The sequence below is a fragment of the Hakea prostrata genome, chromosome 10 (assembly GCF_041222555.1).
Source record: "Hakea prostrata isolate BN-2017 chromosome 10, UWA_Hpros_2, whole genome shotgun sequence".
In the NCBI taxonomy this organism is placed as follows: Eukaryota; Viridiplantae; Streptophyta; class Magnoliopsida; order Proteales; family Proteaceae; genus Hakea; species Hakea prostrata.
Window position 1 is genome coordinate 40,564,261 of NC_142609.1, and position 144,179 is coordinate 40,708,439.

At 37.0% G+C, this 144,179-nt stretch overlaps 10 protein-coding genes and 2 pseudogenes across 13 annotated transcripts; 5 read left to right on the forward strand and 7 right to left on the reverse strand.

Moving 5' to 3' along the window:
- Positions 1-9,634: 9,634 nt before the first annotated feature.
- On the reverse strand, positions 9,635-10,072 carry LOC149002962 (S-protein homolog 29-like). Its single transcript, XM_089138793.1, has one exon. It carries the CDS (start codon positions 10,070-10,072, stop codon positions 9,635-9,637), a length of 438 nt encoding a protein of 145 aa, XP_088994919.1.
- Positions 10,073-14,247: 4,175 nt separating this feature from the next.
- Positions 14,248-14,685, reverse strand: LOC149002963 (S-protein homolog 24-like). Its single transcript, XM_089138794.1, has one exon. The coding sequence runs from the start codon at positions 14,683-14,685 to the stop codon at positions 14,248-14,250; it is 438 nt and encodes a 145-aa protein (XP_088994920.1).
- Positions 14,686-19,090: 4,405 nt separating this feature from the next.
- On the reverse strand, positions 19,091-19,582 carry LOC149002964 (S-protein homolog 27-like). Its single transcript, XM_089138795.1, has one exon. It carries the CDS (start codon positions 19,580-19,582, stop codon positions 19,091-19,093), a length of 492 nt encoding a protein of 163 aa, XP_088994921.1.
- Positions 19,583-24,616: 5,034 nt separating this feature from the next.
- LOC149002965 (Nucleoporin, Nup133/Nup155-like protein) lies at positions 24,617-40,089 on the forward strand. The gene is given in 9 exon segments (XM_089137171.1): positions 24,617-25,008; positions 27,596-27,720; positions 28,003-29,783; positions 29,785-29,833; positions 30,310-31,004; positions 31,773-31,925; positions 32,367-32,700; positions 38,633-38,700; positions 39,052-40,089. Coding segments are annotated over 9 exon segments (3,912 nt in total). The 5' UTR covers positions 24,617-24,844; the 3' UTR covers positions 39,595-40,089.
- Positions 40,090-42,541: 2,452 nt separating this feature from the next.
- Positions 42,542-44,329, forward strand: LOC149002966 (chlorophyll a-b binding protein 5, chloroplastic). The gene is made up of 2 exons (XM_089136837.1): positions 42,542-42,820; positions 43,554-44,329. The coding sequence occupies exons 1-2, from the start codon at positions 42,678-42,680 to the stop codon at positions 44,203-44,205; spliced, it is 795 nt and encodes a 264-aa protein (XP_088992963.1). The 5' UTR covers positions 42,542-42,677; the 3' UTR covers positions 44,206-44,329.
- A 4,038-nt stretch (positions 44,330-48,367) lies between these two features.
- On the reverse strand, positions 48,368-78,527 carry LOC149002967 (DUF21 domain-containing protein At1g55930, chloroplastic-like). The gene is made up of 14 exons (XM_089138538.1): positions 77,710-78,527; positions 70,921-71,018; positions 70,705-70,798; positions 67,123-67,200; positions 66,841-66,944; positions 63,917-63,998; positions 62,601-62,740; positions 62,409-62,487; positions 62,244-62,307; positions 61,757-61,848; positions 59,456-59,521; positions 57,207-57,323; positions 51,919-52,098; positions 48,368-50,062 (listed from the first exon to the last, which is right to left on the reverse strand). The coding sequence occupies exons 1-14, from the start codon at positions 78,274-78,276 to the stop codon at positions 49,808-49,810; spliced, it is 2,016 nt and encodes a 671-aa protein (XP_088994664.1). The 5' UTR covers positions 78,277-78,527; the 3' UTR covers positions 48,368-49,807.
- An 11,311-nt stretch (positions 78,528-89,838) lies between these two features.
- LOC149002968 (peroxidase 60-like) lies at positions 89,839-91,231 on the forward strand. The gene is made up of 4 exons (XM_089138368.1): positions 89,839-90,066; positions 90,167-90,346; positions 90,418-90,583; positions 90,678-91,231. The coding sequence occupies exons 1-4, from the start codon at positions 89,839-89,841 to the stop codon at positions 91,100-91,102; spliced, it is 999 nt and encodes a 332-aa protein (XP_088994494.1). The 3' UTR covers positions 91,103-91,231.
- A 6,299-nt stretch (positions 91,232-97,530) lies between these two features.
- Positions 97,531-99,111, forward strand: LOC149002969 (peroxidase 28-like). Its single transcript, XM_089138268.1, has 4 exons — positions 97,531-97,758; positions 97,855-98,034; positions 98,108-98,273; positions 98,368-99,111. The coding sequence occupies exons 1-4, from the start codon at positions 97,531-97,533 to the stop codon at positions 98,784-98,786; spliced, it is 993 nt and encodes a 330-aa protein (XP_088994394.1). The 3' UTR covers positions 98,787-99,111.
- A 5,080-nt stretch (positions 99,112-104,191) lies between these two features.
- Positions 104,192-112,668, forward strand: HSP89.1 (HEAT SHOCK PROTEIN 89.1). 2 transcript variants are annotated; one of them, XM_089136946.1, is made up of 20 exons: positions 104,192-104,459; positions 105,900-106,094; positions 106,183-106,256; positions 107,837-107,962; positions 108,050-108,143; positions 108,237-108,320; positions 108,436-108,579; positions 108,677-108,790; positions 108,957-109,016; positions 109,120-109,194; positions 109,288-109,392; positions 109,762-109,902; positions 110,068-110,160; positions 110,366-110,443; positions 110,566-110,820; positions 110,920-111,022; positions 111,452-111,626; positions 111,712-111,817; positions 111,915-112,004; positions 112,151-112,668. In XM_089136946.1, the coding sequence occupies exons 1-20, from the start codon at positions 104,361-104,363 to the stop codon at positions 112,331-112,333; spliced, it is 2,394 nt and encodes a 797-aa protein (XP_088993072.1). In that variant the 5' UTR covers positions 104,192-104,360; the 3' UTR covers positions 112,334-112,668. The 2 variants fall into 2 exon arrangements, with proteins under 2 accessions (XP_088993072.1, XP_088993071.1); XM_089136945.1 differs by having other exon boundaries at positions 109,117-109,194; positions 112,151-112,667.
- Positions 112,669-115,155: 2,487 nt separating this feature from the next.
- On the reverse strand, positions 115,156-118,708 carry LOC149002971 (TMV resistance protein N-like; annotated as a pseudogene). Its single transcript, XR_016170422.1, has 5 exons — positions 118,117-118,708; positions 116,883-117,998; positions 116,461-116,787; positions 115,726-116,364; positions 115,156-115,608 (listed from the first exon to the last, which is right to left on the reverse strand). The product of XR_016170422.1 is annotated as a TMV resistance protein N-like (transcript).
- A 2,077-nt stretch (positions 118,709-120,785) lies between these two features.
- On the reverse strand, positions 120,786-124,769 carry LOC149002972 (TMV resistance protein N-like). Its single transcript, XM_089137571.1, has 4 exons — positions 124,147-124,769; positions 122,875-123,985; positions 121,703-122,761; positions 120,786-121,592 (listed from the first exon to the last, which is right to left on the reverse strand). The coding sequence occupies exons 1-4, from the start codon at positions 124,644-124,646 to the stop codon at positions 121,137-121,139; spliced, it is 3,126 nt and encodes a 1,041-aa protein (XP_088993697.1). The 5' UTR covers positions 124,647-124,769; the 3' UTR covers positions 120,786-121,136.
- Positions 124,770-131,151: 6,382 nt separating this feature from the next.
- LOC149002973 (TMV resistance protein N-like) lies at positions 131,152-134,985 on the reverse strand (annotated as a pseudogene). Its single transcript, XR_016170423.1, has 5 exons — positions 134,225-134,985; positions 132,898-134,063; positions 132,448-132,765; positions 131,716-132,351; positions 131,152-131,598 (listed from the first exon to the last, which is right to left on the reverse strand). The product of XR_016170423.1 is annotated as a TMV resistance protein N-like (transcript).
- Between the last annotated feature and the right edge of the window lie 9,194 nt (positions 134,986-144,179).

The following is a 144,179-nucleotide window of genomic DNA, read 5'->3' on the forward strand; positions in this document are numbered from 1 at the left end:
TTAGTTGGCAGTACTGTTGCAAGTTGCAACACACCAGGGATATGATATGTAAGCAATTTCTATGTATGATATGGATCTGAAGCCATAGTTTTCTTATTCCTGTAAAGCTCCATCTTTCTGTTTCTATTCTGTTTTTTTTTTTTCTGATTATGCAACTTTATAGGTTGTTAGGTTCTAGACCAGGAATTGAATTGCTTTTCTGCGCTTTCTGTAAATTCTGGTGACGGAAGTTGTCTACAAGCTGATAAGATGCCACCATGGAAGCACTGACCAGTTATATTGTTAGGGAGGAGAAAGAATGATACATCTAGCCACAGTGGAAGACAGTAGATTGGTGAATCTGTGGGCAGGGAATTGACAAATCCTTAAGAACTTGGTGGTCCGAGGTTGATGAAAAACCATCCTGAGAGTTGTGACAATGACCTATAGCTTAAAGGAAAAAGCCCCTTTTTGTAATGGTGGAGGTGGCAGTTTGTGGGAGTTCAGACTTCCAAACAATGTGCAGATTTGAAGGATTCCCATGAAATGTGCAGATCCACTCTCACCTGTATCCATGTTGGTATGTGAATCTAACTAGGGGTTGGGGGTTCTCGTTGTTGCTTGTCCCCTCCAGTACTTGTGACCACCAATCATCGATGGTAACCACTTCCTTCCTATAAAGTTGCTATAAGGAGCTAAATAGCACAGTGGCAGTTTGAATCTCCATTGCCATTACACAGAACTGTCACATAAACCACACGGTACTAGAGGGGCTGGTGGTTTAGTTTGTTCTTTTAGACCTGAATTATGTGCAGGGCTGCCTGCATGGATTCTATACTCACTGAAAAACTAGTTTATGGAACTATTTTAGGAAATCCTGGCAGCTGTGCACTCACTAGGTACAGACAATCTGAAGAGAAGGCTTCAAGTTGTCTAATAGAATCCATGGAGAAATCACATCTAAGGCACTCAGATTCAAAAAGTAAGAGCAAATTTGAGTTGCAGGTTTCAACAGAATGTTGTGTTTTAAATTTGCAGGTGAGATTTGAGAAGTTGGAAGATGGCTATGCATCAAGCTGCCTGAAGTGGTTTTATGTTTTTCTTTTCTTCCAAATGGAAGGGAAAACATTGCTGCTCCAACCCCAACCCCAACCCCCCGCCCCCTCCCAAAAAAAAAAAAAAAAGAGGGTAGCTAACATTGTGCTCGTCTTGTCTATCTCGACTGATGGGATTGCGATGCTTCATACTTCTGCACCACATGTTTAGAAAGGAGATCAATTTTCAAATATTGATAAAATAGGTCATAGACTGATAAAGGGCTCCCTTCAAATTTATGGTGGATGCGAGTAAAATACAATCCTCTACCCATTAAAATATAAGATTCCAACTTATTTCATTTATCACAAGAAAATAGTTGCACAAGAATTTTCTAGGGTAAATATCACTTACCTCTCATCTTAGTTGGACAAATAGCACTTACACCCCATTTTAATTGGATAATATCACATACCTTCCCTCTTACCTAGCAAATATATCAAATACCTACCCTCTGTTAACTTTTCTGTTAAATTTAACTTTTATCGTTAAATACTTTTCTAAAACCCCAAACTACCCTTAGTTAAAATATTTTTTATTTTAAACCCTAAATTATCGTAATCACCATAACAGTTAAAATACTAAATTACCCTCAATTAAAATAATTATTAAAAACCAAAACACTATAGTTAAAACCCAACGTATCTTTAATTATTAAAAGCCCAACATACCCTTTTTTTTTATCAAACAATTAAAAAAACACATACTACTATCAAGAAAAATTAAAAATGCAATTAAAAAACAAAAAAGGTAGGTTGATAAAATCAAACACGTACTACTATTTTGGGTTTTTTTAATTGTTTGATAATTTTTTATTTAAAAAAAAAAGTATGTTGGGTTTTTAATAATTAAAGATAATTAAGTTTTAACTATGATATTTTGGTTTTTAATAATTATTTTAACTGGGGGTAATTTAGTATTTTAACTGCTAGGGTGATTATTGTAATTTAAGGTTTAAAATAAAAAATAATTTTAGTTAAGGGTAGTTTGGGATTTTAGAAAAATATTTAACGGTAAAAGTTAAATTTAACCGAGAAAATTAACAGAAGGGAGGTGTTTGATATATTTGCTAGGTAAGAGGGGAGGTAAGTGATATTATTCAACTAAGAGGGGGTGTAAGTGCTAATTGTCCATCTAAGAGGGGAGCTAAGTGATATTTACCCAATTTTCTAATTTTATTTCTATAAAAAAATACGAACATTCAAATCTTGGAAAAAGTAAAATTTATTCTTATAAATAAAAAAAAAAAGGTAAATATCGCTTACCTCCCCTCTTAGCTAGACAAATAGCACTTACACCCCCTCTTAGTTGGATAATATCACTTACCTCCCCTCTTACCTAGCAAATATATCAAACACCTCCTTTCTGTTAACTTTCTCAGTTAAATTTAATTTTTACCGTTAAATATTTTTCTAAAACCCTAAACTACCATTGACTAAAGATATTTTTTTTATTTTAAACCATATATTACTTAATCACCGTAACCGTTAAACTACTAAGTACCCTCAACTAAAATAATTATTAAAAACCAAAACACTATAGTTAAAACCTAAATAATCTTTAATTATTAAAAGCCCAACATACCCTTTAAAAAAAATTTATCAAACAATTAAAAAAACCCTTAATAGTAGTATGTGTTTAATTTTATCCAACATACCCTTTTTCAATTGCATTTTTTATTTTACTTGCTAGTAGTCTAGTAGTATGTGTTTTTTTGAAGTACGTGTTTAATTTTATCAACATAGCTTTTCTTTAATTGTATTTTTAATTTTACTTGATAGTAATACGTGTTTTTCTAAATTGTTTGATAAATTGTGGGTATGTTGGGCTTTTAATAATTAAAGATAATTTGGGTTTTAACTATGGTGTTGTGGTTTTTAATAATTATTTTAATTGTGGGTAATTTAGTAGTTTAACTATGAGGGTGATTAAGTAATGTAGGGTTTAAAATAAAAAAATATTTTTATAGCCAAGAGTAGTTTGGGGCTTTAGAAAAATATTTAACGGTAAAAGTTAAATTTAACTGAGAAAGTTAATAGAGGAGAGGTGTTTGATATATTTGCTAGGTAAGAGGGGAGGTAAGTGATAATATATAACTAAAAGGGGGTATAAATGCTATTTGTCTATCTAGGAGGGGAGGTAAGTGATATTTACCCATAAAAAAAAATAAAAAAGAGATTTCCATTTAGAACATTCATAACCCAAAAAAGAAGAAACACAAAGAAAGAAAATTCTGACAGATCTAGCGATTAGGTATCATTTGTTTTTTGAACGTTCAGATCAACTGATTGTAGCGGCCAGATAAACTACTCGTGTCAAAATGCAATGTTGCTTTCCTCCAATTTCTCACTCACATGTAAGGGTATAAATGGATCGGATTCGGATCGGATAGTGGTAATACCATATCCACATCCTATTATATTCGAACAGATTCGGATAATATCATATCGGTTTTCAGATGGATTCAGATGATAATCGGATAGTTATTCTAAATGGGGCATGAATACAGATTGAATATAATTTTTTTTTGTAAGAATTGAATACAAATTTTCGACTACCTATTTACATTTTTTTTTTTTGTTGACCACCCTGGTTTACAAACCGGTGTTCAACCCGCGTCGCACACCTGGTTGTGGTGGGTGAAGTCTCCCAGCGGAAATTTTTTGCATCCACAAGGATTCGATACCGGAACCTTACTTAAGCGGACTAAGTTGCTTACCACTTGGACCAACCCCCGTTGGTACCTATTTACATTTTTACTATTTTATTTGTGAGGGCTAGGTTTGAAATTTAAGAATTTAGTAACTTAATTTGGTAGCTATTTTAATAAAAAAATCTAGAAAAATAATCACATATCACAAGTAAAAAAAAATTTAAAAATAAGAAAAATAAATATAAATAAGTAACTTAATCGGATACTTTTATCGGATAATAATAGGTGAGAACGGGGTATACCATATTCGCTTCCTATTAGTAATAAGACATATTCGGATACCCTAAAGGGATGTAAATTTGGAAGTGAATTTTTTTTTTTTAATAAATAAAGCAAAATTTATAAGCAAAACAGTCCTTAGTAATAAATATGCAGCTGGAGTGGCACTAGTATTTAAGTTTTGTCCAACTTTAGAGGCTACAGTATATGCTATGTTAATAAAGTGGTTTAAGAGGGTGGGGGATTTAAAGTTACAAAACAATGCCTGTTGGCCTTTAGTTAGGATGTGCACCAAAGATGTAGTTAAGTGTAGCAGCCATGCTACATTTTTAGGTTTGTTGAGAACTTCGGGGATGTTGCACCAGATTTCTTTAATTTATATCATTGTTGTTGTTATGTACTTCAGTCCTTCCCGAATTGCCACTATTGTTGCTTCCATCTTGTTGAGGTTTTGATCAGTTTTTGCTTTTATGTTGTTTATTCTTCCTGATTCAGCTATCCCCACACTCCAGCCTACAGTAGTCAAGCCAGCATTAGATACCCTTGCACACAAACATGGATATGAGTTTGGTAAATATTGATCAAACATGGATATGAGTTTAGTAAATATTGATCATTTAATACATTGTGAGCTTGAGTTTCAAATATATTTTCTTGATTTCTTTCCTGGGTGGGGGTGTTTTCCTAATTTTTGTTGTTACCTATAACAAGAATTGGACATTGTCAAGAAGTTTGTAGGGGTTTAGTTTGTACTTTTTAAAGATTATACAGTTTCTTTCTTTCCACACAAAATAACAGGTGATGATTATGTTGGAGAAAAACCATCGCTTTGCTTTTATGTCCAGCCGGAGGTTAAGGAGGAAGTCATTGCACATATGGAGTATAGATTCCTATGCAATTGGCTCCGTTCTTAATCCTATTGGTCTTGCTACTCAGATTCTCTTAATCCATTCACATGAAACAAAGACGTGCCATAATGTCTCCCTCCATCTTGTCTCCACAAAGTTCACAAAAAGTTTGCATCTCCTTCCACTGGGACAGAGTAGACTTAACTAGTAACCCTGCATTCAGAAGATGCCAAAAGAAACCTTTAAATTTGGGGTGCAAAAGTAGTTTCCAAAAAAATTTCCACCATTGCTGGTAAGCATTAGGTATAGTGGTGAATTTTTCTTTTTCCAATGCTTGTCTTGCTAAACTGGCAGTAAATTCACCATTAGGGGAAATAAGAGAAACCCACTAGTCATTAGAGTGTGAGAGAGAGGGTGTGGATGGAGTAGGATTAGAGATATTGAGGTGTGTAAGATACTACCTGTTCAGAAGCAATGTTTGTGACATTTCAGCCACCGAGGTGCCCAGATTCCAAATATGTGCTTCTGGGAATTCTTTGTAGATAGTTCTTCCATGTAAATACCAAGGGTCAAACCAAAATGATGTATGTTTTCCATTACCCATTTACACCCCATATGGAAGCGGATTTCAGCTATCCATTTACACCCCTACTCACATGCTCTTCTCTTCACTCTTCCATTCAAATTCTCTGTAATGCTCAGTGCCAACTACTCTCTTTTTAGCTCAGAGCTCTGAGGCTCATGTACTTGCATAAGAAATAGCAAAATCATAGACCAAGAAACCGCAGAAGAAGAAACCCTAAGGCACTGTTAAACCTCTTTGCGTCCATTCATCAGTTATGTTCACTCTGGCAACAAACAAGTCCTCCTTCTATCAAAAAGGCCGAAATCTAGGGCACGCAGCTCCGGATTCACCTTCAGACGCCCTTTTCATCTTCCTTTGCAAACAGACCAAGCACTGAAACGCTGGCTCCTTGGACCTCTCGGTTATCCGTTCTTGCCAGGTAAACTACGTCCACCATTTCCAATACTGTCTGATTCTGAATTTCTGATATCAAGAAATTTAGTTGATCATGTATTGGAGTTGGATCACTGTTGAATGATGCTTCATTCTATAATTTACTGTAATCAAACTAAGTTTTCTTCTCCATTCTTTTTCTAAGGAAACAAAAAAGCTTATGCTTCCTATGGACCTGTAGAGTTAAATGGATATTCCATCTACTAACAAGTTTGAGGTAAGTAGCAAGGAAATGATATGTTTCACTTATTTTATCCCTCTCTCTCTAAGGATATCTCTGTATTAATCAATCAACTACTTTCTGTGTTTCTCCCTGTCTTGATCATTTTTCTCCCTGGATGTGGAATGAACCATCACATATAATTAACATATCATAGTTATAGAGAATTTGCATGTCTTGTTAAATGTCAACTTGATAATCTTCTCTGTTAGGCTCTTCAAATTTTTGTTGATTGTTGTTCATTTGCTTGTCCATTATGTTGGATCCACAATGATACCAATCTTTGATTACGTGAAATCAGAGGAGAATTTAGCTGATATGTTCACCAAAGCTATGCCTACAAGAGCTTTTAATGACACACTTATGGGAATGGGATCAAAAAGACCTGTGAAATAGGTCATGTGACGGACACCCAACCTATGTGAAGAGGTTAAATCCTGAATTAGGTTCAAAGGGTAAGCAACAAAGTCACTAGATGACCTGTTTGTACTACTATACCCATTCTGAATAAATATAGTAAAGTAGTACCACCATATCGTTGATAGGATGAGTGACTAATTCTTAATCAAGCGTAGCTCACTAAATGTGGGGGTGTGTCAGATGTGGTGCACACCTAATGCTGACCTAAACAAATATAGAGGGTGAGGCCGCCTTCAGTTGGAAATGTTACACAGGCAAACTTCCTTAAATATATGTGAGACCAAGATTCGAGACAAGGCCAATAAAATGTCTATTTCTCTTTATAAAGGGGTTGTAGGAAAGTCGACCAATTGGATATGAATGGTGGAGTAGCCAGCTACACTGAAGAGGATAGGTTCAAGAAGTCAAACTTCACCGGTACTCTGTAGCGTGCTTTATCAGATCTAGTGTAGATTCAAGTCTGAAAGACATCTACAATGAAGTGTCCTATTGTGTCTAATGTGTTCACTGCTGCTTGAGTCTTCAGCCTTTGTATTTGAAGTTTTAACCATTGTGGGGGGTTGTTGTAAATATGTTTAAAACTTTATATAAATATTTGTTTTAATTGTGTCTTTTATCCATGGTTTTATTTAGTCCCACATCGGGTTAAGAGGATCTGATCATATGGTTTATATATAGTAAGGGCCCATGTATTATTAATTTGCCTGAACCCTATTGTGCCCCTGCCATGATTATATAGATAGATATGTATATATCAATATTAATATATCTATTATTGGGGACTTGGGGACTTGGGCCGTGGGCTTTGATCCGGAAGGCTCATTTTGTCATGGGCCCTATTCTGGAAAGCCTGCATCTGGGTGATTACGTGGAGATGCCAAAGAGAGGCACTCTCCAGTAGGGAGGTCAGCTGGACAGGTACCTTCTTGAAGGGAGCTGAGCTGAAAGGTACCCTCAACAAAGAGAGGTAACCTTACCCTTCACCCACAACCTTTGGAGCTCTATATAAAGCCATTCCCGAGTTCATTCTAAGCACTGAACTTTCCTCCTCCTCTTTCTGTCTCTCTCTCCCTGTTATTGTTCTATCAAGCAGTGAACATTACCTGACACACCTGAAGTAACCTTTCTGGGGTGCAACCTTAAAGGTTGGGCTGACTGATCTTGGGGTGAAGACACTGTAGAACCCGTATTGCACAAATCGGGGTGTCTAAATACCTTAAAGAAAGTACCTCTGGTACGTTTCAGCTCAATTGACAGTATTTGTGAGAACAAGTGTTCAAGTATAATTTTGCAGATTCATCAACAAAGTTTCAACAAATAATCCTGGTGTGTCTGATGAACTAGACATATTTTTGTAATAGTAAAGTGTAACTTTTTCCTGTTTATTAATTTTACTTTGTTGACTTGTATGGGAAAAAATGTAATAAACAAGAGAGATAGGCAGGAAGCGTGAAACATGAAATGCAAAACATAAATCATGAAGCAATGTCTCATGTCTATCTTAGTTTTCACCAATTAGGTCTTCATTATTTTGGGTATTTTACAGGTAGAGACCTATCTTGAACTTAGATAAGCCTTGTGCAGGAACTTTTAATGCTAAGAGCAGGTTTGGTTGTCTTTTTATTTTTTTGAAACTGAGGTTCATCCGGGCTAAAGCTTACATGTACCTCGACTAGTCCTCAAAGGGTGGTGAAGACCTCGAGCTAAGCACAGCTTTGTTTTTGCCTTTTCTCAGCCACATTGCATCTTCAATTTAGTTTTACACCAAAAGAGAAATGTTCAACTTCGACTTTTTTGCTATAAATAAATGATTAGGTGCTAACTTAGCTCAGCCATGAATAAAATGACAAGGTTCATCAGTTCTAATCAAGGCAAGCTTAATCACATGGAAACTCTTTCCATCCTAGTAAATCCAGGTAAGCAATCATTAAATCAGAAAAATAAATTCGAATATTAAGAGTCCATGAGTTCAAATCTCTTAGAAACCTCTTGCCTTTCTTCCTAAAGATTAGTTGAATAATGCATAAGTTGGCTGGATATCTTGGTTAACCCACCATCAATCCCCAACCAAAGGGGAAAATATTTGAATTCTTCTAGATATACATGATGCAATGGTCGAAGAGCCCAAACTTATGTGGCATTCGAGTATTTTAAGTTGGCACCGAAGTGGACCGTCCTAAGCTAGCGCACGTAATAGACCATTCAAGGTGGGAGGAGTTGATACGGTTGAAATTAGCTGTGGACGAATGCCAAGCCCAAGAAAAATGGGCATTTTTTGTGTCCTCATTGGTTTCTTATTGTCAGTAATCACTTCTATTGTAATTCTCAGAAGTTCCAGGCTTGTAACTTCTATATCAATTATTACTGTTCTTGCACGCAAAATCGAGTCCAGATCTTCAACCCTCAAGTTAGAGATATGTGCTCTCTTCACGCTTCTCCACCACATAAAGAGTGTGATTTATCACTGAGTATTGACAAAATAAATCAGAAACTGAATGTCTCAGATAAGCCTTACTCATGTTGTGTAGTAAAGAAGTGTGAGGGGATTACATACCTCTCCTTTGGTAGGAAGGTGATCCAGCCTCATCAATATTCATGGAATTTAGGGCATGAATACATTTTGAGCAAATTGCATTGGCACCCCAAAATAGAGGCCTAAAAGAATTGACACCCTATTTTATCTTTAAAAAGCACAAAGACCCCAAAATTGGATTTTCAGTAGATATATTTGTCCAATTTATCACTTCAAACATTTCAGACACAGTTTATTATGGGGATATTTTTTTTAAAATAAATAGTAATTTAACTCTTTCAATGATAAATTTGACAAATATATCTACTAAAAATCCAATTTTGAGATCTCTGTGCTTTTTAAACATAAAGTGGGTATCAGTGCTTTAAGGCATCCATTTTGGGATGCCATTGCAATTTGCTCATACATTTTTCTTAAATTTTGAAAACACTTAAGAGTCCTGATATTTATTCATAGACATAAAAAATCAGCACAAGATAGAACTCAAAATATTTATTTTTTAGGGGATCAAATTTTACACAAAGCAACTGGAAAAATATTAAAATAAGAGTTGATCTAATTGAATGCCCAAAGCAATCGAGCCGTCCATTCAATAATGCCATTTTGCTATTAGCATTGGCTGGCCTGGATGTCTTGGGTCTTCTGTGTCTACAATGTAAACCCCATTAGGTTGAACAAGAATAGTGCAGTCTGGGCAAAGATCTCGTTTTGCGTCAAAAACTTTTGCATTACTTATTGCTTTAGCAGCACCAACTTGAACCCAGAAATCACAATAGTAGAGAGTAGTAAACACAACATTTATACAGAAAGTCCATGGGAATTGCTGATTGTTGAAGAGAAGATTCTCTCCAAAATCATTATCCTTTGATCTACAATGCATAAACAATACATTTCCTGCGCCCAACTTGTTCTGCACTCTTACATGCACTCTAGGAGTTAAGAAACACCCAGAAACCCGAGATGAAGAGTACTCCATTATCACAGCAAGAATTATCAGAACAGGAACGATTCTTGTAAAATTAGTCATTGATCTATCTTATTTGTGCTTGCTTCTAAGCTTCTTCTTGCTTACTCTTCAATTTTTCAAACCTATTCTTTCTTTATATAGGACTGAAAGGTACGTTGAAGAGTAAGTCCTTCAGTTTCATTGGTCATTCATTATTGTGACAGTTCTTTTTGCTATTAAAAAGAGAATGACAGTTATTGAAAGAGTGTCTATCCTTGAAGTGTCATAACTACATTATTTACTTCTACCAAAAAAAACAACTACATTATTTTTCAAAAAATAAAAATAAAAGAGAGAGAGAGAGAGTTATATGCATTAAAAGTTTTTTCTTTATGGCCCTCTTTCTTTTGTTTTTTGATCCTCTTGCTCTCTTTTCATATGTGAAAATGACTATTCGGACTCTTTTTATTGGAAAAAGTTTTAAAAATAAAGACAATGAATAAAAAAATCATTGTGACTCCTTAAATATGTTGAATCCTGCCTCCACCTCTTAAAATTTTTTTTGAAATCTTATATTTTAATGGGTAGAGGATTGTACCTTACTCACAGTCCACACAAGGTTCGAATGGCTCTTGTCTCACGGCTGTGTCAATCCCCTGCTCATGCGCGAGCATCTTCTCTAGTGAGGCATTGGCGCTGAGAGAGGCGATGATGTGATGTGTGGAAGAAGGATTAAAAGACATTGTGTTTGAATGTGACTCTGTTAGGCTGAGTCATTGTTTTGTGGACCCTTTTCTACCGATAGAATCAGATGCTTATCGTGTGGTTGAGGATATTCGCCAGCTTCTTGTACTCGAGCCATCTTGGTCGGTTCAATATGTTTCTAGATGGGCTAATTCTGTAGCCGATCGTCTAGCTAGGAAGGCCCTCTCCGTGGCAAGTAGGACTGTTTGGTCTGTTTCCGTTCCTTGGCTTCTTGAAGCTTGAATTCAGGATGTCTTGGCTTTTTCTTGCCAGTCTTCTAATTAAAGATATTTCTACAAAAAAAAAATGCACAAAATTTCAACTCATTTTCAATTACTATAAGAAGACAAATGCACAATGAGATTTTTTTTTTAAATTAAATTCGACCTGGGTCAATCCCCAAGGGGTCTAGTTGAAAAGAACTTTTTGAAAACTTATAAATTCAACATTTTCATAAAAAAAAAATTAAATAACTTACAAATTCTATATTTACTTAAGGGCTTTATTTATTCCACATAAAATTTTGTTAGAAAGATTTTCAATAATTTTACCATTAAAGTAATTATAGAACTTTATATGTTAGGAAGTTTTTCGATGATTACCCAAGAATTTTCTGACTTTATTTCTATAAAAAAATACGAACATTCGAAATCTTGGAAAAAGTAAAATTTATTTATTTATTTTATTTTTTTTGGTAACCAAGTAAAATTTATTCTCATAAATACAAAAAAAAAAATCAAAAAGAGATTTCCATTTGGAACAGTCACAGCCCCAAAAGTGCTTTCTGTGTTTCTATCTGTCTAGATCTTTTTTCTCCCTGGATGCAAATGAACAACTATTTGTAAAAAATGTCAACCGGATAACCTTCTCTGTTAGGCTCTTCAAATTTTAGTTGATTGTTGTTCATTTGCTTGTCCATTATGTTGGATCACAATGATACCAATCTTTCATGGTTTAAATCCAGAATGGATTGTCTCAAACTTGATCAGAAGACGTATTCATAAAGCAAGAAAAATAACCTGCCGTGGCTTCAGTGGGAACTCATGATCAGGTATCAACTCAGTGCTGATGCAATCAAGATGAAGTTTCTTTCAAGGTAGCCTCAGAAGCAGCTCTCACATATGCTGGTTCTCATCAGATTTCTCATTTTCCATCCAAAATTTTGTTCCCAAACTAGTGGCCAATTCCACCTTCTCTCTCATTCCCTCTTTCAGAGCCTAAAAATGGGGATGGAGAACATAAAAATCCTCGAAAGCCTGACGACAAAGAGACTAGAGTTTGAAAAACTTTGTGAGAAAGAACCAAAATAATTTTTTTTTTCCTTTTTTTTTTTAATTTTTAAATCAGACATTCACTCTGTTAAGAATTTTTTATTTTTTTTTCTTCTTTTTTCTGATGTAGCAAATGATCCTGTTGACTGTGCCTGATGAACTGGGCAGATTTTTGTAATAGTAAAGTGTAACTTTTTCCTGTTTATTAATTCCTTTTGTTGACTTGTAGGCGAGAAAATTAATAAACGAGAAAAAGATAGGCAGGAAGCGTGAAACATCAAATGCAGAACATAAATCATTAAGTAATGTCTCATGTCAGTCTTAGTTTTCACCAATTGGGTCTTCATTATTTTGGGTATTTTGTAAGAAGAGTTTGGCACCATGAGCCTCTACCTATCTCCCTGAACTTATATAAGCTTTGTGCAGGAACTTTCAATGCTAAGAGCAGGTTTGGGTTGTCTTTTTATTTTTGTTCATCTGGGCTAAAGCTTACATGTACCTTGACCAGTCCTCAAAGGGTGGTCGAGGCCTCGATCTAAACACAACTTTGTTTTTGCCTTTTCTCGGCCACATTGCATCTTCAACTTAGTTTTACCAAAAGAGAATGTTCAACTTCACTTTTTTGCTGTAAATAAATGATTACGTGCTAACTTACCTCAGCCATGACTAAAATGACAAGGTCATCAGATCTAATCAAGGCAAGCTTAATTATGTGGAAACTCTTCCCGTCCTAGTAAATCCAACTAAGAAATCATTAAATCAGTAAAATAAATTCGAAAATTAAGAGTCCACGAGTTCAAATCTCTTAGGGCCTGTTTGGTTACATGAGTCTGGAGATTTCAAATATCTAGAGATTTCAAATCTATAGATTTCAAATCTATAGATTTCAAATCTATAGATTTCAAATCTATAGATTTCATATCTATGGAGTTATAATTTATAAAATTAGATGTTTGGTTGTAGAATGAAATCTGTGAATTAATCATATAAAACTATTTGATCGTCGTGATTTTCGTGAATGTACAAATGTATAGCTTTTTTGAAATCTCTGGATTTCACCCCTTACCCATAAATCTACAAATTCACGTTTTTAGTGTAAAAATGTGAATTTCTAGATTTCATGAATCTAGAGATTTTTACAACCAAACGGGTATAATTCTCAAATTCATGAATCTAGAGATTTCAAATCTCTGGATTCATGTAACCAAACAGGCCCTTAGAGACCTCTCACCTTTCTTCCTAAAGATTAGTTGAATGATCCATAAGCTGGCTGGATATCTTGGTTACCCGTCCGTCCATCCCCAACCAAAATCTTGGCTACCCCTTCGTCCATCTCCAACCAAAAGGGGGGAAATATCTGAATTCTTGTAGATATGCATGATGCAATGGTTGAAGGGCCCAAACTTATGTGGCGTTCGAGTATTTTAAGTAGGCACCGAAGTGGACCATCCAAAGCTAGCGCACATAATAGACCATCCAAGGTGGGAGGAGTTGATATGGTTGAACTTAGTTGTGGACGAATGCTAAGCCCAGGAAAGATGGGCATTTTCTATGTCCTCATTGGTTTCTTATTGGCATTAGTTACTTTTCTTATAATTCTCAGAAGTTCCATGCTCATAACTGCTATATCAATTAGTACTATTTTTGCAAGCAAGATCAAGTCCAGATCTTCAACTCTAAAAGTTAGAAGTATGTGATTTATTCACGCTTCTCCACCACATAAATAGTACGGTCTATCTTTTTTTTTTTTTATGAGGTTCATCCGGGCCAGCTTTCGCGCACCACGATTTACATCCTCAAGGGAGCTTTTTTATATTAATGCCGCCGAGTGGGTGCGAACCCAAGACCTCCCCTAGGGAAGTTGGATCTTTAACCGCTTTAACATACCACATTTGGCAAAATAAATAAGAGACCGGATGTCTCACGTAGGCCCTACCCTCGTTGTGTAGTAAAGAAGTGTAAGGGGAGCACATACCTCTCCTTTGGTAGGGAGGTGATCCGGACTCATCACTATTTATGGAGTTTAGAGCATGAATACATTTGTTTTGAATTTTGATAACACTTAGAAACCATGTCCTAATATTTTATCCATAGAAGCCAAAGATCAGCACAAGATTAGACTCGGAAGATTTATTATTTGGGGGTCAAAATTTACACAAAGTAAATGGGAAAAATTAAAAAAATAAGAGTTAGTACCAATAATCCAATATCATGAATGCCCAACGCAATCGAGCCATCCATTCAATAATGCCATTCTGCTATTAGCATTGGCTGGCCTGGATGGTCTGGTTGTTCTGTGTCTACAATGTAAACCCCATCAAGTTGAACAAGAATAGTGCAATCTGGGCAAAGATCTCGTTTTGCTTTAAAAATTTCTGCATTAGTTATTGCTTTGGCGGCACCAGCTTGATGCCAGAAATCACAATAGTAGAGAGTAGTAAACCCAACATTTATACAGAAAGTCCATTGGAATTCCTGATTGTTGAGGAAAACCATATTTCCGAAATCATTATCCTTTGATCGACAGTGCAAATGCAATAAATGTCCTTCACCCAACTTGTTCTGCACTCTTGCATGCACTCTAGGAGTCAAAAAACACCCAGAAACCCGAGATGAAGAGTATTCCATCATCACAGCAAGAATTATTAGAACAGGAACGATTCTTGTAAAATTACCCATTGATCGATCTATCTGATTTGTGCTTGCTTCTAAGCTTCTTCTTGATTAGTCTAAATTTCTCAAACCTTTTCTTTCTTTATATAGGACTGCAAGGTACGTTGAAGAGTCTATCCTTCGGTTTCATTGGTCATTATCGTGACAGTTCTATATGCTAATAAAAAGAGAATTACAATTCAACAAGTCTATCCCTTAAGTGTCATACATGCATTATTTACCAAAAATGAGAATAAAAGAAGCAGTTACATGCATTAAAACTGTCTCTTTATGGCCATCTTTCTTTTGTTTTTTGGTTGTCTTGCTCTCTTTTCATATGTGAAAATGACTACTCGGACCCTTTTTATTGGAAAAAAATTTTAAAGATAAAGACAATGCGTAAAAAAATCATCATGATCCCCTGAATATGTTGAATCTTGCCTCCACCCTGATTATATGGTGAAGCTGGATGGCCACCTCACCAATACGTATAGAAAATTCCGGTCAATGAAGGTCGTGGGTTCTACCCTTTGCTAATAGCATATGTAATATCCACATCCCTTATATATAAAAAGCTCCCTTATATCTAAAAATTTTGTACAATGGAAACTAAACAGCCAAGTAAATGAAATCTTGAAAGATGTTTTAAAAAAATACATTCTGAAAGTCAATTCAAGCAAGAATTTCAAATTACATTCCAATAGCTTTACTGAGCTTCTAGGGGAATAGTTTTTTGTCTTAAAATCAACTGAACCTTAAATCGGATCAGCATGGAATAGCAAAAATATTGGCCTCTCCAAGTTGACAAACCAGGGGTGTATGAGTTCTTCCAAGGTCTCATTGTGATGAATATCTTTCACCTAATACCTGATTCCAAAGATTCAAGTTCTGAAGCCAAAGATTTAAGTTCTGCTATTTCTTCAGGCAATAGTTTCACAAACAAAGCTTTAATATTTTGGTTCAGGTTTTCAATCCTGGTGGTGGTGCTTGGTATTGGACATACATAACTTCCTTGGTGGTGAACTCATGCCAATGCAAGCTAAGTAGGAGTGCATCTAGGGGCACAAGTTTGGCCTTAGTGCCTACTGGCCCTGAGCCAGAACACAGCTTGGGCTCAAGAGTTTGGCCCTGTGGGCGGATCAGGGAGACGGATGGGCTTGGGATTACTTTTTGTCCCATTTTAGCCCTGACTTTGGCCCTAGTTTTGGCCATGATTTTGACCTTGATTTTGGCTGTAATTTTGATCATAACCCTATATAACTTTCATCTTAATATTTAAGCTTCATAGTTACCTTGATCCAAGCCTTTAATTTGACCCTAAGTCATTTGATCCAATGAGTCCACTCACCTAGATTTATATTATTATTTTTTAATCTTTTATTGTTGTCATTTGGTAAAAATAAATGTTTTTTTTTAATATGTAATGATAAAAATAGACTCTCTTTTTTTTTATTTTTGTCATTTAGTATAAGTAAATATTTTTTTTTAGGCTTAGGTCATTTGTTATACCATACATTCTTGTTAAATATATGTGTAAATAATTGTAGACTTAGTTAGAGTAAATTCTGTCCAATTTAATTAAGTTGTTGTAGAATTAAAATTCTAGATAAAGTGGGATATATTTTATAGGCCGGAAATTTAAGATTAAAAATCATTACTCTTAACCTAGGGCATTCTATGATCAAAATTCTAATTAAATTATTCTAGATTTTTTAATGATTATTACACATAATAAGTTTAATGAAGGGTACATATGTGTACAAGCCTCATATTATAAATTATAGTGAAAACCAAATCAAGTCATTTTTTCACCTAATCGTAATTTTTATAAATCGACAATCCTAATTTGGAACTTAAGTAAAATTTTAAAATAAAAGATTCTTAAGAAAAATTTGAATGACATGATTTACATATTAATTTTTTCATATGACATAATGTATTATAAAAAATATTCTTAACTATATTAACTGTTGATAAAAGATGATCGGCCTTTGATGATGTGAAGTATCTAATACCTATTGTATATTTGTTTTTATTAATCAATCAACCAAATGAACATGAAATCAATTGGTGAAAAGATTGACAAATAAATCATTGCTATAATGTGATTCGCAATTTATTTTTTTTAAAGAAAATTCTTATTTTTCAATCAGGGACTGACCAAAATTATTGGTATTTTTTGAAAGAAAAAAAATCAATTTGAAATAATAAAATTATACTAATTTATGTACTAAGATAAATGTCATTTATATTTCTACTTCCTTTTTAGTTAATAAGGTATAATAAATACTTTATATAACTAACCAAATTTTGTCTTATAGAATAAATTATGTTTGTTGGAACTACTAGTGGTGCAACTGATATTTGATTTATTTTGTGTTGACATGAATATTATAAGACAAATCACAAAGTGTTACTAATAATTTGTCGATATTATGTATTGTATATAATATAACTCTTTTTTGCTCTCCTTCAAGATTTTTTTTTTCTTTGATGTCTTATATTATTAATTAGGCATATTGTAAAATTGTAGTAATAAAAATTATAAAACTCTAAACATAACATCAAATTATATTTGTTAGTCACTTAACTATATAATATGTTTGACCCAAAAAAAAAAGAGTATATATAGTACGTTTATGACAAATCAATATATATTTTAAATATTAGATGGTTCAAATGAAAGAACATATTAGATTCAACATTAATAAGTTAGATTATGCATATTAATGATATATTAGATTCAAATTTGGTTAGGGGTAGGGACAGGCTCAAGGTAGGGGTGTTAAGAAAACCTTGTTGACCCATCTGGCTCAAACCCCCTCGAGCCTTACCTAATTCCTAGCCCCATTTTTTAACCTGAAGGGCAGTCTTGGATTACAAAATATTGAACCTTGATAGGGTCGAGTCGACTTCGGGTGTAGCCCTCAGCCCATCCCAACCCTATGGTTAATTTTTTTTTATAATAAAAACTCATTCATTAAAAGCCAAAGACTCAAGAGTCTGGCATAGACGACCCGATCTTCGAATTGTTAATGAAACCCCTAACATCCCAAAAAAATGGGCTGCAAGTCCATATGAGGTGTATAACCCAGGCACATAACACCCTCCAATACATTCAGGCAATCTGTAAGAAAGATAACATCCTTGAGCTTCTTCTCTGCTGCCCATTGCATTGTTGCTCAAACCGCTAGGAGCTCTACCATCAGTGCCGAATTGAAGGTCATAGGCTATGAACAAAGCTGTACGTCAAGATCTTCCTTTATGTACTGTGATGAAACCATTGCCACCCTTGGTCCCCCCCCCCACCCCAAAAAAAAAAAGGCCATGCTTGGCATGTTGGTCAAGTGCTCACTCGCTAAATGCTTGGTCATCGGTCCATGTCCTTGAAGCAGCCTCTCTTGAAACAGGTGTAGAGCTGTGTGCATCTGCTTCTCCCTAGACCCCACTGAATAATGCAGAAGCCTTGTGCACTAGATGTGATTTTTATTTTTCTTAGATACCTATAAATGTCCAACCAAATATTTTTCTGAAATAAACCTAAATTTGTACTTGATTTGCATAAAATATAGTTGTCAAGTATCACCTAGGTGTCAAGCAAATTTGTTGGGGCCTAGGAGGTTGCTGCTTTATTGCAGCATCAAGCATGGGATGCACAATGGTAAATAAGAACCAATGAGTATCACAAAACTGATATGTAAAATATGGCTATGAGAAGTGTCGGGATGGCACTTCTTCATTTTTTTTTCCATCTAAGTGAATGAGATGTTAGTTTTCCTCTAATTCTTAACCATCATTGATTAAGCAGGGAAGGGTTCTAGACTTCTAGTGGCTTATGCCTCCTGTGTATCTGTAGAGTTAAAATGGATAATCCATCTCCCAACAAGTTTGAGGCAAGTAGCAAGGAAATGATATTTTCACTCATTTGATCCCCCACCCCACCCCCAATCAAGGATATTTCTGTATTAATCAATCAAAGTGCTTTCTGTGTTTCTCTCTGTCTAGATCATTTTTCTCCCTGGATGTGGAATGAACTATCACGTATTTATAACATATCATAGTTATAGAGAATCTGTCTTGTTAAATGTCAACTTGATAACCTGCTTTGTACAATGTAATGAAGTTCTGTTAGGTTCTTCAAAATTTAGTTGATTGTCATTCATTTGCTTGTCATTATGTTGGAGCCACAATGATACCAATCTTTCATGGTTTAAGTCCAGTATCGATTCTCTTCATCTCCATAATATCTCAAACTTGTTTAGAAGACCTACTGATAAAGCAACAAAAATAACCAACCGTGACTTCAATTGGAATTTAGAGTATTCACTCAACGCTGATAGTAGAGATCAAGGCAGATATTAGACTCATAGATTTATTATTTGGGGATCAAATTCATACAAAGCAGCTGGAAGAAAAAAAAGATAGAAAGAGTTCAGAACAACGATCCAATGTCATGAATGCCCAAAGCAATCGAGTCATCCATTCCATAATGCCATTTTGCTATTAGCATTGGCTGGCCTGGATGGCTTGGGTCTTCTGTGTCTACAATGTAAACCCCATCAGGTTCAACAAGAATAGTGCAGTCTGGGCAGAGATCTCGTTTTGCGTCAAAAACTTTTGCATTACTAATTGCTTTAGCGGCACCAACTTGAACCCAGAAATCACAATAGTAGAGAGTAGTAAACCCAACATTTATACAGAAAGTCCATGGGAATTGCTGATTGTTGACGAGAACTTTGTATCCTAAATCATCATCCTTTGATCGACAGTGCAAATGCAATAAATTTCCTTCGCCCAACTTGTTCTGCACTCTTGCATGCACCCTAGGAGTCAAGAAACACCCAGAAACCAAAGATGAAGAGAAGTACTCCATCGTCAAAGCAAGAATTATCAGAACAGGAACGATTCTTGTAAAATTACCCATTGATCTATCTGACTTGTGCTTGCTTCTAAGCTTCTTCTTGATTAGTCTTAAAATTTTCAAACCTATTCTTTCTTTATAGGACTGAAAGACGCGTTGAAGAGTCTATCCTTCAGTTTCTTTGGTCATTATTGTGACAGTTTTTTATTCTTTTAATGGTCTTTAATGGTAATAAAATCCTTCGGTTTTTTTTGGGTCATCTGGTTCTCTTTTCATATGTGAACATGGCTCCAAATACGAGGGGTAAATACAAGGGGTAGAGATGGAGTGACTCGGATGATGGTGGAACATATAAGGTAAGGGTTCGGACAAATCCCAAGACCTAGCCAGCGGAACGATCCTAATTTGGTAATTACTAACGGCGAACGGGTGGTCAGACACACGTGGAGAATGATTTGATTTCTTATGAGATGAATAATATGGCAATGTTACCTACCACAATGTTCAACAAACTTTACATAATATGGCAATGGTACCTACCACAATGGTTCAACAAACTTTACATATTGAGAACGTGGAGACAGTGGGGAGTAATGGTCATTTAAATAACTCTTAATTGCCTTGACCCGAAAAGAAAAAATTAACTCCCTTGAGGATGTAGTTGAGGTGTGCATGAGCTGGCATGGATGAACCTGAGATCTTAAAAAAAAAAACTTTGAATTACCTTTATTGGCAAGTAGCACTAATTATCATGTTTCAAGGGTAAACATTTCCATTGATGGTACAATACCTATTCGGAATGTTTTGGAGCGAGATCCTAGGCGTCAATGGCCATTTATAGCAGCGAAACCCACCAACTATGGGGTTAACATCCTCTGCGGCGCTCTAAGTAGCGGCCATCCAGCGGCCGCTACCCAATGAGCGCCACGTGGCCATCTATAAATCCTGACCATTAACTTTTAGAAAAACGTTTTCACTTGTAAACCGATAAAATATGCCGGTTCACCGGACCAACCCTCAACCATGACTCACAAAAAAATCAAAAGAAACTCAAAATGCCTCTCGTCTATACCCTCTCTTTCTCGTCGTCCTCACCGGAGTTGCTTCTTTTCCCACCTTTGTTGCTCTTGGTTGTACTGTTTGATTTGATGGAGCTCCCAGGTGGTCGGTGGTTCCTCTCGGTAGTCTTTTTAAGAATGAAGTTCATTCCAGCAGATTAAAATCTTCCGTCGCGGATTAGGAAGATCATTTGTCCCTGTCATCTCCGGCGGAAGATTTCGCACCACTCTAAGTTCATCCGCTCTCTCTGCTTATCTGTTCCATCGGAAAAGGATTTCACCAAAGTTTATTTATCTTTATATATATGTTCATCAGGGATTACAGGAAATCTTCGGAAATGGAATTACAGAGGAGGGAATTACAAAGGAACGATGTGAACCCGCCGTTTTGAGGTTTAGGATTAAGGATTTATGATTAATTTATCTTTAGATATTTCCGATGTACCTCTCACCACGCTAGAGGTGATGTTGACTTGCATTTCTTGGGAGATATTCCTCACTTCGAATCTCTATCTCTCTTCTTAAATTCCCGCTCTCGTCCCTATATATTCTTCTATGTTTTCTGCCTTGATCTATGAAAGTCGTTTTCACTCTCCGGCAGAGGATTTGCACCACTCTTCTTAAGCTCATCCGCTCTCTCTGCTATCTGTTTCATCGGAAAAACTCCTTGAAGCTCAGGAATACGTACATCGCTTCGTTCGGTTGATGATCAAGCCACTTCAAGCATTCTGACTCACTAGCCAGATTTATCACTGAGGTCTTTAAATCATGGGATTAGTGGGAAGCAACGAAGGTGGGAAAAGAAGCAGCTCCGGCGACAACGACGAGAAAGAGAGGTATAGACCAGAGGCATTTTGAGTTTCTTTTGATTTTTTTGTGAGTCATGGTTGAGGGTTGGTCCGATGAACCGGCCTATTTATCGGTTTAAAAGTGAAAATGTTTTTCTAAAAATTAATGGTCAGGATTTATAGATGGCCACGTGGCGCTCATTGGGTAGCGGCCGCTGGATGGCCGCTACTTAGAGCGCCGCAGAGGATGTTAACCCCCAACTATGATGCAGTGGATCTATGGATTCTAGGAGTGTGCCAAATCGATTTTCTATTATTGGTAATGAGGAGGAACCACGGGATGCTTTTTTGGAAACAAGATAGAAGTGCCCCCTGGCGCCCAATTCTAATCCCACTTCTTCATGATGCCAGGAGCTGGTGCTTGGAACCCGCGAGGTTCTGGTAGTATGGGAAAGAAGATGGCTGTTATAGAGTGGGTTAGAAAGAACCAGCTTGTCTTATATGGGTTCATGGAGACTCAGGTTCGCCTCAAGAGTTTTAATTCTATTCTTCAGGTGTTGTTACCTAACTAGGCCTGTTTGGTTACACGAGTTAGAAGATTTCAAATATCTAGAGATTTGAAATCTATAGATTTCAAATTTATGGAGTTATAATTTATAAAATTAGATGTTTGGTTGTGGAATGAAATCTGTGGATTCATTCTAAAAAAAACTATTTGATCGACTTGATTTTTGTGAATATGCAAATGTATAGCTTTTTTGAAATCTCTGGATTTCACCCCTTACTCATAAATCTACAGATTCATGTTTTTAGTGTAAAAAGGTGAATCTCTAGATTTCATGAATCTAGAGATTTTTGCAACCAAACAGGTATAATTCTCAGATTCATGAATCTAGAGATTTGAAATCTCTGGATTCATGTAACCAAACATGCCCTTTACTTGAGTCTGTAGAATTCAAAAATTTAGAGATTTCAAATCTACATACTTCAAATCTCTAGAGTCATGGTTCGTAAAATTAACTGTTTGGTTAGTTTGAATATTTGGAATGAAATTTCTAGATTTATCCTAAAAAGATATTTATTGAATTATGGTTCAAATCTTTAACGCTTTGATAGCATGAATGAAATCTCTGGATTTCACATCATACCCATAAATCTACAGATTCACGTTTTTAGTGTAAAAATGTGAATCTCTAGATTTCATTAATCTAGAGATTCACACAACCAAACAGGTAAAAATCTCCCATTTGTGAATCCAGAGATTTCAAATCTTTGGATTCGCATAACCAAATAGGCCCTAAAGTGGTGGCGCGGTGTAAATGGGAAAGCTTTCATTAATTCACCTTGAAATTTTTATCATTGGTACACCCATTATATTTAAGATTTTGTTTGTTTATGGTTCAAATGATGAGGGTGACCACCAGGCTATCTTTAGTGATATTCGGCAAATTGCCTACACTATTTCTTGTCCCTTGGTGGTGATGGGTTCTTATTGCTCTCTAGAGGAGAAGGTTGGTGGTGTTCCTCTCACTATTCGTGACATCCTCCCTCTCTCTTCTTGCATGGTCGGCGTCAGGCTTCAGGACCTATCTTGGTCTAGATGTAAATACACTTAATCCAACAGGCAGCAGGGTGATGCTGATGTGATTCTAAATAGGACAGGATGATGGTTGATTGTTGATGGATCCAAGAATACCGTCACTCTAATACTCAATTTCTTACACCCAATGTTTCTGATCACTCTAGTATGGTTCTTTCTCCTGATGAAATGGAAAACTCAGGTGGTGGACAATTTTATTTTCTTAACCATTGGGTGACTCATCATGATTTCTTCCCCTTGGTATTGCAGGTGTGGTAGACTCATATTGTAGGGTTTCCTAGGCATGTTCTACTGACTCATTTGAAGATGTCATAGGAGAATGTTGAGAAATGTCATGTCAAACATTGCCACATCAACCTCCATTAGTTTTGATGATAACAAACATGAATTACTAATTGTATTGATCAATTCACAATAATTTATGGTATGCAAAAAAAAAAAAAAAATTTAAATATCTTGCAACAAGAGCCAAAATTCTTTGAAAAGTAAAATTGTTATTGATCAACTCTCAATAAAAAATGAAAAGTCATTCCACATTATAGAAATTCCACCCACCTTATAGAAATCAATAACTCATATAGTAAGTAGTAACTAGTAACATAGAAACTGCAAGTTCATTCCTCAAGCTCCACTAGATAGTCCTCCTGAAACAAATCTTCAAACTAAAAATCTTTTAAATTCCAACTTGTGCTATAATTGATTGAAATTGAGTTCTTGTTTTGTAAGAATGTTGGTTTTTATCCCTTCTATGAAATTCGTATTTTTAAAAATATTTACTTAATTTAAACAAGCTTAGTACATTCAATTGGACATTCATACTTAATCATTCTAATTGTCCTTCACAAGTAGTAGAAGGTTATATGATCTTTGAACTCATGCTCAAATTTTCTGATAGTCTATATCAACTACCCAGTAGTAATATGATGATTCAAACAATATTTAATGTAAAACTATAAAACGAATTGTAAAACGGTTTATAACGAGTTGCAGTTTAGGTTCGGGTTGGTGCGAGCTCTACCATCCTCAACCTAGACACAACTCATTAATGTTCAATTCGGGCTATAACGGGCCGGTGTAGTTCAGTTTTAACGGTTCGGACTGCAAATTAACACCCCTACTTCCCATATGTATTCGGGTCTTCCCTCTTCCTTCTCCTTTTCAAAAATTTAAAAACTCCATTATTAAACTGAAATTCATTGGTTTTTTTTTTATCTTTTCTATCATTTTTTCCTTGCTAGACCTTCACGACCGTGATAGCTTCATCTTCAAGATTCCCAAGGAGTTCCCGACTTCCTACTGTGGTATGGGATTGGGAAGAAGAGTGAGGAGTTATTTTTGCAAATTTAGAAATTTAAAATTTTTAAATATAAAAGATATTTATATTTACAATGTATTATGGGCAAAATAGTCATTTTAATTTTAAACTAACAGAAAAATTAACCATTGCTAACTTGCAGTTTTGCAAAAAATGTAAACGTATAATTTAGACCATTTAAGTGGATGAATTATAGGCCCGGCACCATGCAAAAAAACTCTAATTTGAAACATTCATAGCAAATGGCGAAAAAAAGAAGAAGAAAAGTCGATGGAACTGGCGGCGATGGGTTATTTGTTAATCGACGGTTCAGATCAACCGATTGTAGCTGCCCAAGTATACTGCTCGCGCTTGAAGGCAATGTTGCTTTTCCGCCCATTTCTCAGACGCTCCTCTTTTCACTCTCCCATTCAAATTCTTCGTAGTTCTCACTGCTCCCTCTTTCTAGCTCAGAGCTCTGAGGCTCATGTACTTACATAAGAAATAGCAGAATCATAGACCAAGAAGCTGCAGAAGAAGAAACCCTAAGACACTGTTAAACCTCTTCGCGTCAATTCATCAGTTATGTTCACTCCGGCAACGAACAAGTCCTCCTTCTATCAGAAAGGCCGAAATCTAGGGCACGCAGCTCCGGATTCACCTTCGACGCCGTTTTCATCTTCGATTGCAAACAGACCAAGCACTGGAACGCCGGCTCCTTGGACCTCTCGGTTATCCGTTCTTGCCAGGTAAACTACGTCCTGCATTTCCAGTACTTTCTGATTCTGATGTTAAGAATTTAGTTCATAGTGTGTTGGAGTTGGATGAATGTTGAATGATGCTTCATTCTATAATTTAATGTAATCAAACTGAGTTTTGTTGTAGTTTATTACCACTACCGTGAGTAATATGAGAGATCCAACAATGCGTATCATAAATGTAAGTTTCATTGATTTTTGCGGTATCATGATTCTGCATTTAAGTAATGCTTTTATGGATTATGCAGTTCTGGTGACGGTGGTGAAAGTATCTCTGCATTTATCCTTGGTTTATGTTACAGAAAGTGAGGGGAAGGAGTAACACTAAGGATTACAGAATTGAAAATTAAGTTATTATACAAAGTCTGTATCTAGAATCATTAGTATTAGAATCCCAATGGTTTGGGTGGAGAATGTGTTGGGTGCCAAGATTATCTTAAGAGACAAGTGTCATGTATTTAGGAGTTTGCTGAATAATGGAAGAATGGAGATGTTGGAAGTGTTTGAATGGGTTGTTTTGCTTGAGTTTAGGAGTTTAAAGTTCCAAGTAATTGTTCGATGGTAAGAATTTAACTCTTTCCAGCAGAGTTGTTTTGAAGCCATGTAAGTTATGCTAGGTTTTTAATCATACAGACATCCTGAATTTAATCTAAATGTTGAATGTTGACCTGGTAGCTGGTTTGGTAAGGTCTCTCCAGGGCGACCTAATGGGTTTGTGTTCAAGTCTAGTCACAACGTTTGCATGAAGTGAGGGTAGGGCTGGATACATTATGACCCTCCCCAGGACTGCAGCGGTGGAAACCTTGTGTGCTTGGTATTTCCTTTCTTAGACTGTTTTCCTCAAAGTGAAGTAAACATACCTGCTTCTGTATGTATATCTGATTGTCTATAGTCACCAACTTCCCTTTCTCCCTATTCTTAAAATATCACCACATGGTAGGTGACGTAGAAGACGATGGTCGTGGCAACAGAGGTGCTCATAATGTCGTGACATGAAGATGGGCAACTGTCAATGTTCTATGATTGTTTGGAGTCTGAGGTGGGAGCATGAACTTCTGAACAAGAGTGTATTCTCAAATAGATGCAGGAGACATTTTCTGCTGTTGGCACTTGCTTTGATCAAATGGTGTCTAACTACTGTTGTGATCGAGGTGAAAGTTCTCACAGTTGCAAAGGGACATGGCTTCCTAGTGACCCCATTAGCTACTCACCAATTGGTTTTTTGGGTTCTGTCACATTTAAGCTTTCCAAGCTATATTTTCCCTGTTTAAATTTTGTGGAAGATCCTTCTAGTCGGATTTTTCTCTGTGGAACAACACCCAGCAGACATTGGAAAAGGAGAAGATGTTTTTGTAATCAAACCACCTTGAAGGGCATCAATCGTACCAGCTACTGAAGAAGGACAAAGAGACTGTTATATGGGAGGTATTGAAGTCAGGCCTTTGCTCATGCTGTGTCATTCTAGCTTAAAGTATTCCTTTGGCGACTGGGGCTGAAGCAGATTGGATTTGTTACTGAAGCTCTAGCGATTTAGAGAAGTTGTCTATGAAGTAACAGGGGCCAGCTCAGTATGGGAATGTTCCACTCAAACAAGAAAGCCATGCTTGGCATGTCGGTCAAGTTTTTACTTGCTGAATGCTTGGTCATAGGTCCATGTCCTGGAAGCAGCCCCTCTGTAAACAGGTGTAAAGCTGTGTTCATCTGCTTCTCCCTAGACCCTGCTAAATGCAGAAGCCTTGTGCACTAGTTGTGATTCTTTTCTTTCTTGGACTGAAGACCCATAACCAATAGATGCCCACCCCAATCTTTTTCTAAAATAAGCCTAAATTGGTACTTGATTTGCATCAACGATAGTTATCAAGGCGTCACTGGGGTGTCCAGGCAGATTTGTTGGGGCCTAGGAGGTTGCTGCTTTATGGAAGCATCAAGCATGCCTTGCACAATAGTAAATGAGAACCAATCAGGATCATAACATTGATAGGTAAAATATGGCTATGAGAAGTGTCGGGATGGCACTTCTTCTCCATTCTTTTTCCATCTGAGGATATGAGATGCTAGTTTTCCTCTAATTCTCAATCACTGAATAAGCTGGGAAGGTGTTCTAGTAGCTTATGTTTCCTGTGGATCTGTAGAGTTAAATGGATATTCCATCTCCCAACAAGTTTGAGGGAAGTAGCAAGGAAATATGTTTCACTTCCCCCCCCCCCCCTCTTACAAGAATATCTCTGTATTATTCAATCAAAGTGCTTACTATGTTTATCTCCATCTGGATCATTTTTCTTCCTGGATGTGGAATGAACTGATTGCCTGTTTTTAGCATATCATAGTTATAGAGGATTGTCTTGTTAAATGTCAGCTTGATAACCTGCTCTGTACAATATAATGAAGTTCTGCTAGGCTCTTCAAATTTTCAGTTGATTGTAGTTCATTTGCTTGTCATTATGTTGGATCCACAATGATACCAATCTTTGATGGTTAGGATGAGAAATTTACTTTGTCAATTAGACTATGTCCTCTTAAAAAAAATTTGGGGTTAAGTTTCCTCTTATAATTGACTATCACCTCCATCTTGTACCAGAATTCCACCAGTCAAAGGGATTGAGAAGGGAGTTGAAGCAGATCCAATTCAACCTGTATATGTTGGAGAGTTCCCCCAAGTGGTTCGTGATGCTCAAGCAAGTTTTCTGCAGAAAAATGTTCCTGGTTTGAACAGTTGCTTCTGATATGACAAACCTTTTCCCCTTTTCTTCTTTCTTTCTTTTTTTCCCTTTTTTTTGGGGTGGGGGGGGGGGGGGAAAGGGGGCTGGGGAAATTTGAAAACTTTAAAATTTTTGAGTTTCATATTAACTAGAAGGGGAAACATGACACCATTGTCTGGGGAAAACTGCATGCTCCTACTTGACACACTCTGACAACCAGCATGGGAGGGAACCCCCACAAACTTAATATATATTGAGCGCAGTATTTCTGATTTTTCTGTGGCAGGTGGTGCATGGATCTCTGGTGGAATGGACAAAGGAACTTCTCTGTCCTGGGTAATATGTGAAAATCGTCTCTTTATCTGGAGTTACGTATCACCTGTAGCTTCAAAAAAGTGTTTTGTGCTTGAGTTATCACCATCTATCGTTGGAAGTGTAAGCTCAGAGCCCAGTGACTGTAACAGCTGGATGGTTTGTGTTGTCAATTGGGATGGCAAACATATGAGCTCAAACAATTTGGTGCAACAATTGATGTCTTTGGGTGTAGTTGTTTGTAACCAGAAAACCCAAGCTTTCCTATTTTGGCCAGACATCTTTAAAGATGTAGCTGCTCCAGTAACCATTGCTCCTCCTTTTGATGATTCCAGTGACTTGAATTTTTCAGCTGCTGTTGGAAATGCTTCTTCATACAGGCGGGAACAACATAGTTGGAACAAGGATAGTTACCTCAACTCATTGATTGCTTGTGCTGTTCCCAGTAGAGGGCATGTCTGTATTGCACTAGCATGTAGCTCAAATGGTGAGCTTTGGCAGTTCCTTTGCACTCCATCTGGTATTTCACCAAAGAAAGTTTCTCAATATTTTGATACCTTATCTGCGTATGGCAGTGATACTGATAAACCTTTAGTAAGAAAGGGGTACCCAAGGTCACTTATCTGGAGATTCGACCTTCCTACCACCGACATAACAAGTAGAGAATTTTTTCTTTTGACAGATTATGAGATTCAGTGTTTTAAAATTAAGTTGGTTCCTGATCTACCAATTTCAAAGCTTTGGTCTCATGAAATTATCGGTGCTGATGGAGATCTGGGTATTCAGAAGGACCTAGCAGGGCAGAAGCGCATTTGGCCTTTGGACTTGCAAGTAGATGATCATGGTAAAGAGTTAATCATTCTTCTTGCCACCCTTTGTAAGGATCGAACCAGCAGTTCAAGCTACACACAGTACTCACTTCTAACAATGCAATATAGACCTGGTGTACATATACCGTCAGAAAATACTGAACCACCTTGTGAAAGAGTCCTGGAGAAAAAAGCTCCACTCCAAGTGATTATACCCAAAGCAAGAGCAGAAGGCGAGGATTTACTGTTCTCAATGAGACTTCGGGTGGGAGGCAAGCCTTGTGGGTCAGCCATAATTCTTTCTGGAGATGGAACTGCAACTGTTTCATGTTATTGGAGAAACTCAACAAGATTGTACCAGTTTGATTTACCTTGGGATGCAGGAAAAGTCCTAGATGCTTCAGTTTTTCCTTCTATGGAAGATGGTGAAGAAGGTGCATGGGTTGTACTGACTGAGAAAGCAGGAGTATGGGCAATACCTGAGAAGGCAGTTTTACAGGGTGGAGTTGAACCACCTGACCGAAGCTTGCCACGTATGGGAAGTTTAAATGAAGGAGCCGCAGAAGAGAGAAGGAACATGGAATTTGGAGGTAGTTTTGTTCCTAGAAGGTCTAGTTCTGAAGCATGGGATGCTGGAGATAGACAAAGGGCAACTATACCTGCTGTTGTTCGTCGAACTGCTCAAGATGAAGAATCAGAGGCATTACTCAGGAGTCTGTTTCATGACTTTTTGTTATCCAGCAAAGTTGATGGCTCACTTGAAAAGCTCAGAAACTCAGGGGCATTTGAAAAAGATGGAGAAACCAATGTTTTTGCTCGCATGAGCAGATCAATTGTTGACACCCTAGCAAAACACTGGACCACAACCAGGGGAGCTGAAATTGTAGCTCTATCCGCTGTGTCCTCTCAGCTTTCAGATAAGCAGCAGAAGCATCAGAGCTTTCTCTCAGTTTCTTGCCTTGTCCAAGTGCCATGAAGAACTCTATTCTAAACAGCGTAAGATATGTTGCCTATTTTGGCATGCTTTCTTCAATGTCGCATTTTGCATTTTCCCATGGTGCTGAATGTTCAAAAATCTTTGTTGTTTGTGTTAGTAATTAGACAAGGAAATTCATTGTAACAGCAATGATGGATGTACTTTGTGTCCATAATTAATTATTAACCTTGAAATTTCTATTATGTGGAGTATTTGGAGTTAAGCATGGTATTTATAAGCTTTTCGGTGGCGCCTGTGCTTGTTAGTTGCAAAAGTGTGAAGATGAATTTACCAATAGTTCTTGCTTGCATGTTATTTTGGGGCTGTAATTTTGATGGCAATAGTCACTTTCTCGGTCATCATTGGGAGAGATTCCTACATGACAGTTCTGATCTGTTTCTCCAATACTATCCATACTATTATGTTTTGAATAGTGGTATTCTCTGAATTTTTCCAATCAATATACGAAGCCTAAGACTTTGTCCTCCATTAACAGGAGATTCTTTACAGATAATTTTGGAACATGGTGAAAAGCTTGCTGGAATGATCCAACTACGGGAATGGCAAAATATTATTTGTCAGAGCCGTTCAAGTGGGGATGAGATAGCAGGTTCTCTTTGGGATCTGATCCAATTAGTTGGTGAGAAAATGCGCCGAAGTACTGTTCTTCTGATGGATAGAGATAATGCTGAAGTGTTTTACAGCAAAGTATCTGATCTTGAGGAAGTATTTTACTGCTTAGACCATCAGCTACAATATATAATTGGGGGAGAGCGGACACCCAAGGTACAGATTCAGCGAGCTTGTGAACTCTCAAATGCATGCACAACTTTAATTCGCACTGCTGTGAATTACAGACATGAGAACCATGCTTGGTACCCGTCACCTGAGGGATTGACACCTTGGTACTGTCAACCTGTTGTCCGTAATGGGCTCTGGAGTGTAGCTTCTTTCATGCTGGATTTGTTAAATGGAGCATTTGTGGTTAATTTATTGGAAAAATCAGATTTATATTCTCATCTAGAGGGTCTGACTGATTATTTACTAGAGACATATACTGGTGCTATTACAGTAAAAGCTGAACGTGGAGAAGAGCATAAAGGACTGGTAAACCAGTATTGTAAACAGCGAGATTCCCTTCTTGACTCCCTTTATCTACAAATGAAGGGTTTTGTGGAAGCCAAATGCCAGGTTAATCTTTATGCCTGCTTTTATGATAGTTTAGATATCGTTTTCATGTTGTTGATTCATATACCAGTATGCTGATATAATTATTTGGGTAATTTGATGTTGTTATTGGATGAGACGTTGGTCCGTTATTCACCCTGGCATAGAAATTTTTTGGTAGGCCCCTCTGCTGCCAATTTGTGCTATTTTTGTGATCATGGATTATCATTTTCCAATATTATGAGTATTTTGTTTAGGATATTCTTCCTAGACTATTCATTGAGTTACATAGCAAAAAGTCCATTTAAAATAATTCCTTTTCTGAGTATCAACTTAGATAGACTGAAGCTCCCATTTTTTGTATATTTACACGCCAAATAGTGCCTATTAGCATGAAATTCGATCAAGAAAAATCTACTGTTTTGCTTTCTCCCATATTTGGGGTATCCTGTTGTTGCCAGCTAAAATTTTTAGTGAGTGATGACAGTAAGAGCTATGTCATTTGAGAGCAAAATGACAAGATTCTCCTCCAACCCCCCACTCTTTTTTCCTTTATTTCTTTGTGGCAAGGAGGTCCCTGAAACTCCTTGTTGTCCATACTAGATGATAGGGTGTGCATGGGTAGGATCTGTTCTTCAAGTGACCTGGTAGATGCATCTCACAAGCACAGGCTGTCTTCACCCCTCCCCCAACAAAAGGGATTAATAAACATAAAAAAGAATTCCAAAGAACTTTTGATTAAGTCATGATGAACCCTGGAATGAGGTTTTCTAACTTAATTCTGGTCTGCAGGATTTGGATGAAGATATTGAAGACCAAAAAGAAGCCATTCTCAGAGAATTCTCTCTCCCATTACTTTCCATTGCTAGGCGCCATGAGGGGTATCAAACAATGTGGAGTATCTGCTGTGACCTTAACGATACTGTACTTCTCCGAAGTCTTATGGTATGAATTTAGTTTCTTCTCATAGGTATTCATGTCATTTTGGTTTTTGAACCTTTTATTTTATAGGCATGTGCTTAGGTATATCCGTTGGTCCATGGGCAATTAGGTTCCAGGTCACAGTATCGATAGGTTTTGATGCTTTCTTCTGTCGCTGATCTCCTCTTTATAGTGTTATATTTATTAGATATTTCATGGGAAAAAGGTTTGTCATTTGTTCTTGGTAATCTCTTTACTTTTTGGTGCACATAACTCAGCATAATCTTTTGTCTGCATTTATAAATACTGGGCCTGCTACTTATATTTCTTTATTATTGTTTGTCTATTCTACCTGATGTACCAAATGTACAGTTCATGGCTATTTATGCAATTAATGTTTCGGATGCATTTTTCCTTCCTTTGGCTTTTATTTTCCTATGAGATACATTTGTTTTTTTTTTGCAGCATGAGAGCATGGGGCCTAAAGGAGGGTTTAGTAAATTTGTGTTTAAACAATTGTATTTGAACCACCAGTTCGCTAAGTTGCTCAGGCTTGGGGAAGAGTTCCAGGATGAGCTGGCTGTGTTTCTAAAACAGCACACAGATCTTTTGTGGCTTCATGAAATATTCTTAAACCAGTTCTCCTTTGCTTCAGAAACTCTGCATTCACTAGCTTCTCAAAGTGATACATCTGTTTCAGTAGCTGAGGAGGAGCTAGAATATGAGCTGACAAAATCCATGCCAACTCTGACAGAACGAAAACGCTATCTATATCTTTCCAGGATAGCAATGATGGCAGGTAATTTTGGTTTTCCCTGCTTTTGATTCAGCATATTGATTTTCTTCATTGCATACTTTGTTGGCTTCTACCTTTCATTTGTATCACATTTCAAGTCACCAAATTAAAATATCCAATTTCAATTTCCCCTCTTTTCTTTGTTGTTTAAAAAATACAAGTCAGTCAGGTTCTTGTGCTAATGAAAATGCCAGTTATTGTTCACTAAGTTCATATGCTATATGGAAGCGGCAAAATATTTAGCACCAGAATACATTGATGTAGCCTAGTTGAAAGGGGGATAATGAAATGCCAGTTATTGTTCACTAAGTTCATATGCTATATGGAAGCGTCAAAATATTTTAGCACCAGAATACATTGATGTAGCCTAGATTGAAAGGGGGATCAACTCAGTACCAATAAACAAGAACCTTATATGAACCCAACAAGTTTGAGTATGTTAAAATATGTTGTGAGGTCCACTAGAGGGTGAGGGTTTATTCAAGTGAATGTGGCAAACTTAATAGTGAAGGTCAAGGTTTCATGGGAAAAAATTGAAAGTCCAGCAAATTAAGGTTTGGCTTCTTGGTTTTGGAAAGGGGGAAATTGAGGGTTTAGAGTTGGAATCTGGGAGAGCAGTTTTCAATTCAAGTCTAAGCTGAAACTGACACTTGGATTGTGCGATCTCTGAAGATTGGGTCTGCCCCTCAAAAACAGATAAGAAGCAATTCTGGGGTTTCAACAGTCAGATGGGGATGAAACTTGGATCAAAGTGGGAAGGTTTATGTATCGATAGGGAAGACTTCTGATGGTTGGATGTAAAGTGATTAAAAAGTTACTGTATGAGAAACTTAAGTATAAATTAGGGAAACTAGGGTTTACAAATGGTTGGATGGGGCAGCAAAGAGATCCTGAGGGTGAGGGCTGTGTGGATTTTGGATGAATACTGATGGTGGATTTTGACTGTGGAGGCATTTTGGTGGACTGTGGGATGTGGTTTCAAAAGCAAAAACAAAGAGGGAAGCTCTAGGTTTAGCCGTTTAGGAATTCAGAGGTTTAGAAGTAGAAATTAGGGTCAACACTTGCATGTTTGTGTTTTGAAGGCTGACAGAGAATAAATAATGAATTGAATTGCTTGAGGTCGAATCTAAACTTGAGCAGTGTGTTCTTCAAATTTTTGACCAGGAAGCTTGCTTGAGGACCTCATGTGCTCGCATTTTTGTGTTTTGAAGGCTAACAGAGAATAAATAATGAATTGAATTGCTTGAGGTCGCATCTAAACTTGAACAGTGTTCTTCAAATTTATGAACAGGAAGCTTGCTTGAGGACCTCGTGTGCTTCACACTGTCAAGGAGTTGGCTGGATATATGCACCATTCTCATTTGAGTTTACACACTAAAAATTTCCACAAGGAGGAAGAAGGCAGCTGCAACTTGCACAAAAGTTTATCAAATTCTGAGTTGTATCCTCAGCTCCCACGATGGGTATGTTAAATCCTATTGCTAGCGACAAGTGAAAAACACTTTAAAAAGTAAAGACAAATTTAAAACAACCCCACAAACATCACAAGCGCCCCATGGGGGGGGCCCCGCGCGCGGCCGCACCCCCCCCCGGCGGCCCCCGCTGCCCAGGTACCCCCCGCGCGGTGGCCCGTGCCCCACGCCCACCCCCCCTCAAAAAAAAAAAATTTGACCTCTCTTGCAAAGGGAATACTCGAACTTAAACTGAACCACCAGTTCAAACCAGCAGAATCTTTTCGATCTTAAAACATAAAAGATTATTGATACCTCCATCCTTATGCAAAATTATTGTTACACCTCTTTCAATTTATTGGATTACTAACAACACCCCCTCTAACTAACAATGTAGTTGTCTTTTGCTAGTTTTCAATATGAAATGGTAATAATCATGGTTGGAAAACTCATTCTTGCCACCAATCTCACTAGGCCAAAAAATTGAGATCTCGGTCAAGATACAACTTAAGGGCCCATCTCGGGGTTTTTTTTAAGGTCTAGGTTGGGCTCAAACTTGGCGTTAGCGGCCTCTGAACACACTTGTAGCATTAGGTTTGTGAGAAAACAACCCTGAATATGAAGTTTAAGTCGACCCTAAGTTTGAAACCGAAATATTGCAGGATTAGTAACATCAAGGTTACACAACATGAAATATAGAACCTTTTAAGACATACAAATGAAAAGCTAGTGTATCAAATGCATTAAATAACTTAAATATCATTAAAATTCCATCCACATAAGTATCACAGTCTTTGACTCTTGAGAATAGAATAATACAGTTATACAACCATTAGAAGTTCTATGTAAGTCATAACTTATAAGTTCATAGACAAGTATGGAATGAGATAAAAATTCAATCAAGCCCTACCTCCACCACCAACTCCAGCATTGGCTCCACCACTAGCTCCAATAGCCCCATGACCACGACCACCTTGTACACTAGTGGCTACAAGTTGGCCCTCCAACTCCATGAGGTGGTCCAACTCCATTAGGGAAGCAGGGCACATGGGTGTATCACAACAGCCACCAGCCAAGTGTCACTTGAACTGACGTTTGCCTCCATTGAGGGCTCTTCCGCAGTAGTTGCATGTGATCCTCTGGCCCCATGGATTTGCAAGGACTCTGTATTGCCCTCGCAACATCATTGTCCTCCTTGGTTGAAGATATACTTGAAATGGGCTTCAGTAGATTGCCAAGAGTAGTTACAGGTTAAAATCCAGATGAAATCCACAAGAAATTCAGAAAAAATTGGGAGTTTTGGTGAGACTTGGCGAGACATCTAGTGAGATCTCGAGCAAGTTGTGGGAATTCTGAGATCTCACAAGAAATCTTGTTGCGCCTTCTCAGAAAAACGCTCCGAAATCTCAAACCATGGCAATAATGTCCTTCCACTACAAAGATTAACTCCTCCATTTACTTCAGCAAAAATTAATATTACATCCCCCTGTCCTTAATCTCCATGGGGGGTCACCTCTAAGTTTGGATAGACTAGATTACTCTTACACCCCTTACTGTTGAATCCATTTACTACTTGCTGATGCAGTATATGAAAATTTTCTCATCGTGCCAAACTAACCCTGGTAAATCCCAAAACAGCCAATTTGCCAACTGAAGTTCAAGAAATTAATGAGCACAGGCTACACCAAACATAAACGGGAAAAGGCCAAAACAAAAGACTGAAAAAGGAGGATAAGGTTTTCTTTGGGGGGGTTTTTTTTTTTTTTTTTTTTTTTGGGGGGGGGGGGGGGGTGGCAGAGAGAGAAGGGGGAAAACTGAGAAGAGAGAGAAGGTGAAAGGAAAACTGAGAGGAAGGAAGCAACAAGGCAGCTTTGCAGGCTGAGTAGTTTAAAAATATAATAATAATACAATATGAAACGAAGAAGAAGAAAAGGAAAAATAGAGCTACTAGCGATACGCATAAGCCAGATTCTGGATCAGCCTACCCACATGGTATTGGTGGGGGACAGAAATCCATCTTTCATGGGGGTATGGGACCTGTGCCCTGTAGATGGTTGAAATCTGCCCATAGCTGTACCGATGTGGGTAGAAAATCTGAACTCCATAAGTCTCAGAGATAGTGGGAAACAGGAAAGAGGGGGGGGGGGTTTGTGGGAAAGAGATGAAGGAGCAGGAAGTCAGCAATGCATTGCAAGCTACAAGTCTGCAACAGTAACTAATTAGTAACTACAGAAGGGAAAGAAAAATTTTACCTCAGGATGCCAGAAGTAGAAGACGCTACAGCCTTGTGGTTGCAGTGCTGTGAGTCTATCATTGGAGGCTGGAGCAAAAGAAGTTTTTAGAAAAAATGTGAGAAAAAAAGGGAGCAGAAGAAGATAGGGAAAAAAATAGAAGCATAAGAAAACTTACTGGAGGAGTGAACACTGCTCATCAAAGGTAGGAGGAGTTGAAGGACGATGGATTTAAGCTTTAGGGTTCTTCAATCTTCTCAAAGTTCAGTCCCCAGGGTGCTGTCAGTCTCTTGCTCTTCTCAGTTTTTCCATTAGTTGTGTTTCAATTCCTCCCTCTATTACTTTTGCATGACTAGTTTTAGTGTTTTATTTCTTTATTCTCAATTAAGAAGTGAATGGGACCTGTGCATCTCACTTTAAATTGTACTCCCTACAGTAAACCAATAGAAACACTAGCTTAAGTATCTTTAAATAAGTATAATCCCAAAAAAATTAAAATTATGAAAATGTATGAACAAAAGCTACTCACACCTAAGGCGCCCTAACTGTTGCCTTACCTACATGTCAACCCTGCCTTTCGTGATTTATACAAAACTTTGCACACCTTACCTGCCAAGAAACCTCCTGGATGCTAGCGCATCCCTTGACAACAATGGCACAACCGAATATCATTTGACTCTCCAATATCTTCAGCCAGAGATCCTTAGACTTTAATTCAAAGTGAAAAACGGTTCTTGGTTTAGCTTCATTTCATCATGAAATAGGGCAATAGTTAGTAGATAGGCAGCATAGGCTGCTGCAGAATATCAGCACCAATCAAACCAGTAGTTTTTAGAGATCAACTGCTGTTATTTGTGCTTTGATCTCATATTACAGTATCAAAAATGATAAACTAGTGCTACAGCAAATAAGAAAGCGGAAGAGAACATGATGGAAGAAAAAGAGCCTTTGTATTGGGACAAAGTTGGTGACCTCTACAGTTCCCCTACACTTTTACTTGTTAGTGTGTAGAGCTTAGAATCACATTAAAATTCAAGTTTCCTAATTAGAATCAGAAAGTAGTATGAATTAAGTTACCAAGTTAGAACTTAGAAAAGGAAAATAGAATCTGATCTTACTAGAAAAGACAATTCAGTACTAACTTGAGTTACCCAGTCACAATAAGGACACTCCTTCTGTCATGGAAGATGCCAAATTGACTCTTACCACCTCTTCAATCCTGTTCCACTTAATCTCCCTTTCATGGCTATATTATTTTTCCAGCTAAGGTATGGGAAATATGTCTCCTGTTACATGAATCAAATGTTTCATTTCATCCAGGAAAATCCATCTCTTTCTCAACAATGTCTTTGTCATTTGATTGCTCTCAATGCTCTGTTGCATTAACATTAACATGAAGTAAAATAGATGTAGATTTGCACCTTACCTACGAACCCTATCATTAATAACAGCAGCAAGTTTAAATTAAAATTAAAATTAAAATTGACACTAACAAAAGAAATGCCTAATTTCTTTTGTGGTATGTGATGGTATGCGATCTGCATCACAATGTATCTCCTTAATCCTGCCTTTTTACTTTTCAGAAGCCACAGCTTCTAGAATCAACCTTCCCAAAACCATAAAGGAAGCTTGCCCTAAATGTACTTAAATGTATGCAGAAGTGTGTTTTGCTTCAACACTTGAAATTTCTTTTTTCTAGTCATGGTTTCTATAAGAATTCTGTGTCTTAAATTCTCTTTGTTGTGTAAGAATTCTAGAAGCCACAACTTCTAGAATCAACCTTCCCAAAACCATAAAGAAAGCTTGCCCTAAATGTACTTAAATGTATGCAGACGTGTGTTTTGCTTCAACACTTTAAATTTCTTTTTTCTAGTCATGGTTTCTGTAAGAATTCTGTGTCTTAAATTCTCTTTGTTGTATTAATCTTTCTTATCCACTTCATCTATGTTAAATTTGATTTCCTGGTACCCTGCGTGGATACTGATACTTCATAATTTGTGTTTACATTTTCACCTTGGCTGTTTAGTGTGATTTGGTTGACTTGATCTTACAGACATTGATAGTATTCTGTTCCAATTCAACTTCAAAATTTCTTGAACTTAATTTTGGTCCCATACATGTTTGTTTTTGGTTTTAGGCATTATCTTATCTTGGTAATAGAGTTAATATTCCTGTTACTCAATTACTCAAAAAAAAATAAATCATTTTACACTTTTCAACATGCACTACTGACATATAATTGGTATTTGACAGGAAGGGATGATGATTTTTTGAGAAAGACAAAATGCATTGATGCAGAGATAGCTATTTTGAAATTGCAGGTGAGTTCATTCCAAGAATGGCACAATTTCATGTGTTTTCTATCTTGAGCTAAATCTTCCTTTTCCTACATACGGGAAGGTTACAGAGGGTTTTTCTCATTGAGGTGCAAAACAAAACTAAATACTTCTGCTGTTGATAGATCTAAGATCTTGCCACAGGTTTACAAAACAAAGACCTGAATAGACCCCATTAGCGACATAGGATGGGCTGACTTTCCTTGACAGAATCAGTATTCTACAGTCATTGAATAACCTGTCTAGGTTGTTTTTATGTGTGTGGGTAATGAATTACATGATGGTGATCTCTGCATCAAAGTCAAACTCGGCTGAATCTTTTTTCTCTGTCTACAGGAAGAAGTTGGGCGACATCTCCCTGATGACTTTGAAAAGCAAGTCATTGGATCACAGCTTCTTCCTCCAGCAGAACTGATACAGCTATGCTTGAAGTTTCAAACCCCAGAACTTTCCTTGCTAGCTTTTGATGTTTTTGCCTGGACCAATTCTTCTTTCAGAGAGTCCAACAGAAGTCTGCTTGAAGAATGCTGGAGGAATATTGCCAACCAGGACAACTGGGGTGGTATTTATCAAGCATCCATGGACGAAGGCTGGAGCGAAGAAGAGACTATACGCAGTCTGAGAGAAACATACCTCTTCCAGGCTTCATTTAAATGTTATGGACCAGAAGCAGCAACTTATGAAGGAGGCTTTGATAAGATCCTGCCGCTAACACAGAATGAGCTGGAGTTTCCAGTGAAGCATGTTGGCAGTTCTGTGGAAGGAATCTTAATGCAACACAAGGATTTCCCTGAGGCAGGTAAGCTGATGCTTACTGCAGTGATGTTGGGTAAGTTAGGAGCAGAGGTGAAAGTTGAAGATTACTCCCCTATGGAGTGACAATGATGTACATCTTCTTTTCTTGCTCTTGTAGTGTAACGAGTCTTGTGAATGGCATTTTCTTTACCTTAAATGTGTATGGGACAGTTCTCTTTAAAAGATGTGGGTAGTTGTTCAAAACGAATGGGTTCATCATAGAATTCAGATCTTGTATGAACATCCTTTTCCAGGGGTCTCAGTTTATTCAGTCAGTAAATTTAGAATTTCAACTACAACAATGGTAGCTCAATCAAGGTTTAAAGTATCGGTATTGAGTCTCGTATCGGTTAGGTGATTTCAAGATATGTATCATTCTGTATCGAGTATTGTATCGCTTTGGTTAATGTATTTTAGTATAATTTAATGGAGAGACGTATTGAGATGTATCGTATCGGCTTGGTCAAATATGGATACGTATCGACTAGCATCGGGTGGTATCGTGGGATACTTTAAACCTTGAGCTCAATAATTGGTGCATATTTGAATTCTTTCGGATGCTGGTTGAACAAAGTGGAATATAATGGATAAATAGGACATCTTGTTGATTAACATCTTAAAGATGTTGCTATGGGTGTAAATGAATGGTTGAAATTTGCATTTGTATCCATTTAGGAGTATACAAATCTATCCGGTTATTAATAGAATGTAGATATGGTGTATCTCTCTTTGATAAAATTATCCAAAGTTACTTTTTAGAATTTGTTTTCTTATTTTTATTAATTTTTAGTTGAGATATGTGAATGCTTTGCAAGATTTTCTATTAAAATAAATACAAAGAAATATGAACAGTGAAGAAATTTAAGAAAATCAAAGACTAAAATGAGTACAATTTTTTTTTTTTTTACTAATTCTTAAATTTTAAACTTAATCTACACAAGACACTGGTAAATATGTCATCAAATAGTTGAAAATCAATATTCAAACATGAATTCATACCTATTTACAAGAATCAATTTTTAAAAAATAATTATCCGACTATCATCCAAATTCGTTCAAATATTGTAGCATTTAGATGATATTACTATTATCCGATCTATTTACATCGCTAGATGCTAGGCCAATTAATGGCCTCATAAGAGCTCTTGGTCGTTCATTCTTTCAAAACATCGAAGAATTCTTCATGTAATATAGGTGTGAATGTGTGATCAATTATACTCCTCTTTTCTGGGTTGAGACTTGAGAGTTTGATCAATTATACACTATTAGGCTCTGCAGGAAAGATTGCAACATTTGAATTAGGTACTCTGCAAGAACAACCGAGATGAAACACACCAGAAGTCCTATGTCCACAAGCCCAAGCCTTTCAAAAACTAAAGGGTGGGAGCGACCTACCACAATTTCTGGGGATTCTTAAACCCTAAAATCGTTGGCTATTTGCTGAGAGTGTTTTTCTCTACCAAATCCTATTCTTGGTTTCATTTTAGGTTGTACTAGGTGAATCTAACACATCGACAATATGATTTAACCGACGAATGCTAATTAAAAACGAGTGTGAAAGTCATTACATAAGGGGTAGGGTAAGCCCATCAAGGTCTAAGGTCTGGCCTTGGCCAACCCAACTATATTGCACCTTAGATGAGGGCTGTAGAAAAGGACAGGCTAGGTGTAGGCTTTTCAAACCCCAATCCCATCTTTTAATGGAGTGGGAAAGTTGGCAAAAACTGGTAGGAAGCTTGTCTTCTGATGTAACATGTTACTTTTTCTATCCTATCCCTTTTCAAAATCTTACATATTTAGTGGGACTTTGTAGAAAAGTGAGAGAAACATCAAAAGTGGGACTAAGATTTAAAATTTTTCTACAAAATCCTTTTATTTTTTATTTTTATTACCTTACCCCACTCACACAAAGTTGAGTTGACACTCTCCACTACATATGAGTCTCATAGATTTATTTTTCTACTCATTTTTTTCCACCCCACTTCTGCAAACAAAGCGTGCCTAAAGAGTTTGGATCATCTCCTTGGTAGGGGAGAACAATGTCTTTCTCTAACATTTCTCCACCACACAACATGGATGAGATCCACTAAAAGTCTCAACTCTAATTATTTTTGTTAATATTTCAAGGTAGGTCTCACTCTTGTTGTGTAGTGAAGAAATGGCAGAGGATTACATGGTTCTCCTCAAATGAATTGTCCTTAATGCTCTTAGGTATAAATCCATTTCCACCTTAGGCCCAGGGGCGTAAACGGATCGGATTTGGATCGGATAGTAGTAATACCATATTTGCATCCTATTATATTCAGACGGATTCGAATAATATCCTATCAGTTTTCGGACGGATTCAATTGGATTCAAATGATAATTGGATAATTATTTTCTTAAATAGATTCTTCTATATAGGCATGTATACAGAATCACAGATTGAATATAAGTTTTAGACTACCTGTTAACATTTGTGAGGCTAATTTTGAAATTTAAGAATTTAGCAACTTTGATAGTTATTTTAGTAGAGAGTTTATAAAAATAGTCATAGATTTCAAGTAAAAAATTATAAAATCAAGAAAAATAAATACAAATAAATAACTTAATCGGATAATTTTACTAGACGGATAATAATGGTAAGAAAAGGGTATACCAACATCCACATCTCATTAGTAATTGAACGGATTCGGATACTACTAAAAGAATATGAATGCGGATGCGAATTAGGGAGCGGATTTTGAATATCTATTTACAACCCTACTTGGGCCTAATTCAGGGTCTAATTTTTGTCACTATCCTAAATCCTAAGATGAGATAATGTGTAAGTGTGGGTCCCGATAGGAGATGTTCTTGTTCCACGTGGCAAAACGACGACCTATAGAAGCCATGAAGAGAAACAGTATAGATGGGATGGGTGGATGGATGATATCCTCGAATCCTGATTCGAGAGGTTAGAGGACCAATGAGAAAGTGCTGACGTGGCAGATTATCCTCATCCATCATCCATAGCATTCTCTCGTCTCTCCTATTTTAGAGGTTCTCTCACAAGTCACACCACTCACAATTCACAAACACAAGCTTTGCTTAGTAGTTTCAATTCCGTGTGTGCGAGAGAGCAAGGCCTCAGTGCATTTCGTTGTAGAAATTAGGAATAAACAGAAACCCTAGAAAAAAAAGGAGCAATGGCAACTTCCGCATTCCAACACTCAGCTTTCGCAGGGCAGACAGCTCTGAAGCAGCAGAATGAGCTTGTTCGCAAGTTCGGAACCTCCGGTGGCCGTTTCACCATGCGTCGCACAGTTAAAAGTGCTCCACAGAGCATCTGGTAAGTACTGTTATACTCTGATTTCAGGATTCTTTCTCAATTCTGAATCACTGAATGAGATTTGGTTCTATGGCGATGGAGTGTTTCTGACATTTTTCACTCTGAAGCGAACTGTTTCTGTTTCTATCATGAGAATCACTTCCCTTTTTGGAGGTCGACTGTGGTATTCGTTAGATCAAAAGCAGTAGAAACAAATACTGCTTCTTAATTGTTTTAAAAACCTGAAAACGAATCCATTGATCCACAGTGAATGCCAGAATTCCATGGCCTTGGCTACAGATCCTGAGTCAACTTTCTCGAAGTTTTGTAAAATACAAATTTTGGTACCCTTGTTGGTTCATTGCCTATACTGATACGTATCGGCTGATTAGGTGGACTCAACCCAACCATACCAGCAATACGTCGGTTGATCGAAGTTGGATTCAATTCAACCATATCAGCGATATGTATCAGTTTGGTATTGGTTAAGGATGGCACCGGTTGATTGGCTCTGGTCATGAGTTTTTCCATGTATGTGCCCCTTAACGTTTCTCCATCATATATTAGGGGTAAGGTTCACATTTGAGTATTAATAAAATAAATCAAATGTGAGATTCTTCGGTCCTATATGAGACCCACTCCTAGTGTATGATGAAGAAGCGTCATGGGAGCACGTGCTCTGGACTCTTCAGCCATCCAAAAGTTTCATTGGAAATGTTAATTTATCTTTTTCTAACTCGGGAAAATAAATTAGGTACGGCCCAGACAGGCCCAAATACTTGGGCCCATTCTCTGAGCAGACCCCTTCATACCTGACTGGTGAATTCCCTGGAGATTACGGGTGGGATACTGCCGGGTTATCTGCTGACCCGGAAACCTTTGCCAAGAACCGTGAACTCGAGGTTATCCACTGCCGGTGGGCGATGCTCGGAGCACTCGGATGTGTCTTCCCCGAGATCCTCTCAAAGAATGGCGTCAAATTCGGCGAGGCAGTGTGGTTCAAAGCCGGAGCTCAGATCTTCTCCGAAGGCGGACTCGACTACCTGGGCAACCCGAACTTGATCCATGCCCAGAGTATCCTTGCAATATGGGCCTGCCAGGTTGTGCTCATGGGCTTCGTTGAGGGATACAGAGTTGGTGGAGGCCCACTTGGAGAAGGATTGGACTCTCTGTACCCTGGTGGAGCATTTGACCCATTGGGCTTGGCTGACGACCCAGAAGCTTTTGCAGAGTTGAAGGTGAAGGAGATCAAGAATGGAAGGCTGGCTATGTTCTCCATGTTTGGTTTCTTTGTTCAGGCTATTGTGACAGGGAAAGGACCGATTGAGAACCTTTTCGACCACCTCGCCGATCCGGCGGCCAACAACGCTTGGGCTTACGCAACTAACTTCGTTCCTGGCAAGTGAATTTGATTGAAATCAAGCTCCCCCTATCCCCTCTCCTTTATTTGGTGTGTGCTTCAAATGTTATGTCTTCTAGGGTTTGTTCAATAATCAGTGTTATTTTATGGGAAATTAATGCTTTGGGTTCTATCTGCTATCAGCCTTGCATCCTTACTTTGCAAAAAAGTCCTTTTAAGGAAAAGGAATGCATCCAGCAGTTAACTAAAATAAAAGCAATGCATGTCACAAGAGCATTATGTAATCCAATTACAGATGGGAAAGAATGAATTAAGGGGAAATGTCACACCATTTCCTCCTGCTCATCATCATGCACATCCAAGTGCATAACAGGTTTAACCCCTATTAGTTCAAATTGCATTTAGAGATTCCTTTAGGGCCTGTTTGGTTACATGAATTCAGAGATTTCAAATCTCTAACTTCACAAATGGAAGATTTATACCTGTTTGGTTTTGTGAATCTCTAGATTCATGAAATCTAGGGATTCACATTTTTACATTAAAAACGTGAATCTATAGATTTATGGGTATAAGGTGAAATCTAGAGATTATTTCACTCTACTATAAAAACGCTAAATATTTGAATCATGACTACATAGATGTTTTTTAAGGATGAATCTACAGATTTCATTCAAAAAAATTCAAGCTAACCAAACAGATTATTTTATGAATTACAGACTCCATAGATTTGAAATCTCTAGATTTTTGGAATCTCCAAACTCAAATAACCAAACAGGACCTTACTCAATTAGGGTTTGAGCTGCTGAAAAACCCGACTCACTTATTGGCAAAAGTTCTCAATGCTGAGTTCAGATCTTCTACCCATTAGGGTAGAGGTGTGGCACAAACCGAATCAAAGGTGAAGTTCCTAGTAGATCTCATGTGGACCCTATTTTTAATATATAGTAGATAAGTAGGAAGGATAGACCTCTACGTTGAAGGATAGAAAAAGTCGAACTCATTTCCTTGAACCACGGTTACAAAAAACAGTAGTGGATCTTCTACGTGAAGAAAGAATCTCACCTATCTTGCCTAAAATGATTCGTGATCTTGCCTATCTTCTGTCCAGATAAAAGAAAACAGATAATGAGTGAGACTGATGGATTCTCTAGATTTATAAGATCTGTTAGTGTTTCTCTTTCTTAAGTAACAAGTAACAACACCCATGGACAAAAAGCATGGATTGATTAATTTGCTTCCATAATCTGGTTCTTAAATTTCTTTTTGAAAGGATACCCATCCCTGTCTTAAAATAAACTCGTCTTCTCCCTTTGGCTTCTTATGATTGATTTTTTCCTTTGTTTGGACTCATTTTCTAGTTGACTTCCAGGGGAAAAAGGGAATTAAATTTCTTGCATCTCTTCCAATCTAGATGTAGAATGCCTTCTTTGATGAGAATCATCGTCTATGCATGTTGGCTTGCAAGGGCATAAGGGATATACTTCGCTAGTGTTCAAACATATATTTCCCTCCTAAATGTATGGTAGAGCAACGTGAAGTAATATTATTAAAAATCCCAATTTGCTAATACTTCGGGTGCTTGCTTGCCACTGTAGAGAAATCCAGATTCCTAGGCTGACCAGAACCATAGGAATAGGATTATCTACCTATTAATGACTGGAACGACCATTATCTCAAGACAGGCTATGAAGCTCTAACATGATCTAATTTACCGAGTTAACAAGGTAACTGGTCCGACCATCCGGCCTAGAAAGGTTGGTCGGATCATCCGGTCAAGAAAAGTTCATCGTGATAGTCTTCTACGATAAATCAATTGTCTAGAAGAATGAGACGGGTAAATTACTCTTTATGTAGTTAGATTCCTAATCTAACTCTATTGTCTTAAATTATATAAACACTACAAGTAGGCAGAAGAAGGTAGGCATTCAGATTCATGTTGTGATCAATTGCTTGAGTTTCCTATTAAGTAATCGAGTTCATAACTCATTGGTACTGACTTAATCGTCGGAAACGTACCTCGACCCCCCAAGGTCGAACACATGTTTTGCAGGAATTTGACAGGGAAGGACGAACAGGATTTCGTAGCAACACTACAAAAACATTAACTTTTTTATTGGAAATTTTCCAACTCCATCCCTTGGGTTACCTCCTAAAATTAATTCCATCTCTAGAGTTAACTAATATGTCAATCAGACCCATTATTACTAACATTCTTAATCTCAATTAGTTATTAATTTAGAGGTGTAAATGGATAACCGAAATTCACTCCGCATCGGTTTAGCGGTATCCGAATCCGTCCGATTACTAATAGGATGCGAATATAATATACCCATTTCTTACCGATTATAATCCGTCCGATAAAATTATCCAATTAAGTTACTTATTTGGATTTATTTTTCTTGATTTTATTTTAATTGAGATATGTGACTATTTTTATAAATTTTCTACTAAAATAACTACCAAAGTTGCTAAATTCTTAAATTTCAAACCTAACCTCACAAATAAAATTGTAAAAATGTCAACAGGTAATCGAAAACCTATATTCAACTCTGTATACATGACCATTTAGAAGAATCTACTTAGAAAATAGTTATCCGATTATCATCCGAATCCAACTGAATCCAACCGAAAACCAATAGGATATTATCCAAATCCGTCAGAATATAATAGGATGCGGGTATGGTATTACCATTATCCTGATCCGAATCTGATCCCTTTACACCTTATTATGTATCTATTTCCAATATTACTTGTATATCCTAAGAGAAGATGGAAGGAGAGAGAGAGAAATTATGGAAGAATCAAAATCATGTAGAGAAGATGCAAAAGTGGAAGAAGAGTGATCATAGACAATGGGGGAAGACAAAATAAGTCGAACATAGGATTTTCATTTAAAGGTTTTTTTGTTTTTTTGAAAAGTTTAATTACTTACCGGGTGAACTGTTAAAATGAATAATTCAAGAGATTGAGACTAATTTTAGGATGGTCCTCAAAATTTTCCACCTCTTTTTCAGGATGTGGGGATCGTTCTTCAACAATTTCAGTCCTTTTCCATTTTTCGTAGAAGTAACAAAATCATGTTATCTGAAGAGATGATTGTTGAATATGCCATAGATGTTTTTACTTTTCTTTTAATTTTTGGGATAGCAATTTGCCACACATCGATCAAATGGAACGATCCAAAAACAGTGACGAAGGGATTTAGCATAAGTTGATATGGTTTCGGTTCCTTCAGCTTATAAACTAGAGTATAAAGACGAGGTCTCTCAAAATTAAGGATAAAACTGCATACATCTAATTTTTTTCAAAGGCCATACTAACTACAGAAGCTTCATGCACTGGATACAACCTTATAAATGTGAATTCTCCTTAACTTTGTACACCATTTGCCAATCAATGCAGATACCAAATCATATTTGAAGAACATAGTTGTACCAATTCTGGTTAGACCACCAAACCGATATGAACTGTTCGACTTGGGACAACTAGTTTCGATTCGGATAAAGGAGCCAGCTAGCTACATTCCTGTATACATTTTCCGGGAGGATGACTTGTCTTCTTCAACTACCCTCCTGGTTTGCCACGTGGAAGATTCGACATATCGGCATAGGTGCATAGTGAAATGTCTCGGATGTCACTTGTCGGCAAAGTAGACGAGTCAGTGGGAGACAGGCCATTTCTATCTGCACGTGTGTCAGAGCATTAAATACTCTGCGCTTGAACATTAAATGTCATGTGCTTATCGAGGGAGGCGCCAATTGTTTCATATCTTACTAGGTGCTGCTTCCCTACAGCTTGTTTAGAGTTCAGAAGGAGACATGTCACATCTGAAGCCTTGGTAGGATAGGACCACTGACAGTTTGGGGAGAAGGTGCATCAAGCTCTTAGCTTCTCCAGCAAGATTGGTACCACCCCTAATCCTGGCCCTTCATTCAAACTAAAAAGATTCGATAGTCAAGACTCATCTTCTCCAAGAAAGACATTATATTTGCCTATAAGAGTAAAACTAGAGGACCAGGTCCAATAAGCGAAAGTTAACCTAGCATTTATTCTCTTAGGCATTTATTATTCTTTAAGAGGATTTGTGTTATCCAAAATCTGGGAAGTGGATTTCCAGTCCTCAGAGGTGGCACACTCGTATTGTTTTTCTTACTCACAGATCCTTGATTCGGAACATCTTTGAACCAGACCAGAATGGGTAGATTCTAGAACAACAAACATGAATCAATTGACTGCTAGGTTTCATTTTCAGCCATGGATCCGACGTTTAAAATTAACTCTGAGCCTGTACTTGAGGTGGGACAAATGACGAATAGTTCACCCAGATAGATCCATTCTAGCAGCCTTGCCATGCCCATCAAACATAAATGCCTTTGGAGGTAACCACCTAGGGCATGCGGAGTCCTATCACCGAAACATTGACGACTTAAATGGACGAGAACAAAATAGAGGGAATGTTCAGTTGCCCAAGCATCAATAGGTTTCCACGCTCCGCCATTAGCTTCCACCAACGCAAAGACAAAACAAAGAGCGTTGGGAAGTGAGATCCCCTTTCAAGCTTTGGCGTGTCTCTCTCTCACTTGCGGGGCCTCTTTGGGGGTGAGTTTTCGTTTCCTCTGATCGGTAAGAATTAGAACAAAACATCATTAACTACAAGATTTATTCCCCTTCTTGTCTGAATATCTCATCTCTGCACTTATTTTCCAGCAAGTGAACAAGAGTGAGAAGGATTAAATAAAGAAGAATCCCATTAGAATGGATATAAGAAAATAAAAGCAACATCAACCAAAAGCTCATCAAGACAAGACGATAAAGCAAGCCTAAACCTTATTCTCCAAGGGCATCATTCCATATGCAAGACTCCACCTTCTTTTTGGACTCTTCTCCTCAACCTTTTCTACCTTAGAAAAGTGCTGGGCCCTCTGCACATCCACCAAACAACGCACCTTAGATTGCCATATAACCTTACTTCCTTGGACTTTGCAGCTCAGCTGCCGATTCTACTCCTTTTTTTAAAAGCCCAGAATCTATAGAGATGTTAAAAATGCATATGTAAGTGCCACACGACAATATTACTTTCCTATATATATATATATATGCACACAGCCTTTTAAGGCTATGTAAGAATCAATCGAACCGGTATCCATAACAAGAGTCATCCCACCATGGGTAGGAAAAACGATAACACTTCTATCAGTTCCTCTATTGCTCTCCTGCAAGAGAGGTTCAGGCAGTTGCAGAGGGTTAAGGCGATGAGAGAAGAGAAAGAACTGTTGAGATGGTTGGTTGACTTGGAACGAATCACTCCAACCGTGCATCCTGAGACATCCAGGCTATCGTTCCATCCTGAATTGGTAGATCCAGCTGGGCAACCTCACCAAGGTTCACTATCCTACAGAGCCGATTCACAGGTCAACCATGCCGATTATCAAGCTGTTGAGGCTCCCCCACTCATGAACTTTCAGCCCAGAGATAAAGCCAATTCGCACACATTGAATAATCTTGATGATACCGATGTTGATACTTCTCTTCATCTGTAACCAAAACTTACATGCTAGTTCTCCCCTCCCTCTTGTTAGCTCTTTTTTGTTCACTCTTTTCAACTTACTCTTGCTGCTGTATGAAAAGGAAGAATCAAGGAGTATTCACTACTGTTTATTAATTTTGTCATAATCATCTTCATGTTCAGCAATTACACCAACATAAAGGCCCTCATCCTCTTGTCTCTCCTGGGATGGAATGTCAATGCACTCACCCTTATTTGAGTCTTCGTCACCCTTCCATTTTCTTTTCATGATTCTAGGTACCAAACGAGTTACTTCTTTGGTCTCTAATGTTTCATCATCCTGATTTACTCGTTCAAATCGAACAGCACTAACCTTTCTTGCATTTCCTGCCAATATCTGCAATGCAAAAGAAAATTTGAGACAGATTTTAGTAGAAATGTTATGATAGTACTGCCAAAGTCAGCACTAGTGGCCAGTTTACTATGCTACTCAATATAGATCAGATAAACAAATATACAGATTTTGTTCCTTCCAATAAAACCTAATCACCCAAATGGCCTGACAGGACGCAGGCCAATGAGATCCACCCAACCCAAGAAGATGGATGATCCTGTAATGTTTTCCCAAATAAGGCAGTTAACGGCATGCAAAGCATTTTACTTCCAGTACAGGGGTGTCCAGAGATTGATTCCTGAAAGGGTTTTTAAAAGATCATAAAGATTATCTTAAATTTGATACTTGCCTTTGTTTTTCATTTTCCTTCTCAAGTGATTTTAAATCAGAATCAAGCAGGGCAACCATATTATGCGGCATTTTCACACCACGCAAGAAGAATTTCAGGGGGGCCCATTACTAAGAAATTCTTTGATGATTCAGTTACTAACATCAGTAAACATGTTGACAGTTTTCAGCATTCAGTTTCTGTATACGTTTGCTAGAATTTGGGACTTCCAATAGATTCTGGAGCTTTTGATAAATAAAATCATGAATTTAAAACAGAATAACAGAAAAGAAAAGAGTCAAAGTGACAAGGACAACAGTAAATATTTACAATGTAATGGTGAAGAATTAAAAAGATAAGAAGAAGCCAAAATGAGAAAATCACGTACAAAAACCAATTAAACCCCCACAATATTTTAGGCTTGAGAAGATTTCAAGTTTAAGTCAGACAATGAAAATAGGAACATAATAAAATTACATCCCTCATCTTATGTTGATCACAGCTTTTGGAATAGGGACAAATCTACTGAACCTAGTAACATCCATGCACCAGCCCCATGGAGATCCAAGTAAGAAAAAAGAAATCATTCCAATAAGCTCAGCTGTCCAAATGAATTACTTGAGTTTGACTCTCTGGCGGGGTCCTACTCTCTTCCAAAACAGAATAACTGTTGAAAGAGCGTGATTTTTGCCATCAAGCGAATCTCACTAGTAGAGACGCCCCCGAAACTTTCATCTTTCACCAAAACTCCTGATCGATCCCTGGTAAGAAGATCCCCCTGACCCGTCAACCTGGAATCGAATGAGTTTTCTAATCTATGTTATTTTACCACCCCCAACCCCCCGGGACCAATGTTCTCCTGTGCCCTGGCTGAGCCTTTGTTGCTTAGCAAGGCTTTGGTAAGGTAATGTCTGGCTTTCATGCTTTGGTGGGTCTCCAAGATCCTTTTCATGACCTATGTTGTGTTGAAGGGATATCTATATGATGCGATCAATTGCGTAAGGCTCGTGGTAGCAACAGAACGGGGGAAAGTATATAGTATAAAGAAAAGATAGTTCTTTTCTATATACTTTTATTTTAGTATTAGTTAATGATCCCGGCTCAGTGAGTCCTTTCTTCCATCTAACTTAATCTGAACTAATGTTAAATTTTTATTTTTTTTATTTTTTTTTTTTTTTTTTTGGGGGGGGGGGGGGGGGGTGTTTCGACGGGGGTTTTGTTGCCTTCAAGGTTTTCTGAGATTGCTCGCTACATCTATTGTGCTACTGTCTATATACAGGGATTTAATTCATGGATACTTCTACTCTATATCTTGACTCAGAACTTAATTTTCATGGCATTCAATCAAAGATTCAAATGACAGCAGAAACCAATTCCTAGATGCAAATATAACATGCTAAGTAATTGGAGACCAACCCCAGAACTAGCAACCATGCCTGCTAAACATGAAAATACACAAGTGATGCAAAATGAACTCTTAAGTATTCAAACTGTCAAGCAACTACACCTACAATATTACTATAAGCTATACCTCAAGTTTATAAGTCTGATACTTTTCCTTGTGATCATGGCGTTCAGAATCTGCTTCGTTATACTCATCATTCTCCTCCCGGTTTGCCTTTTCAAGTACAACTTTTATAGTCTCACCTGTCCTGGGAATATATCCAAATGCCTCACAGATAAAACCTGATACAGTCTCATACTGGTGTTCCTGGTTAGAGAAGATGCCATGTGTAAATTAGAATTTATTAAACCTAGCAGAAAAAGCACGTGTGTGTGTTCGAAGCGAGAGAGAGAGAGAGAGAGAGAGAGAGAGAGAGGACAACTATTTCTTGAGTTTCAGTGTGTTATGATTTACTCTACAACAGCATCCAGTGCAAAATAATAAATATAAAATATGCCACGGAGGGATGGACTAGAATGCACAATTATTTCTTGAGTTTCACAGTGCAACATAAGTCTCTCAACAACCAAAGTAACAGCTTCGGCAGTCCAGCAGCACCTTCTGACATAGGAATGGTCCTCCATAACTTATGAGACCAGGACTCTTGTTCCTAACCAAGGAAATAAGAAAATTGCTAGATTTCCCTGGTAATCAGGGTTGCAGGGTATTCATCCAAAAAGAATTTTAAATCCATCCAAAAAAAAATCTCAGATGAATGGTTGTATCTGTTACCTGCTCAATTTCCTGACAATAAAAGGGAAGGAGAAAGGACAGCCCATTAAAATACCAATCTAAGCTTCAGTCAGTAGGCTTAGGAACTTCTTGTTCAAATATTTTCAGGAAATGGAGTAATGCATGGCATGCTAGAACAGCCAAACCTGCCTCCTACTCCTTGTGTGGTAGAAGGTTTAGTGCAAATCAATCCACAGCCAACTAAACTACAAGAAGTGCTTTTTTGAGAAGATGCCCAGGTAAATCTATGAGCACTACTATGCAGACAACCATATTAACAATCATGATCTCAGTTCAGACTACAAGTCAGGAAGAAACAGACTCAACGAAGCAAAAGCATGGCAGACAGTTAAGGGTTATGTAGTATATAATATACTCAGCTAGGATGACAACAAATGACCATCAGAATCATGGAATAGAATAATTTTCTCTGGCAATCTCCTCCACTTCTCACTATTTTAAGCTCACTTGGATGCATTCCAAATGTCCCAGTCAAAAATGTGATCCCATTGTTGGGTCCTTCTCCCAAGGAATACTCCAATTAGGAACAAATACACCAACACAGTGAGAAGTGGAACTCCTCCATTTTCACATTCACCAATCACCATACTTTTCCTTATAAAGGGAAGCTGATACAGATAACCACACCAAATTGACCTATTTGCTATGAAATCAACCTAGGGTTGGTAAAATGGGTGCTAGGCCTTTGTTCCATAGGTTTATGTGATTATGGGCCTATATGGGCCTAAGAATTAAGTGTCTAGGCCAAGTATAAAATTAGGTTGATTAATTACTTCAATAGGTCTTGTCTAGTAGATTCTGTCCAACTTGAGTTATAAAGGCAGAATAGTCTTTTCTTATGTTTTTATTCATGTTTCAAGTATCCTAGTCTAAGTCAACTAGTTCCTACTTTGTGTCAGTTTCTAATTTTGAGTTAAAATCCACTTTGGAGTCCAAATCAGATTAAGACATATGATGTATAAATAAGCAGCCTCCAGTGGATGGGAAGACACCAAACATTGACATGACTAAAAAAGCTTCTCATTCAAGTACTCTCTTGTGTTTTGCTGCTGCAATACCGGTTTTGTTCAATTTGGTCACCGAAGGTCCAAAAGACCAAAAAGACTCCTAAAGTTCTATGGTGAGATCAAGTCTAGATACTTGCTGTGGGTGAAAGGACAGCCTTCGACACTCCACATTCACTTGAATCCCAGCATCTACAACACCCTAGGTCCAGGAATAGTGATTAATGGCAGCCTACCCCTTCCGCCTACTAATTCCCCTTCATTTTTCTCTTTGAAATTCCCTACCACTGGTTTGATCCCCTTTTTCACCCTACACCAAAAAATTCACAACTTATCACCAGCCATCACTCTCCATCTAAAATCAGCCACCATACCACCATCATACTGTTAATCTTCAGTCCATACTGCAGTCGCAAAAAACCTGCCATGCTCCAGATCTGCCACCTTCTTGATTTAGGAACCCACTTTTACCTTCAAAATCATTATTCATCAAACTCAATGTCCAGCATCTCTCATTTTCCAATCCCATTCAAGTCAGTCCCTCCTGTATCTTTTTCCCTTGGCTGGAAGATCTTAATTCCCAACAACCTCTTCCTTAGCTGCCCTTTTACCAGGCCCATCTAGTCCCTCGCCCTTGCTTCCATTTGGGCTAGCAGACATCCTCACCCTTTCAAGACGGAACGCTGGTGGTTCACCTCCTCCTTTGGGGTTCAACTTTCGCTGATGTGATGGGGAAGCTCTTTCTCAGCATGTGCATCTCTCATTTTTGGATGAAGAGGAACTTCCGCAAATGGTCTTCCAACTCCAGATCTGCCAATCAGATTTAAAAAGCCATCTGCAGGGACGTCGACTCCAAGATTTCTTTTCTCGTGCAAGCCTGCTGTAGAATCCCCAAAGAACAGTCGTATTGTTGTCACCTAGGGTCTAAACACCTCCTTGCTTGTCTCCTAGGCTCCAACAACAGATGGTTTCTCCACCTTCCTCCAAATATTCTCCCTATTGGGCTGTTTATAATGTACTTTTATTCACCCAACAAATTAAAAAAATAGAAGAGAAAGAAAAAGAATGTTCCACCATCCAAACCTGATGAAATTGGTGAGCAGACTCCATCCAAGTTTCATATCATTCTCACATCATTAAACCCCCATAAGTTATCTTGAAAAACTTCCCCCAAATGCACCCCATTTACTGGACACTCTCAAAACTGCCCATATAAACCCAACACTACCCAATCTGTTCCGTCCAGGGTTTGGAGATTACTGGTTCAACTTCACAGGGATCTACTTTCAAAGACCATCCCATAGGCCATACCCAAATTCACTACAGCCCATTGTTTTGGGCCTCAAGTAGATGTTGCCCTATAGACCCTGGAAGATTTGCCTAATTGAACTGAGGCAACATCAGAAGTTGTGTGCCAGTGTTACTAACTGTGAAGGTATTACACCACTAGATACTCCTTCCCTTCCCATTCCCAAAACCCTAAAAGTATTACTAGGTGTGAAGGTATTATACCACCAGATCCTCCCTGGTTACATCACCAACATTTACTTAGTACCTCACACAAAGCTTGTTTCTACAAAAATAAGCCGATATAGGTGATTTATTTGCATCATCCAGTAAAGGGGTGAGTGATTTGAACCAAGGGTTTGTCCTACGGTCCTATCTATTTCTTCTTCTTTCCTTTTTTTTGTGCTGGGGGGGTGGGGGGGAGGGTTAAAGGTCCTACCTATTTCACCACTCGTAGACAGAGAAAAATATTTCTCCTTGTAGCAAGCAAAGGAAATGTACCTCTACAAAAGGATACCAACATGAGTGATCAGTTCAACAGATTTCTCACATGATACAGCTAAATAACCATTGAACATTTTTAATTTCTCTTTGCAAGTATTATATCTGAAATTCCTGAAAAGGCAAGAAAGGCATATAGATGAGTGATCTGAAACTAGGGTTTGTCCTACAGTCCTACCCATTTCCACCACTTCTAGACAGTGAGAAAAAGATATCTCCCTGTAGCAAAGCAAAGGAAATGTACCTCTATAGAAGGATATCAACATGAGTGATCAGTTCAACAGATTTCTCACACGACAAAGCTAAATAACTATTGAGCATTCTTTCCCCCCCCCCCCCAAAAAAAAAAAAAAAAAAAAAACTATTGAGCATTTTAAATTTCTCTTTGCAAGTATTATATCTGAAATTCCTGAAAAGGCATGGAAGGCATACAGGTAAGTGATCTGAACCTAGGGTTTGTCCTACAGTCCTACCAATTTCCACCACTTCTAGACAGTGAGAAAAAGATTTCTCCTTGTAGCAAGCAAAGGAACTGTATCTCTACAGAAGGATAACAACATGAGTGATCAGTTCAACAGATTTCTCATAGGATATAGCTAAATAACTATTGAACATTTTAAATTTCTCTTTGCAAGTATTATATCTGAAATTCCAGAAAAGGCATGAAAGGCATACAATGCAGTATTTCTGACATCTGAGGGTATATTTCTCCCAACCCTCTCTTCTATTATCCATGAAAGGAAGATCCACACATACCCATGAAGGAAAACTTTTCTGGGGGTTTTGTTGGGGTGGTGGGTTTGTGTTTTGGGCTGGCTGTTGTGGTCAGTGTGGAGGGGAACTTGGGGAGGGGGGGGGGTTGTATATACATGAGTTAGCGAGAGAGAGAGAGGAAGTGATAACGGTTAATGGAACTTTACCAGAAAGCAACAGGAAGCAAAAATAGGGACACTGAAGAGAAGTATCAAATAGCACTCACCAAATCTCATAGGCAGTGACACAGTGTACAGTTCCATAACTGGAACCACAGCAAGAGCTGAATGTATATATCATAAAAATGGTCTCCTAGTGTATTTTGACAAAGTCTACAATTCCGACAAGAAAAAGACGAATGACAAGCAACTAAGCAAGGAGGAAGTGATAACGGTTAATGGAACTTTACCGGAAAGCAACAGGAAGCAAAAATAGGGACACTGAAGAGAAGTATCAAATAGCACTCACCAAATCTCATACGCAGTGACACAGTGTACAGTTCCATAACTGGAACCACAGCAAGAGCTGAATGTATATATCATTAAAATGGTCTCCTAGCGTATTTTGACAAAGTCTACAATTCCGACAAGAAAAAGACGCATGACAAGCAACTAAGCAAGGAGGAAGCTGTTTCTAAGCAACCACTCTTCTTTCAACTAAGTTTCTTTAGGTATCAGTGCATTCCTTGAAAATGAAGCTTCCTCATAGATAACATCATACTTGTTTCAGACTTAACATGACAAACGGGACTTTAACTATTACAATAGAAGGGACAGGAAGGGGATTGCCTTATGGCACAACCTCACAAGGTGAAGACATTAGAGTAGAACCCAGGACTTCCTGAGAGCCAAACTCTACATGCAAGACACAGTGAAGGCACCAATCAACCCAACAATCAGTTGTGTCCAGTTAGGGTCTTACTAGTGAACAGGAAAACAAGGAAGGAAAACAAGGACAATGTGTGACATATGACATTAGTTGAAATTTATTACAAATGGTGAACAGAGAAGTAGAAGGATAACTAGTTTCAATGACCGAGAGAGAGGGAGTATAATTATCAAACAATACTTAACAAACCTCCGGCATTTTGATATTTAAATCCTCAGAGAGTTGATCTATTGACGTGTTTGCATCAACATCAAAAATCCCCTCTGCTCGCATAACAACATAACCAGTTTTTTTCTGGATCTCCTCCTGTCAGAAATCACAGCTTAATGAGAATTGATAAAAGCAAAACAATCACCCTATCAAAACTTGAGATAACATAATTTTGAAGGGTATAGTCCACATCTGCAGTACATGGAAGGTAGAGAAATTGTCAACGATTTATTAATCACACACAGAGACATAGTTGTCAAAAAGTAAGTAGGAACTAGGCAACATCTAGCGTCCGGCCACAATGGTCAACTTTATCGACTAGGTGAATGCCTTGAATAGCCAACTGGGCACCATGTCTACTATAGTGAGAGGTATACTAATAAGACCCTCGATCAAGCACCAGATTGAATGGATACAACCCCTGCAATAGCTCTTGGCAGTAGACTGTAATTCTCTCTCTCTCTCTCTCTCTCTCTCTCTCTCTCTCTCACACACACACACACACACACGCACGCACGCAATGGAATTGAATGGTGTAGACAGAGAACACAAATGGAAACACTCCAATTAGTTCAGCACTACAAATTACTCGATTAAAACTGAAATGCAAAGCTTCCCAAACCACTGAATACCGCTGCCTCCTCACCTGAGAGTCTTCCTCTCCACCGTGAGCTTAGCTCACCCCTCTCATTCTTACATTTTGCTAACCTCGTACCAGCCCTTCCCTCCAATATAACCCCAAGATCCTAATCAACTACTTTCCACCTAAGCAATACCTTTTGAAAAGTGCAAAAATGAAATGTGGCTGATCCCCAATGAGCCCCTGCCATTTGTCCCTGTCCCCCACATGGTCATTTGGGTTTGATACCCTACAGCTCTTTTATTCCCCTATGGTATGACCCTCGATATTGGTGTCTTAACATATACCAAGTCGATGCCTTAAGGCTATCAAAAGAAATTTTCACAACAAAATCACAGCAGGCACCACATATCAGTAGACTAGTTCAATCTAGAGTTTTTCCTCCATGGATTAAGTTTGCATTCTATGACAAGTATGGACTCCTTTTGTTTCCTAAGGTCTGAAAAAGGTCTTAAATGACAAAAGACTTCAACTTAAAACATCTTGATGTACACAACAATGCTGCCCTTCACTAATAGTTCAAGAATATAGGAGAAATGGTATCAGACAGGGAGGTCAATTAACATAAATATAAACTGTCTCCATGCTCCTCTTAAAACCCTAAACTAAATCAACCAAAGCAGATTGATATCAGGGACAAATTTCTCAAAAAACAAATTCAGTATAACCTTCTACATGACCTACTTTTCTGCAATCCTAGTATACTCCTCTCATACTGTTTTCCTCAAACTACCAATAGGCTCGCCTAAATCTGCACTTAATAATTAGAGCTAATTGCACTGGCACCCCAACATGGAAGCACTAACACCCTACTTTATGTTTAAAAAGCACAGAGACCCCAAAATTAGATTTTCATTGGATATATTTGTCCAATTTATCACTAAAAACAGTTAAATTACTATTTTTTTTTCAAAAATATCCCTATAATAAACAGTGTTTGAAAGGTTTTCAGTGACAAATTGGACAAATATATCCAATGAAAATCCAATTTTGGGGTCTCTGTGCTTTTTAAACATAAAGTGGGGATTTAGTGCTTTAAGACCTCCATTTTGAGGTGTCAGTGCAATTTGCTCTAATAATTATTCACATTAGCTTCCCGCAAATTCCAACCTGAATCCAACAAAACCTTGACTGGTCAGAAATAATTTCTCATAAACTTTTCTCCATTCCCCTAAGACCCTAACCCATGAAACTTTATTGCTTGCAAGTATTATTTAGACTATAAATTCTTAAGGCAGCATATATCATCTACAAATTCTCATGACCAGCAGCTACTCCTCTCCTGATTCCCTTGGCAAATTCTTTGCTAATGCTATATTTCTACCTACCTTTGTTTAGTGGGGCATGAATTGCAGTCCTACATCGTTCCTTCATCCTTCGCTTAGTTTGTTCTATCATATGTTACCAGTCTGACAAACTAGAATTTTTCCATCATTAGATTGTACAAATATTAATATCTAGCAGGAACGAGACAACCAGTCACACCTCAAGGGTTTGATATAGATCCCACCAAGAGGACAATAAAGCTATGGGAAACTAAATCATTCAGCTGCTCCAAAAGCAAGACAAAGGTTACTACAGGATTTACCTTTGAATCATTCTCATCAAAGATTTCACCAACGATTTCTTCAACAACATCTTCCAGAGTAACTACCTGCTCCCCCCCCCCCAACCAAAAGCAAAGATAGATGTGTAAGTCTCAGGCTCTCAACTGATAAAATGTGATGCTTCCTGCAAATAAGCTGGTAATAATGTACACAGAGACGCAAAAGATATTCTAGAATGAACAATCGAACATCCACGAAATTCAACAATCAACTAGATATCTTCACATCACAAAATTTGTAAATTCATAAGGAATTCGTAACCTAGGTCTAGGATGACCTTGGAAAGACCTATCTATCTAAGTTGCAAGGCATTGTTTGAAACCTTGAAATGCATGATTTTGGATGTTTCAAGGTCTCCGAAAAGAAACATGCCTACAAAACAAAATTGACTGGTTGACTGAAATTTGAACAGTATTTTGGTCCAAGATCTCGACATTATGGTTGATTCTCAGGAACCATATATGAGGATTTAACAGTACACTACCAGCCAGGGTGAATACGAAACACCTATTTAGGTAACTAATTTGCAATATGATCATTTGAATGTATCAAAATAGTCTACAATATGTTTCCCATGAATTTGAATTTATACTTCAAGAATGTTTAGATGTGTGAAAATAACTTCAGATTTGACTGACAGACACAAACAAGAGTGCAAATCCAAAAGACCACTATAGGTTGTCTTTTAACCAAACTAAAAATAAATATGTATTTTGAAGGCCCTAAAATAGTCGTCTAAAAAGAACGAGACCCATAAAATGCCCGAAACATACCACAGAAACCTGGCAGAATTTATACTAGGTTTCAACGAGATTTTGGTTGTCTTGAAGTGGCTGAAACCTCGAGACGGAAAGAAATCTTGAACCTTGGTTGCAAACATGCTCAACAGTTGGAACACCCCATTCGAGAAAATAAAATAAAAAAATAGAAAGGAAAATAATGTTTACATTTTGAGGATCAAACAAATCTCACAATGTTATATCTGAATATGACTCTTCAAGTTGAATGGAGGTACAGTTACCACCAAAGGTCAGGCATCATACACTAGCTGCAGTTTAGCAGGGTTCAGAAAGAGACTGGATTAATATTAAATTAGTTTCCAAGTGGTTAATTTAGGTACTGGGTCCTTAGTTCAGAATGTGTACTGCAATCTAGTGTTCTTGCTGACAACTGAAGACACTTTTAGCCCCTACATTTTTTCCCTCAAAGACAGACGCAAATTCAGGGACTTAAACTGGGGATCTATAGCCATGACCATTCCCAATGACTGGGAAGGGAAGAAATTTTAACCAATAGGAAAGAGATTTTTCCGTTTTCTTTTTGGGAACCTTAAGCCCTTAAATCATCTCTATAATGCGTAATTTTCTTTTCAAGCTAATGATTGTAGTAAATTTTTTATGGATAAAAAAGATTGTGGACTGCTTCGATGGTAGTCTATTAAATTTCATGCACTAACACAGCTTACAGCTAACCACACACCCCAAAGTACAAGATGTCTACCAAGACATCATTTCCATTTTATCATAATTATGCATTGAATTACACCATTCATGAGAACAGTTATCAAAACTAATCATGTCAGTACTTTTGACACGTTTCCTTCCAAAGGAATTTTTCGTTCTCTTTCTCAAATGGGAAAAAGAAATTAAATAAATGTAATTAGGCCATCAAATTTAAGCATGAAACAAGTGGAGGTGGACGAAAGTGATATAAATTACATAAAATTATGAGATCCTAATTCACTCTGTACTGGCCTTTCTTTTTTTTCTTCACTTTGGACTCAAATTTAACACATTTAGTGCTACTTAATTTTTTGCGGAAACTTGAAAAGTGGGTTGAGTATTCCATCTCTTATCACATGAACCCCCCCCCCCAAGTATGACAATGAGGCAAATCCAGTACATATCTCCTGACCATAGAAAAATCAAATCCCACGGCAGATATCTTGTCCTTTCCATTTTTATTTTTCGTAAATTACTACATGCACGTTACTTTTAGTCTACTTAATCTACCAGTTTTATGGGTATCCATCAATTTCAATGTACATTTACAATATGTTAACTCCTAATTCTCCCAAGTCCCACCAATATTGGCAGTCAGTAATTGAAAAACGTGATCACTACTAATACTCCCAAGTCAAACCAATACTAGCAATTAGCAATTAGCAATTGCAAGAATGTAATAAAAATTGAACATTTAATATTTCCAAATCAAACATGAGCTGTACGGACAACTCCAAAATCTAAAGCATCGACATTGGAACAACAATGACATGAACATACTCCCACAGTGCCACCATATTCATTAAGAACAACAGCCATGTGGACCTTCCTGATGCGAAACTCCCTAAGAAGATTCCATACTGACATTGAATCTGAAAACAATTAAAATACAATTGTTCAATAAAAGTAGAATTTGAGAAACAATACAGTTTTAAAAGAATATCCAACATACACAAAGCATTAAGTAATTCAGTAGCATTCTGAGGAAGATCTTGGATCCTAAATATATTGATCTCTTTGTAAACATGTAGAGTGGATCATTTTCCTTCTCTTCTTCTTCTGAACTTTGCAGAATTTCTATCTTGTAGACCAGTCGTATTATTCTTTTCAGTTTGTTTAAAATGAAGCCAGATATTCAACCTAGGAGAGGAATACTATGCCTAGCAATGCCAGCCTAAAAAATAAAAGCACCCAAGCAAGATATATACAGAACCAACAGGGCAACAAAACAAGAGAACTACAGAGTGGATACAAAATTAATAACTACCTGGCACAAAATATGCAGGCTTGTGTGCAATACTTCCCACAAAAGAACTCTCCAGTAGCTCACCCTTTAAAGCAAGCATATACAATTTCACATGCAATGAGATTCACTGTTAAACTGAACAACCTCACAACATTTCTGATTTCTCTGGGTGACAAGATAGCTTACCTTTTGGACGTGATCCAACAGATCCATTGCATATGCAATACCCACTATATTGTCAACTCGCTGCTCAAAAACAGGCACCCTTGGAGTATTTACAAATCAATATTAGCACTTATGAAGTATGAATATATAGTAATCACACGCACCACCAGATAATTCTAAAAACCTTATCCATCCAGAAAAATTTTTAAATACCTTGAATATTGATGAGTCACCCACAAGTTATGGAAATCAATAAGTGATGCACTAGCATCAATTGCAACAACGTCTACAAGAGGTGTCATTACTTCCCTGACATGTGTATCTTTTATCTCTAACACATTTTCAATCATGTCCTGCAAGAGAATCCCCCAAAATATAATATATTATCACCAAAAACACCATCAAGGAACATTTGATTACTAAATCATTTTGGCAGCAATACAGCATATATGGAAAATGAGATACAGATCATTTTGAAAGCTCATAGTTAGAGTCAAATACATGTGAGAGAATCTTGCTCAGTGCTGGTGCACACTGTCAAACTAAATGCTTTCCTAAGAGGAATTTGATGCATGTAATCCACATTGACATGGACTATTCAAAAACCAACCACAAAATTATGGGAAATTGGACTATGAAATAGGGAAATGATGAATGCATAGAGTTGAGGGTGAGCCTTGGTGCAATGGTTAGTTGCTCCATATGACCAAGTGGTCCTAGGTTTGAGTCTCTAGAAAAAGCATCCCTACATGAGGTTGCATACTTTATGATCCTCCACAGACCCCGTAGTGGTGGGAGTTTCATGCACTTGGTACTCCCTTTTGGTGAATGTATAGAGTTACACTTGTCTTTCTATATAAAAGCCCTTCCCCACTTTCTTTATATCCTGGAAAATACTCAATAAAAACCTTCTCTTCTTGATAAACAAAATAGAAATCTTACCACGTGTTACTAACTCGACAAATAATGTTTTTGTCCTTCTGAATCTTCCCTGATAAGTACCCACCAGCATCACTTTTACAAATCCCCACACCAATGATCAGAAGACCAGTACTCTCATTCCAGATATCGCTCATACCATTATTTCTGATAGAAAATCTATTTAAAAGAGGCTATCTTCTAGACTGTTCTAAACCTCCAAATGTTGCCTTTCCATGAAATTGACCATATGATTGATCATATGCTCCCCCAAACAGAGTTGTTTCTGCACCTAGCTCGAAATGGTTAACCAACAGAAATCTGGAGAGTGAGAAGCCTCCTAGAATTGGAAAACTCTCAGCCAGCCAACAGAAATTTGAAGAGTGAGAAGCCCTCCCTGAATTGGAAACTCTCTGCCAGCTCCTGTGTTGTGAGCATCTATTATTCCAATTCATTTTGATTTACCAATATAACTCAGCCCTAGAAGAGTTTCTTCTATTTGTATCTATAATTTTCTGTCAGTCACTAAATTTTTCTATGACAAATATTGAACCAAGAATAAGAACAAAAAAATAAGACCACAAACTCATGCAAACAAGTGCATCCATTACCTGTTCTTCCTCCTCTATAGCTCCACTCAACTCGGCCCCTCGCAACATCAATTTCAACTCATCTTCAGTAACGTATGGTTCACTGCATTAAAATACTCGTAAGTGTGAGGAAATAGCACAAGCAAAATGAGTTATGGTACCAGCCCAAATAGGACCCTGAATGCCTGTTTCAAACCATCCTAAACAATGATACCATTGTCCTTCAAATACATGATGAATCAAAAAAACATACATACGAATTATAGAAGCATGATGCAACAGGATTTAAATTTAGCACAACCTAGCTCAGACTGACAGACAGTCTCTGCTACAATTATACAATCTCCATTCAATGTTTCTAACCAAGTTAGAGATCATGAAAGAAGATCTTGATGGAACAGAGAAAAATACCAGGAGGATCATGGAGACTCAACCAATGTGAGCGTTAGTGATATTTTCTAAATCTTGGACCTTGGGTGTGGTTCTAATGATCCAAAGCCTCTAAAATGTAATTATCGAGACTCAAAGTCAAATGTAGGGGGCAGGTCCATTTCCACAACAAAATTATTTGGCAGATCCCAATTCCTCTCTAATCTAAGGTCAATACTTGAAAGAGAGAGGGCAAAAAAAAAGAAGAAGATACCATGAATCTATTAGTGGTGATAAAAGGCAAATGGGTTTGGTCTCTGCTACCTCTTGTGAAAGAAAGATGGTGAAAGATTGAGCTAATCTGAAATCCACTGATGTGGTGCCAAAAGATATCAAGATTGGAGCGTGCTACTTGCTATACTGGACCATATGGGCAGTACAAATACAAGGTTTTTTCACTACAAACCAACCTAAGATGTTCTAGACAGACTGGCTAATGAGGCTTATATAATGGTTCATCTTTTAAGGGAGATGTTCAAACAGACAACCAAAGGGCCATGCCACCAGAGATGGAGAGATTAAAGAAAATGATGGCTCATTTCTTCATGCATGTTGAAGGCCATGAATGGGAGATTCTTCAAGGGTCACATTGTTCCTTAATTATGATTCTGGTGGTTAAATTGGATGAATAAATAAGACAACATTCTATTTGTTCCACTGGAATTTCATCACAGCAAATATTTTGCAGATAAACTGGCTTGCTTTTTTTTTTTTTTCTTTTTCTTTTTTTTTTTTTTTTTTTGGGGGAGGTGGGGTTAAAGCTAAACTAGCTAAATTGGAGATGGTCAAGAACTTAAGGTTTACAGTTTTTGAGAACTTCCTCTTCATTCTTCCTTTCTGTGGTCGCCCCTGGTTAAGTTACACATCCATTATTCCTTCTTCTAATAAACCAACAACTGTAGGAATTATGGCTTTTGCTTTGTGAATTGTGAGTTTGTGTAACATACATGACAGTGAAAGCTGAACTGTTAGTACTGCTTTGTATAACAATAACTATATTAATAATGGCTTTTGCTTTATGAGTTCGTGTAACAGACATGACAGTGAAAATCAAACTGTTGGTACAGCTTCACTCTCAACTCAGGGAATACAACTAGCAGTGGCTACGGGGCCCATGCTTCACTGATAGGTACACCCAAGCCTCAGCTTCTCATGTAACAAATATGAATCCAAAGTCTAAACAAACTCCACTATATGGTCAGAATATAGTAAATACAAATGGTTAAAATATAAATATACAGAAGATTTTAAACTTGAAAATACGATAATAAAGTTGTGATATAGAGTGTCCATACAATTGTAAGTAAAACTCTAGATATGACATGTGACCATAAAGGCTGTTTTTTTGACCTGGATTGGCCTAACTGTTATACATAGAGGCTGGATTGGCCTGGCTGTTATACATAGACGCAAAAACCATGGCAACGCAACTCTCTTCCTCACCAAAGAGGTTGCATGGAGCCCTTCCAGAAACAGGGGATGGGAAATGCCAGAGGGTCATTCTAAACCTCTTAAAAAAACATCAATCATGCAGCTGTTTAGAGCTGCTTTTCAAGTATGAAGGCCTAATTTTCTTTCTCTAAAGTCCCATTATTAGAGATTCTTACTTCTAGTTGAGCCTAAATATGGTTCTTCGTCAGGACTAAAGATCTCTATGGTCTCTTACAATATCAGGATGCTCCAGATTGAGTCGAGTAAGAGACTGGTCCGCTGGAAAGGAGACTCCATGTTCTATCAAATTAATCCTGAACAGTGCTCTCCTTTATGACATGGTGGACTCAATTGCTAAAGGGAAACAGCCGAAATGAAATCACAGAGCATTAAATTTGTTATAACCTAGAAAATTTGGCCAAAATTCGAAAAGTTAAGGGCGAAAATGAAACCAGAAAGTTTGAGTTCAATCGAAACTAGAAATCTTAATGCAAATAGGATAAAGTTGAGGGGCTAGCTGTATAGCAGTGGCAATGTACAGTACCTCCTTAGTCTTCAATTGTTAATATGAGTCAGAAAGCTACTATATCAATTCAATGATATAGCTGAACATCGACTTCAGGATCAAAACAAATTATGCAAGTTTCACACGATCATTGAAATACTTATTGCCTGTTATTTCTTGTTATTCACATCAGCAATTGGAGAAGAAAATCATTACCGAGTAAGTAGCAAAGCTGGCATTAACCTCTGCAAAGAAAAATATTTTTTTATTTTACTGAAACTATTATTGTATTCGGTAAGTTTTCTATCTCAGAAGACTGTCTCATGAAGTAGTCCAAAATACAATGCAGTAAAGACAACACAGAGAGTTAATATATGGCGTGAAAACTAGTTACTCTTATCTGTCTTCCAGAATTCTTAATCTTTTACCCAATGAAATGGAAGAAAAAAAATTATGAATTGCTTTAAGCAATAAGTATGAATTAATAATACTGACTCTATACTCATTATGTAAAAATATAGAAAAGAAACTGTATTGCTGGACAATCATGATAAAACAAAGAAGAAAGCTCAAAACACACCTCCGCCCTTTCAACCCAAGCAGTTTAAGCATTCCCATTGATAGAAAAGTGACAACTCTTCCCACAGGATACAATATCAGGGAAAGCCATGCCACTGGTCTGACCTAGAGGAATTGCAGACAACACTTGTCAAATAAATTGTACAACCACATATTTGTGTGATAACGGGGATTCAGAGAAGAAAATAAAGTTGCAAAACAAAAAAAGAGCACCTTAATTAAGATTACATGTAATTTATTTAAATTTCAAAAGGGGGTTGAGGAATTGAGTTTCGAATCTTACCACAACCCTAGCAACCTCTGTGGCATGATGAACTGCAATACTTTTTGGAGTGATTTCTGTGAGGAGCAAAATGGCAACCTGAAATTATTCAGAAATTATTTATTTTAGTTGCTTCATTCAATGACTCAAACTGCGACCTTCATTGATGCAAGATATTATTTTACTTGATTGAAATTAAACGCATCATTAGCTTTCACTATTTGGGGGTTAACAAAACAAACCAGTCTATAAAAATCACTGTCATCTTCCTTAAACGATGATTACAGATCTTTTTCACATTTTTCCTCGTACATTTGTACTGGATGTGTCATGGAACCCTCCTCCCTTTGCACCTCATCTACAATGGGGGTATGGCTCAAGACGAGGAAAAGACATTTCTCAAGTATCTGGATTCCTCTTTACCATACATTTGGTGTATACCAGAAATCCCAGAAAACAAACAAACATATCCCAACGTGACCCTAATCCCTCTCAAGGCCTACTGGCATAGCAAGATCGCTAGGAGACCGATTCCCAATGCTAACCTTTGGAGAATACGGAAAAAAGGCAACTTCAGGCTACTCTACAAACAAGAAAATCTCTTCAGAAGATCTCCACTTTAAATAGTACAATTTGTTGGCCTATATCTTGGCCCTAAAACTCAGAGGGCTGGGAAGAGGCAATTTTGGATCAATTCAACACTATACTGAGGGATTCATAGCATAGTTGTCAAGGCGTCGCTTAGGCGAGCGCCTTCTTGGCATCCTAGCGGTAATCAAGGGCCTGAGGTGATGGTCGCCTCAGGCCCTTGATTAGTCGGTCGCCTCAGGCCCTTGATTAGTCGGTCGCCTCAGGCAATGATGCGTCCGAGGCGATGACTCGAAGACGCCTCGGAAGCAATTTACCCCTAGGCGACCGCCTTTGTGGGTTTTAAAATCATAATTTTTATTCCAAATCAAAGGCCAAAAACAAATTGAAAAGTAGAATCCAATCAAAAAGAATCTAATGGGTGAATGGTTATATAAGTGTTACATATGATCATTTATAACATAAAATCATTTTTTTAAAAATGAAAAAACGAGATTTCACTCGACTGAGTCAAGTGAAATTCATTCGAGAGTCGAGCCCTAACCTAACCTCTCTTCTCTGAGTTCTCTTTGCCTCTCCCTCTGCTACTCTCTTCGTCTCCAACTCCAACATCGACAATCAGTGACATCAGCGACACTGGCAACAGCCAGCGTCATCACCGGCGACAACCAGCGTCACCGACGACAGCACCTCTGGGCTCGATTTTTGTTTTTCATCAACCAAAATTCCACCGTATCAGTTGAAGGCTTGCAGCGGCCAACCTCCGGCGGCAGCAACCTCGAGAGTAGCAGCGTGCGACTCTCTTTCTGCTTCTTTCTTCTGCTTTTTTTTATTTCCCTAAATCCATTTTGTTCACCGTGCAACTCACTATTGCGGTTGCAGGCTTGCAACGAGTCAGCGACCAAGTTGCAACAGCTTCCAGTAACTTTGGTCACCATCTCAGGTGACGGTATGTCACCGGAATGCTTCTTTTTTTCTATGCGTTGTAGCTATGTTATATACTTATATGTCGTCGGTAACTTTGTTCACCATCTCGTGAGTCTTGTGACTTGCAAATTGCACCTAATTGCATACTCTGAACCTGCTATCTGGTGTATCTGCGTTTTTTTTTTTAATTTGTAAAGATTCTTCTTCATTGAATTTGTTCCATCTCTATTTCATCTACCTGATTGTATCATTGTAATGATTCTTTTCTTATCTGGTGATTCTGATGTACGTGGGTTCTCGTTTTTCTTTTGTTGTTTGGTTTTTTCTGATAGTTGAGCAACTTGGTATCTTGATTCTTGTTAATGATAGTATGACACTTGGAATTTATTTAGGACTTACTATGTGTGGTTTGTAGTATGATGGATGACTTGAGGTAGGCTAAATAGCTAATATTAGTTTTTTTATTATATATCAGATAGGTTTATAATGAATTAGTGTATGAGATGTACACTGAAAAGTAAAAATTTCACTTAAAATGCCTCGACTGCCTCAAAAGCGCCTCGGAGGGCGCCTCGTCGACTCATCGACTCAACTAGCTAAATCCACCTCGCATCGCCTCGTCGCCGTGACAACTATGATTCATAGTAGATATTGTACAGATCCCCATATTATGTTTTCTGTTTCTTATACAGAAATCCCTTCCTAGTCCGTAAACATCTAGATATGAACATTAATAAGATGCTAACTACCAGAAGGAGGTAAAGAAAGGGGGAGAATAACAGAAAGAGCAAGCAGTAAGAAATATCCAGAAAGCTGAAGGACTGCAAACATAGCTGTCAAAATGTCTCAGAATGCCAAGCAATGACCAGCAAAGTAATGCCAAGTTGCCAAACGTGAGCAGCATATTCACTGACATTTGATCCCAATTCTAGGTGTGTCTTCCTTTCTTTCACGTTAGCCCGATATTTACACCAAATAGTATTAAATCTTCACTATATGTATGAGATAATGTATACAGAAAACCTAATACATGTATCAACCGGGTCAACTAGGGCCAGCCCCAATCTCTCAACCCTAGCCCAACCCAGACTTTGCTTGAGATTTGTCAACCTGATACCGGCCAACAGGCAAGAGAGCGAGTTAATTCTGAATCTTTGATACTAGAACAAAAGAAAATAAGACACAAAATGGAACAACCCACACTAACATTTCACTTGAGCCTAAGTCAAAAATAGAGGCAAAAAAGCTTATTGTTTATGCAAGAAAAGCACTAATATCCCTACCAAGGCCTACAAAAGATGAGACAGTCCTTGGATGGACTTCATTATTGTTTTTTGTTCTTTTCCAAGACAAACTTGCACCGGCACTAGTCAACTTGGGGATCAAGGATTTACTTCTAATCTAAGTAATGACTCAACAACAGTGAGGCTAAATCTTAAATGTTAACCCAAAACATTCAGGATTCCCAACCTTCATGCCAAAAAAGGATAATTCCAATTCCATTAACTCAAATGACAAGTTTCTACATCAACAACCAACATTGTCAGTTCCAAAGAGTCCAACTTTCATAGTAGAAAAGGGGTACATAATGATAAAAATGTGGTAAATCTAGATATACTAATTTGCTTAGTGAAAAGGTGTCATTGAATAAGCATTAATTTCTAACATTAATCATTAGAAATATATAATTTACAACAGCAGACAGAAAAGATGCCTATGGACACAGAACTCCAAACAAAAGGACTATAGCGACCTTTTCTATCACTCGCAGCAGTAAATCCTAAATTCCTAATCAAATGGTTTCTCAGGAAATCAAAATGTGAAAATCAGTGAGCATTTATAGTAAAAACTAGAATTCCTAATCAACACTTATATAAGAATTTGTTAAAAATGTGAAATTCAGCAAAGCATATAATGAGAAGCCTATTCCGGGACCAAGGGAAAAAAGGATGCAGATACAAATAGGCAAGTCTGAAAGATAAAACTAAGAACCAAGACCATTCAAGCACCAAAAGCATGCTCCACATCTTAAGAACTTGAACTATTGAAAGCTTTGAGATTCAATTGATGGAAGAAGTCATGACATACACTCATGACTCCAGTTGCAGCACTGATACCAGCTTCACCGAATATTGCTGTTGCAGCCTCTGTGACTAGTGCAGTTGCTCCAATGTTGACCACACTGTGTAGATAAATCACAAAACAAATACATAACAAAGCATTTTTGAAGTTTGAAACAAAGCAATAAAGTAAATCCAGTTAAAGAACATATTAAAACATAAATAATGAGAAATGAAACAGTACGTAGTGCCTATTAGAATTGTAGTCAGGAAACGAGTCACATCGCTTCGTAGCATTCTGAATACACCATCCTCAGGTTCCTTTTCAGCCAGTTCACGCACCTGATAAATTAAAGTATGCAGATCTTAGATAGACAACATGACCAAAGCAATTCATATGTTGGATCATATTAGGAAGAGTGGTAAAAGAAAGAAATGTATCATTGTTTAAGTTTTGTACATACAAAGACATCACCATTTAACATGATAAAACTTTCCAATAGGCTGGCTCAAACATTTGAGTAAGTGGATAAATTCTTTTAGGGCCTGTTTGGCTACATGAATCCAGGGATTTGAAATGAAACGGGATTTCAAATTTATAGATTTCAAATCTATGGATTCATGATTCGAAAAATTAACTGTTTGGTTAGCCTCAAATCTATTGAAGTTCATAGAGTTCCGTTGGATTCCGTGTAAATCTGCAAATTTCATCAATTTTACACTCAAGGTGGAATCCATGGATTTCACCCAATAGCCAATACCCAAGAATGGCTTAATTCACGTTTTTAGGCAAAAAAGTGAAATTCCTGGATTTCATGAATCCAGGGATGTTTTACAACCAAACAGGTATAAATCTCCGATTCATGAATCCAGGGATTTGAAATCTCAAGATTCAAATAACCAAACAGGCCCTCAAAGAGCTCATAAATTCCAAAATCCATAATCCAAACTGAAGACAAATCAAGCAAACTGCAAGTAATAGCGTAACTGCTTAGTTAAATGGGAAGGAATTTCTGGGAACATTGTTACATGACCAGAATCTTAATGGCATCTGTGATTTGGTCAATATGTTTACAGACTAAACGACTATGAAAGAGTAACCAAACTTTGGAAGAAAAAGGTTATGCAATGACAATAACAGCCCATAGACACCTTTTAGAATCCCAGTTTATAAAATTAAATGCTGACTCTAAGTATAAGAAATCTTAATCTCAAATAATATGCTCCACAGACCACAAATAGGAATAACCCCCTATTCTCAGACAAAATATACCAAATTGTTCTTTTCTCCTTTCTTCCAGCTTTAGCAACTCCAGAAATAAACCACAAGCACTACATCAATACAACCATGACATACAAGAGAGAACCCAACAATAGTTTCCAAAATCAAATTGCTCTAGAATCCCCTTTTTATTATTGACATTGTCATTTTTGGTTTCCTGAGTATTAAGAAATCTATGGCACCTGATCGAAATGTGCTTTCCAAGTCCTACTCCTACATCCTAATATCTATTGCACCCTAATCCCATCCTTCTATTTTAACTCGCAGAGGTGCAAAGAACCACCCTTCCCAAATTTTTGAGCATAATCCATTAAAACCTCCCTTTTTTCAGATAAAAAACAATTAGAAAGAAAATATTTAAGATTCATGGATCTCATTATTTAACGTTTCAACCTACAGATGCATTACAAAATGTTAGATACATTGTTCGTTTAACATTGCATGATTGTGTCTTATATATAATTCTTAGATAGATGCAAGGATTTTCAACCCTGGGGGGGATGTGGGATGGAAAGGAAGAGTGACTAATAACAAGAAAAATGTGACTGCCATCTCGTAAGACTGTTCAAGCCCAGCAATAAATAATCTATGTTTGTAACCTGGCCTAAAAATCAGACTTGCGAATTGCAACATCCCTAGGAAAACAATTAATTTTTCAATCACAATGCCAACAACCAAAATGATATACCATTTTCTCTGATGGTTTCTTTTAAAGACATAGGTATAGCCCGGATCTAAGGCAAGGATTTAGGGTTCAGAAATAGAAAGTGGATTGGCTGCCACTAATGTTAATCGTATCCCAAGTTATCCAGACTGGGATTGTGACGTAAATTATTTCAAGGGGTTTCACAGGGCCTAGGGTTACTTCACCAATCCCTAGGACCCCTAATTCGATCAAGAGTATTTTGGTAATTTTCCCAAATTTGTGACAAGTAGGTTTGAGTCACATTGAGTCCCAGGTGTTGTCTGGGCCTTATAAATATTTGAGCAAATTGCATTGGCACCCAAAATGGAGGCCTTAAAGCACTGACACCCTACTTTATGTTTAGAAAGCACAGAGACCCCAAAATTGGATTTTCATTGGATATATTTGTCCAATTTGTCACTAAAAACCTTTCAGACACTGTTTATTATAGGGATATTTTTTTAAAATAAATAGTGATTTAACTGTTTTCAGTGATAAATTTGACAAATATATCCAATGAAAATCCAATTTTGGGGTCTCTATGCTTTTAGAACATAAAGTGGGGTGTCCGTGCTTTAAGGCCTCCATTTTGGGGTGCCAGTGCAATTTGCTCTAAATAATTTTATTTTATTTTTCTGATTATTATTTTGTAAGTCATTTAAGAGTCCTTGTGTTGGTGAGATTCCCAGTTATGTTGGGATCTCCTAATCTGAATCCATTTTAGTTTTCCTTATTTTTAGTACTCACATATCTACTCTTAGAATTTGGATTGGGGTCCTCTAGAATTAGTTATTGAGAAGCTTGTTTGAGTCGAAGTCTCAATCAAGTAGTGGTTAAGTTAGAATTAGAGTTCCAATTGGTTTTCCAAGTTCCAACTTAAGAGTACTTTTTTATTTCATTATTTGAGGCTATAAATAAAGCCTTCAAACCATGGTTGTCAAGGCAACAAGGCGAGGCGAGGCGACAAAGGGCAATGAAAACCAAGGCGACACCAAGTCACCTTGATCCAAAGATGGGCCTAGTCGCCTAAGTGGCTGCCAAAGCACACCTAGGCATAGAAAAAAAATTCGAGGGAAACTCAACTTTCGACCAAGTGAAAATGGGAAACTTAGGTGGAAACCTAGGAAATTTCGAAGAAACACTTTTTCGTGCAAGTTTCGACAGGTTTTATGGAGTATTTTGGGTTGGGACTCTGCATTTAAACTACTTAGAGTATAACGAACACATTAGCACATGCATTTTGCTAAAAAAAATCAATGTAGATATGTCATTCAATGTACATAACATCAATGTAGAGTTGTCTGAGAAATACACTATAAACTTAAGTACATAACATTCAATATATAACTTCTAAGTTTAAAACATCAAATACAAAGTAATTGACAACAAAATGGAAGTACAACTCAGTGCCAATAGGAGTGCCTCAGTAGATCCATCCCGTGAGCCTAGTAGTCCTATGCCTATAACATCCTCTCCTTCGACCAACGAACATAGACATCCCATGACATGTTATGCCTATGGTTGTCGAGGTAATCGACAACTACAACTCTATAAGTCTGGTCATCAACATGCCTAAGATAACCAATCTGAGGAAATACACAATTTGGATAGGGAAGTCTTGATGGAGGGGGTATTGGTCATGGTATTTGGGGAAACATGAAAGAAAAAAATTGAAAATTTGGAAAAACTACGAAACTTGCGGGAAAAAGTCTCAGGTTTCCCTCGAATTTTTTCTCATGAACCAGCTGGTCTGGTTCAACCCAGTTGGGGGAAATTTCCCAGTTTCGCATGTTTTCGCTCCCCCATGGTTTCATTTCAAGGTTCTCAAAGTGTGAGATTTCGATCGAATTTTGTATGATGCGCCTAGGCGGAGGCTTTGACAACCATGTAATCATTAAGTTGAATTGAATATAAGTCTGAGTTTGAAGGAAATTCGAGACGTGGTCTTCTTGGGAGGGCCATGGCAGAATTAGTGTGCTATCTTCTTCAATTTCAGCAAGTGTTCTTCAAGCTCCAGCAGTAATTCAACAAAACAGAAGCCTTATACCCTTCTCCAAGTAAGTGAACATCAAGCCCAATCCCATCCCTAGCATTCCCTCTTCTACCCTCATCCATTGCACCCTTTTTTCTTCTTTTTTTCTTGAATTTTTGGACTTCTCTTGAGACCCAATTTTCAAGGTCAGATCTATTCCAATATAACCGTTAGATTTGTCTCAAACTTTAGGAGCGTCATCCACCCAACACTAGTGACCATAGATTCCTATTTGACCCTCCCCCCATTCTGACCATTCAATGTCAAAATATAATTATTTTCTTGAATTTTTGGTACTTTCCAAGACCCTAAAAACAAGAACATTCATATCTTTTAATTTAGCAATCTTTGGGGAATCATATCCCCATACACTTAACCTACATTCCCTCCAAATTCCAACTCATTCCAACACTTTTAGACCCAGTTTTTCACATCTCAAGGAATTTATCCTATATCTCGCAAGGGTTGGATTTTCAAAAAACATTAATCAAACCTTTCCCTTTGGAAACATTTTCTTCACAACCCTCATCACAAAGGAACCCATGCACCCTATATCCCCAAACCCAGCCAAATCTAACCCTCAACTTTTCCTAACCCTAGAACCCCACAACCAACCCATTCCCCCTCAAACTTAGGGTATTCTAAAACCCACATTAACAGCTGATTCTATTAAAGAAGATCCTGGAGTAAACCTACATCTGGGCAACGCCCTACAAGGTAAAACCTAGAATTTCAGTTTACATCAGATAGACCAAGTCAATTTCAATGTTGTACACATCCATTACTGTCAAGTTCTGAGGAGGATCAATAACTCAACAACAATCTGTCCCATCCAATCGGAAGTTACCACGCTAATTCAGCCATTTTGATACTGACCCCCAAGCCATGAGGTAAGAGGTTGAAAGTATTTGTTCGCTATAGATGAACACTCAAAAATCTTTATAGTACCCAAAGTCTAAACAGATGAAGTACCTGGGTCAGTTCTTGCCCATTCTAATCCAGATTAAAATCTGCAAGGATCAGTCAAACAACCCACAAACCCTAGTTTGCACACAGGATAGGTCCAAACCAGATAGACCGATCTGATCCGATTTTTAAATCCTGATGGCACCTTTGTATTGATAGGAAGGGGGTTGGGGTCTAACCACCTGAAGTATGATTCTGGTAATAAATTGTAGTATCATGAAAATACTTATGAATACCTTACACAAATTTTTTTTTCCTATCATCTTGGCAACAATAAACATTGCCATTGTGTGTTCTCAACTCTCAAGCTGCCCACAGAGTCATTTAGCAAGGTCGATTAGGTTAACAAAATTCAGATAATCTTTTATCTAGAAAATTTTCTGGTGAAAATTGCAAAATTGAATGTTTTTATATTGTAAAGGAAAGTAATTTACATGTTATAAGCTTCTACCAGCTAAAGCATGAACTGAAGCTATTTATGCTATATATTGGGAATGAAGCATTAAGGTTGCGATTCATGGTCAAGCAAAAGGAGCATATTAATCCTTGATTCTAAACAAATAGAAAGAAAACATGGCCTAAATTAAACAGTTGGATAGATAGGAAACACTCTGAATTGAGTAGATTAAGGTCAAATTTTGTTTTGTGGCCTAACAAATTTATATGGTTATGTGTTGGACTTCACACATTGTATTTTCAACAGCAAAAATAGGTCCCTCCACAATTTCAACTTTTTAGCTTTCCAAATCTGTTCTAACACAAGGTTAACCAAAAATTTGACAAATAGAATAAAGGGACCCTATTTGTACCTCAAAATTGGGTATCAGACAAGCCTCCAACCATGTTCCCATTACCAATTTACCACTGAGTTTGTAATATATGCAAAATATCATTGAGAATTGAATTTACTATATCATAAAAGTACTAAAAATATACAACCAGTTTCACTGGGATTGGTTGGGATAATATGGACAAAGGGTTGCAGACATGATTACCAAATATGTAACCTGTAACCCCTCCACCTTAATAATTACATATATTAACATCAAGAAGTTGAAGGGCCTATCACTTATTAGAATATGATCCAACATCCTTTGCCAAATCTTCCAACTATCATTGCAGCAACCATCCCACCCCCACCCCCACCCCCCCACAAAAAAAAAAACCCAAAGCCACCCCACACGAAAATATGTCGAGGAAAATAATAATTAAGAATGACAAATAGCAAAATTCAGGCAGGTTGAGAAAAGTATCTAAGCTACATGACCATCCCAAAACCACAGTATTAAATGTGCTCTGCCATGCCAAGTAGAGTCTGTTATTGGTGGGTTTGTGCAGTCTTTTATATACCTATTCAGTTGGATCCAGGTCAAGATTAGCAGCTTTTTACCATAATAATCATTATAACCTCAACAGTCATCTCCATACCATATATAGCCCAAATCAATCATCCAACAATGCATTCTTGCGTATAACGTGTGATGTTGATCTTACAAGAAGCATAAAGCTTCACAACTGCTTCCATGATTACTAGTGCAACGTGTACCCACCCAGTAAGCTTTTCTAGTTCAATTACCTTCATTAAGTTTCTAGTTTGCTTTCCATTTATTTGATACTTGACTAGCAGCATCAGTCTCAGAAATCAGAAGACTGAAAAACAATGAAAGATAATGAATTCCTGTAGTTCCACCATTATGTCAGCCAATTCAATCCACCATAAGAGACTGACACTTACTACAGAAAGATTTCCTCAACCTATCTACAAGGCTGTATACAAGACAATACATATACTCTTAACTGTGGTCCAACAGTTCTGTTCTCTTTCACTCTTCCATCTCTAATCTTTTGTAACTGAGTACTAACCATTCCTCTAGAGTTCCAGTAGTGACTAGTACGAGGTTCTATCTTATTTTTAATTTTTAGGTACTTCTGTGATTTATGGTTCATGTTACTCATGCAGATGTGCGTGCGTGCATAATGTACCTTTTACTTCTCGCGGCTCATTGGTTCTTTAGCACTATCAAGAAGAAAATAAGAACAAAGACCCAATTTCTATGCAAATGCATACCTTCCAGGGCCATAACGTCGTTATTGATGTCTCAGCCATCGAAAAAAATGCAGAAAGACCCAAAAGCAGAGCAAGAATCACGCCTTGTTCTTTGAACACGCATAGGACCTGCAACACTTTGGGCCAAGCGTCCTTAAGTAACAACCGGCTCTGTCCGAGAACACTATTATAGCTCGCCTTAACAACTCCTTCTGTTGCAAGAACCCTTTCGCAGCCAAGCACAAGAATTCCACAAACCATTGCACCAAAGATAGATCCACACTTGAACAAAACTTCCAAGAAATCTATCTTCTTATCTGCAATAGAATCACCAACCACCACCCCCTCTCTTTCTACATCCACCAGCTTCGAAGTAAGAAACCCATTGATTGAATTAGCTTCCTGGAATTGCGACTTGCGTATACTTCTGCAAATGTAAGGGCCAGCACCATTCGTCTTAATTCGACTACGATAGCACACAATCCCAGAAGTTGCGTAAGTATTGATTTTAAGTTGACTACTGCAAGGATAAAAGAACGAATTCCCGGCATTAAAGTATCTAGATCGACTGATGAATGGAGCTTCCATTCCTAACTCTTTGAATTCCAAGATTAAGACGTAATCAGAAGAAACCAATAACTGTACAGAAACTAAAAGAAAGCTTTAGGTTTTCTTTCCAGAGTTTAGAAATCTGAAAATGGACAGTAGAGCTCATTTCCGAGCATCGATTATACCCTACAAGTTGTGAAAAGGCACGAGATGATTGTGTGGGTGAGAGGTCCTCTTCTCCAAGAAGCCAAAGCTTTGCTTTCTTGCTGCAGAATAAAGATTTCAACCAAAGTGGGTCAAAGTCGATTTACAAATTCCACCTTATCGTTTGAGATAATTATACGAGTAAAAGGGCAAAACCGCGGAACCGCCAACAATTTTCCAATTTCGGACCCGGTACGAAGAAAGCTCCGGTACGGTAGCGTACATGAATCCGTTATCTTTTGCCGAGGATCCGAACTTCTCCAACGCACCAACCGTTCTTGGTAGCCATCCAACGGCACACCTTTTTTACTCTTTTTGATTTTTTTTTTTCGGATTGGAACTCTTTTTGGTTTTTGGGTAAAAAACCAACGAAACACCTTGAGGACAGCGCTTTCCCTGGCTCTTGTAAAATGACTTTCATACCTTTCCCAATGATTGGAACGAAAGATACTACCCAAGGACAAAAGGGGAAAACAATCCAATGATTGGAGTGTGTCCCTTGTCTTTGAAGTACAAGGCACACCCTTCATGAAATGGTCGGTCGAGTCTAGATCCTCTCCATCTAGGCAAGTTATCATTCAATCTTTCTACTTTTACATATGACCTACTAACGGTATACGAGCACCGTGTGTCAAAATTTATGTAAGTGTAGGAAAATGGCACAATGGCCCACCTAGATGGAGAGGAGATCTCCAGTTTGATCGACTTTGAACTTTCTATCCGTCAGGGTAAATGTATGGGCTCCTCTCACACTTCTTCACCACATATAAGAATGAATATATTGCTAAATTCTAACCAAATAGATTAGAGGTGGGACCTAATGGGTCTCCTTTGTAATTATAATTAAAATATGTGAGAAAAACATAGACCTTAGAACCTGCAGTGACTACCTGCATCATGTTCTTAGCCAATATGGGTTTTAGTTGAATTTCAAGCTCCATTTGTATCTGCGTTTGCCTCTTCTGTCATTTTAAGATTTCATAGGGACAGATATCCATTTTGACAAGATGAAGATCCAATCCATGTCCATTGTATACTTATGTATTTGTATGTCAAGGTGAAAATGAAGAGTCTTGATCACCTTTTTTGACGGAGAACACAAAACGTTCTTCCAACACTAGATGAAAACAAAAAATAATTGTAAAAACACTTTTAATATAGGACCCACGGTATGTCTCCTATGGGCTCCCTATTTTTGTGCTCATAAAGTGTCAATGGAGCCATCAAAAGAGGTTTTTCGGACTCAAGGTACAGAAGGAGGTAGAGAAGCATAAGCTAATATTCACTGAAGAAACTCAGAAAAGAATTGATACCTAACCGAATGACTGAAGAAACCCAAAAAACACAAAAACCAGACAAACACAGAAAGACATCCAAAAGACCGGATAAATACTAGGAATCCCAATTAAAAACTTTTTTTTTTCTTTGCCCAGATCCCAATTAATTGTAAAAGCTGAAAAGCCAATCAAACCAAGATTTTCTGTATGAGTAACATCATGTAGAAATAGATTTTATAACTGGACTAAACACTAATAGTCTGAGTAAAGTCAAGAGAAAGAAAATGATAAGAAATGAATCTAGATCTTCCACCTATATATCTATGTGGAAGGAAAAATTTTCATTCCACATGGTTGGGTAATTAATATGTATGTTGATCTAAATATAAAATTTTCTCCTTTTGCAAAATTCTGAAAATGTAGGAATACAAATATCATCTCTCATTTCATAAAAAAAAGCATTGTGTTTAGATAGAACACACATCAATTATCCAATCACGTCAATTTTAAATTTTCCTCTTCATTTGAATAAATGATTTAAACTCAGACTCAACTCGAAGCCATAGTCAATAAACAAAAAAGTAGTGAAACTAAAGAAATCAGAAAAAATATCGTTGATCAAGTTTTGAATTGGCCCAGAAATTGATCTAAATTGGTTTAGGTTCTTTTTAGTATCAATTCTCATTCTCTATTATGCCTATTTAAAAGAAATAAGTACAAGAATTCATTATTGGTCAAGAATAAAAAATGATTTGGTAAATTTTGTCAAAAATAAATTATGGAATGAAAAATAAGTTTGGTGTCAAAATAAAAATTTGTTAGTAAATAATAGTGAACAAGAGATAAAAGAGGGAAAGTATGGTTTTTATTTAAAAAAATGTGTATTGATTACTTTACCCTCATCTTAACTATAAAATTTTAAGTAAACTTGTGCATGGAAGGTAATTTCGGCGAATTTCGGCGGAATATCGCGGAAATTCTCTGATGGCGGTACTCAGCGAACCGAAAGTGTGGGGCGAAACGAGATTGGCCGGATATCGCCGATTTCTCGGCGATATCTCGACTTTTCTCGCCGAACTGGCAAGATCCGGCCGATTTCTCGAACATTCGGTCCCCTCTGTTTCTCCCTGGTTGCTCTGTCGCCAAGACAAGGCTTCACAAGAGAATCGTGTTCGTCATTTTCTAATGGAAAACCAGAGAATCCAGCCCCATTAACCGAAGAAATAAACCCTAAAAATTCCCAAAATCTCAAACCCTAGCCTTAAAAACCCAATCTTGAATGAAATCCCTACATTTGAAGGGAAGAAATGCAAAAAAAAACAAGAGAATCGAACAAGGAATTGACAGTGTTGGCGATGGTTTGTGATTTTTCTCCTCGCTTTCGAACTCGTTACTCGTTTGTTCTTATTTCTTCTTGTAAGCTCCAAGTGTTGTCGTCATCGGAGAAGGAACATAGAATTTCAAGGAAGAAGAGAAGCCTAAAAACCACCTCTGCAACGAACCAAGCCTTTACCGCTCCAACTCCATTTGCAACGAACCAAGCCTTTACCGCTCCAACTCCATCTGCAACGAACCAAGCCTAAAAACGATCTACCTCCATCAGCAACTAATCGTCTGAAACCTCCATCTGCAACGAACACCGCTCCACTCCATCGCTTCACCTCCATGACTGCATCTGCAAAGATGAAGGTTCACGGTTCACGAAACCTAAAGTGATTTGGGCAGTTTTGAGTTTTATAATTTATTATCCCAATTCCCAAATTCCCACTCAGTTTTGATTTTTATATTATCCCACGAATCCCATTTTCCCATTCTCCCAAGCAATGTGATGTCACTATGTCAGGTCACATGTGTTTGTTTTTAGGGTAATTTTCATCTGGACCCCTGAGGTTTGGTCTATGTCATTTTTAGTCCAAAAAAACTAAAACTTTGCATCTGCCTCCGCTGTACTATAGAAAAAATCAATTTAAGGACAAATTATCACTTTCATGACAAATTTACCCTTTTTTAAATTTAAACAAAAACATAGGAAATAAAAATGAAAAAAAAATAAAATTTATGTTAATATTCATTTGTGATTCTCGAAATCCAGTTCCTTCGAACTGTAGCGAAACACCACAAAGCAACCGTCTAAAGCAACCGTCTAAGAACATCAAACACTTGAATGTTTCTTCATTCAACTCATTTAACTTTGAATCCCTAGCTTAAAGCTCTTTTGCTTCACCGGACTACTTTGGAAAACTCAGGTAAGTGGAAACAAGATTCAAGGATTTGAAAAGGGTAAATTTTCATTAAGTGACGAAGAAATCTGAAGAGAAACACAAAGGGAAAAAACCCTAGTTTTGAAAAAAAAAAATTATCTACGAATTGCAGAAAGGTTGATGGAGCGTCAGATATGAGAAACCATGGCTAAAGTCGAAGATGTTGTGAAGCAATCATTGGGGATTTGGGAGAGTTGTGGGCATGGCCAAACCAAAAAACACCCACCCCCCCCCCCCCGAACAAAAAAAAAAAACAAAAAACCCGCCGAGTGTGAGCCATGGCTAAAGTCGAAGATGTTGTGAAGCAATCATTGGGGATTTGGGAGAAGTTGTTGTTGGCATGTGCCATTAACCGAAACACTTATCTTCATGTTTTGACCCCACAGAACTGTAAACAGAATATCATGACCTCAAACACCGGTTCATGGCGAAAGATGATAAGAAGACAAATCTGTACGAATTGCAGAAAGGTTGATGGAGCGTCATATATGAGAAACCATGGCTAAAGTCGAAGATGTTGTGAAGCAATCATTGGGGATTTGGGAGAAGTTGTTGTTGGCATGTGCCATTAACCGAAACACTTATCTTCATGTTTTGACCCCACAGAACTGTAAACAGAATATCATGACCTCAAACACCGGTTCATGGCGAAAGATGATAAGAAGACAAATCTGAAACGTCCGACGATAAGAAATATGTGATTCCATGGCTCGAAGATAAGACTGTGTTGGAGAAGACAAATCTGAAACTTCCGACTATAAGAAAGATGTGATTCCATGGCTCGAAGGGTTAAGAAAACTTCAAGTGGCAGAGCTTCGACGCGAGGTTCAAGGGCATGATGTTTCGATCTTAAACAACTCTTTTGATTTCGAATGGCATGATGTTTTGATCTTAAACAACTCTTTTGATTTCGAATGCTAACAATCATATTTCTCTGGTTCAAAGATTTGAATTTGAATTTTTCATTTTTATTTTTCATTTTTATTTTTCATTTTTATTTTTCATGTTTTGTTTAAATTTAAAAAAGAAAAAGAAAAGAAAGAATAAGGGCAAATTTGTCATAGAAGTGATAATTTGTCCTTAAATTGACTTTTTCTTTAGTACAGGGGAGGCAGATGCAAAGTTTCAGTTTTTTTGGACTAAAAATGACATAGACCAAACCTCAGGGGGTCCAGATGAAAATTACTCTTGTTTTTATTTTATTTTTATTTTCAATTGTGCAGCACCCATCTCCGCGTCAACGAAAATTATAATTTCTCGCCGAAGTTTCGGCGAAACTTCGCCGGTTCGCTAGGTTCGCCAGCGAATTTTTCCGAAACTTCGTTCCATGAACTTGTGCATAAATGAAAAGATTGAAATTCTCATTATAATTCATAATAGACAAAAAGTTCATTATGAATTTTGAAAGTTTTTTTTATTATTTTAAATAAAAATAAAACTGATAATAGATGTCAAATAACTTAAAATAATAAAAAAACCTCATAATTAAAAATGATAATTGATACCAAAAAGAGCCTTAATCCAATTGAAAAATGGGTCCACTCGCTTCATCATTTGTAATTTTAAACCCCTGTACACTGGGAGAGATGCTCTATAAATAATTCCCACCTAAGAAGAGCCTCGACGTTGAATTGTTTGAATTTTTTTTTTTTTTTTGGATGAACTATTTTCATTCGGAAATCAGCATACAAGATCCAATCTGCGGATGTAGCCATGTAAACCATGTAGTCCTACTCGATAAGAAAACAATTTTCCATAGTCAAAAATTAAGCACAATTGTTAGTCTTCTTTGGAGAAAAAGAAAATTTACATTCAATAAAATTAGAGGCCAAACACTTAATGTTATACCCAAAATGATCGACCATACCCAATTGTAGATCGTCTGTGACGAACCAACCACCGGATGAACCAAGACAACACGATGCAGTCCCAACAGCTGAGATCACACATATTAAGCCGTTAACCGACATGAGTGGCTCAGGTTAGACCCCTTGGCACATAGAGAGACATGAACATCAAGGGTTAAGTGTGCAAGCATGGATTATACCCGAAAAAACACAATCCAATGGGAGTTTTATCTCTTACAAAAAATGGATGGTTGAGGAAACTAGCTGCCAGATCCGACAATGATCCTTTATTGAGATGAAACCATAGATACCCTAAACCCACCCAGTGCAAATGAAACTGAATTCACTCAAATTAGCTATCATTCTCATGGCTTACAATCAAAGTCTTCTCCTTGCGTTATGTGAAGTATTGACTTGATCATCGGAGGTGTCTCGTCAAATTTAGATGCAATACTTAATGTCCCATGCTAAGAAACCGATATTAGTAAGGACTTCAAACTTGACTGATAAAGCCTCCTAGTAAGGCTTGAGAGCCCACTTTAGCTTCCACCAACTTATCCCCTCTAGTCAAGCAGTCAAGGAGTTCCTCAGACAATACTTAGAGCTTCACTTTCAAGTAAACTCAACGTGTATAGAAACAACTAATAAATGAGTTCCTTGTGAATTTCTAACAATGAAGCCCAACTACCTCTTGAAATGGGTTCTTGACCAGTTCGAGTAACCTATGAATGCGTGTGTATGTGAATATTGACACGGAATTTATCCCGTGTGATTCATCTCGTTGGATTCAATCAAGTGTAGAAAATATTCAATTTTTTGTTTTTGTTAGAAAAAATATTTAATTATAAAACAATTGTCTGATGTTATATTATGTAATACCTGCCTCCCTAATACAAAAATAAAATCACCTATTTAAAAAATATATCAATTATATGAACGTACGTTATTCAATTGAGAGTCGTGAGACATCCATGTAGAAGTCATCAAGCGAACTTATCTCCACCAGTTTCTACATATGGATGCGTCACATGCATTTAGTCATGTCAGTTTACAAAAATGAATGTTTCTTCAAATTGTTGAAAATTGGAAAAATCGAGCTTGAAGAAGCTTCATGGACAAATCTTGTATTCTCTTTTGGTAATTCAGTACTTTATTGGATAAAGAACAAGGATTACACGGAGCATCTTGATTATAAATATCAAGAAGAAACGATTCAGATAATTGCCATATTGTCCGACCTGTAGAGGACAGTGCATGCTAGGCTAGGGAATGTGCTACTCTATTAGCATCCCTACTGATGTGTCCAAACTTTAAGTTTGTAAATTCTTTTGAAAGGAACTGAATCTCCTCGATTGTCTGCTGAATTTCCATAGGAGGGATGAGTCGTGGATCTTTGAGAAGAGTTATCAACTAGAGACAATCTGACTCCACCTCGCATTGTAAAAATCCTTGCTGAATTGCAAAATCGATGCCTTCCCTTAAGTGCTATGGCTTCACCCGTTAGTGCCAAATTGAAATCATCATGCTGCGAAAAGGCAAAAATGGGGATACCACGATGATCGCGTAGGATAACACCTAGGCCTCCGAACTGAAACTTAAAAGGCAGAGCTGCATCAGTATTCAATTTGAAGAATTGATCTTTTGGAGGTACTCAAAACTGTGAGACCTAGATCGTGTTTAGGTGAGCACACGATGATGACAATAAATCTGAGTGTACTGCAGCAAACTGATTGTATGAGTTCTGAGCCTGTGCAAATCTTGTATTCTCACACTAAGCAAACTTGCCTTTGACATCACCTTCTACCATGCGTAGATGAGTAAATTTAGTAGCTTTCTACCCATTTATGGTTTTACCTTTCTAAAAGTTCGTGGCAATACTTGATTTATCATTTTGAGATTTTCCGCATGTAACAAGGCTTTTTAGGTTAGTGATGTGTCCAAAAATTGTTCAACCCTCGAATTCCCACAAGATAATCTTAGACGTAGGCTGACTCAGCGGTCGAGAAGCCATTAGTCACCACTGAAGGTTAAGTCAATAGTTAGAACACCATAGAGCTATATCTAGTTGCAGAAATTAATGGAATAATGTTAATGGAAGGAAATGATTCAGATACATCTGCTTTATGCGACCCTTGAAGTTTATGTAATGCTTACATTTTATTATCGATCCTTAGATTCCTTCATGATCCTTCTTGGTGATCGTCCAATCGTTTTTTTCCCCTTACGCTACTTGTTGGTTCAACCTCCGAACCAGTCTCGACTGGGGTTAATGACCCGATCGTGATTAAATCTGATTTGACATTATTTTATCTTTATCAGTTAGATAAACTATATGTACCAACGGATGAACATACATCTACAGATTTCGACCAAAAAACAAAAATTGAACATGCATCTAAGATTAACCCTATAGCTCATTAATTTCTCTTAATGACATTTATTGATACAATATAGAAAGACACATAATTGGTTTGTAATTTACTATATGAGGAATATTCAAATGAGTTTCAGCGTTTTTGACTCTGGAGATTTTTCTATTTATGTCAATTTTATTTTGTTTATTTTGATGACAAGTGGAGAATTTCTTCTAGTTCTTTAACACTTGAAACGCGTAAAGGATAAGCGAATTTAATTTTTATTTATATATTTTCCTAACCAACTCCTGAGTTTTGGAAAAGTGGTAACACTTATAATTGAATATAATATTTTAATCTTAAATTAAATAACATGTAAATCATAATGAATATCAAAAGACTTAGAGGCGGACCTCCAATGGGGCCGGAGGGGCCATGAACCGCCCATTTTTAAAAAATTTTAGTTTTTTTTTTTTTTTTTTTTTTGCACAAGTGAAATATCACTATGTGCCTCTCAACATTCAGAATAAATTTTTAAGATAAAATAATGGATATAAATTCATTTTTAATTGAAAATTAATTCTTCAATCCCTATTTATTCTCCCCTCTCTTCTCTCTCATGTTTTCTTCCTATTTATTCTCTTTTCTTTTTATAAATGTGAGTTAAAAGAAATTTTTGAAAAAAATCTGATTAGATATTCAAATGTCATTCTAATTAAAAACTAAAGGGTATTTTCCACCGGGGCCCCCGGGGGGGGGGGGTTTTTTTTTTTTTTCCTAAAAAAATAAAACCTTGCCCCCCCCCCCCCCCCCCCTAAAAAAAAAAAAAAAAAAACAAAAAATACCCACCCCATTTGCCCCTTTTTTCTTTTAATTAAATTTTTTTTTTTTTCCTTTGAAAGGGTTAAAATTTTTTTAATCTACAAAATGCAACCTTCCCAAATCCCTATTTCTACAATTCCAAAAATTCTTCTCCAAATCCGTTAGGAAATGAAATTTCCAGTTCTTCAAATTGACTCCATTAATTTTATTATCTTCCCTTTTCTATTAACGTGGTTAAGAGAAATTTTTTTTAAAAATATTCTCTACAATTAAGTACTCTTCTCTTTTATTACCAAAAAAAAAAAGTACTCGTTCTCTTTCTCAATTTATTTATCTTTTCTCTTATTTATTTTAATCTTTTTATTTGATTTTATATTTTATGTTTCTATATTTATTTACTTATTTATGTTATTTGAGTTTATATTGTGAATATATTTCTATAGTTAATAATGTAATAATTATCATTGGTTTGCATCTCCTACGCAAAAAAAATAAATGGTTTGTATCTCCTATCAAAAATTTTTTTGGTTTGCATCTAATTTTTTAAGGTCAAAGTCATGTATCAATTTTTTTTTATATTGTTGTTTTAATTTACCTATATTTTGTCTAAAAAAATATCATTATCAATAATTTATTTTTTTTAAATATGTGTGGGAGCCTAAACTTTAATATAATAAAATAATAAATAAATAGGACTTCCAATGTGTCTTATAAAGGGCCCACACAATATGTGTGACCAAAAAACATTAATGCTTCATAGGGATGTCAACGGTGCGGTTTGGAGTGGTTTTGGGCTCAAAAACACCAAACCCAAACATGGCCAGTTAGTAAAATAATGGTTTCGGGCCGGTTTCAATTTGGTGCGGTTTGGGTTCGGGCTAACTAACAGTTTGGGTTAATGGTCTATACTTGGGCTGATAAACGGTTTGGGTTAACAATTTATGGTATGCAATAAAAAGGCAATAAAAAATAAAAAAAAAAAAAGTTAAGTATCCTACAACAAGAGCCAAAATTCTATGGAAAATAAAATTGTTATTGATCAATTCCCAATAAAAAATAAAAATTCATTCCACATTATAAAATTTCTACCCACTTTATAGAAATCAAGAACTCATATAGTAACTAATAACATAAAAACTGCAAGCTCATTCCTCAAACTCCATCGGATAGTCCTCATGAAATAAATCTTCAAACTAAAAACCCTTTTAAATTCCAACTTGTGCTATTGGTACTATGATTGATTGTCTTGCAATTGAGTTATTGTTTTGTGAAAATGTTGGTTTTTTCCTCTTCTATGAAATTTGTATCTTTTTTTTTATTGGTATTTAGCTTGATATCCAAAGAAATACCTCTTGATTGGATAAACATTTATTTAATATAAACAAACTTAGTACATTTAATTGAGCATTCATACTTAATCCATCTAATTGTCCTTTACAAATAGTAGAAGACTATTTAATCTTTGAATTCATGTTCAATTTTCTGATAGTCTACATCAACTACCTAGTGGTAATATGATGATTCAAACAATATTTAGTATAAAACTATAAAACGGGTTGTAAAATGGTTTATAACAGGTTGCGGTTTGGGTTCGGGCTCTGCCACCCTCAGCCCAAACACAACTCATTAAGTTTGGTCCGAGCCAATTAGGGCGCTAAGATCGGTGCGGTTCGATTTTAACGTTCAAAATGTAAATTGACACCCCTAATGTTTCCCCAACGGAAAGGTCTGATAATCAATTTCTTTTTTCGGTAACTATATTTATAAACAATTACTGTTTACCAAAACATAATTTAAATCTCTTACCAAAAACTGAAAAACACAATAGTGAATCATTATTCTTATGATATATATCTGCCCCAAAAAATATTCTTATGATTTATAAAGTGGGCGGTTAACAGGGTCATGGGACTCATGTCCAACAGCGATAACTGGTGGCTTCAGTTCAGTCAAAGATGTTTTCCTGATTGATTTTATTATTCACTAATGGCCTTTAAGATTACAGGGTTGCGTCTACCCCCAAAAATATAAAAGAGCTTATAGGGTTGCACGTCTAGACATACTTGTGGACATACTTATTATTCACACGGTGTTGTTCCGGCCGTTACATGCCAATGCCATTATGACTTATGAGAGAGTGCGAATCATCTTTTTTGAAAGAGTGTTCCTCCGATAATCTTATAATCACAAATTATGTGGGGCTCACAAGTAAAATATAATAAAATATTAAAAAAATAAACCCTATCACCCTAACCCTGTGGGTCCCCATATAATTCGTTGTCAACAGTCGTGGGGAATACAGAGTGCTCCCTATCGGTGGAGATGAGCTAACTCATTATGAAATTAGCGGAAAAATTGAGTTGGGATCTTTTACTCTCGAGAATAGAGGATTGGAGAATACCGCCCTTACATTCCTTTACCACACATTTAGGAAGAAAACTACATCTAAACACTAATAAAGTGAAGACTTCTCCTGAATGTATAGTAGAGAGGGATGCGGGTAGTACTAGTCTCTAACCTCAAACCGTAAACTCATAAAAGTACGACCCAGTAAGTGTGATGTGAAACCAAGATCTAAAGCATCAATTCGTCAGGTCAGAGGTTTGTGTTTTTTCACACTTTTTCATCATACATTAGGAATGGACCTACCTTTAAGTACCAATAAAATCAATAAAAAATAGAACTCAATGAACCCCACGTAGACTCCCTTATATGAGTGAGGCAGACCTGACAGTGAAGCCGGCCCAACACGTTTGAAAAGTCAAAGAATTACTTTTCAAACTCCTAACAAGTTGTATAAATAGAATTATGATTTAATGATCCACTTGCCAAGAAGATGAAGACCATAGCAACGGTAGCATTTTGGCTTAGCTTGGTAGTTATAGCCAATTCCACTTGGTTGTGTTACGCTGCTGGTCTACAAGTAGGTTACTACAATGGAAAATGTCCCAACAATACAGATGCAGAGAAGATCGTCAAAGATTCTATGAAATCACAATTCCTGAAAGATTTTACTATTGTTCCCCAAATGATACGCTTGCAATTCCATGATTGCTTTGTCAGGGTAAGTAATTAATAAACTAGAAACATGAATGAAGCTGCCTATTTGATCTCTGCAACTGATTAGTGAAGCTAACCTAACTGGTTATTTTCATGAATTCCAGGGCTGTGATGCATCGATACTCCTAGATGGAACTGGAACTGAGAAGAGTGCAACTCCGAGCCTGACTCTGAAAGGTTTTAATGTCATTGATACAATTAAATCTGCTGTAGAAAAACAATGCCCTGGTGTTGTCTCTTGTGCTGATATCATCATGATGGCTGCTAGAGAAGCTGTAGTCTTGGTAACTAGTCAATCTTGTTTAATTTTTCTCTCAAGATCCAATAATTTGTGTCTGATTTAGTGTAAATGCAGGGTGGAGGACAATTCTTCAATGTAACGACAGGGAGAAGAGATGGATTAGCTTCATTCGTTAGCGAAGCTCTGAATCTTATTCCTCCAGCTGATATTTCTGTAAATGATTCAATTGCAATGTTTGAAACTCTAGGGTTTGATATTCCAGAAATGGTCACTCTCCTTGGTAAGATTTCTTCCTCTAATTTCATTATCAATAGAAGCTTTTGTAATGTTGATTCTCCGCTGCTAAGCATCGATCGTTATTGTATATGTTTTAGGTTCTCACACATCAGGATTTACGCATTGTTCTGCATTTCAAGATCGTCTCTACAATTATCAGAACACTGGAAAGGCTGATCCAAGCATGAATGGAGTTCTACTTACAACACTAAGGACGATTTGTCCCAAAAACTCAGGAACCGACAACATTGTTAATCTGGATCAAAATACTCTGAGTATAATCACTGTTGACAACTCTTTTTTCAAGCAGATTGAAAGGAAAAAAGGAATCCTAGCAATCGATCAACAGATAGATCTGGATATTCGAACTAAACCCACTGTGCAAATGCTAGCCAAAGACAATAGCCTCTTCAATGAACAATTCGCTGCTGCTGTTGTCAAAATGGGAGCTCTCAATGTTCTTCTAGACCCTTTGGGAGAGATTAGGGCATCATGTCGATCCACCAATTCCCCTCCTCCATAGCCGTTTAATCAATATCCATCCATACATATCAGAGAGGAACATAATCGTGATATTTGGAAAAAATCACAGCAGTGCATTTTTTATACCATTTAATAGGCTGAGATTTAAAGCTTGATTTCAAATTTGAAAAGTCTATATTAGATTTGTTAATTTTTTTGTTTTTTCAACCTGTTATTTGGCATATATGTGTTGTTGTGCACAATAAATAATGTTTTTCATGTGATATTTTGCTTCTTCCATCCCCAATTTTTCATAGCCAATTTTTTAAATTAATATTAATATATATTTTTTTAACCTTTTCAATAGCCAATTAATCTATATATCTCAACCAAGGAGATGCTTGTGGTATTTTGCTGCTTCCACTCGTTTAAGGTTTTTGTTCCTTTTGAGTCATGCCCCCCACTCATATGATATGTATGAACCTGAAATACGTTCGCAACGGAATGTTCAATGAATCTTGGTAAAAGATAACCTCGCCTCTCTTGAATGAAATCGAAGTATAGATATAGAAAAGTGACATGAAAGACACAAGGGATTTTCTAAGAACGGTGAGATCTCTATTACTAAAAGCCAGCTCTGTAGGAGCAGTCAAGGCAAGAGGACAAAGCTTTGTGCACTTCCACTTCCTCCTCAATTGTTCATTCTAGAAAGCTTCCTTGTGACGAATCCTCAATTTGAAAGGGGCCCTCATAATTTGTAGAAAAACCTAAAGAAACATGCACATGTAAAGGAGTGAGTTTCACATAACTCAGTGAGGTTGATTAACATCCATGTCATGCATTCAACCATAATTTCCACATCATGTACACAAGATCATAATAAAACAAATGGCAAAATCTTACATTCAATGGGAGCTATCAAAAATTTAGCATGTTCAACCATTACAAGAAAACTCTCAGTTTTTGTTTTTGTTTTCTTTTCTGATGAACCATTTTCATTTGGAAATCTGCAGTAAAACATCCGAGTTACATAAATTGAAAATCCAATATATGCGGATGTAGCCATGTAGTCGTACTCGATAAGGAAACAATATTCCTAGTTAGGAGCAAGCACAATTGTTAGTCTTTCTTGGGGGAAAATAAAATTTACATTTAACAAAATTTAGAGGCCAAACACTTAATGTTATACCAGAATGATCGACAATGTCCAATTGTAGATCATCTGTGACAAACCAACCACCGTATGATCCAAGAAAACATGATGCAGTTCCAACGGCTGAGATCACACCGCATTAAGCCATTAACCGATATGAGTGGCTCAGGTTAGACCCCTTGGCACAGAGAGACATGGACATCAGAGGTTAAATGTGCAAGCATGGAGTATACCCGAAAAACACAACCCAATGGGAGTTTATCTCCTGCAAAGATTGGATGGTTAAGGAAAGTGGCTGCCAATCAAATCCGACGATTATCCGACGATTATCCTTTTATTGAGGTGAAACCATAGATACCCTAAACCTGAGCAGTGCAAAGGAAAGTGGATTCACTTAAACTAGCTATCATTCTCAAGATTTACAATCAAAGTCTTCTCCTTATCAAATCTAGATGCAATACTCAATGTTCCATGGTATGAAACAGATACTAGTAAGGATTTCAAACTCGATTGATAAGGCCTTCAGTAAGGCTTGAGAGCCCACTTTGGCTTCCACCAACTTATGCCCTTTAGTCAAGCATTCAAGGAGTTCCTCACACATTGCTAGAGCTTCACTTTCAAGCACCTATAGTAAACTCAACACGAATAGAAATAGCTAATAAAGGAGTTCCCTGTGAATTTCTCACAATGAAGCCCAGCCACCTCTTGAAATGGGCTCTTGACGAGTTCGATTAACCTATGCATTCGTGTATGTGAATATTGACATGAAATTTATCCTGCGTGATTCATTTCGTTGGATTCTATCAAGTGTAGAAAATATTCAATTTTTATTTTTTTGGGTAGAAAAAATATTTATTTATAAAACAATCGCGTGATGTTATATTATTTAATACCTACATCCCTAATGTAGGGTTCGTTGAACGGTAAAAATCCCTAATTCTCAGTGGAGAGGTGTTGGGTTCGACTCTTGTGGACAGCATTATAATTCCAGTATTAACAAAGCACCAGTACCAAAAAAAAAAAAAAGGGATAATTACTGTTGCCCCCTTGTACTTTGATTTTATTACTACTTTATCCCTTCTTTTTTTTTGGTACTGGTGCTTTGTTAATACTGGAATTATAATGCTGTCCACAAGGGTCGAACCCAATGCCTCTCCACTGACTACTTTATCCCCTTGTACTTTGATTAGTAATAAAACCAAAGTACAAGGGGGCAACAGTAATTATCCCTTTTTTTTTTTTTTTCCGGTACTGGTGCTTTGTTAATACTGGAATTATAATGCTGTCCACAAGGGTCGAACCCAATGCCTCTCCACTGAGAAGTAGGGATTTTTACCGCTCAACGAACCCTACATTGGCTATATGAATGTATGTTATTCATGTGAGACATCCATATTGAAGTCATCATATAGAACCTATCTCTAGCGGTTTCTATATTTAGATGCGTCACATGCATTTACTCATGTCAGTTTACATAATGAAACTTTCTCACACTAAGGTTGAGCATGACTGATGCTTCACATTATGTAATGGATAGACATAGGTGAGTCCAGGGAAGCAGAGGGGTGTAAACGGACCGGATTCGGATTGGATAGTGGTATATCCATATCCGCATCCTATTATATTCGGACGGATTCGGATAATATCCTATCGGTTTTCGGACGGATTCTGTCGGATTCGGATGATAACCAAATAATTATTTTTTTAAGTAGATTCTTCTAAACGGACATAAATATAGATTGAATACAAGTTTTCGACTACTTATTTACATCTTTACCTTTTTATTTGTGAGGGTTAGGTTCGAAATTTAAGAATTTAACAACTTTGGTAGCTATTTTAGTAGAAAATCTAGAAAAATAGTCACATACCATAGGCAAAATTTATAAAAATAAGAATAATAAATCTAAATAAGTAACTTAATCGGATAATTTTATCGGACGGATAATATTCGGTAAGAAAGGGATATACCATATATATATATATATATATTTAAGAATAATATAGTGAAAAATCTAATGCTAGATGTAGCCTCATATTAAGATAAACCAGGGTAAAATCTATGTCTCTTTCTTTCTTATTTTCTATTCGATTGTGTGTGATTGCTCGCTATAATCCTAACAACCATATAGGCTTGCCTTTTTAACATTATTATTATTATTAATTTTTTTTTTTTTGGATTGGAGATTTTTATATATAGGGATGGGATATACATTAATGCCATCTAATGGGTGCAAATCCATGACTTTTCCATGAGAGATTGGACCTTTAACCGCTTTACTAAGTTAGGATTTTACTTTTATTGAAGTTCATGGCAAGACTTGATTTCTCATTTTAAATAAACTATATGTCCAACATATTAATATACATATACAGATTTCGACCAAAAAACAAAAATTGAATATGCATGTGAAGATAAATCCTATAGCTCATTAATTTCTCTTAATAACATTTATTGATACAATATAGAAAGACACATAATTGGTTTGTAATGTACGTTTACCTACTATATGAGGAATATTCAAATGTGTTTCAGCGTTTTTGACTCTGGAGAATTTTCTATTTATGTCAATTTTATTTTGTTTATTTTGACGACAAGTGGAGAATTTCTCCTAGTTCTTTAACACTTGAAACGCGTAAAGGATAAGCGAATTTATTTTTTATTTATATATTTTCCTAACCTACTCCTAAGTTTTGCAATGTGGTAACACTTATAATTGAGTATAATATTTTAATCTTAAATTAAATAGCAGGTAAATCATAATGAACCCCAAAAGAATTAAAAGGCAGAGCTACAATGGGGGCCGGAGGGCCATTGCCTCCGATTTTTAAATTTTTTTTGTTAATTTCTTTAATTTTTTCAATTTTTTTTCTTTTTTCACATGTGAAATATAATTATTTGCGTCTCAACATTAAGAATAATTTTTAAATGTAAAATAATAGATATAAATATTATTTTTAATTAAAAACTAACTCCTCAGTCCCTATTTATTCTTCACTCATATTTTTTCTTTAGGTTAAGGAAATTTTTGAAACATTTCTTATTAGGTATTCAAAATGTGATTTCTAATTAAAAGCTAACTCCTCAATTCGCATTTGTTCTCTCTTCTCTCATCTCTCCTCTTTTCTTCTTATTTATTCTCTTCCTTTTCTATAAGAGTGGATTAAAGAAAATTTAGAAAAAAATCTTCCCTACAATTAGGTACACTTTCTCTTTCTCAATTTATTTAATATAATTTATTTATTATTTATTTATTCTTTTTATTTGATTTTATGTTTGATGTTTCTTTATTTCTTTTGCAACTTCTGTTAGGTAACTAACTACCGATGGTTGCATCTCCTACCCAAAAAAAAATGGTTTGCATTTCATATCAAAGAAAATTTTGATTCGCATTTAACTTTTTAGGGTTGAAGTCATGTGTCATTTTTTTTATATTGTTGTTTAATTTACTTATATTTTGTCTTAAAAAATATTATTATCAATAATTTACGTTTTTTTTCAAATGTGCGGCCCCAAAAAATATATGTGAACCTCTACCTTAATATAATAAAATAAGACCACCAATAGATCCTATAAGAGCCCACACAATAGTCAATTTCTTTTTTTGGTAACGGTATCTATAAACAATCAGTGTTAATCAAAACATAATTTAAATCTCTTACCAAAAAATGAAAAAAACAATATAAATCATTATTCTTATGATATATAGCTGACCAAAAAAATTTCTTCTGATATATAAAGTGGGCAGTTGACAGGGGGTTCATGTCAAACAGTGATAACTGGTGCCTTCCGTCAAAGATGTTTTCCTAATGATTTTATCATTCACTAATAGCCTTTAAGATTTACAGGGTTGCGTGACTTGCGTCTACACAAAAACAATAAAAGAGCTTACAGGGTTGCACGTCTTGACATGCTTGTATGACAATAAGAAATGATCCCATCCATCTCAAGGGTTGATGACACGGTGTTGTTTGCATTATAACCATAAATTATGTGGGACCCACAAATAAAAATAATAAAATATTTTTAAAAAAAATTTCATCATCCTAACTCTGTGGGCCCCTTGTAATTCGTGGTTAATAGTTGTCGGGAGAGTACAGAGTACTTCCTGTCCGGGGAGATGATCCGGACTCAATTATGAGATCAGTGGAAAAATTGAGTTGGGTCTTCTACTTTCGAGAATAGAGGATTAGAGAATACCACCCGTACATTCCTCCATCACACATTCAAGAAGAAAACCACCTCTAGATGCTATAGTGGAGAGGGATGTGGGTAGTGCTAGCCTCTAACCTCAAATTGCAAATTCATAAAGTAAGACCCAACAAGTGTGATGTGAAACCAAAATCTAAAGCCTTCATCCTCAGAGGTTTGTGCTCTTTTCACACTTATTCGTCATACATTAGGAGTGGGGCCTACTTTTACGTGCAAACAAAAATTAATAAAAGTGAAACTCAGTGGGCCCCACGTAGACTCCACCTTCATGTTATGCAGAAAGATATGAGGAAAACACAAACTTGACAATGAAGCCAGCCCAACAAATATTTCACCTTCCGAGCACCTTTGGAAAGTCAAACAATTAGTTTATCTCTTGCAAGGAGGGGAGGGGGGCCCGGGGGGTGCTGGAAAAGTGATGAGGTGGGTCCCACTTTTTACTTTTCCCAACCCCACAAATTATGTGGGGGGGGGGGGGCCCACCCACAAGTAAAAATAATAAAATACTAAAAAAAACTTCGTCATCTAACTCCCCCCCACCATGGGGCCGACCGAAGGAGGCGGGTCAATGGCCATGGGGAGAAAATACAAACGAAAATATTGAGTTGAGTCTTCTACTTTTGAGAATATAGGATTAGAGAATACCACCCACACATTCCTCCATCACACATTCAAGAAGAAAACCACCTTTAGACACTATAGTGGAGAGGGATGTGGGTAGTGCCAGCCTCTAACCTCAAACTGCAAATTCATATAAGTAAGACCCAACAAGTGTGATGTGAAACCAAAATCTAAAGCCTCCATCCGGCTCAAGTCAAAGATTTGTGCTCTTATCACACTTATTTGTCATACATTAGGAGTGGGACTTACTTTTACGTGCAAACAAAAATTAATAAAAAATGAAACTCAGTGGGCCCCACGTAGACTCCACCTTCATATGATGCAGAAAGATGTGAGGAAAACACAAACCCGACAGTGAAGCCGGCCCAACAAATATTTCCCCTTCCGAGCAGGTTTGAAAAGTTAGAGAATTAGTTTCAAAATCCTAATAAGTTCTATAAATAGGATATAATTTTTTTTTTTGGTAATAAATAGGATATAATTTTATGATCCAATTGCAAAGAAGATGAAGACCATGGCAACGGTAGCATTTTGGCTTAGCTTGGTAGTTATAGCCAATTACACTTGTTTGTGTTATGCTACTGGTCTGCAAGTAGGTTACTACAATGGAAAATGTCCCAACAATACAGATGCAGAGAAGATAGTCAAAGATTCTATGAAATCACAATTCTCTACAGATGCTACTGTTGTTCCCCAAATGATACGCATGCAGTTCCATGATTGCTTTGTCAGGGTAAGTAATTAACTAGAAACATGAATGAAGCTACCTATTTGATCTCTGCAACTGATTAGTAAAGCTAATCTAACTGATTATTTTCATGAATTCCAGGGCTGTGATGCATCAGTACTCCTAGATGGAAATGGAACTGAGAAGGATGCAATTCCGAACCTGACTTTGAAAGGTTTTAATGTCATTGATACAATTAAGTCTGCTGTAGAAGAACAATGCCCTGGTGTTGTCTCTTGTGCTGATATCATTATGATGGCTGCTAGAGAAGCTGTAGTCTTGGTAACTAGTTAATCTTGTTTAATTTTTTTCTCAAGATCCAACAATTTCTGTGTCTGATTTAGTGTAAATGCAGGGTGGAGGGCAATTCTTCAATGTAACGACAGGGAGAAGAGATGGATTAGCTTCATTCGTTAGCGAAGCTCTGAATCTTATTCCTCCAGCTAATATTTCTGTAAATGATTCAATTGCAATGTTTGAAACTCTAGGGTTTGATATTCCAGATATGGTCACTCTCCTTGGTAAGATTTCTTCCTGTAATTTCATTATCAATAGAAGCTTTTGTAATGTTGATTCTCCACTGCTAAGCATCGATCGTTATTGTATATGTTTTAGGTTCTCACACATCAGGATTTACGCATTGTTCTGCATTTCAAGATCGTCTCTACAATTATCAAAACACTGGAATGGCTGATCCAAGCATGGATGGAGGTCTAGTTACAACATTAAAGACAACTTGTCCCATGAACTCAACAACCGACAACATTGTTAATCTGGATCAAAATACTCTGAGTATAATCACTGTTGACAACTCTTTTTTCAAGCAGATTGAAATCAACAAAGGAATCCTAGCCATCGATCAACAGATAGATCTGGATAATCGAACTCAACCCACTGTGCAAATGCTAGCCAAAGACAATAGCCTCTTCAATGAACAATTCGCTGCTGCTGTTGTCAAAATGGGAGCTCTCAATGTTCTTCTAGACCCTGCGGGAGAGATTAGGGCATCATGTCGATCCATCAATTCCCCTTAGCCGTTTGATTATATCCATCTATAAATATCAAAGAGGAACATCCTCGTGATATTTGGAAAAATCTCCTGTGTACACACCGGTGCATTTTATATACCAAATAACAGGCTGAGATTTAAAGCTTGATTTCAAATTTGAAAAGTCTAGAATAGCCTTGTAGTTTTTTTTGTTTACTCAGCCAGTTATTTGGCATATATGTGTTTTTGTGCACAGCAGATGATGTTTTTCTTGTGTTTTTCATAGCTAGTTATTTGGCATAATTGGTTTTTGTCTGTATTTACAATAAATGATTCTTTTTGTTCAAGCCGGTATCATTTTTGCCAATACCAACAGGGGAAATTTTTTTTTGAAGGCTGCGTTTGTTTGCAAATGTGGGGTGAAAAAAAAAACATGTTGATCACATGTGTAGTGGGGTGAGGGAAAAAGAAAGAAAATGAAAGGTTTTGTGGAAAAGTAATAGTGGTGGTCTCACTTTTTATTTTTCTCAACTTTCCACAAAATCCTACCAAGTATGTGGGGTTTTAAAATGGCTTAGGGTAGGAAAGTTGGGTTGCCACATCAGCAAACAAGTCTCCTACTTTCTCACCCCAAGTAATCAAACAATCTACCATTTTAGGATTTAAGGGAAAAAATAAGAAATCTACACTTTTTTCAAGAATTTTCCCACTCACTTTTATTCCAACAAACAAACGCAGCCTAATGGTTGAGAATCCCACTTTTTAGTGGAGAGGTTGTGGGTTCAACAATTTCTGGCGGCCCATCTCCAATTTTCGTATATATAAAAAAAAGCCTTTATACAAAAAAAACAACAAAAAAGAAAGGTGGAGACTATTAAAAATTAAACATGTGACCATTTTTTTAAAATAATCAACCCATGTTTTTGTCATCCTATAACTTTGATAAGATTTTGGGTGTGTGTTCTCCAAAAACAGACCAATTAAGGTGAGCCGTCATAACAGACCAAGTGGATGAACACTTCATGCCGGGCTGGTGCTGTCCTTCGCGTGGTTGGATTAAGATCAACACTAATGCTGCGTTTTATGCGAGACAATCTGTTGGGGGTTATGGTTTTATTGGGAGGGATCATAAGGGCTCTATTGTTTTTGCCATTTTTGACTTTGGGAGGGATCACAAGGGCTCTATTCTTTTTGCCATTTTTGACTTTGGGATGATGGGCTCAGCTCTTGAAGGTGAACTTATAGCTCTTAGGGAGGGGCTTCTCTTTGCTGTTCATGCTGGTTTTACGCGTCTTTTCTTAGAGGCTGATTGCTTGGTTGCAATCTCTGTTCTACAGAAGGGGCGTGCTGATTCGTTCTCTATTTCCCCTCTTGTAGATGAGACTCTCTTTTTGTGGCCCTCCCCTTCGTGTCTCATTCTCTTGGATTTTGCGATCATGTAATCTGATTGCTGATGCTTTGGCCCGTGGTGGTCTATCTGTTGGTTCCAGGTGTGTTTGCCCTGTGAGCTCTCCCTGGCTCCTGGATTTGTTATCCCAGGAGTTGGGCGTGTGTAACCGTTCTGCTGTTGTATAAAATGCGGTTTACCAAAAAAAAAGGGTGAGCCGTCATTTTTATAATCAAAATGTCTTTATATACTTTTGATCGGTATAATCCCATCATTTAAGAGAACTTCAATATATTGATTCTATTAAAAAAAAATACAAAGATACACTAGTAATTATGATTTTTTTAATTTTATATTCAAGGGTTTTAAAAATTTTAAATTTACAAAATTGAACCCTTGGTTGAAACTCGATGAAATCTCAAGATAGAAAACAAACCCTAATTGAGGAGAGTAACAACAATGATAATATGTAGTGTTGACATAGTTTCGATCTAAATCTTCTATAAATATGGTCCCTACCATATCTACTTGCAAGTAGTCGTGAGCTTCACCCTTAGCCACTGTTCCTTCATTCTTGTTTTTTCCCAGTGATTGTTTCTATAGTGCTTTTTGAAATTCTTCTTTTCGAAAAGAATTACAGTCTTTAGTCTACTAAACTAATTTATATCGACGTGAACTATATATTGCCATTGTTGATACCCTCCTCGATTAGGTTTTGTTTTGTATTTTGTGGTTTCATCGAGTTTCAACCAAGTTTTCAATTTTGCCAAAAAGTTTAAAACCCTTCGATGTAAATAGAAATATCACGATTACTAGTACTTCCGTATTTTATTTACATCCTCAATGGAGCTTTTTTATATTAATGCCGCCGAGTGCGTGTGAACCCAAGACTTCCCCTAGATAAATTGGATCTTTAACCGCTTTAACATACCACCTTTGGCACTTCTGTATTTTTTGTTAGAAGTGTTGGATCGAATCTCTTCAATATGATGCAATCTTAAAGGTTGAAAGTAGGTAAGAGCACTATGAATTTTTTACCTCTAAAATTGTTTCCACTGTTTTTTGTTTTTTTGAGTGCAAATATCAGTATTTCACATGAAAAAAAAAATAAAAATGAAGGAATTAAGAAAAAATTCAAAAAAGAGGGAGGGGCATGGCCTTGCCTATTTTTATCCTATCCTTTTCCTAAAATAGAGAATGGAAATTGATACAAAAAAGAGCCTAAATTGATGGAAGCAGAAAACAAGAAAAAGAAAAAACAAAAGTTAAGCTACTTTAAAATTTGAAATATAAAACTAAATTAGAGATGTACTTCAGTGATGAGCTGATTCAGGCCAATCGGTTTGGGCTAACAACAAACCAAAACCGTTTGGTCTTTACCCCCTCAGCCCAAACATAGTCCATTAAGATTTAGTTTGGGCCTGTTTAGGACAGTAACAAGCCAATTTGGTTAGGTTTTAACAGTACATGTTGCAAATTGATATCCCTACAGGTGATGCTTATCGAGAAATGGCTCTATCTCATTTTAATTTGAACAGGATTGGTGTTGAGCCATTTTCATATGTAGCCTAGTTTATAATTCATTTTTGAAGATATGCTTGACTACTATTGAATGAATCCTCACTTAAAAGGTGTGTTCAGCTTTTTCTTTTTCCAATTTTCTTCGGGCCAATTTTGTTGTTAAAAATCTGAGCTTATTATTATTTATTCATTGACAATATTTCATTTTTGTGATAATTATTAATTTTCTGTTGTGAAGTTGATTTCAGGCATGGGTTGGGTTATTTTCGGCATGGGGGTGGCGTGTTTTGTTTTGGGGGATGGTTTCCAGCAGTGGTTTCCCCCTTCACCCACCTACATGGTTGATAACAATAAGATATGAAAGTATTTTAGATATATCACATTTATTAAATAAGTTGTGGATATTTTGGTCATTTTAGACTTGAAATTTAAATTATGTTAATAGTTAACATTATTAATATGTTCATTAGATAATTTTTTGCACTAAAGGCACTCAACAATAATTTAGGTCTTACCAAGAAGATCCATGCATCAATTTTCTATCAGAATTTTGAAGATGTTTCTTCTTCAATCTTTAAATCTTGGAGATGCTTCCCAATAGAAATGTCATGTTATAAGGGCCTGTTTGGTTACATGAGTCTGGATATTTCAAATATCTAGAAATTTCAAATCTATATATTTCAAATCTATGGAGTCATAATTTATAATTTATAATTTAACTTAGATACTACTCTTTGATTCCTAGGCTGTGTTTGTTTGTAAAGGTGGGGTGGGAAAAAAAACATGTAGACCCATGTACAGTGGGGTGAGGGAGAAAGAAAGGAAATAAAATGATTTTGTAGAAAAATGATAGTGGTGGATCCCACTTTTTTCTTTTCTACCAAATCCCACAAAATTTGTAGGGTTTTAAAAAGCCTTGGAATGTGAAAGTTGGGCTATTACTTCGTCAGATTCAAGGAAGTTTGTTTCTCACTTTTCCACCCTAAGCAACAAAACAATATATACTTTTAGAAAAAGTAGAAAAAATTTGTTTTTTTCAATAATTTTCCCACTTCCACCTTTATTTCAGCAAACAAACGTAGCCTTATATGTAGGTTCTTCCCGGCTTTCTTCTCAATTAATAAAGTACTTATTATTAGAAAAAAAAAAAAAAAGAGAAACTCAACTTTCGTACAAAAATAACAAAAAGGGGAAAAGTAGCATGACAACAATGAGATTTGGTTAACTGTTTATGAAATTCAATCATCGGTTTGATAGATAAAATCTCAACCATTTATTATTATTATTATTTTTGGATACTAACATATTGCTTTATTAACTATTAAAATTTCCAATTCTATACATTTTTTTATTGAAAGGAGTTTTTTTTTTTCCTTAAATGAGTTTTTTTTTTTCCTTAAATGAGTTTAAACTTTAAGAGGAATCCTTGAAGTTCGTACATAAAAATCTTAAAGACAACAAGACTGTGTTTGTTTGTTGGGATAAAAGTGAGGTAGAAAAGAAAGGATAAGTAAAATCTGGTGGAAAATTTTTTGAAAAAACAAATGTTTTCTTTAAATTATAAATGTGTGGTTTGTTTGGTTGCTTGAGGTGAAAAAGCTCTGGGAGTGGTTGTGCTAATGTGGGTGTTTTTCATGCTGAGATGCTTGCAATTCGGTGTGGCTTGCAATTTGCGCAACAATACGGCTGCAATAAGGTTTTGGTGCATTCAGACTCCGAAGTGGCAATTAGGATTTTACTGGGTACTTACCGCCCACATTGGGGGATACTACACATTGTTGAGGATATTCTTCACTTGAGATCCTTGTTTCAGGAGTATATTTTGGTGCATGGTGTTAGGGAGACTAATAGGTGCGCGGATTTTTTAGCCGGATTGGCAACGTCGGACCAAGAAATTTTGTTGGATCCTCTCTCTTTGCCTGCTCAGCTCTCTCAATATGTTGTAGAAGAGCGAAAGGGTCGTAGGTTCTTTAAAACCTAATCCTGTATTATTGTTTGTATTTTCTTTATTTCTATTAATATAAAGTCTCCTTTTCTCCAAAAAAAAAAAAGCTCTGACAACGTCTTTATATTAAGAGCAAATTGTACTGGTATCCCAAAATGGAGATCGTAAAGCATTGACACCCTACTTTATATTTAAAAAACACATAGATTTTAAAATTGAACTTTTATTATCGAATACACAATGGGGTCCACATGTTTTTCTTTTCTCACCCCATCTTTACGAACAAATGCAGCCCAATAGAAATTTTAACAAATCTAATCATGAAGGAGGTAGTCATGAAAAATTGATTTTCAAGAAAATTCAAGTTCCAAACAATTAAGTAGAAAATATTTTTTAAAATAGTGTAAGGTCGAAAGAAAAAAAGAAGAAGGAGAAATTGTTGAATAAATAGGTAAGTTCGAAATCCAATATAAGAAAGAAAGGAAAAAAGTGAAAAACTAATCGATTTCCATGAATTAAGTGAAAAAAATGATTATGATTAGATACAATAAATCAATGGTTGAAATTTCAAACACCTTCTAATATATTAACACGAACGTCCAGTTACCACGTTAACCGCTGTCTCCAGAAACTTCTTCAGTACCACTCAACGTGTTTCCTAAACCCCTACTAAAACCCTAATCGGCCATTTGAAAGCACAGCTCAGTTGGTGCATCGCCTACAGAGAGTTTCAGGTTTAGTTGGTGCATCGCGTATCACTAGCTGAAATGCACAGGCTATCAAGGCGTTCCGTCTCCGCCGTTCTGCGAACACGTCAGAGGAACGTAGCTGTTCCGATTTCATGTTCGAATTCCTTACACGATGTGGTAAATTCTCGTATTCCTGTTTGGTTCTTATTTATATTGAGTTTGAACTTCATTTCTTTCTTTTATGTAAACGAAGAATTTGATTTTTGAATCGGTTTGGATTCCCGTGTGTTTACTGGCAAACAGTTCGGATTTCATCTTCCTAATTTGTGGTTTCGTAGGTTGGGTGATTGAGTATTACAACTTTAGTTCTTTAATTCATATACTACATTATGACAGACTAATATGAAACAAAAAAAAGTGCAATTGTTCCTTCCCATCCACTTACCTTACTGGTCTAATCGACTTGGTCGCTTTACGGTCGCTTGATTCTATTATGTTGGTGTTTGCTGAGGATGGTACTTACAAATCTCAGTGGATATAATGCTGCCGGATTCTGTAACCTGAAAAATTATTGCAGTTTCTTAAGAAATGGTTCAACTTATTAGATTGCATGTATGTTTCTAATGCTATTGTAGTATTTTTGGTCTCATTTCTTCCTTATATCTGGCGTGCATTAATGCATGCTCATTCTGCCTAATTTGTGTACCTATAGAGTTTTTAATTTTTAATTTTTTTTTTGATTTACATGGTGGTTTCTTATCAATAACCCTTTTCTGGTTGGAGGGGGAAAACTTTGGGGGTTGGGGATTATTGTATTATCCTCTTCTAAAATGGCTCACAGTCTTGAGAGTTGTGAAAAGTTTATTGGAAATCTCCAGACAAAGTATATGGGCGGATGCAGCTTTTCTGCTGTATTGCTGTTTTGATGTCTAGTGAATGGTCTGTCGAAATTCAGCCTTAAATTCAATAGTTGTACCTACCGTCTAATGGCATGCGATTCCTTGCTTGCCCATGCAACCCTTCGTAGATCAGTACACCATTTTAGTAGTCGTTACTTTTATCTGCTTTGTTTTCCATGTGTCCAACATCAACTTCACCAAAACTAGACACATGAGCCCGGATCTTTGTGTCTACCTGCGGTCATAATTTGGCCTCGTTTAATCTGCCATGTGACAGATCTAGGCATGATCCACCATTTTTTCCTATTGGTTGTAATCCGGTGTGATGGGAATCTATTACTGAAGCAACTTGTTTCACCATGTGCACTACTCCCATGTTCATTCTGTAATTGGATAGATGGGACTGAGACTTGAGAGTACCATATAACCAATATGTACAAGGTGTCTTTGTTTTTTCCGTGAAAAAAAAATTCTGTATGCACCTCATATTAAACAATATATAGTTTTTAAAGCATCATAAATTGATATGTTTATGAATAAGATTGTATTTGAAAATAGATGTGCTGACAGGGATATTGACCTTTGCCACATTGCCTAAGAGATGCTTTAATGTCTCTGATAAGATAGTATATCTTCATTCCATGATGGATTTGTTTCTTGATGCTGCAGTTGATAATAAATTTCGGTCACTCCCTTACAAATTTTCTTATTTTTTCAGTCTAATGAAGATAAGTTGAAGTTCTCCCAGTCCCCGAGGAGATGGTATTCTGCATTAACTGCAGGGAGACATTACGTTACCAGTTCAAATAATTTAAATCTGTGTAGTGGACCATTTTTGGGAGTCCGAACTGAATCGACAGCAGCAGCTCCCACATCTGATCCACCGGCTGAGAGATATGAGTATCAAGCTGAGGTAATCAAGCTTGGAGATGCGCTTTTTTATATGTTCTGGTTTCCATCTTTTAGCTGCCTAAAATGTCTCAACTACTTTTTGCTGATAGGTTAGCCGTCTGATGGACCTAATTGTACACAGCTTATATAGCAACAAAGAGGTTTTCCTTCGGGAGCTTATTAGGTGTGTTTCTCTATCAGTTCATTCCTTCTCTCCCTTGCTCTCTAGTTTTAAAGAATGTCCCCACATATGTATCTTTCTGTTCATGGTGTGGAGCTTGCTATTTCTCATGTGAAGTTAATTAACTTGTACATTTCTGATTGCTAAATGGAAGTTCCTATTAGTTGGTGAGCAATTATAAGTACTACTATGACCACCAGGTTGGTTCCCTCTATTATAGGTAAATAGGTGTTGATTATTTGACATTACCTTTGTTCTTGACAAGCTACATTTAGGAGAAGATGAGTCAAGTTGGGAAACAGTTTATGTATCTGTTTTTCAATGCTATTACCATTTTTTTTTGCTCACTTCAGTTGGAGAAGGGGCTTACTTATCTGTCAAAGATTGGTGTCCAAAACAAGAGCATTCTCTGTTGATATTGGTCGAGGTCAATATGGTTTTGATCATATACAGGCACCATATTTTGGAGATGGAAGCACAACATTATTAGTGATTGGTTGATCTGCTGTGTCGAGTAGTTCAGATTAGTTCCATCAAAGTAATACATTGTATACTTGAGAACATCCTTTGGGTGGACTACTAGCCACAGATAGACTAATTTGAGAACCCAATGTCAAACAACTTTCCCACTCAGAAGTTCACAAAATATCTGTGGCTTCGGTACCATCCACTTTCCTATTAAAAATAGGATCCTTGTTCATTGGTGATGAAGAGTTGATTTTCTGTAGCCATATAATGCAGGGTAAAGACTTGAGAACTCCAAAGCCCAGCATCAAGCTACTTGAGCATCAAGTTTAACCAAATAATTTGAGGACCCTGACTGAAAATGTTTCTCTCACCGACTAGTTCATAACATAATTTGTGGCTTTGGTACCAACTTCCTGCTCTTGATTGGTCATGGTAATGATCAGTTGATTTTCTAGAACTCTATAATGCAATGTCAAGCCTTGAGAATTCCATTACCAGCTATTACAACACCGAACTTAACCAAGTTAGCCTTAACAATTGTTTGGGATTTATTCTCTTGTAGGGCAAGATCATATTTATCTCCTCAGTTTTCTATCGCATGTGTGGTATTTTGAGCTAATCTTTTTGTTGAATTCCTAATGTTCCATATAGCTTCATTTAACCACTTCTCCCCCCTCTGTGTTTCGTCACTAGGATGATGTCTTCTTTGGTCCTTGTCTCCCAATCCTTAACAATGGGGATGATTTTTTCCCCCTCCCCAATAGTTGTGGTCATGAAATTTGGATAAATGTTCAGAAACTCTTAATAAATGGAGAATAACCAGAATACTACTTTAATGCTCTGGAGAGGAGATATGACATTCAGATCGGCTGCATGTATACCATAACTTTGTCCAGGTTTCTGTCAGGTGGTTTGTTGGGTTTTCTTTGCATTACACTGATCAGGATTTGGGTTGCTCCTTTCGTTAAATCTCCTTTGCTGTGGTCTTTTCTATTTTTTTTAAGCCTTGCATTCATAACTCATTGGTAGTGGGAAGTGTAATAGAAATAATTAGTAACTATTATATAAAGCTATTATGGTGTTCAAACATTTCTTGATGGACGTGTTACATACAGCAATGCAAGTGACGCTCTGGACAAGATACGATTCTTGAGTGTTACGGAGCCTGGGCTTTTAAAGGATGGTGTGGATCTTGATATCCGTGTCCAGACAGACAAAGACAATGGGATTATCAATATTACGTGAGTCTTATATTAACAAATATACACCTGTCCATGTTATAAATTCAATTATCTTATCTGTACACTAAGTGTTTTCATTATATGCAGTGACACTGGCATTGGTATGACAAGAGAAGAACTTGTTGACTGTCTTGGAACAATTGCACAGAGTGGAACAGCGAAATTCTTAAAGGCATTAAAGGTACGCTGTTGTTGCAACCGGTATTTCCCTATACCATATTTATCAATGTGACACAATTAGTATGTAATTAAAATGAGTTTTATTCATGGACAGGACAGCAAGGATGCTGGTACTGACAGCAATTTAATAGGGCAATTTGGTGTGGGATTCTATTCAGCTTTCCTGGTTTCTGATCGGGTATGTCTTGAGCTGAAAGTATTGTTTTCTAGTATGGTCTCTATTTATTTTTAGGTTTTCAATTTATGGTTTTGTACGTTCGCATTTGATTATAATCTGGTTTTGTTATTGATAGGTGGTTGTTTCAACGAAAAGCCCAAAATCTGATAAGCAATATGTATGGGAAGCAGAAGCCGATGCTAGCTCGTATACTATCAGAGAAGAGACTGACCCAGAAAAGCTCATCCCTAGAGGAACTCGCCTTACCCTATTTCTGAAGGTTTTTAAGGAAATTTCTTTCCTTAAGATTTTGCTCGATATTTCTTGATATACTATATTGATCTCAATGTATCTCTGTACTCCTTACCTGTTTTCAGCATGATGAAAAAAATTATGCCCACCCAGAAAGGGTTCAAAGGCTTCTGAAGAATTATTCACAGTTCGTGTCGTTCCCAATATACACTTGGGAAGAGAAGGGATTTACCAAAGAGGTCTTACTATTTGCTTAACTTTCTCCAATGAGTGTTTTATTTTAAGTAGCTAGGAGTGGCTTAGTTGAGCAATCCCAATGTATTTGACATTTTTTTCTGGAAATTTTATTTGTTTTCATGTGCCTAGTGTTCTCGTCTTCCTAATACTTGAAGTGTCTATGTACAGGTTGAGGTTGATGAGGATCCAGCTGAGGCAAAGAAGGAAGGCGATGGTGGGGAAGCTGAGGTACTTAAATGTCTTTTCTTGGTCTTCAAGATGTGGTAGCCTGCTAATTTCCTTTTGGATATACCACTAAAAATTCTTGATTTGCTTCATTTTGGGACAGAAGAAGAAGAAGAAGACAAAGACGGTAGTTGAGAAATACTGGGACTGGGAACTTGCCAATGAAACACAACCCATATGGGTAAAACTAATATTTCCTCTCTTGGCTGCATCCAATACTGGAAGTTCATTGTAATATTAACGTGCAAATATTTCTTTATTGCATTATCTGCAGCTTCGCAACCCTAAGGAAGTTACTACTGAAGAGTACAATGAATTTTACAAGAAGACATTCAATGAATACTTGGACCCTTTAGCTTCTTCACACTTCACAACTGAGGTATACATTATGCTATATGGCGAAGATCCTTTGTAGATGTTTCTGTAATTTCTAGGCCTCTTCGAAAATTGTAGGAAATGGCAACTTTATGATTGGATAAGAACTGTGATTCTTTATTATGAGGATCTAAATGTTTCCTGACAACATGGACACATGAGGGCTCCTCCTTATGTGTATATATAGGGTACTTCATCATCCAATTTCTGTGATTTAAAAGTGAAAAATAGCATCCCTTGATCGTTTCTCCTTGGGCTTGAAAGTTGGTTACAAATCGGACGAAGTTTAATGCCATCATACCATTGCTGCATACTTTTATTTTTCTTCATTTGCTTTAAAGTTTGTAGCTAACAAATTCTGTGTTCGCTACAGGGTGAAGTAGAGTTCAGATCTATTCTTTATGTTCCAGCAATTGGTCTCACGGGAAAGGATGATTTTATTAATCCCAAGACCAAGAACATAAGACTATATGTTAAAAGGGTTTTCATTTCAGATGATTTTGATGGGGAACTGGTATGAATTTATTATTTTTTTAATATTTTCTGTTTTAGGGAATCTAATGGTGAATGACTCTTGTTGGTTTATTTGCTTATTTATTCCTAACCTTGCTTTAACAAAAATAGTTTTATTAGATAATCTTGAACACTAAGTTGACGAATCTCGTCTTTGCTTGACTAGTTCCCGAGATACCTGAGCTTTGTGAAAGGTGTTGTGGACTCAAATGACCTTCCACTCAATGTCTCACGTGAGATTCTTCAAGAAAGTCGAATTGTAAGTGAATTCACTCCTGAAGCGTGACCATTCTTTTATTTGAGGATTTGTTGTACTGTATTCCACCTCCTTCCCCCCACCCCCCAAAAAAAAAAGAATAAGAAAAAAGCCCCAAATAAAAGGGGAAGAATTTTCTTTTGTCCTTCTGGATTCTTTCTTCTTTTAACTAAATTTCCATCACTTATCTTGTTTGCCATCATGTTAGGTACGAATCATGAGGAAGCGACTAGTCAGGAAAGCTTTTGATATGATCTTGGGTATATCCATGAGTGAGAACAGAGAAGTATGTCTTCTACTCAACTAATATCTACTTGGAATCAGGTTTTGTTTTGGTTTTTTTTTTAAATATTTTTTATATTATTAAATCTATTTATTTATTTTTATTGTTTTATTGTTTTATTTTAGGACTATGAAAAGTTTTGGGAGAACTTTGGGAAGAACCTAAAATTGGGATGCATTGAAGATCGTGAAAACCATAAGCGTCTTGCTCCACTGCTTCGGTACCTTTCTTCTCAAAGTGAGGAAGAGATGATAAGCTTGGATGAGTATGTTGAGAACATGAAACCTGAGCAAAAGGCTATTTACTACATTGCAGCAGACAGTTTGACCAGTGCAAAGAACACACCGTTCCTGGAGAAACTTGTAGAGAAGGATTATGAAGTAAATCCTTGGCTTTATTTGGATAGTTTATGACGGATTTACTTTTCAGTTCAGTTTAATTTGTCTCAACAGTTTGACCGTTTTTACTCTGTTGTGTAGGTCCTATACTTAATTGATCCCATTGATGAGGTTGCAATCCAAAATTTGAAATCCTACAAGGAAAAGGACTTCGTGGACATCAGCAAGGAAGACTTGGATTTGGGTTAGTATAACATTTTCCCATTCCTGAGGTAGAATTCTAATATTTACTATGGCTGTAGTGTAGAGGTCTTCCTCTGCCATCCATGTTACCTGTTTGATGATTATCAGACCAAATGTATGGTTGGACAGTAAATGCTCATTGGGTTGGATGCCTCAAACTAACCAATACATTAGCGTAGCCTTTTGTGTTGGGAAAAAGGGTAAGGATGAACTTGAAGGGGAGATTCCAAGAGTCATCTGTTGGATCATTTCTCCAAGTATTGTTTTAGATGTCAGGAGTCGGGACTTTCTCAGAGTATTATTTTAGAAGTTGAATCCTGGCTCACTGTCTGTGTATTGGCTTTAATACAGAATGAGGAATCTGGTGGTCTACTTTCATATAAATTTTGCTCTTTTAACATCCTCGTCCCCTTGGGAAATGCTTGGGCAGGTGACAAGGATGAGGAAAAGGAAAAGGTATTGAAGCAGGAGTTTGGCGCAACTTGTGATTGGATAAAGAAACGTTTGGGAGATAAAGTTGCTAGTGTCCAAATTTCCAGCCGTCTGAGCACCTCACCTTGTGTCCTTGTGTCTGGGAAGTTTGGTTGGTCAGCCAACATGGAGAGGTGACCGTCCTTAACAAAAATTCAACAATTTGTTACTGGATTTGTAGGTTGTTTTCTGATCCAAGGAATCTGTTACAAATTTCAGGCTGATGAAGGCACAGTCAGTTGGAGATACATCTAGCTTGGATTATATGAGAGGAAGGAGGGTGTTTGAGATCAACCCAGAGCACCCAATCATCAGGAACTTGAATGTAAGATGAGCTGACAAATCTTCAATTGCCATGCCCAATTTTGATGACTTTGTGGTCTTTGAATTATGTTACTTTGAAATTTGTGTTTGTTATGCAGGCTGCAAGAACGAATTGCCCAGATGAACAAGATGCATTGAGAACAATTGATCTTCTTTATGACACTGCTCTGGTTTCCAGTGGCTTCACTGTGAGTTCACTATTATCCTAGATTTTTGTTTTATTTTTGAGAGTTGGCTGTGATGCTGCTGGCTCTCCCAATAGAATGTGTTTTGGAAATGTTGCTGATAACTAAAGCATCACATTATCTTAACAAATACTCTTTCCTTGATGCAGCCGGATAGCCCTGCTCAGTTGGGTGGAAAGATATATGAGATGATGGGAATGGCAATTTCAGGCAAATGGGGAGCCCCTGTGGCTGAGGTCTTTCAGACGGCTAGCGAGCCTGGAAATAATGCAAACGTAGAGACTATAGAAGCTGAGGTGGTGGAGCCTACTGAAGCTGGTGGAAGGAAATGAAACAGAATGTGATAGGCTTGCACTACCTATTCTTTTTCTCTGCTCCCGTTTCAGTATATTTGTGAAGTAAAGAAAAGCCCCAGGTAGAGTAGTTACATTTTTAGGTATGGTTTCCTTACCTGAGGTGTCGGTTTATAGTTTGTAGTGGAACTATATATTGAGGAATGAAGCAAAATTGTTGCTGTGATATAAATAAGACTTCTGAACCCTAATCGTTATGCTCTTTCCATTGAAGAAATTCCGACTGCTTAGAACTTGATATTCTTTGCCATCAGTGGGTCTTCCACTGTGAAAGTTATTTGTCGGAAAAAGTATTTAAGTAAAATAGAATCATTCACTGCTCATTTGTGGTTGTGGATACCTCACCAGGCTTTTGTTGGATAAAAATCCCACAATGCAATAGGTGGAGAATACTAAGTTAACATTATTAATAATAGTATGTGGAAATTTGAGTAATACCCTTCATCCTGCCTCATTTGTGAGTTCTCAATTGACAAAGAACTCCAAAATTCCTAAGTTAACTCCTTCCTTCACTGAGATCCTCTTCTTCCTTCTTCATGGGTTGCAACAATTCCTCCCTTCTTCGTTTAATCGACTTGTCTCTTTCTCACTGTTTTACACGAGCTTTGTTCTTTATCATCCATTTCCATTTTTGACATAAAATTTAACTTATGTCATCTTTTTTAACAAAGATCAATAATTTTTAGTGGAAGGGAGTCATTTCATTTAAACTCAGAATCCAACTGGTACGATTTGGGAAAATTATTAGAACACAACAAAACTTAGTCAGGCGCCGAAGTGGAAAAAAGGATCTAAGTGAGAGGATTGAAGAACAAACAGAAGTTTTTTGCAGGTCATTACACTGATAACGGGACTTTAAGACCCAAGCTGAGCAGGCACACGGTTGTAATTCTAGAAGCTAAAATGGGTGCTAAACCAAGTTTGGGGGTGGATGAGTATCATGGAGGGTGAAAGGGTATTACTTCTTGGGCTTTGTTGGCATGTGGGTGGTGGGTGTTCTATTTTAGGCTGCGTTTATTTGCAAAGGTGGGGTGGGGGAAAAAAAATTTGTGGGCCCCATATGTAATGGGGGTGAGGGAGAGAGAAAGGGAACGAAAGAATTTTGTGAAAAAGTATTAATTGTGAGTTTTACTTTTTGGTTTTCTATACTTTTTCACAAAATCATACATATTTGTGAGGTTTAAAAAATTTATGGGAAATGAGAAAGTTAACATGCCACCTCACCAGACAAAATGAAGAAATCTTAGATTTGGCATTCTAGAAAAATCTTTGTTAATCACTTTTCCAAAGTACTCATGCTCTTCTCCTTTCGCCCTTGAGCATAAGGGGATTTTAACAATTGAAAACCTTCAAGGGTACTTGTCCTTGACAAAAGAGATAAATTAATTAAAAAGGGGGAAATCATGATGTATTATGATAAGAGATGCAGTTGTATGTATTAGTAGTACTTACAGTGAGGTTTCTCAATATATCAATGGTGTCATCAATATTTCACATTTTACTATGCTCTCTCGGATTCTTGATACACTAATTACGAACAATTTCTCTACCCATGTCTCTAACTAGATCATGCATGTGTAGCTTGTCAAAATATTCATTAATTGTTACCAAAGACCTCTCTTTGAGATTTTTAAATGCAGCTGCTCTGCTTGGACAACAAGCATCTAAAATTATACTTGGCTAGTCTTTGTCCTTTCCAAAAAAAAAATGAGATATCAAGGAATATGCTCCGATGAGACTCATCTAATAGATCATAACTTTTTCCAAGACATCACCAATGGGTATCACTTTTAGCTTCTCCAATTGATATACCCACTATGCTGGACTTTGTTGGTATAGAGGCAAACCCAAAGTCACGAGAGCTAATGGGAGGCCTCCTACATAACGTACTGTTTCTTTTGAGAGCTGTTCATAGCTTTCTGACGGACGATCTTGTCTAGTGGCCATGCAGCAGAAATGTCAAACAGATTCATTCTCATCCATTGTTTCAACTATATATTTATATTTATCATCCATATTCAACTCAATTAACAAATGTTTATCTCGAGTTGTCAAGATGATTCGACTTCCTGGAGAAAACCAATCAAAACTACCAACCAATTTATCCAAATATATCATCTTCACCACATCATCAAAAACAACAAGAACTCTTTTACAGTGTAGATGATTATTGATCATAATGATTCTGATGTGTTCATTATGAATCTCAATGCCTATTACCATTGAACAAAATCAACTATTGATTGACATCATTACTCTTACAACTGCACCTGATTAACATCATCGTGAATTCGAAGGAAGAAAACTTTAATGGGTTGGCTGAATTGATAAAAGACCAACCTCATAGTAGAGGTCATGCAAGAGACATATATTTAAACAATACATATAATCTATCCTAAGAATGTTGTGGAGGTATGCATAAATTGGCTTGGATAAAACTTGATCGAAAAGAAAAAAGAAAAAATTAAAATAAGGGAACAACTGAGTGGAAGAGCCACCAAATTTTTTTTTTAAGCGAAAGAAAAGCCACTATATTTGGGAACAGAGAAACTGTAACTTTCATGAAATATCAAAGTGAATATTGGTTGATCCATGATGAAGAGACAGCCATCATCTCTCTTTGGCTAGATGTGCCCCAAAAGATATCCAATAAGACAATGTATATATGGGTCTATCTCCTTTCCAATCCAATAAGAAAGTTACCATTCCTACAAAACACTAACATATGAATCCCACACTAACATAAGGATCCCCGGAAAAAACTGTAGACCCACTCCAGTTTCCTGACAAATTCAACTTTCTTATTCATGCTCAGAAAAATGGAGCCCAATTTGGTCCGGATGGTTTCTTTTAATTGGCATATTACATTGCATCAAGACACAGTAGGTTGAAATGGTTACTCTCTTCCAATAGTCATTTTCAGGAACCATTGATTTCCAAACGCTATTGGGTATCTTGATCAGCCAAGTGATCATTGTTATTTCATTATCATAGAGAATTTCTTTGGCATGCTTCCATGTAGAATTCTTTGACCTACTAAAAATTTCAACATGGAACTGAACAGTGTCGCAGAAGATGTGGGGTTGTTCAAAGGTGCTGCATATAATGAAACCTTGTTGTGGCTGCCTCTTCAAGTAACATTGGCGGACAATAATCTGGCAATCACCATTTTGAAAGTGAAACCAATCGGGAACCTCACTCCCAGGAAGAAAGATGTCACAGATATCACCATCTCCAAATTCTTTGCAAATATCCTGTCCATTAGACCAAGTCAGACCATGCTCTTTATAAAAAGAGATGAGATAAGTTGTTTTTCTTAATTTCTTTTTCTTTTCGAGGGATAGGAAGCTAGTGTGTGTAAACAAACAAACCTGGAAGATTCTCTTCTTCGCAGAAGTTTTCAATTTTTGGCAATCACGCAAGTCTAGAAATGTTGCAGAATTCAAACCCTCTAAGCCCTCAATTTCAGTCACCTCCTTACATCCCTCAAGGTCTAGCTCTTGTAATTGCTTCAAGTTTGATAGATGTGGTAATCTTTCCAAGTTGTAGCATTCCCATATCGTAAGAGACCGCAAACTTGACGGAAGCATTGGAAGGCTCTTAAATTTGTTGTAGGATACATTCAATGACTCCAATGAGTAAATCTCCCCAAGACCACCACAAGCTATATCATCATCTGTGCAATCGCAATCTGACAAATTAAGCATTCTTAAATGTTTCAATTTCCCGAGTCCCTTCGGTAGATTTCCAAGCACTTTGCAAAAAGAAACATTGAGTACTTCAAGCGATTCCAATTCATTGATACAACATGGAAGATTTGTTAAACAGCTGCACTCGGATAGATTCAGTTCTACAAGTTTCTTTAGACAACAAATAGATTCATGGACTTCAACCAAGTTGTAACAGCCACGGAGATCCAATCTTTCAAGATTTCGGAGTCTAGAGAAATCTGGCATATGGGTTAAGTCAAGAGAGTAGCTAAGGTTGAGGAACTTCATCATTTTTAGATCCTGGAAGATAAGACAAAAGTAGTTTCCACCGATGGCATATCATAAAGTTCACTCAAATATATATAACAAAAAAATTGCAAAATTAATTTTGCATACCTTGGTTCTTTCCCAAACTTTAATAAGCCTGCTCTCACGCATTTGAAGAATAATGAGGTTCCCCAGATGAAAATTATCTAGTATACATTTGAAAGGGAATCCAAACCAATCGAGGCAAACTAAGTTTTTGAATAAAATAACTTCCTTTTCACAAGATTCTTCCCAATCTATAGTGTTTTCTATTGCATCAACCAAACCAGTGTTAACTTGAAGAAATCTTAGATTTGGCATTTTACAAAAACCTTTGATAATCACTTTGCCAAAATACTCATGCTCTTCGCCATTTGGGAGTTTTAACAATTGAAAGCCTTCAACGGTACTTGTTCCCTGACAAAAGAGATAAATTAATAAATTAAAAAAATGGAAATCATCATGTATTTATTATGATAAGAGATACAATTGTATATGCTAATAGTACTTACAGTGAGGTTTCTCAATATATTAATGGCGTCATCAATATTCCACACTCTACTACGCTTTCCTGGATTCTTGATAGACTCATTACGAACAATTTCCCTACCCATGTCTTTAATAAGATCATGCATGCCTAGCTTGTCATGAAATTCATTAATTGTTACCAAAGACCTCTCTTTGAGATTTTTAATCACAGCTAGTCCGCTCGGATAGCAAGCATCTAAAATCATACTTAGCCGGTCTTTGTCCTTCCAACGAAAAAACATGAAATATCAAGGAATGCACTTTGATCAAACTCATCTAATGCATCATAACTAATTTTAAGTTTTTCCAAGAAATCACTAAGGGGTATCTCTTTTAGTTTCTTCAATTGACACTTCCACTCAACTGGACTTCTTTTGTACAGAAGAGAACCCAAAGTCACGAGAGCTAATGGGAGGCCTCTTGCATAACGTACCACTTCCTCTGAGAGCTCCTCATAGCCTTCTAAGGGATCACCTTGTCTAAAGGCATGGCGACATAAAAGTCGAAGAGATTCCTTCTGATCCATTATCTCAACTCTATATTTATGTTTTTCATCTAGATCCAATTCAGTCAGCAAATGTTCATCTCGAGTCGTCAAGATGATTCGACTTCCGGGACAAAACCAGTCAAAATCACAAACCAATTTATCCAAATGTTTCATCTTCATCACATCATCGAAAACAATTAGAACTCTTTTACAGCGTAGATGTTTATTTATCATATCGATTCCTTGGTGTTCATTGTGAATCTTTATGCCTTCACGTTTCAAGATGCTAGAGAGAAGCTGCTTTTGCAGATTCAGAGAACCCTATTGCTGACTAGAAAACTCTCTGACATCAGCAAGAAAGCAACTGCCTTCGAAGTTGCTAGACATGATGTTAAAAACGGCCTTTGCGATGGTTGTCTTCCCAATTCCACCGGGGCCATATATTCCTATGGTGCAAACAACATCCGATCCCCCTTCATCCAGCAAACCGCATATGGCCTCTACGTGGGAGTGAAGTCCAGTTGGAAATTTTGCAACATGCAAACATCCTCCAGTAGGGTTTGTTATTGCCAACACTGCTTCAACAATGTCCTTTATAAGTTCCGATTCACGCCTGATCATGTTGATGAAAAAACATATAAATGTATATAAATTCAAAAAGGAACAAAAGAAGAAAGAAAGAACAAGAAAAGTGCTCAATGAACTAAAAGGATTTGATTAGTAAGACTTACCCATCTGCAAGATCCCACCCTGACAAATTTGCAGCTTCTGTGAGAGCAGCCCTCCACCTTTTCACCTTCTCGATTTCATTGTGGAAACGCTCTTCGTGTGTCTTAAATGCCTGAGAATAAGTGTTGCTTTGTTTCCTGACATCTGATGGATTGATCTTGTAGAAAACAGGGAGAACCTTTTCTATTTGGTCGTCTCTTTTGCAATCGAGGATCTTCAGACACTCACCAAGGCACCAGGTGGAAGAAGCATAATTCTGAGAGAAGACAATAATGGCAACCCTAGAATCTTGGATGGCTGCCATCAGTTCTGAAGAAATGTCCCCTCCTCTGTTCAGCTCTTCTTCGTCTCTGAAGGTCAGAATACCTTCTCGGACTAGTGCGTCAAAGAGGTGATCGGTGAAGTTAGTACGAGTGTCCTCCCCACAAAAACTCAAGAATACATCGTACTTCCACCGGCCGGAGGAAGAAGAGGCTCCGCTGGCCGCCATGGACGATGCAGCAGAAGATCAGAATGAAGATAGACTTTCTACTACCAAGAAAAACAGAGGAAGAAAACACAGATTACAGGAGACCGATGCAAGAACCCACTATGCAGAAGCTACGCAAAAGATCAGAAGGGAAAGGGAAAGTGCTCGGTGTGCATCATTTAAGTTGCTTGGCAATTGCCCAGATTGAAATGGAAACTCTCGTAACCGATCCCTAAGTCAAGTCAAGAAAATATGATAGATAGAAGGTGTAATCGTGCTTCGGTTTTCCTGTCTTAATTAAGTTTCTCTGTCTTTGTCTCGTTCTTTGACTTTTATTCCTCACCGGGCTTTTGTTGGATAAAAATCCCACAATGTGATAGGTGGAGAATACCAACTTAACGGTATTAATAATAGAATGTAGAAATCTCTGAGTATCATCTGTGAAATTTCAATTGATAAAATACTTCAAAAATCCCAAATTAAAACCCCTTCCTTCACTGAGATCGTCTTCTTCCTTTCTCTATGAGTTGCAATAATTCTTCCCTTCCTTGTTTAATCAACTTGTCTCTCTCTCATTGTTTTACCTGAACTTTGTTTTTAACATCCGTTTTCATTTCCATTTTTTACATTAACTTTAAGTATCATTTTTAAAGAAGACCAATAGTTTAGTGGAAGTGTTTGAGTTTCATTTTATTTAAACTCAGAATCCAACTTGTACAGTCAAGAGAAAATTATTAGAACACAACAAAACTCACTTAGGCACAGAAGGGGAAAAAAGAATCTAAATGAGAGGATTGAAGACCAAAAAAAGTTTGGAGGGCATTACAGTGATGAGTGGGACTTGAAAACCCTAGCTAAGCGGGCATTTAGTTGTAATTTTAGGTTCCCTTTTCTGTAATTCTGGTTGCATGGGATTTCATCAGTCTCGTCCCAAATTTGCCGCTGGGGTTGGGTTCAAAGGACCTCTCACACCAAAACTCAGCTACTTTTTCTTTTTTTTGGTTGGTTGGTTGTAACAGACAATTTTAGGGGATGAGAGTATTACATAATAAACTAGCAGATACGCCCAAGGCCCTCAGGGAATTCAAGCTTAGATCTTCTACTTGGAGTTGTTAGTTTTTTTACCAACTAAACTACTCTTAGAGCTTGGCATTAACTCAGTTTAGTTTTGTGAAGTAGTTCATAGACTTTGGAGTGATAAGGACGGTCTCTTCAGCCTCTTCTTCGGTTTTTTTTTTGGCAATGCAAAGATGGAAACTATTTCTAGACCACTTGGTGTAGCCGATGTGTAGTTTGCTAAACTATTTCTAGACCATTTGGTGTCGATGTGTAGTTTGTTTATGATTTGATTGACCACTCTTTGCATGCTTGGAAGATGGATACTTTGCAAGAATTGTTTACCTTGGATTCGTTCTCTTTGTGTGCGTAGGATGCATATATGCCATACCCTTTCCTACATAAGTTGTTAAATTTTTAAATTTCAAACTTAACCTCACAAATAAAATGGTAAAGATGTCAACAAGTAGTAGAAAACTTGTATTCAAGCCCATTTATGATAATCTACTTAAAAAAATAATTATCCGATTATCTTCTAAATCCAACTGAATTTGTCCAAAAATCGATAGGATATTATCTGAAAGCGTCAGAATATAATAGGATGCGGATATGATATTACCACAATTCGATCCGAATCCGATCCGTTTACACTCCTAGATAAAACCCCACAATGTCATAGATGGAGAATACCAACTTAAAGTTATTATAAATTGTATGTAAAAAATCTTTATGTAATACCCTTTAACCTGCCTCATTTGTGAAATTTCAATTGGTAAGAAACTCAAAAATCCCGACTTGAAACCCCTTCCTCAAGCCAAAACTCCGCTTATTTTTCTTTTCACTCTCTTAATGAAAGTTTCATTACGAATGAAATAAAAAGAGCAAATTACACGACATCCACTATATTTGGGTTGAAACTAGTGACCATCCACTATTGTCTAAAAAATTACCATTGACAAATTCATCCACTATATGTCGGATTGTAGTCCGTTTTTTGGGGTAGAATGTAGGTTTGTAGTATAGATATGCATTTAGACTTCATTCTACTCTAGAAACAGAAGAAAAGCCACATGAAGCAAAAGAAAGAAAAGCAAAAAAGAGCCAGAGAATAGAGGTAAAAATAACTTATGCAATTAGTAGAGCAGATTTAAAGTTTAAGATCAAGCGTAAGGCATAAAGCTTTTGAGGTATCCAAAGATTTCAACCTAAACAGAGCAGCAGAAAGAAAGCACACCCAAATTGTGCTTGGAATTTATGTTTTCAATAAACCCCTTAGATGAGAGAATAACATAGATCCTATAAAATGAATTCACCAAATGATCCAAGATAGTATCCAAAATATAAAATACTTACTAAGCGATGCTTTTGAATCTTCCTCCTCCGACAAACACTCATGTTGTGTGAGGTGGGTGGGCATAGGAGAAATGGAACCCAAATTTCTTCAGCTTAAGGTTTTGGAACATTCCTCTTCCTAGAAAGTCACCTGCTATATCACTTTTAGAAAAAATGGAACCCAATTTGGTCCACAGGTTGTCTTGCCTTATGAAATCCAATTCGGTAGGCTGACACAGTTAGTGTATCCCCATATTCATATTGACATTGAGCAGCGATTGATTTCCAAACACTATTTGGTATCTTGATCATCCAAGTAACCCAAGTATTCAATGTTCTGTCTTCCCTAAAGTAAATTTCTTGGGCATGCTTCCATGTAGAATTCTTTGAACTATTGACAACTTCAACATGGACTGCATACTTGCTGTAGGTGACAAAGGTAGCCCCCAATTCAAAGGTACTGCATATAATCAGCCCTTTTTGTTGAGGCTGCATCTCCATGTTATGAGGTTGAGCAATAACTTGGCAATCATCATTTTGAAATGCAAACCAATCGGGAATCTCATTCCCAGGAAGAAAGATGTCACAGATCTTATCGCCTCCAAATTCTTTACATGTATCCTGTTCATGAAACCAAACCAAACTACCATGTTCTTTATATAATTAAAAACATTAGAAAAGTTGTTTCAGAATTTTAAATCTAGTAGCCTAGTTTGAGTAAAAGAGAAAACCTGAAAGATCCTCTTCTTCACAAAAGTTTCCAATTTGATGCAAGCATGTAAGTTTATAATTGTGGCAGACCTCAAACCCTGTAGGCCCTCAATTTCAGTCACCTCTAGACATAGTCCAAGGTCTAGCTCCCTTAATTGCTTCAAGTTTGACTGGTATGGTAATCTTTCCAACTGATCGCAGAATCTTATGTCAAGAGAACACAAACTTGACGGAAGCATTGGAAGGCACTTAATTTTGTTGGAGCACAGATTCAATGACTCCAACAACGAAAGCTCCCAAAGACCACTAGCTATACCATCATCTATCCAGTCGCACGCTGATAGATTAAGCTCTTTTAAACGTTTCAATTCCCTGAATCCCTCCGGCAAATTTTCAAGCTGACTGCAATAAGAAACATCAAGTACTTGAAGCGATTCCAATTTGTTGATACCGCGTGGAAGATTTCTTAAACTGTAGCAGCCTTGTAGATTCAATTCTACAAGTTTCTTTAGACAATGAACAGATTCATGGATTTCGGCCAAGCTTTCACACCACTTGAGATTCAATCTCTCAAGATTCTGGAGTTTAGAGAAATCTGGCGTTTGGGTTAAGAAACGAGATTCGCCAAGATCGAGGACCTTCAGCATTGTGAGATTCTGGAAGATAAGACGAAAAGTAGTTTCCACAAATTGCATATCATAAAACTCGCTCAAATAAATATAACACAAATCGACAAAATTAATTTGGCGTACCTTGGTTCCCTCCCAAGTTAGTTCAAGATCGCTCTCTTGCATCTCAAGAATAACTAGGTTCCCCAGATGAAAATTATCTGGTATACTTTTGAAAGGGAACCCAAGCCATTTGAGGCAAACTAAGTTTTTGAATAAAATAACTTCCTCTTGACAAGATTCTTTCCAATCTATAGTGTATCCTCTTGCATCAACCACACCACTGCTAACTTGAAGAAATCTTAGATTTGGCATTTTAGAAACACCTTTGATAATCACTTTGCCAAAATACTCATGCTCTTTGCCATTTGGGGTTTCTAACAATTGAAAGCCTTCAACGGTACTTGTTCCCTGACAAAAGAGATAAATTAATAAATAAATAAATAAAAAAAGGAAAAAAGGAAAAGGAAATCATCATGTATTATGATAAGAGATGCAAATTTATGTGCTAGTATAGTACTTACGGTGAGATTTCTCAATGTATCAATGGCTTCATCAATTTTCCACACTCTACTACGCTTTCCCGGATCCTTGAGAGACTCATTACAAACAATTTCCCTACCCATGTCTCTAATTAGATCATGCATACGAAGTCTGTTATCTTCAATTGTCACCAAACACCTCTCTTTGAGATTTTTAATCACAGCTACTCCACTTGGATGGCAAGCATCTAAAATCATACTCACCCAGTCTTTGTCATATCCAACAAAAAAACATGAGATATCAAGGAATGCACTTTGGTCAAACTTATCTAATGCATAATAACTAATTTTAAGTTTTTCCAGGACATCACTAAGGGGTATCTCTTTTAGTTTTTTCAACTGACATTTCCACTCAACTGGACTTCTTTTGTACAGAAGAGAACCCAAAGTCACGAGAGCTAATGGGAGGCCTCCTGCATAACGTACCACTTCCTCTGAGAGCTCCTCATAGCCTTCTAAGGAATCACTTTGTCTGAAGGCATGGCGGCATAAAAGTCGAAGAGATTCCTTCACATCCATTGTCTCAACTCTATATTTATATTTTTCATCCACATCAAATTCAGTCAGCAAATGTTCATCTCGAGTCGTCAAGATGATTCGACTTCCTGGACAAAACCAATCAAAATTACCGACCAATTTATCCAAATGTATCATCTTCACCACATCATCAAAAACAATAAGAACTCTTTTACAGCGTAGACGATTATTGATCATATCGATTCCACGGTGTTCATTGTGAATCTCTATGCCTTCACGTTTCAAGATATCAGAGAGAAGCTGTTTTTGCAGATGCAGAGAACCCTGTCTTTCGCTAGAAACCTCTCTAACATCAGCAAGAAAGCAACTACCATCAAAGTTTCTAGACATAATGTTAAAAACGGCCTTTGCGATGGTTGTCTTCCCAATTCCACCAGGGCCATATATTCCTATGGTGCGAACAGCATCCGATCCCCCTTCATTCAGCAAACCGCATATGGCCTCTATGTGGGAGTGAAGTCCAGTTGGAAATTTGGCAACATGCAAACATCCTCCAGTAGGGTTTGTTATTGCCAAAACTGCTTCGACAATGTCCTTTATAAGTTCAGCTTCATGCCTGATCATGCATGTTCATGAAAAAACCATATATGTAAAAACACAAAGAACAAAAGAATGTAAGAAAGAAAGAACAAAAAGAGATCACTACATCAGAGGGCTGCAAATGTAAAACAGGACGAATTAACCAAAAGGATTTGATTATTAAGAAAGACTACTTACCCATCAGCAAACTTTCGTTGATCCCACCCTGACAAATTCGCAGCTTCTTCTAGAGCACTCCTCCACTCCTCCACCCTCTTCTTCTCATTCTGGAAACGCTGTTCGTGTCTCATAAATGCCTGAGCATAAGTGTTACTCTGTTTCCTGACATCCGACGGATCGATGTTGTAAAAGACAGGGAGAACCTTTTCCATTCGGCCATCTCTTTTGGAATTGAGGATTTTCAGCAACTCACCAAGACACCAGGTGGAAGAAGCATAGTTCTGAGAGAAGACGATAATGGCAACCCTGGAATTTTCGATGGCTGCCATAAGTCCTGAAGAGATATCCTCTCCCCTATTTAGCTCTTCCTTGTCTCTGAAAGTCTGAATACTTTCTTGGATTAGTGCGTTAAAGAGATGATCGGTGAAGCTAGTACGAGTGTCCTCCCCAGAAAAACTCAAGAAAACATCATACTTCCACTTACCAGAGGAAGACGAGGAGGCTCCGCTGGTCGCCATGGACAATGCAGCAAAAGATCAGAAAAACACAGATCTCAAGAGATCGATGCAAAGCAAGACCCACTGTGCAGAAGCTGTAAATGCAAAAGATCAGAAAGGAAGTTGCTCAGAAGAGAAAGGGTAAGTGATCAGCGTGCATTATTGAAGTTGCTTCTCCATTATCCGATTCAAATGAAAATTTTGTAATCAACCCCAAAAGTCAACAAAAGACACTGAAAGTGACGATCAATTATTAATCTTTTGTCTTCTGTCAAGGATTCTTATATTCAAATTCGTCAGTTTTCTGGGGACGATTTTAGCTGAAGCTCCTGACATTGTCTTGTAGATAGGTCCAAAAAAAGTTAACAGACTTTTCTGGCTATTGTCATTATAATTATAATAGAAAAAAGATAAAAATCTTTGAAAAGTCATTAATATTGAGAATTCAATAGAAGAAAAACTAGAAATTGGTTGGGTTGCTATTGACCTGGTCCATGCTGATGAGTTGAGAGGGACATCGTTGTACTCTTCTGCAATGAAACAAAAATGAGGTCGTAGAGAAATTGACACCTTCAACAGTAGCGAAGAAATTATCGTCTTTAACCCGTTTTCTTCAATTTCTTCCAAGTCCATTTTTTCTCTTCAGTAAGTTTCCTTAGGCTGCGTTTGTTTGCAAAGGTGGGGTGGGAAAAAAAAACATGTGGGTCTTATGTGTAGTGGGGTGAGGGAGAAGGAAAGGAAAGGAAAGGGTTTTGTGGAAAAGTGATAGGGGTGGGGTTTACTTTTTACTTTTCTCAACTTTCCCACAAAGTCCCACCAAATATGTGAAATTTTAAAATAGCATGGGTGGGAAAGTTGGGCTGCCATGTCAGCAGACATGTCTCCCACTTTCCCACTCCAAGCAATCAAACAATCTAAAATTTTGGGATTTAAAGAAAAAGTAAGAAATCTACACTTTTTTCAAGATTTTTCCCACTTTTTTTTCCCACCCCACCTTTATTCCAGCAAACAAACGCAGCCTTACAGATTCATGTATGCATGGACGTATTGACTCCTTGGTGATCAAGAAAAAGATATGAGCAAGCAGTCTCCAAATTAAATGCAATGGCATACAAAAAAGTCCCTGATGAAAGCAAGAAAAAGGAACCCTTAATTTTTGCATCCATTTCCATTGGAATTTCTAAATTCTTCAATAATTTCATATATTGTGTTTTCTAGATTTACAAAGACGACCTGATCATTATTTTCTTTTTTTTCCCCTAAAAAAAATGGATCCTTTCACTTTCATTACAGCCGACTTCACCCCTGATTTCTAGCAGAGCACCATGCATGTTCTGCAGTTGCTTCAGCAGCATACGAATTCATGAAGAAATGAAGTTTGAAAAACATGAAGATAAAGTTGAAATTTTGAAAGACTAATAGGATTTTCCAAAAACCTGTTGCACCTTCTTCACTTCATCTTTTGACTAGACCCTTCTTTTTCTCATTCCAAGTCTTCTACTTCTTGAACTTCTCTCTTTAATCTTTGATAACTAATTCCACTCGAGATTGAAAAACTTTGCTTGGAGAAAATCGTGAGAGGAACTGCAATTGGAGAAAAATCCAAGGTAACTAATTTTTAATGCTGAAGTTATCGAATAAATTCAAACCCCAAATAATCTTACTTTGTGGCGTTCGATTGAAGAAAAAAAAGCAGCTTCCACTTTTTGGTCCAGTTGTGGATTTTGCCCTAATTACAGTTGAATGCAGATAAACAATATGAATCAAATCCTTGGACAATAGATGCTTTATTCATGCCCAAAACCATGCAAATGTTACTACACTAGTTAAATCAAATTAAGAAGCAATGGAAACAGAAATAATATGAAGCAAGTATAGAAGACATGGCCTTCTATATAAGCCACAACCCCGATTATGGGTTCTTGTAAATTCTGCTCTTCACTAGGTTGCGAGCGAGCTGAGATGCTCTACCTGCAAGTAGAAGATTTTGCTCTTCTCATACTCCTTCATCACATATTTAGGAAGGGGAGTCCACATTTAGTTTGCCTTGTCAATGCTCCAGTGGGCTTCCTCCTATATGAGTGGTTGAAGGGGGTGAGGAAGCACAATCCTCTACCTAGTAATAGAGGCTTTGGACTCATTGAGAGCAACATTGCACCACACAAGAGATCGGTCATAACACCTCGAATTTTATTGTTCCTTCAACCATAAAAATGACAAATACAAAGAGTTTTACATTGCCAAACTTTGGGGCGACTTTCCTAAATATTAGGGTTCTCGCAGTACAACTCTATGGTTTATAGACCTATAAGGTTTCGTGTTAAGATTTGAATAGTGAAGGATTACAGCAAGAGCAAATCCTGGGTACAAAGAATTGCAGTTTTTAATTGGATGGTACACATGAAGGCCTTCATGTTTGTCAAGGTTGTATGTTATTTGAAGACTTACAAAATAATCCTTGGGACTCATTTGGAACAGTTGGTCGCACAAGATCCCCACCGTAGAAATCTGCATTGAGCATTCCATTCAATGCATTGTGGATTTTTATTGGATCACCCAAGATGTTCTATAGTTGTTTCGAGTCTAGATCCTCTCCACCCGGTTGTACCCTCTACCTAAAATTTTATCTCACAGGTCACCCGACAATAAGTGGGCCCAGAGTACCTATGTAAGATGGATTGTGAAACATAAAATTGGTGGAGGGTGGAAGATGTGTAAAGGAAATCCAAATCCCTCCCCTCTATAATTTCCATCCTTGAAATTCTTAGCTAGAATTGTGACACGTGGCAGTTAAATATTCAAACGGTCACAATTAAAATCCAATTAAGAATTGAATCTAATAAATCCCTCAGGAATACGCAAAGCTGCAGTTGAAATTCAAGTATGAGTAGTAGTAGATCGAAAAAGCTATATCAAGCCAGATATTATAAAGGTGTGACACTATCACAGGAACACAAATACAAACTTTTAACCCTATAATAAAAGGATCATATTCTAGCTTTCATTCATGATAAAGAGACAGTGAATAGCAGCCAGCTACTTGTTACATTTTAAGTTTCACAGAAGAGAAGAGGCTTGAGATACCATCCTGTATGTAGTGGTCAACAGTCACTAGCACTAAAACTTCCAAGAAAAAACCAACATTCTTTACTCAATTTGTCTCTACTTGACGGAGGTACCATAACATACATAAAAGGCTCTCTCTCTCGAATTCCTAAATTATAGACTCAAAAAGATGACACTCCTAATCACACTCAAATGATGCAGACCCAGAGCCAAAAAATTTTAAGGTTGGGATTGATACGGGTCTACCCAAGATTTTTTTTTTTTTTTGGTTTGCCAACCCCGGTTTATAAGCCAGTATTTGACCTGCGTCGCACACATACATACTAGTCAATACTAGCTAGGCTTGCAAATTGCAGTACGTGATGACTGCTTTGTTTTGTCAAGTGAACGTCGTCCGTATATACTCAATTATTGTTGGGACTTGGGAGCATGACGTTTTCCGGTGAAACAAATTAATTCAAAAACTTCACGGCTTCAACTGCATTGTCGCTTTGTTTACCATGCATCTTTCATATTCATCCGTTTCGTTCAACTAAGAAACAAAAATAGGTGAAACCATCCATCGATCATCATTTGCTTAAAATTGTCAGGCTTTGTTTGTGTGTATGTATGTGTGTGAAACCATCCATTATCATTTCCTTCAAATTGTCAAGTGTGTGTGTCGGTGTGTGTAACACATGGAAGCGTGTATCTTGAGATGTCTCCACCGAACGTTCACGTGGAGCCTGTCATTACATCAAGCCAATACTTGAGTTGACTCCTTGATTACAAAAGGTGTTCACAGCTAGGGTCTGCAACCGTCAGAGGATGACGTCACCAGGTCATAGAAGCCATCTCCACCGTTGAGCTATATCATGAAGGGTCAGTCGGCCATCGCAGACAAGGAAAGGTCACAGGTTCGTTATAAATAGAGGCAACACTCCTAGTTATAACCAGAGCTTCTCCAGCCATTACTCTCCCTCATAACTCCATGAGAAACATTTCTCCACAAATCCTTAGCATTGATTCCCAACTCCTTCATTGAGATTGACTTAATCATTGGAGGTGGTTTCCCGTCCTCAGAGGCGGCCCACTCTCACCCTTGTTTTGTCATCAGGAAGCTAAGGAGGGCCGGAACCAGAAAGAATCGGGGTCAGTTGAGAAGCCTGATCTTCCCCATAACAATGTTCATACCCAAAAAAACAGAAAAAAAGAAGAGAATTATGGTGTTACAGAGGCATGTGTCGGATTACAATTTATTTGGTAGAACGTTGGGCTGTAGTACAGATATGAATTGGACTCCCATTCTACTCCAGAAACAGAAGAAAAGCTAGAGGAAACAAAAGAAAGAAAATGAACAAGAAACGGAGAATAGAGGGAAAATAAGATAGGCTCTATCGTATTTGCAATCAGTAGAGCAGATTTGCAGTTCAAGATCAAGCTGAAGGCATACAAATTTTGCAGTATCCAGAATTTGCAACCTAAACAGAGTGAGCAGGAGAAAGAAAGCAAACCCAAATTGTGCTTGGAATTTATATTTTCAATAAACCCTAAATAAGAATATCATTAAAGATCTTCTTTGTTTTTAACTTTATTTAACCAGTTTGAGGACTAATATATTTGATTTATATATGTCAAATGGATCCTGATCGCATGTCTATTAAAAAATATGGGTTATATATCTTCTAACAAACAATAGAAAATTACTTGTTCTAAATAGAATACTGTACCCAATATATGTCATTAGTAAATTTCAAATCTTATGGCAATGACACTTCTTTTCCGAAACTTAAGACTTAGAGGCAGTGGAATTTTGAAAGTGGTTAACTTGGAGCTTATGATGGTGGTTCAGTAGAAGGGTAATTTTAGAATCAGGAGATGAATACCAAGAAAGGTGTTTGAAGGCACTTTTCATCAAACAGGTAATGGAATTGAAAATTTGAACTTTAGAACACTCTGACGGCAAGAATATGAATCATTGAATTAAACAAGAGAGCATTCATGAAGTTGGCAACATTGTCAATGGTGTTCTCGAAGAGCAACTCTCTGTTTGCTCTGTCCTGTTTCTAATGTTTGTGTTCAGATTCAGGTGATGAATATGGCACAAAAGGGACTTCAGGAGGGAGAAACACTTATTTGCCCTATACAAAAATGTCTTTAAAAAACTATTCATTAATTTTATTATATGAAAAGTAGAAAATGAATTCACCAGATGCTCCAAAATATAAAATACTTACTAGAGCAGGGCTTCTGCATTTTCCTTATCCATCAAGCACTCAAATCTGTGTGATGTGTGCATAGGATGCAGATATGGTATACATTTTTTTACCAATTATTATGCGTCCGACTAAATTATCCGATTAAGTTATTTATTTGGATTTATTTTTATAGTTTTTTACATGAGACATGTGACTATTTTTCTTAGATTATTTTACTAAAATAACTACCAAAGTTGTTAAATTTTTAAATTTCAAACCTAGCCTCACAAATAAAATGGTAAAAATGTCACCAAGTAGTCGAAAATTTGTATTCAAGCCCATTTAGAATAATCTACTTAAGAAAATAATTATCCTATTATCATCCGAATTGAACTGAATTCGTCCTAATATAATAGGATGCGGATATGGGCTCCTCACTATTCGAAGTGGGACTAAAATTCAGCGACAAAAATCATACGAGGGAAAAGAATAAATAAATATATGGTGAGGTCTTATGATTACTTCACACCCATGAGAAAAGTTGACTCTGGAGAATCATGGTGTTACAGATGCATATGTTGGATTGTAGTTCCCTTTTTTTTTCTGAGTAGAATGTAGGGTTGTAGTACAGACTACAGATGCATTTCGATGTCATTCTACTCCAGAAACAGAAGAAAAGTCGCATGAAACAAAATAAAGAAAAAGAAAAGAGCAAGAGAATAGAGGTAAAAATAACAGATGCCTTATTGTATTTGCAATCAGTAGAGCAGATTTACAGTTGTAGATCAAGAAATTGAATAACGCACTCAATAGATGTCATTTGGTTAATTTCAAATCTTATGGCCGGCAATAAAACCTTTGTTTGCGAATCTAAGAGACAGTGGAAGTTTGGAAGTGGCTGACATAGGGTAATGTAATCTGAGAATGAGGAGAAAATTTGAAGTTAATTAAGAACAAACTGATAGCAAGCATATATATGAATCATTAAATTAAATAAGAGAGGATTAGGTGGCATTTATAGAGTGTATTAAGTTGGAACACTAGGTCAACCCATAGCTAGCTTAATTATACAGCTGTAAAATCAGAATATGAGGATGTTCATGAAGTTGATGATATTGTCAATGGTGCTCCCAAAGAACAACTCTGTTTCCTCTGTCCTGTCTCCCTAATGTCTGTGTTGAGCTTTAGGTGATGAAAAATTCCTCTATGGCCCAAAAAGTCACCGTTGTATCAGATTTAGAAAAAAAATGTCATTAACTGAATATTTAATGGAAAAAAATACACTAAACAAATGAATTCACCAATGATCCAGTCCCACGTTTAGTGGCCCATTTGGCCCAGGCTCGCGGGCTCCAAGGTGGGTGATCCCCATCTTCATATTGACATTGAGCAGCGATTGATTTCCAAACACTATTTGGTATCTTGATCGCCCAAGTAATCATTTGTCTGTTTATATTATAGGGTCGTTTTTGGGCATGCTTCCATGTAGAATTCCTTGAAGAAATGAAAACTTCAACAAGATCTGCTGCATAGGCGTAGTTGAGAAAGTAATACAGTGGTTCAAAGGTAGTGCATATAATCAGCCCTTTTTGTTGTGGGTGCATCTCCATGTTATGAGGTTGAGCAATAACCTGGCAATCATCATTTTGAAATGCAAACCAATCGGGAATCTCATTCCCAGGAAGAAAGATGTCACAGATCTCATCGCCTCCAAATTCTTTACATATATCCTGTCCATGAAACCAAATCAGACTACCATGTTCTTTATATAATTAATTAAAAACATCAGAAAAAGTGGTTTCACAATTTTAAAAATCTAGTAGCCTAGTCCGAGTAAAAGAGAAAACCTGAAAGATTCTCTTCTTCACAGAAGTTTCCAATTTGATGCTATCACTTAAGTTTATCATTGTGGCAGACCTCAAACCCTCTAAGCCCTCAATTTCAGTCACCATTGGACTTCGTCCAAGGTTTAGCTTCCTTAATTGCTTCAAGTTTGACAGGTACGGTAATCTTTCCAACTGGTCGCATAGATATAGATGAAGAGAACACAAACTTGACGGAAGCATTGGAAGGCACTTAATTTTGGTGAATGATAGATTCAATGACTCCAACGAGGAAAGCTCCCCGAGAACACTAGCTATACCATCATCTATCCAGATGCAATTTGACATTTCAAGCTCTTTTAAACGTTTCAATTCCCTGAATCCCTTCGGCAAATTTCGAAGCTGACGGCAAAAATGAACATCAAGTACTTCAAGCGATTCCAATTTGTTGATACTGCATGGAAGATTTTTTAAGTTTAAGCACTCTCCTAGTTTCAATTCTACAAGTTTCTTTAGACAATGAATAGATTCATGGATTTCGACCAAGCTTTCACACCCCTCGAGATTCAATCTCTCAAGATTCTGGAGTCCAGAGAAATCCGGCGTTTGGGTTAAGGAAAGAGATTCGCTAAGATCGAGGACCTTCAACATTGTGAGATTCTGGAAGACAAGACAAAAAGTAGTTTCCACAAATTGCATATCATAAAACTCACTCAAATAGATATAACACAAATTGGCAAAATTAATTTGGCGTACCTTGGTTCCCTCCCAAGTTAGTTCAAGATTGCTACGTTGCATCTCAAGAATAACTAGGTTCCCCAGATGAAAATTATCTGGTATACTTTTGAAAGGGAACCCAGACCAATAGAGGCAAACTAAGTTTTTGAATAAAATAACTTCCTCTTGACAAGATTGTTCCCAATCTATAGTGTTTCCTCTTGCAACATATCTAACTTCAAGAAATCTTAGATTTGGCATTTTAGAAACACCTTTGATAATCATTTTGTCAGAATACTCATGCTCTTCGCGATATGGGGTTCCTAACAATTGAAAGCCTTCAACGGTACTTGTTCCCTGACAAAAGAGATAAATTAATAAGTTAAAAAAAAAAAAAAAAAAAAAGAAGAAGAAGAAGAAAGAGGAAAGAAGGAAATCATTAGGTATTATGATAATAGATGAAAATTTATGTGCTAGTATAGTACTTACATTGAGATTTCTCAATATATCAATGGCTTCATCAAATTTCCACACTCTACTACGCCCTCCCAGATTCTTGGGAGACTCATTACAGACAATTTCCCTACCCATATCTCTAATTAGATCATGCATATGAAGTCTGTTGTATTCACCAATTGTCACCAAACACCTCTCTTTGAGATTTTTAATCACAGCTTCTCCACTTAGATAGCAAGCATCTAAAAGCATACTCACCCAATCTTTGTTATTTCCAACAAAAAAGCATGAGATATCAAGGAATGCACTTTGGTCAAACTTATCTAATGCATCGTAACTAATTTTAAGTTTTTCCAAGACATCACTAAGGGGTATCTCTTTTAGTTTCTTCAACTGACACTTCCACTCAACTGGACTTCTTTTGTATAGAAGAGAACCCAAAGTCACGAGAGCTAGTGGGAGGCCTCCAGCATAATTCACAACTTTTTTTGAGAGCTTCTCATAGCCTTCTAAGGGGTGATCTTGTCTGAAAGCATGGCGGCATAAAAGTTGAAGAGATTCCTTTACATCCATTGTCTCAACTCTATATTTATATTTTTCATCCACATACAATTCAGTCAGCAAATGTTCATCTCGAGTCGTCAAGATGATTCGACTTCCTGGACAAAACCAATCAAAATCACCAACCAATTTATCCAAATGTTTCATCTTCATCACATCATCGAAAACAATTAGGACTCTTTTACAGCGTATATGATTATTGATCATAGTGATTCCACGGTGTTCATTGTGAATCTCTATGCCTTCACGTTTCAAGATGTCAGAGAGAAGCTGTTTTTGCAAATGCAGAGAACCCTGTTGCTGACTAGAAACCTCTCTAACATCAGCAAGAAAGCAACTACCATCAAAGTTTCTAGACATAATGTTAAAAACGGCCTTTGCAATAGTTGTCTTCCCAATTCCACCAGGGCCATATATTCCTATGGTGCGAACAACGTCTAATCCATCTTCATTCTTTCTTCTTTCTTTATGCGAACCACATACGGCGTCTGACCTGCCTTCATTCAGCAAACCACATATGGCCTCTACGTGGGAGTGAAGTCCTAGTTGGAAATTTTGCAACATCCAAACATCCTCCAGTAGGTTTTGTTATTGCCAAAACTGCTTTGACAATGTCCTTTATAAGTTCCGCTTCATGCCTGATCATGCATGTTCATGAAAAAACCATATATGTAAAAACACAAAGAACAAAAGAATGTAAGAAAGAAAGAACAAAAAGAGATCACTACATCAGAGGGCTGCAAATGTAAAACAGGACGAATTAACCAAAAGGATTTGATTAATAAGAAAGACTACTTACCCATCAGCAAACTTTCGTTGATCCCACCCTGACAAATTCGCAGCTTCTTCTAGAGCACTCCTCCACTCCTCCACCCTCTTCTTCTCATTCTGGAAACGCTGTTCGTGTCTCATAAATGCCTGAGCATAAGTGTTACTCTGTTTCCTGACATCCGACGGATCGATCTTGTAAAAGACAGGGAGAACCTTTTCCATTCGGCCATCTCTTTTGGAATTGAGGATCTTCAGCAACTCTCCAAGACACCAGGTGGAAAAAGCATAGTTCTGAGAGAAGACGATAATGGCAACCCTAGAATCGTCGATGGCTGCCTCCAGTCTTGAAGAGATATCCTCTCCCCTGTTTAGCTCTTCGTTGTCTCTGAACGTCTGCCTTCTCGGATCAGTGCGTTAAAGAGATGATCGGTGAAGCTAGTACGAGTGTCCTCCCCACAAAAACTCAAGAAGACATCATACTTCCACTTACTAGAGGAAGACGAGGAGGCTCCGCTGGTCGCCATGGACAATGCAGCAGAAGATCAGAAAAATACGATAGACTTTCTGCTACCAAGACAAAGAGAGGAAGAAAACAAATATTTCAAGAGATCAATGCAAGGCAAGACCCATTGTGCAGAAGATGTATATGCAAAATATCAGAAGGGAAGTTGCTCAGAAGAGAAAGGGAAAGTGATCAGCGTGCATTAGCGAAGTTGCTTCTCCATTACCGATTCAAATGGAAAATTTTGTAATCGACCCCAAAGTGAACAAAAGACACTATAATTGCACGAGAAAAAGCAATGTGAAAAGATGGAAGGTGGGACTCATTGCTTGCTAGTGTGGTGGAATCTGAGGTCAGAAAAGCAAATAAAGATTCCTCAAAAAAGACTATCAATTAGTCTTTTGTCTTCTGTCGAGGATTCTTATATTCAAATTCGTCAGTTTTCACATGCAGACCCTCGATTTTAGCTAAAGCTCCTGCCATTGTCTTGTAGATAGGTCTAAAAAAACTTTTTTTTTTTTACCAAAAAAAGTTAAAAAAGCTTCTACTTTTTTGGCTAATTGCAGATTTTGCCGTAATTATAGTCTGAAACCCTGCAGATAAATAATGATGGATCAAAACCCTCTGGACAATAGACTGCTTTCTTCATTGCCCAAGACCATGCAAATGTAACTACACTAGTTTACAAATAAAAAAAAATAAAAAAAAAAAAAAAAAAAAAAAACAGAAATAATTTGGAAGCAACAATAAAAAACTTTTTTTGGATCAATTACTATTGGAGCCCAATTCTTATAAAGACATGCCCTTCCATATAAGCCACAACCTCGATTATGGGTTCCTGCAAATTCTACTTTTCACTAGGTTGCGAGTGAGCTGAGATGCTCTATACAAGAGCGGTAGATTCATTTGAGATTTTGGGCTTCTATACTATGACGGAGTTTTGTGACCTAGATATTTAGAAAGTGCTAGGGAACTACAATGAAAAGGTTGCCGTGTCAATGCTCTAGTGGGGTTCGTGGTATCGAACAAGAGTGGTTGATTTAGTGGGATGGATCAAATTGGCTACCCAGGGGTGACATTAAGAGGCTCTAGGGGACTAAAGGGGGCAAAAGTTCCCCTAATTTTTTGTATCAGTTATCGGATAAGTTCAAACTTCAAATACCAAATAATCTAGGTTTAAATTGAAAAAGGAAAACGGACTTTTGTTGGAAGGCAAGGTCTTCCGTAATCTAATTAAAAATCCAATGCCATTATAAACAAACACTTCAACTATAGATACTAGCCGTTAGCAGTACTACACTAGTTCAAATAACAATCAAACAGAATAATTTGGAGCAGTATCTATATTTTTTTTGTAATAATATGGAACGTTGCTCATTTTTAGAAAACAATATCATCTGATACAAAACAAATATTACATACCCCTAAGTGAGAACTTTTGCACAAACAAAATGACAAATACATAGAAGCATACTTTTGTATCATTATGTACATGGATACTTAGGGAGAAGGGAAAGAAAAAAATGCTCAGTGATGCATTACTAAATTGATTCTCAGGCATCTGATTCAAACAAGAAATTTGTAATCGATTCACAAATCACAAGATCAATAAAGACGGTTTAATTGCCAGAGAAAAGCCATATGAAAGGTAGAAGGTGAGAGCGTGAGACTCATTACTGGTGTGGTGGCCGCAGAAAAGAAAAATGTTCTAAAAAAGAGAACGATTAAAAACTGACAAATCGAGTCTTAAGGAGTTTAGTATTAAAATTCTAGAGACAAAATGATCATTTTACCCTTATTTACTAAATAGATTAAAAGTAGTAATGAAATTCCTATTCTACCATCAAACCCTATTGCTTTTTTAAATTTTAACATTTCGGAGATGGTGAAGATTCGTCTTCATCGTTTTCTTCGGTTTCTTCAAATTTCATTTTTTAATTGAATGGCGTGCATGAAAGGCCATGGATGGAAGCAACAAAAGGAAAATCCTAAGTTTTGCATCCAATTTCTACCGGGATTTCCAGAATCTTAATAATTTCATCTGTTGCGTTTTTTTCCAAATTTGCAGAGACGAGCAAGGTTCTCTCCAGCTCAAGATCCTTACTTCTTTTTTCTTGAAAAAGATAGATTTTTTCACTTTCATCACAACTGATTTGATTCCTAGATTTCTGGCGGATCATCCAATATGTTCTATAGTTGCTTCAATCAAGATCCTACTCCTCTCCGTCCGAGTGTACCTTCCACCCAAAATTTTATCTCACAATCCACTTGACAATAGGTGAGCTCAAAATGCCTGGGTAGTAAAACATAAAATTGAGTGGAAGGTGAAAGATGGGTAGACGAAATCCAAATCCCACCCCTCTCCAATTCCCATCTCTTGCAATTCTTAGCTAGAATTGTGACACGTGGGAGAGCCTTGTACGACGTTGTAGGTGATTTGTCTCCTTTGACTTCAATAGGTGCTTTGTACCCCAGGTGATTCCTCAGACCCATTAGATTAGAATCTCAGTGGCCGAAATTTCTCATTGCTTTAAACCAAGAGAAGGAACAAGTGGCCGAGGTGAAATCTTGACTATTAAGTTTCTAATCCAACGGTGTGCATTTAAGGCGCATGCTAGAAGTAATTTTAGACTTCTCAACAACTACATGGCCCGAATAATTTCTAGCTACTGTCATATCATGTTCATCTGGTCTATAGCCAAATTTTACATGAGACCAGAAAAGTATTAAATTACCTAAATTATATGCTGTTTGGAATAACTTCTTATGCATAGCGTGTAATGTCCTACATCTCATTATATTATTATTTTAATGTTGTACCAATATATTTTAAATTTTTTAGAATTTTTAAATTAATTTTATTTGAACCCCTAGCCATAACTGCGCCGGTACACATTTCCATCCATTGGTCTCTTATACGACGCAGTTGGACTGAACCGATGAAAAGATAATAATTAGCACAATTTTTTGAATCCGGAGGTATTAATATATATAGACACTTGGAGAGAGGAGGTGACGCATGTTCTCTCTCCCATCCCACCTCCTAAGTCCTAACTCCTAACTCCTAAGTGGAGGATTATGAGGTGGCTTTTAAATTCACATACATGTGATAGAATGAGAAAAGAGGCAGTGACAAGTAAGTAGATTTCCTCATATTATTATTTTATATATATAATCTTGATAAGATAAGAAAGAGAAGCCAAAGCAAAGAAATAAAAAAGCGAGAGAGAGCAAATGTACGTGGAAACACAAGAAAGAGAAGAGAGAGAAATTAAAGAGGAGACAACAGAAAGGGAAAAGCAGTGAGAGAACGGAGAAAGATCAAAGAGGAAACGAGAAAAGAGAGAAGTGAAGGGGAGAGAGGAGAAAAAAGAGAAAAAAGAGAAAAAGGAAAAAGGAAAAGAGAGAAGGAGAGAGAAAGATAGGGGAAGCTTTGCTTACTCCCGCATATATTGAAATAGCCAATAATCATTCTAAACACAGGATTGAATGTGGGCTTTAATTGAATCAGGATAAAAAAAAATGTGTTCGAAACAAGAACTATAAGGAGTATTGCCTAACCTACGTATGTTGTAAGTAAATGGCTTCACTAAGCAAACAGATAAGACCCACTGTGCAGAAATTATATATGCAAAAGATTACAAGGGAAAGGGAAAGGGAAAGGAAAGTGATCAGCTTGCATTATTGAAGTTGCTTTTCCACTATCCGATTCAAATGGAAAATTTCGTAATCGACCCCAAAGTCAAGAAAAGACATTATAATTTTAGGAAAAAAAGCAATGTGAAAAGATAGAAGGTGGGACTCATTGCTAGTGTGGTGGAATCTGAGATCAGAAAAGAAATAAAATTCTAAAAACAGGAAAATCAATTAGTCTTTTGTCTTCTACTGTTCATGAGGAAGCGACTGGTCAGGAAAGCTTTTGATAATGATCTTGGGTATAACCATGAGCGAGAACAGAGAGCAATGTCTTGGCTTTGGGTTAGTTTTAACATTTTCCCGTTCCTTCCTGAGGTAGAGTTATGACATTTACCATGGCTGGAGGTGTAGAGGATTTTCTTCCTCTGCCATCCATGTTACCTGTTTGATGATTATCAGATCAAATGTATGGTTGGACAATAAATGCTCATTGGGTTGGATGCCTCAAACTAACCAAAAGATCAACAATCTGGTGCTGGATTTGTAGGTTTTTTTCTGATACAAGGAATCTGTAACAATTTTCAGGCTGATGAAGGTGCAGTCAGTTGGAGATACATCTAGCTTGGATTAGGATTATATGAGAGGAAGGAGCAGGGTGCTTGAGATCAACCCAGAGAACCCAATCATCAAAAACTTGAATATTATCGGGTGAGCTGACAAATCTTCAATTGACATGCTCCCAGTTTTGATGACTTCGTGGTCTTTGAATGATGTCCTTTGAAATTTGTGTATGTGATGCAGCCTGCAAGAAGGAATTGCCCAGATGAACGAACGAGATCCGTTGAGAAGAACTCTTATTAGTAAAACCCATTTAACATATATCTGCCTCATTTGTGAAAATCAATTGATGAACAACTCCAAAAACCCCATATTGAAACCCCTTTCTTTGCTGAGATCATCAGATCTCCCTTCTTCATGGGTTGCAACAATTCTTCCCTTCGTAATCGACTTGTCTCTCTCTCATTGTTTTACCCGAGCTTTGTTCTTATCATCCATTTCCATTTCTTACATGAACTTTGACTTTGATTGACGTTATCTTTTTTAACAAAGATCAGTAGTTTAGTGGAAGTGTTGAGATTCATTTCATTTAAACTCAAAATCCAACTCGTATGATTATAGAAAATTGTTGGAACACCTTAAGACTCAGGCAGGCACAGAAGGGGAGGGATCTGAATGAGAAGATTAAAGACCAAACAAAACTTTACAGGTCATTCTGGTGATGAGTGGGGACTTGAAAACCCTAGTTGAGCAGGCATCTAGTTGTAATTCGAGCTTCCCTTTTTCATAATTCTAGTTGCATGGGGATCGTGTTAAGCTTTGGAAGGCTCTTAAATCTGGTGCCACACAAATTGAATATCTTCAGCGAGTAGAGCTCCCCAAGACCACAGCGATAGCATCATCTCTTCGGCAAGTTCTTCAAGCGATTCCAATTTGTGGATACGGCATGAAAGACTTCTTAAAGTAAAGCACCCACATAATTTCAATTCCACACCTTTCTTTAGGGCTTGTTTGATTACATAAATCCTGAATTCATGATTGTGAGATTTTTACCTGTTTGGTTGTGAAAATTCCTGAACTTATGAAATCTAGAGATTCATCTTTTTACATTAAAAACGTGAATCTATAGATTTATGGGTATAGGGTGGTGGATTTCACCCTTACAATAACTGAACATTTGCGCATTCACAAAAATCAGGTCGACCAATTAGTTTTTCAGGATGAATCCATGGATTTAGTTCCACAAATTTAGGTTAACCAAACAGTTAATTTAAAAAAATTATGATTGTATAGATTTGAAATCTCCAGACTCATGTAATCAAACAAGTCCTTAGATAATAGATAGATTCATGGATTTCAAACAAGCTTCCACACCACTTGCGATGCAAACTCTTAAGATTCTAGAGTCCAGAGAAGTCTGGTGCTTGGCAACTAAGATCGAGTACCTTCAACATTATGAGATTCTGGAAGATTAGACAAAAATTAGCATCCACAAATTGCATATTATAAAATTCAGTTACCTTGTTTCCCTCCCAAATTAGTTTGAGATCACTATTCTGCATATCAAGAATAATGCGGTTCCCAGATGAAAGTTATTTGGTATACGATTGAATGGGAATCTACACCAATGAAGCCAAGCTAATTTTTTGAACAAAATAAGTACCTCTTGAAGAAAATTTTCCAGATCTATAATGCGTCCCAAGAAAACCATGTTATTAAGTTGTAGTAATCTTAAATTTGGCATTCTACATAAACCATTGATAGTCTCTGCGCTAAACCATCATTCTAATTCAAAGCCTTCAATTGCATCTCTGTTCCCTAACAAAAGAGAGAAATTAACATGAAATAAGGAAGAAGGAAGGCGGTATTTTTCATATGAATTTGTCAATTATCATCATGTGTTATGATAAGTGGAGATGGAATTGTACATTCTATTAGTAATTACAGTGAGGTTTCTGAATACATCAATGGCGCCATCATCTTTCCACATTCCAAATATTCTTTTTCTCATATCCCTTTCTCAGTATATTTGTGAAGTAAAAAAAAGTCCCAGGTAGAGTGGTTACATCGTTAGGTATGGAGTAGTTACATTGTTAGGTATGGTCCCTGAGAAATTCAAGCAAAATAGAATCATTCACTTCTCATTTGCAGCTATAGATACCACATCAGGCTTTGTTGGATAAAACCCCACAATATCACAGGTGGAAAACACCAACTTAATGGTATTAAAAATTCATGCAAAAATCTTTGAGTAATACCCTTTAACCTACCTCTTGTGAAATTTCAATTGATAAGAAACTCCAAAAATCCCAACTAAAAATCCCTTCTTCTAGCGTCAAAACTCCACCTTTTTTTTTTTTTTTTTTTTGTTTCCTTCTCTTACTCAAAGTTTCTTTATCAAGAAAATGAAAAAGGAGTAAATTATATAGCATCTACTCTATTTGAGATGAAACTGGTGACTATCCACTATTGTTTCATAAATTACATAGCATCCACGTGCAAATTACAAGCTACACACAGTTAAATTTATTGTTAAAATAGATTATGAAATTACCTAATTGCCATTTGATGCCATACCCAACGTCTAGGTAGGTGAAGGGAAAAACCCATCTTTTTCCCGGAAATTGCCCACCATCGCTGACAATCAAATATTGAAATTTATGAGACAATAGTAGATGGTCACTAGTTTCACTCCAAATATAATAGGTACCGTATAATTTATAAAGAGACAGAGAGGTGGATGAATTATTTACAACTTAACTGGGTTTGTTGTTGGAAATCATGGCTATTCTCTCCTCTTTGAAGAATAATATTTTTTTTTTGACTAGAAATAGGTTCTTTGCTTAACCTTATGTTTGTCATAGAAGAAAAATATTTATTTTATGGCTATTTTCATAATAGGGACTCTTTTGGATTGATCCAACATGTGTTTTTGTATGTGAGAATCCTTAGCTTAAATGGAAGAGCACCTAGAAAGTTTCTAGGGTATGATGGTTCGATTCCATCAGGATTCATGTTGTTAATTTTGTTTTTGACAAATAATGAAAATCATTTTTCTATAAATAGATGGAGCCTTTGGTGATATTTTCTTTGTTTTTTATTAAAAAAAAAAGAAGAAAAAAACGTGCTCATTTTTCACTTTGACTTTGTTACATACCATACAAGATTCTGTGCCAAGATGGGCCAGAGAAATGCGCCCATCTGTGTCCAACCATACAAGATCTCACAACAGATTCTGTGCCAATTTTGCCTACTTCAGCACAGAAGTATAAAAAGTGGATTATGTGCTGAAGTGGAAATTTTGGCACATAATGGTTGCCATACAACCCCATTGACTGTTAATATTCTAACGACGTGTTCTTGACTTACAATCCGCAGTGTAAATCGGGATTGGTAGTTGGGTTGTCGGCGCCGGCAGTGGCGGTGGTAGTAGTGGTGGTGGTGGTGGTGTATAATCTGATTCTGCTTCCTGGGCTTTGGAGGTGACAGTGACGGTGGCGGTGGGTGGCAGTAGTGGTGGGGATGGGAGTTAAGTTCATGGTTGAAGCTGAAACATTTAGGGGTTTAAAGATCTATAAGCTATGGAAACAGAGAGAAACAGAGATCAAAGAAGATGAAGAAGATGAAGAAGATGCAGGAATTGGGAAAAAATTTAAGAAACTTTAAATCGTTAAAATATAAAATATAAAAATATTTTATATTCAAAGATTTAATAATTCATAAATTTATAAGATGCAAATACCCATTCTTTTTTATTTTCACCGTTGGATTTATTTGTAAAGACATATGCAAATCTTAAGGTAGAATAGATACAACGGTATTTTGGTCATAAAAATCACAATTTGTCCTTAATTGACCTTGTTGGATACCTCAGGGGAGGCAGATGCAAAGTATTCATTTATTTAGACTAAAAATGGGGTCAAAATCTTCTGCGGCGCACAGAGGAGCGGCCAACCAGCAGCCGCTCTAGATGTGTGCAGCGTGTCCTTATTTTAAATCATACCCGTTCAATCATTATCTACCATATTCTTCTTTAAACCGTTAACAATGAACACGGTTTGGTTGAGTGAACCGACTTGTTCAAACCAAATCGGATTATCTAGTACTCACTTTTTTAAAATAACAAGAAAAAAACTTGAAAACACAAATCAGCATCGTCTTCAATCTCAGCATCGTTTGCTATCTCGACCGAAAACCTAAATCGATCGAAGAAATATACCGTATCGATGCAACCTTCAGAATAAAACCTGTAATTTCAATTGAATTTATCTTGGCTCTCACCTCTACCCTCTTCGCTTGCCGGCCAAAACGAAGACTCCAGCGAATGACTGATCATGACGACACGATGAAAATCCTTATCAACAAATAAATATATCTCAAGAGAGTCTAAGAATTCCTCCGGCGACAATCTCAAGGAAGAACTATAACAAGATCAGTGACTCATAAAAATATCATCCAACCCTTTCAATGAAAGAATCAATAGGCAATGGCACTGAAGAACGTGAAATGAGGGAATCATCTTCAGTGTCTATGTGAAGAACGGTTTTTGCCCAATCAACCCCTCTATTAATGCAAATGCTCGTTTCTCACTCTACTGTTGACAACCTTCGAATCTGAGAGAAGAAACCCGCTCTCTTGTCATCTATTAAACAAACAACGAAAAATATTAATTAGACAATCTCCACGCATTCACATAGAGAGGTATTCCTGGAGACAGAGACCACCCTAGCATGCTTAGCGCTCGATGCTGGAATCGTCGAGTACATCACGGAGAATGAATTTGAGGTCCTTGTTGAAGTTTTGGCATCGAAAAATGAGTAGATTAGGACAAAACATTGAACGAGTTCATAGCTAGTCATTGTGTCTGTTATCGTCACCGTCGTGTTCGCACTCATTCACCGGAGTTCTTGCTGAGATAGAAGACGATGCTGATTTAGGTTTACAGATTTTTTTTTTTTTTTGGTTATTTTAAAAAAGTGAGTACAAGATGATCCGATTTGGTTTGAACAAGTCGGTTCACTCAACCAAACCGTTTTCATTGTTAACGGTTTAAAGAAGAATAAGGTAGATAATAATTGAACGGGTATGATTTAAAATAAGGACACACGGCACACATCTGGAGGCGGCCGCTGGTTGGCCGCAGAAGATTTTGACCCCTAAAAATGACATAAATCAAACTTCAAGGGGTCCAGATGAAAATTACCCTAATAATTATTGGTATATAAGTTATATATATCATTCGCTCTATATTGCATCAGTGCATATATATATATATATATATATATAT

Coding starts and splice junctions, on each gene's coding strand:
- LOC149002962 (XM_089138793.1), bottom strand. CDS start 10,072: ATGACTAATTTTACAAGAATCGTTCCTGTTCTGATAATTCTTGCTGTG.
- LOC149002963 (XM_089138794.1), bottom strand. CDS start 14,685: ATGGGTAATTTTACAAGAATCGTTCCTGTTCTAATAATTCTTGCTGTG.
- LOC149002964 (XM_089138795.1), bottom strand. CDS start 19,582: ATGGGTAATTTTACAAGAATCGTTCCTGTTCTGATAATTCTTGCTTTG.
- LOC149002966 (XM_089136837.1), top strand. CDS start 42,678: ATGGCAACTTCCGCATTCCAACACTCAGCTTTCGCAGGGCAGACAGCT. Junction 42,821..43,553: donor AGTGCTCCACAGAGCATCTG/GTAAGTACTGTT, acceptor AAAATAAATTAG/GTACGGCCCAGACAGGCCCA.
- LOC149002967 (XM_089138538.1), bottom strand. CDS start 78,276: ATGGAAGCTCCATTCATCAGTCGATCTAGATACTTTAATGCCGGGAAT. Junction 61,849..62,243: donor GCCTGCATATTTTGTGCCAG/GTAGTTATTAAT, acceptor AATTGTTTTCAG/ATTCAATGTCAGTATGGAAT. Junction 50,063..51,918: donor ATCAGACTTATAAACTTGAG/GTATAGCTTATA, acceptor TTTGCATTGCAG/ATATTGGCAGGAAATGCAAG.
- LOC149002968 (XM_089138368.1), top strand. CDS start 89,839: ATGAAGACCATAGCAACGGTAGCATTTTGGCTTAGCTTGGTAGTTATA. Junction 90,067..90,166: donor TCCATGATTGCTTTGTCAGG/GTAAGTAATTAA, acceptor CATGAATTCCAG/GGCTGTGATGCATCGATACT. Junction 90,347..90,417: donor CTAGAGAAGCTGTAGTCTTG/GTAACTAGTCAA, acceptor GTGTAAATGCAG/GGTGGAGGACAATTCTTCAA.
- LOC149002969 (XM_089138268.1), top strand. CDS start 97,531: ATGAAGACCATGGCAACGGTAGCATTTTGGCTTAGCTTGGTAGTTATA. Junction 97,759..97,854: donor TCCATGATTGCTTTGTCAGG/GTAAGTAATTAA, acceptor CATGAATTCCAG/GGCTGTGATGCATCAGTACT. Junction 98,035..98,107: donor CTAGAGAAGCTGTAGTCTTG/GTAACTAGTTAA, acceptor GTGTAAATGCAG/GGTGGAGGGCAATTCTTCAA.
- HSP89.1 (XM_089136945.1), top strand. CDS start 104,361: ATGCACAGGCTATCAAGGCGTTCCGTCTCCGCCGTTCTGCGAACACGT. Junction 104,460..105,899: donor CGAATTCCTTACACGATGTG/GTAAATTCTCGT, acceptor TTATTTTTTCAG/TCTAATGAAGATAAGTTGAA. Junction 109,195..109,287: donor ATGAAACACAACCCATATGG/GTAAAACTAATA, acceptor CATTATCTGCAG/CTTCGCAACCCTAAGGAAGT.
- LOC149002972 (XM_089137571.1), bottom strand. CDS start 124,646: ATGGCGACCAGCGGAGCCTCCTCGTCTTCCTCTGGTAAGTGGAAGTAT. Junction 123,986..124,146: donor CAACGAAAGTTTGCTGATGG/GTAAGTAGTCTT, acceptor ATGCATGATCAG/GCATGAAGCTGAACTTATAA. Junction 122,762..122,874: donor ATACATTGAGAAATCTCACC/GTAAGTACTATA, acceptor CTCTTTTGTCAG/GGAACAAGTACCGTTGAAGG.